Source organism: Lygodium microphyllum, chromosome 15, assembly GCF_053477565.2.
Source record: "Lygodium microphyllum isolate KBCC chromosome 15, Lygodium_microphyllum_v1.1.10, whole genome shotgun sequence".
NCBI classification, from domain to species: domain Eukaryota; kingdom Viridiplantae; phylum Streptophyta; class Polypodiopsida; order Schizaeales; family Lygodiaceae; genus Lygodium; species Lygodium microphyllum.
In genome coordinates this window covers 110,561,653-110,705,831 of record NC_141149.1, presented here as the reverse complement: position 1 = coordinate 110,705,831, position 144,179 = coordinate 110,561,653, and positions in this window count along the sequence as shown.

The window sequence follows — 144,179 nt, the reverse complement described above, 5'->3', positions numbered from 1 at the left end:
AAACAAAACTGTTATGGGAGAAAAGGAAGAAATTCCCTGTCATAACAGGCCTCGTTCCAAGAAAAGGTGGAAACACCCTTGGACGGGAAGCTGATTGTGGAAAAGGTGGTAACCCCCCGCAGTTCAAGATAGCTAACTCACCAGTAGAACCTTTTCAACAAGTAATTTGAAGCCACCTCCCTTGGTGCACTGTCTTTGCAATATTAGTCTGTCTGCCCTTATTAACAGACGACCTTTCTTACAAATCATTGAAGTACGAGACTTGTTGGCTACCTCCCTGGGTACGCCTCATCTTCAAGATCCTGACGACAACAACCGACATGATCTTCATTACCAACCCCCTGAGTGATGCGAGCTTTCATCCTAACAAGATGGGGATGTGAGTATGGGCTGCCTTCTGTATCTATTAGAGAGTGAGACAAAGGGTGGGGTGAGTGACCAATCTTTTCCTTCAAATCAAATGAGAGGTGAGATGTGTGAACAGAGTATTGCACGCACAGGTTGGGCCTCTCAATGTACAATGCACAATCTATTTCTGTGCACTGCACCATAAGGCTCCCTGGCCTTCCTTCTTGCACTGTACACCGGCACAGGGTAGGATGCACAATTGCACCATCAATTGTGCCTAAGGCATACAACCTCTGCACAAGTGATGGTGAGGATTACATCAATGGGTTTTAGGAATGGGCTACCCTCTGTATCTTTCAACAGAGCGTGAGACAGAGGGTGGGTTGAGTGTGACTGGTGTTTCTTCAATCAATTATCGAGAGGTGAGGATTGCAGGACATTATGACCCTTGGAGTCAGGTACGTTTCTGTTTCCCTATGCACCCATAGGATGGGTCTCTATCATTAGCACATGATATGTCACCCTGTTCTGTATATTGCATTGCAAGGCTCCCTGGCCTTCTTACTTGCACCTATGCCAGACGGGGTTGGACGCACTGATGCAACATTAATTGTGCACCCTGGCATACTCTCTTTTCACTATCCCCTTGTCGATTCCAAAACCGGGTGTGAGCTCAGGGTTTCCATCATTATTTCCTCGAGTGATGTTAGTAATGGGGCGAGTGACTGCTCTTTCATTCCATTTGAGTGCTCATGAGTTGAGTGCAATATCCCTCGTCATCGACGAATTTCCTGCGATTCCTTTAACCTTCTACCTCCTTGGGTGCTGCCGCGTGGTCCCTGCCATGAAGGACGTGTGCTGTGAAGACACCTTGTACCTGCTGCAGTCGACAACGATTCGACATTCCTCCTCGGCAATATGGGCCAAGTTTTTCTAACCCTACACCTTCTGTTTCTCAATAACGGTCATGCCTTAAGTGTGGGGACATTCGTAGTTGGTCTACTGTGTGGTCTTAGGTCCTTGATGTTCGGTTTACCCTTCCTGCTAAGGTTTTAAGTGTGGGGACGCGTCCCTGCACGTCTATGTTGCATACCCCCATGCATATATCCTGCTATGATCATACGTCTATGCCATGACTTCATTTTACCCTGATAGGGTCCCTTTCCCACTCCTTCATTCTATTTCACCCTATCCTTGGAGCTGTTCCTTGACCGTTTGCCTTTATTCTTTGTTTTGCGATTTTTCCATGTGAACGCACCCTACGTTCATTGAAACTCACATCCATTATTACACCCCTATTCATCCCTTTGAACTGTCTGTTTTTCTTTTTTACCAACCCCTGTTCTGACAAACAATTCTTGAGTTATTAACTTTTCAAGCAATTCCCGTAAATTGGACAATTTTCCATGTGAACGTGCTTTTATTGCTTCGGAACACTGATCTGATGTGCCAAACCTTCCCTAACCATTCCCCCTGACATTTTTCCTTTTTACTCCCTATCATTCCGATACATGGGTCATCAGCTATTAATTTTTGCGAGTTTTGGGGCCCTTTTTGTGCTTATTTTCTATATTTTTCCATGTGAACATGCTCTATTTTCATCGGAATTCCAGTTTCATTTGACAGTCGTGTCCCGCTAGCCTTTCTCCCACTTTTTCCTTTTTCCTCCCCCCCTCTTTTGACTGCTGGATTTTTAGTTATTAATTTTTCCGAGTGTTTTTCGGGTGTGTTTTTTGTGTTTTTCCCATATGAACCCCTCCTAATTTCCCCCAAACTGAGTTTTGATGCACTAGTCCTGTGAATATCTTTCTTTCGGACATTTTTCCTTTTTACTATCCTCTATTTCGATGCACGGGTCATTCCCTATTAATTTCTGAGTCTATTTTCGGATACATTTTTTGGGTTTTTCCCATGTGAACACGTCCTATCTTGATCAAAACTATGTTTTGACATGATAGCGTTGTTTGTCACATTATTTTGCACATTTTTCCTTCTTTCCGCACTTCGTTTCGACTCGTGGATTTTCCGATATTAATACAAATATGTGTTTTCGGGTCTGTTTCTTGTGTTTTTCCCATGTGAACACCCTGATTTTTCCCCGGAACCCGTGTCGCATTTTTCCATCATCTTTCCCTCATCTCTGGAAATATTTTTCCTTTTAACAGTTTTTCGATCCGACGTGCGGTTTGGGTTTTATTAAATTTTCTTCCTTTTTGTCGTGTGGTCGCATTTCTCGTGTCGCGCGTGAACGCGCCTGTTTTTGGTTTTACGCGCCTTGGGGCATTATCTAAGGCTCGCGTGTTGCCGTTCCCACCCCGTCTAATCTTGCCAATGCAAAATTTTTTTACCCTTGCCCCGCCCCGCACCTATGCACGAGACGGGGGTGCGCTCCTTTTTACCCATCATAACTTTTTTTTTTGGTTATTCAAACAAAATTTTTAAAAAAACAAGCACAACAAACAACCAACAAATATTTATCCAAAAAAAAAAACACACATACACACAAACAAACCCCACATATTTAACAGAAAAAAAAAAACAACCAACATTTTTAAAAAACAAAAAACCCAAAAAACACAAACAAGAACACAAACAAAACAGAAACAAAAACCCACCACATTAACCAAAAAAACAAAAGACAAAAAAAAAAAAAAAAAAACAAAAAACAAAATCCCAAACACACAAAAACAAAGAGAATACAAAAAAAAAAAAAAAAACACACCACACACCACACAAAAAAATAAAATAAAATAAAAAACACAACAAAAACAAAAAGACACACAAGAAATTCAAACATACAATTTTTTTTAGAAAAAACAAAAACAAACAAAAACAAAAAGAAGAAAAAGAAACATGAAAACACCCGGAATTTCTTCAATTAATAAAAGAAAAATACAAAAAAAACACCGTCTTACCTGCTTCTCCTCGCGCGCTCGCGGTCCTTCCTCGTCTTCTTCCCTGCACCTCCCCCATCCTCTTCGCCTCCCACCATCTCCTCCACCCTCCTCATCGCTGCCTCCCCTCCCTCCTCCACAGCACCTACTCCCTCTTCGTCGGCTCTTCTGCCCTCCCCCATCCTCTTCGCCTCCCACCATCTCCTCCACCCTCCTCGTCGCGCTGCCTCCCCTCCCTCCTCCACAGCACCTATTCCCTCTCCCTCGGCTCTTCCGCTCTCGTCCACCCTCTCCCATCCTCGCCTCCCTTGCCCTTGCCCTCGTCCTCTTCTACCCCCCCACGCCTTCCACCTCCTCCCTCTCCCACCACGCAACCTCCTCCCTTGGCACCTCCTCCTACCGCCCTCGTCCTCGTCCCTCCTCGCCGTCCACTCCCTTCTTTGGGCCCTCCCATCCCTGCCCGCCCATTCCCTCCTTTGGCCCCCCCACCCTCCTACCTGCCCATCTCCTTTTTGACCCCCCCCCCCCCCCCCCCCCCCCCCCCAACTATTTTTACCCCCCTTCCCCCCACTATTTTTATCCCCCATCCCTCTTGCCCCCCACTATTTTCTCACCCCCTACCACTTTTACCCCCTCTCCACCACTTTAACCCTTTGCCCCCACTAACCCCAATTACCCCTCCCCTAGCCCCCCCTTTCCACCCACACCCCTCTCCCCCCCGCAGAAACCCTCCCCTCTCCCTCCCCTGTTCCTCCACCGTGTGTGTCTCTGTACTGGTGCTGCTAGCGGGCGTTCACGCGCGAGGATGCGCCTCCGACTTGTCCGTGCGGTGGTGTGTTGCAGTCCGTTGTTCACACGCAGTCATCCTCAGCTGTTCACACGCAGCTTGGATATCGACTTTTAATTTCAAAACCTGGAAAACAGATAAAAAACACATAAAACACCAACAAACTTCAAAAATTCATTAAAATTTATTTAAAATCCAAATAAATTGTTAAAAAAATCCTAAATTTTTTTCAACATTGCTGAAATCATTTCACTATTTTATAAAGTGGAAATTTGAGAAAATAAATTGCAAAAAATTCAAAACTTTAAAATTCTTTCAAAAATACATGTAAAATGAGAAAAATTTATTAAAAATTAGTAAAAATTCACAAATATTTCCAAAAAGATTTCAAAAAATTCCACAAACCCCCTTGCCTCTTTTGCCAATAATTTCTCAATTGAAAATGCTTCCATAAATGACTAAAGTATTATTTGAAGCCAAAACCCTAAATTTAATACTTCACCTCATGAAAATTCATTTTAAATTCCAAAAATCAGCTGAAAAATCATGGATAAATTCAAACACATTGTTGACACTTGTTGGATTGCCGAAATTTCACCATTATACTTCACAACATATTCATGTGTCCTATATTTCGTTTTAATCATTAAAAAAAAAGGAAAATAATTTTAAAAAACAAACAAACAAAACCAAACAATATTCACAATCAAACACACCTAACTTATAAATTTTTTTTAAAAAATGAAAAAAAAAAACAAACACACTAATGTGCTTTATTTTTTCAAGTAAGTGGTTTTTGCTTTTTTGACTGGATTCCTTGCATTTGGGACTAGTTAGTGCGCCTTCAGTCTCTTGCATACACATGTCTACCATGTATTTATTTTTATTTTTATTTTTTAATGCTTTATTCATTTTGATCCTCCCTTAAACATAGTTAATTGTTAAAATGAAATTTATTCATCCACTTTTTCACGCACGCTCACGCTAAACACACATTTTTCTAATAATTAAAACTCAACCAACCGTTCACTTTGCATGCGCTATGTGCGCTTCAGAGGCACTTTAATTTTTTAATAAAAATAAACCAATCGTCACAAAAAAGCACGCGTTGGCAAAAAAATGCTCAACATCACTATTAATTTTTAATTACTGAATATACATTTAGAGACCCCAGTCTAGGAATTGAAGTCCGAGTTTCGTTAAAGCATCGCTTCACCCTAATAAATTGTAAATTTTAAAATTTTAAGAATGAACCACTGTTTTTTATTAAGGTTTATAACCTAATAAAATTTCACCCATTGTTAATAAATTTTTTAAATGAACCCTTCATTAAAACCATTTCTTCTCACTGTACTTTTTTTTCCCTTTTTAATAAATACGCTTCGTGGGACGGGCACGTAAAGTCCTCTTAGTTGACATTGTTGGTCAAAGTTATGGTTAGGTCACTACAAGATATAGGCCTTATACCAATATTAAAAGTGACGAAAATATAGATAACAATTTTTTTTCCTGTCATCGCAAAAAGCATCGTTATTGATGACGCCATAGAACAGTTGGTATCAGCGTCGCTATTTGCATCGACGCAAATAACGACGCTCTGTGACGCTAATAACGACGCGTGCAGTAAATTTGCGATGCTAATAGCGACGGTAATAGGGGAAAAAAATTTGTGGCATGGCAAAATAGTTTCTGCACTGTGTACAATGCTCGTGTAAACAAAAAAAAGGTGTACTTAAATCATAACACTAATACATGAAATAAATACATGATCGCATAATGAAAGCAACAAGTACAATCATGGCAAGATATCACTACTACATAGAAAATGTCTACACAGATCAGGTGACCAAAAAAGAAGGGTGTCTGAGATCCAAGGATCCAAAGGCAAGCTATACATCCTTGCCATTCGAAAGCTCGTCCCGGCACAAAGGAGCATCGAATAGACTTTGCAAAAAAAGAAACAACTACACATCAGTCCACCATACAATAATGCATTCTAATTAAACATGGTAACTATAGACAAGAAAGATGAGTGATTTGTAGGGCCGCCACGTCTATACAATCAGTCGATCAATGCAGTGAGACCGTACCTCTCTGCATATCGAGTCTCAAGGCTAGTCGGATCGTGATTTGTAATGGAGTGCTGCAAAGAAAACAAAATACTAACTGTTAGAAACACGATTGTCAGTACAAAGGATATTGCAAAAAAATAAGCAAGCAAAACAAAAGAAAAACTTACAAAGTCCTCCAGATATGTCATGTGGCCGCCACTCCCAAAATGATGGACCACTAGGACCTCTAGTCGTGCCCTCACTGCCTCGCGTTGTTGACTCCAATGTCCTGGAGAATCTGTAGCCTCCTCCCTCAGTTAGTGCCAGTCGTCCGCATCTAGCCACTCGAGCTTTGCAGCCCCACTCTTGAGTGCGTTGCGTGCGTCCGATCGTCTGTGTGACATATATGCACGCATGCAGTCCATCATCCAGCATGTAGAAAATCTATCTACTGTGGCTGGAACCGGAAACTCCTTATGCAAGGATGCTACTATGTAGTCCTTGCTCCCCTCTGGTATGTTTTTCCAATGATTTAAGGCGTTGTGCCGAAAAACTTGTTGGCACAACTCTCTCATGCGAGCCATCACCCTCCTCCCCTCATCATTCATGATGATGGCTCCTGACCTATCATCGACAAGATAGGCATATCCCTCTGGGATATGCCTAATATGGGTCCTCTCCCACCTACATCCACACTCCTGGGCATATCCAGGAGACCCCTGTACATCCGGTGTACCGACTGGGGTAGTATCTATCAGTGTAGCACCCATAGGGATGCCACCTGTAAACGGCTGACGGAGTAACTAGAGTAGACGTCCCCACAGGTGTGACAAATCTTGGAGGTGACACAACTCCAGCAGAATGATGAGACGGAGACTCCACGTCCGTGCCTCCACAATAACCACCTGAGTCATGCTGCTTGGAACCGCCACGAGAGCAAGGAGTAGCACCTGTATCCTGTGCCCTGCGGGCTCACTGCCTCCATATCTCTACAGCATCCCCCTGACCATGAAACACTCTCTCCCTCTAGCCCAAGTCTCGAGCGTCGACCTCGTCTGCTTGAAGCTGAAGCATCTGATCGTGCCGAAGTAGATCTAATAGAGCGGCCTAATGATATCCGAGACAGCTCCTGGTCTGCCATGTCTCTGAATCTCGCCATCTGATCTGGAGATATGCGCATAAAGATACCCTGCAACTCCTCATCGCTCATCCCTCGACTCATCCTGATGATCTAAGTATTCAAAAAGGTCACTTGCATAGACAAAAAATGATGTTAGCATAATCAATTTAAATCATACAAAGCACAGTAATATAAATCCAAAAAAAATGATCTCACTTAAAATGCACATCTTATGTATCCTTATAAGCGATTAGTCAACGAATTGAGTAAGTGGATGCTCCAAGTATGAAGTATCCTATGGTCCCATGTCAATCTCCTGACACAACTCCGCATACACTGGAAGGTCGATAGACATGTCACCATAAAAGGATGAGTCCACCTCATTCTCAAAGAATTCTTGGACTCTTGTATTTCCATCATTGTTAGCCGATGTTGGCTCCTCTACATGCTCCAAGCTTTCGGTGGCCATCACCCCTTGCAATATCGACCCCTCTATTTGCATATTGTCCTCATCTATGCTCGGAACATCGCTTTGATCATATACTCTCGCGCTTCGGGGAGATGAAGGTATAACATACCATCATCGAGGTTGTCGGGGGTTTAGATAGAAGATTACCTATTCACAAACATGTACAAGAGAGATTAAACTATTATGACATGTACCATGTCGTAATACAATTAACAAACAAATGAGTTCATGCACCTGTTCACAATGGGCCAGCAACACAAAGGTGTAACGCAAATCTGTCCATTTTTTTTCGGAATCTATTTCGAGAAATCCAGATGGACCTCGTCGAACTGTTACTCCAGCTTCTTCAAGTACCACTTTGAACCACTGGACATCGAATAGTATCATGGAGAAGCTACGGTAATCCACCGTAACAATACTTTGCAAGTTTCCAAAATACTCCATCTCATCTATAACCATGTTTGAATCCATTGCTCGTCGTCGGCTCTCTTGCTCGAACCTTGCCATGATACCACAGTCCATTGTGGAGCGCATTTTGTCAATACGCTCCACGTAAAAATGTCGTCCGCACGACCACACTGCACTATATATTTTGTACTGTACATTGAAACACTCAAATTAGTTGTCGTATATAAAATATAGATATGACAAATCCTAAACATGTCATCACCTTTAGACTACATCCCCTCGAGAATTTCCACTCCTCAATTGAGACCTCCACCCCTTCGCCAGATACTGCGGTCAAAGCTTCATGCAACCATCGTGTTGACATGAACCGCGGTATCTCCTCCATGCCCTTAGGATATCGAATCGGTTGATGGCGCGTAGTACGTTGAAATTCAAATCGCGCTTCCTCTCGATCTTGCTTAGTGATTTGGTACCTGGTGAGCCACGACTCCATAGAGGCATGGTGCAACATACAAAAGCGATTCACCTTCTCCTCCATTGCATCATCCATTCTTTTTTCTACCCCATTTCCAACCACCACATCTCCGGTCATTCTATCATCATCCTTCAGCGACCATAACATTTTGTTGTCTGGATCCACCATTGGTAGCCATTGTGAAATATGCACTAGCGCCTCAGACACCAACCAACCTTCAGCCATGCTACCTTCGGGCTGAGCTCGTTGCCGCACAAAGCTATTCAGGGTTTTCATGAAGCACTCCAAAAAGATCATCCATTGTGTATGGACAGGTCCAGTAATCTCCACTTCATCTATACAAGATGCACAAGAAGGTGGATCTGTATCATGAGCATGCTCGTAGGCAGGTATTTCTCAAAGAGACAGACCGTCTCCACTTCTCCCCGCCTCGCGGATTCAATAGAGGACGTCTTAAACTCCTTCTGTGAGATCCATTGCACTAAAGTTGACAACCTGTAAATGGCCTCGCGTATTTCTGGAATAAGGCATCCTGCGATCATGATCGGTAGTACAAACTGCCACAAATGAGAAAGCATTATGAACAATGGCTACACTCCAAATAGCAAAATGCACACGCCAATTACAATCCATTCATAGTACAAACGTAACATATCTTATGCCAGTCATGGGATTTTAGCCCTGATAATTGGTCGTCTTTAGAAAATGCAGACCTGAGAGAACGCATCATACCCCGGAGTGCAGATAGACTTGACTACTTGCTTCACAATGTGCTCTTCTTTAGTGGACAAAACCCAAGGAGCGCGAGGTAGCTGCACGTGCACTCGACTACAGCCAAAGCACCTCCATCTTGCCTACCTCCTTCAAATCCATTTGTCCGCCTATAGTGTCTCTCTATCTTGTGATGTGGTCCCATAGCAAGCTGCCCACATTCTTGAAAATATGCATGGGATCCAACAAGTGGTTGATCTGTAAGTGGGTCCAATATGGCAACTCATAGAAAACTGAGAATCGTTGCATTCTGTTTGGATGTGACTCTGCATGGACCATTTTCAGCTCGTACCAGCTTGCGGAATTCATACGTGTTGGAGGTCATCCAAGAAAACCTTCCCTGAGAGTTCATGACTCTCTAGCAGGAAAGTGGCGTGTCCTTGATATACCATATTCTTCATGGTTCGTGACCTTCAGGAGTCTAATTGTGGCCCGCACAATGGACATGCATGATAACCTGAGGTAACCAGACCTGTTCCAACACCTCTATCCAGTGAATACAAACTTGAACGAGATAAAATATAGATATTACCAATGAGAACGGAAGCCTATTTACCTGAGCACTCTCCAAATCCCAGAAAGTAATGCATCGTCCACATGAGAATAGCTCGAATATTGGCGGCGGACCGTCGACCATCGCGCTTGCTCATATCTTGCACGGTGACCCCCTCCTCCCACAAAATCTTAAGTTCATCGACTAATGGACGAAGATACATGTCCATATTTTTGACTTTGTAGGGCCAGGGACGAGTAAGCTAAGGACGAGATGTTGTCAGAGAGAGAACCAGGGAGAGAGAAAGAGGAGAGAAGACTGTAGAAGAGAGAGAAAGACTGCAGGAAGAGAGAGAATAAGAGTGACGAGGAGAGAGAAAGACTAGATTTAGAGAGAGAAAGACAAGAAAGAAGGGGAAGCCATAGAAGCTGTGAGCAAGAAGGGAGAGAAAGACTGTAATTGTATTAGTGTGTCCAAAAGATGTGAAAAATTACATCTTCTCTCCTTTTATACCAATGTCAGTGTGACATGGCATATTATCAACATTTTTAACTATTCCCAACTTCTTACAATTCATCCCTTCCCAAAAGTTTTTGTCCTAAAAAACAAACCTAGAAACAACTAGAGAGGAGATGGATAGAACAGAGTACTACTCTGTTTTACAGCTTTACAAATGGGAAATGAATGAAGAATGACCATTACAAGAGCTGAATTTGAAGAACAGAAGTAAGGCTCAACTATATATATGATTTGAAGTACTTCAGAAGCAAATGGAGCCATAAAATCTTCAACAAATAGTCCCAGAACAAAGTAGACAGCTTGCTGAATAAACAGTCCCTGCTGGACCAAATCTGCCATAACTTTTGATAGAAGTGTCCAAATGAGATGTACCATATATCAAAATGAAGCTCTTGAAGAGTACTTTAAGCCCATGTAGATAGCTTGATTCTGAAAGTTAGGTACAATAAAAACTGTTCTAAAACAACGTGCTGTCCTGAACCAGTCTGCATCAATACTAGCTCCATAAGCAATAGGCTTCAGCCACCAATGTCTCCCTCAAGTATGGATACTCATCCAATATAGAATCAGGTCTCCAAGAAGCCTCTTCAGAGGGTAAACCTCTCCATTTGATCAAATATTCCACAATAGAACGTGATCAAAGCTTCTTTCGCGCTGACCTATAACAGCCTCTGGGATGTACTGAACAAAACCATCTTCATCAATAGGTGGCAGCTCATCAACTATATCCACTGGATCACCGTAATAGGGCTTGAGCTGACTAACATGGAAGATGTTATGAATCTTTGTAGAAGAGGGAAGCTCTAGTTTATATGCCAAATCTCCAATCCGCTTAAGGATCCTGTAAGGGCCATAAAATCTGTGGGCAAGCTTATTACTGGATCCATCTTTCAACGTAGAGTACTTGGATTTGGGCACCTTCAACAAAACCAGCTCTCCTTCTTGGAACTCTAAAGGCCTCCTCTTCTCATCAGCATACATCTTCATTTGATCTTGAGCCTTCCTAAGATTCACCTTGCATTGCTGAAGAAGGGTCTGCATTCTTTCCAACTCTTCCTTCCCATGAGGATTGATCTTTTCATTAAAGATGACTGTGGGTAAGGGCACCTTGTAACCATACAAAGCCTCAAAGGGTGAAACTCCTATGCTCACATGAGTGGAATTGTTGTAAGCAAACTCAGCCAGGTGTAACCAAGAATCCCATGAGGTTTGGACATCATAGCAAAAATGGCGAAGATAAGTCTCCAACCATTTATTAACTCTCTCTGTCTGTCCATCAGTTTGGGGATGATAAGCCGTAGATGGAGCCAACTTAGTGCCCATAGATGTAAATACTGCTTGCCAGAAGTTACTCATAAACTTTGAGTCCCTATCATGGACAATCACCTGCGGTAATCCATGTAGTCTAAAAATATGCTCCATAAACTGATTGGCCACTTGAGAAGCAGTAAACTGAATTTTTGTTGGGATAAAATGAGCTGCTTTGGTGAGTCTGTCAACCACCACATAAATACTATTCCACCCCTTCTTGGTAGTAGGTAAGCCAGTTATAAAGTCCATAGTAATATGAGTCCATTTACCCGTAGGAATAGGCAATGGCTGTAACAAGCCTCCTGGCTTATGGGTGCTATCCTTATTTTGCTGACAAGGCATACACTTCATAACGAAGTCCTTGACATCTTTCCACAGTCCTTTCCAATAAAAGCTCTTGCTGATCCTGTCATAAGTCTTGAAAACTCCCAAGTGTCCAGCTAAAGGCGAAGAATGTAACTCTATAATTTTCCGCTTGAAAGAAGAAGTAGAGGGAATAACAATCTTGCCCTTCCACCAAATAAGACCATTTTTAAGCTGGTAATGCGAGTTTTCTTCCATAAGACCTTGCTGTAATTTCTGAAAGATTTGGCTGAATTCCTCATCTAAAAGATAGGTCTCCTGTAGTTCTTCAATCCAATCATTATGTAGTTCTGTCATGGCTGACACTTTGCAGGCCCACATACGAGAAAGAGAATCAGCCACTATGTTATCTTTGCCCCTTGTATGAGTGATGTCAAAGTCATAATTCTGTAATGTAGCTACTCATCATCGTTGCTTTGGAGTGAGATTTGACTAAGTAAGGAAATACTTGAGTACCCGATGATCACTATGTACTCTGAATCGGCTGCCATATAAGTAATGGTGCCATTTCTTGATTGCATGCAGGATAGCCAACATTTCTTGGTCATAAACATTCATGGCCATCTCCTTATCTGTAAGCTTACGGCTCTCAAATGCAATTACTCCATGCTCCTGAAGCAAAACAGCCCCAATGCCACGGCCACTAGCATCACACTGTATAGTAAACTCTTTGGAGAAATCCGGGCATACTAGGATAGGAGCAGAAGTAAGTAATTCCTTTAACTGGTTGAAGCTGCTATCTGCAAGAGCATCCCAAAAGAAAGCCTCTTTCTTCAACCTGTCAGTCAAAGGAGCTGCAATTGCCGCATAATGCTTTATAAATCGGCGATAGAATGAAGATAGACTAAGAAATCCTCTAAGAGAGGTAGTAGTAGTAGGCGTTGGCCAATCTCTTATGCATTGCACCTTCTTGGGATCAGCCTGTATTCCTTTTTCACTGACTATATGCCCCAAGTATTCCACTTCAGTCTGCATAAAAGAACACTTCTTCTCCTTAGTAGAAAGCCTATGATGTCTCAACACATCAAAAACCTTCCTCATATGTGACAAATGATCCTGTAGAGTCTTGCTATAGATCAAAATGTCGTCAAAGAACACCAAAACAAACTGAAAGAGGAAAGGTTGCAAGATCTTATTCATCAGGCTTTGAAAGGTAGCTGGAGCGTTTGTAAGCCCAAATGGCATCACCAAGAAATGATAGAGCCCACGATCAGTCCTAAAAGCAGTCTTGACTTCATCACCCTCTCTCATACGAATCTGATGATACCCTGATCTCAAATCAATCTTCGTGAAAAATCAAGCCCCCTTAAGTTCATCAAGAAAATCATCAATCCTGGGTATAGGATACCTGTTCTTCACTGTTATCTTATTAAGATCCCTGTAGTCAATGCACATTCTGAAAGATCCATCTTTCTTTTTGACTAACAGGACTGGAGATGCATAAGGTGAAGAACTTGGTTCAATGAATCCCATTTCAAGAAGCTCTTTGATTTGCTTGGCTACTTCCTCTCGTTCACATTTTGATAATCTGTAAGGTGGCTTATTGATTGTCTTTGAGTTGGGCTCCAAATCAATTGGGTGATCCACCGCTCTCTTAGGAGGCAATGAAGTAGGTACTTCAAACAAATCTCTATACTCCTCAAGAAGAGCTGTCAAGGCTGGATGGTTTGCTGAATTATTGGGCTGATCCTGTGTTTCTTTGTTTAAATGCAAAACAAATATCTGTGAGCGCTTCTTGTACTCTCTCTTGAGTTGTTGAATGGTGATAAGCTGAAAATCAAATCTACTAGGAATTCCCTGTAAATGGATGAGCTGTCCATTGGAGAAAAACTCCATATATAACTGTGAGAAATCCATAGTGATCCTGCCTAATGTCATCAACCAATCACAACCAAGTACAATATCTATGGGCCCCATTTCCAAAGTGATCAGGTTTACTTTGACTTCAAAATTTTCAGCCAACTGTAAAGAAACCTGTGGGCAAATCTGTGTGCTGATTTCCTCTTCACCATTAGCCACTTGTACTCTAATGGGCTGCTGTAAGTCTATGGGAACACAATTCAACTTGTCCATAATGGACTTATTGACAAAACTGTGAGTACTGCCACTATCTATCAGGATGAACATTGGCTTTCCACATATGCTTCCCTTTATACGAAGTGTATTAGGGCTCTTAGATCCCGTCCAAGCATCCATAGAGATAGAACAATTAGTGGCAGCAAGCGACTCAACACAAGATCCACTAGGATCAAACGGAACATCTCCACCTGGATCAAAAGGAAAAGAGTCGGCTGGATCATAAAAGTACTCCTGTCCACCGTCATCCTCAAAATCTTTATTTTTAGCATTGATTGTCACTGCATTAGCTTCATCTATGTCATCTTCAAAGTCCTCAAAAACTAGCATACTCTGAAGCTTTGGCTTGACATTTTTGTATACACACTTTGAAGCATGGTCAGGAGTATACTTTTCTCCACACTTTAAGCATAAGCCCTTGTCCTTCCTTTCCTTGTAAAGATCCATGGGAATAGATTTGGGATTTGTATTAGCTGAAGTGGACTTAGGCTTGTTGTCACCCTGCTTAAATTCAACCTTTGGACTGTTTGCTGTCTTGAAATTACTTTGAAACCTAGAAGCATTGAATGGAGGATAAGTTGGTACCCGTAAGCTCCCACTAGGCATATGATTGCTGCCATAAATGTTACCAACTTGTCCTTGCTTTAAAACAGTCCTTGGTTGTCCATAACTTGGCTGAAATGAAGACTCTTTCCTATACTTTCTTCCATAGCGCTCCGCAAGCTCAATAGCCTTGAAAAGTGAAGTAGGATTTTGCGCCATAACATCAGCTGACAAAGATGGTTCTAAACCATACATAAACTTGTGTAGCTTGGCCTCATCACTGATGCTTTCCACATACATGGTCAAGTTGAGGAATTGGTTTGTATATTCTCTTACACTTAGGCCCCTTTGTTCCAAACCATACCATCTTCGTGCTAGCTTCTCTTTTTCAAGAGTCGAAACAAAGACTTCAGCCATAAGTGCCTTGAAAGCTTCCCAATTCTCAATAAGTACATTCTCTTTCTTGATATACCTCCATCAAGTATGGGCAAATCCTTCCAAGTGCAAGGAAGCAAAGTGAATCTTCATATCATCAGTTTTAGGATATATATCAAAGTAGGACTCCATCTTAGAGGTCCATTCCTCTAATTCTGATGGTGAAGATGACTGGCCATTGAATTTGGCTAAAACAATTTTGTCCTTGAATTCTCTTTCATGAAAGGGTTGTTGTCCCAAAATTGGCTGATCAAGATTTCCAAGTACAGAACCTCCAAATTGAGACTGAAATCTTCCAACAGGTGGCTGAGAATTACCATGTAATCTTCCTGTTGGTAAAGTACCCCTGGAATTCTGAGTATGCAGTCCAAAAGCTTGAGTATTGGCCCCATTCAAACTGCCCAAATAGTCATCATGCCTTTGTGAAGCTTCTCCTACTTCATATTGACTATTTGGAATGCCTCTTCTTCCAATAATCCCATTTCCATGACCATTCTGGTTAGATGGCTGAAGTGGTACTGAAGGGCCACTATTTGAACAAGCCTTCTCATTAACTTCCTTTGATGCCACTTGCAACTGCATAAATTTAGCAATTTGTGCCATGAGTTATTCATTGGATTCTACCAACTTATCAATAGAAGCCTTGGTCTGATCAGTAGATTGAACCATCTGCTCCATTCTTGACAAGATGGCCTCATGTCGTTCCCTATGTCTTTGTTCATGGGCACACTCCCTCCCTCTCCCTCTCTTTCTCTCTTTCCCTATTATGTTTAATGTTTCCCTTTCCCTCTCCCTCTCTCATTTCCTCTCCCTCCTGTTGAGATATCGAGCTCCACTCGTGATACGCCAGGGTGACCGTTGTGTATTTATGTCACCGACTTGTCAGTTGCAGACGCGGTTGGTACACCGCCCATGAATAATAGCTACATGATAGCTATCCTTATCTACTCTAGTTCGTGGCTCAGTTAGTATGCCACCTTAGTTAGTTGAGTTTGGTTTGAGACCCATATATAGGGTTCTTCTATTTCTTTGTACTTGAGTTCTTTTGGCTTACACAACTAAGAAGAGGAAAACTGTTTTCAGCCTCCACCCTTGTGTGTATTCCCCCATTGTGCAAGCAAGAAAGCTACAAGTGAGACTCCTTCCTTCTCTCCCACAATTTTGACATGGTATCAGAGCCTTGTTCGTGGTAAGGAGCTCAAGAAAGCAAGCCAAGCTCACGGTGTTCTGGTAAGAGGAGCAGTGTTGCTTTCATTTTCTGTTTTGGGAGCAGATCTCTGTAGGTAGCACAGTCGGAAATTGCAAGAGTGCATTGTCTCAGGTTGAGACGCTCTTCGCGGTGAAGCAAGAGGGCAGTATATACTGCGGGCAAGGGCTTTAGCCCTTGGCGACCCTGTTTTTTTGATTTGAGGCCATTTCGGGGCCTGTTTTGGAGGCGGAAGTTTTCTGCACGCACTCAGGAAAAGGCCCTGTTTTATGATGTGCGACCACTGTTCTACAGGTCGGTGAAAAGTTATTGTAGAAATTGCATCGTATGCTTGTGCACAGAGACATTGGGAGTTTCAGAATCATCCTTGGTTCCTGTTTATGCAAAATCGTCACTAGAAAGTGACTGTGTGGTCAAATACCACTTTCGCCAGTTTTGCAGATTTGCCCTTGTGAGGGTGAAGCTGAGTTTTTGCAGTGACAGAATTTTTCGCAGTGTTCTGTAATGGCATCTGATTCTCTTTCACAGATTGTAACTGAAAAGCTTGACAAGAACAACTTCCAGGCATGGAAGTTTAGAATGACGAATTTCCTTATGGGAAAAGGATATTGGGAATTTGTTGCAGGAAATGAAGAAGAACCAGTTCTTCCTGATGTTCCCAATCAACAGCAAATGCAGGCATTCAAAGCATGGCATGAGAGAGCCAGGAAAGTTATGTACTGGCTGTCTATCAGCATTTCAGACTCTATGATTGTGCATATTCAGGATGCAAGTACGCCAAAGGAGGCATGGGATACTCTATCAAAGATGTATAGCACAAATACGCAAGCCAGGAAAATGCAGCTCAAGCAAGAGTTGCACAATGTGCAAAGAGAAAATATGAGCATCAATGACTACCACATGAAGGTGAAGAAGATTGCAGATGCACTTGCTTCCATTGGGTCGCCAGTGGAAGATGATGATTTAGTTTCTGTGACCTTGAATGGTCTAGGAAAGGATTATGCACAGTTTCGGACATCCATTTCAGTTCGTGAAAGATTTCCTGATTTTGAGGAGTTGATTGCTCTTCTAATTTCTGAGGAGCAGAGAAATGGTGGTGCATCTTCTTCAGGAGGAACTTCAAAAGAAACTGTCTTCTACTCAAATGCTGGAAGAGGTAGAGGCAGAGGTAGAGGAGGCCGATTTGGAGGTCGTGGTAGAAATCAAAATATGCAGAAAACTCAAGAAAACCAGTCCTATGGAGGAGGACGTGGTAACTCTAGAGGCAGGGGGAGCCAAAGAGGTCGTGGTGGATGGCAAAGAGGCCAAAATGCAAACAGTAATGTTGAATGCTACTATTGTGGTAAAATGGGTCATATGGCTAAAGACTGCTATAAAAAGCAGAATGACATCATGAATGGAAAACTGCAATAAGGGAATTATGCATCTTCTAGTAGACAGGGTGATGACAGAAATGAGCATTTATTTATGGTGCAGCACATGAACAATTCTGTGACAAGTGCAGAAGAAAGCAATGATGTATGGTATGTTGACTCAGGCGCATCAAACCACATGACAGGTCATGCAGAATGGATGGAGGATGCAAGGAAAATGGAAAAACCAGGATTTGTGGAGACTGGTGATGATACTGCACATCCTATTGTGCAGATTGGAAAAATTCCTTTGTCTATGCAGGATGGGAAAAAGAAATACCTGTCCGATGTATTTCATGTCCCGAATATCACCAAGAATCTGGTTTCTGTTGGTCAAATGGTTGAGCAGGGCTTGCAGGTCAGATTTAATCCTCATGGATGCTTTGTTGAGGATATGAAAAATAAAGGTCGCTTGATAGCAAAAGGAAAGAAGAAGGGCAGAATGTTTACATTGGATGCAGACATGTCTGAATTGAGTGCAGCAATGTTTGCACATGGGACCGGTGTAGTTGCAGATATTGATATCTGGCATAAACGCATTGGTCATGTTAATGTACATCGACTTAAATCAATGCAGGCCCAAAATATTGTTGCAGGATTGCCTAGATTCAAGGTTGCAGAAATACATAAGGTATGTGAAGCCTGTCAGTTTGGAAAACACGCAAGGAAACCATTTCCTAGACATGTTCAAGAGAGTAAGAAGCCATTGGAATTAATCCACTCTGATGTGTGGACTACTAAAGCTGCATCTCTTGGAGGCTGTCATTATTTTGTCACTTTTATTGATGACTATAGCAGAAAAGTTTGGGTGTATTTTATGAAAAAGAAAAGTGAAGTTTTTGAGCATTTCAAAACTCTTAAAGCTATGGTTGAAAAAGAAACAGGCCTGCAAATAAAATGCCTAAGGTCAGATGGAGGGGGAGAGTACCTCTCAAATGAGTTTGCAAGGTTCTTGCAGGAGCATGGCATAAAGCAGCAATATTCATGCAGTCATACCCCACAGAAAAATGGAATTGCAGAAAGAAAAAACAGGCATATTGGAGAGGTATCTCGTGCCATGCTCAATGAAAAAGACTTGCCAGATTTTTATTGGGCTGAAGCAGTTGCTACAGCAGTCTATATAATGAACAGGACTCCCACTGCAGCAATACATGGGATGACTCCAGAGGAGAGGTATACTGGTAGGAAACCAGATATTTCTCATTTGAAAATTTTTGGTTGCATTGCCTATGTACATGTGCCAGATGAGTTGAGATCCAAGTTGGATCCAAAAGCTGAGAAGTGCATCTTTATTGGTTACTCTCTGCAGCAAAAAGGGTATAGATGCTATAACCCTTCTACTCGTAAGTTTACAGTGAGCAGAGATGTTGTTTTTGATGAGATGAGTAGCTGGTATAAACCAGTAAATGTGATTGATAATGTAGATGCACAAAATGGTAATGTTGCACAGAATTCTCAGCAGCAGTCACAAGATATTAGTGGACCTGGAGCGTCCTCTCGTAGTGGTTCACATTCTTCGCCATGGACAGGCAGATTGAGATCAGGAGAATCTTCTGAAGGCAGCGCAAATAGTGGTATGTAGGTATCACGAAAAGGAAAAGAGAAGGTAGATCAGCCCATGTTTGATGTGAATGCAAGTCACTCTTATGTGGATGGTGAATCCAGTGGCTCAGAACAGAGCATTGATGATGAGTTGGGTATTCCTTCTATTGTTACACCTGGAGTAAGGAAGACCAGGGATGTTTTGAGAGCACCAGGGAGTGAACCTATTTTGCGCAGGTCTACAAGAGCTAGGTATCCTGTGGATAGGCTGAAATATGATGGATTTACAGCCATTCACTATGCATATATGGTCAAAGTGATACAAGAACCAGAACCCACTTCTTTTGAGCAAGCCATGGGAAAAGAAAAATGGGAGAAAGCCATGGATGAAGAAATGGATGCCTTGGAAGCAAATGCTACATGGGAATTGGTACCTTTGCCTAAAGGTAAGAATGCAATTGGCTGTAAGTGGGTTTATAAGGTGAAGCACAATGCAGATGGTTCTGTGAACAGATACAAGGCAAGATTAGTAGTCAAGGGGTATGCACAAACATATGGCATTGACTATGAAGAAACATTCAGTCCGGTTGCAAGGATGGCAACCGTAAGAGCAGTCATTGCTATGGCTGCATCAAAGGAATGGTCTTTACATCAGATGGATGTAAAGAATGCCTTCTTGCATGGTGACTTGCAAGAAGCGGTCTATATGGAGCAGCCACCAGGTTATGTGCATGATGTTCATCCTGAGTTTGTTTGCAGGTTGAAGAAAGCCTTGTATGGCTTGAAGCAAGCACCTAGAGCATGGTCTGACAAGATAGGACAGTATCTTGTCACTATTGGCTTTCAGATTTCCAAGGCAGATTTCTCACTTTATGTGAGAAAAACAGAGAAAGGTATTATGCTACTTGTCATTTATGTTGATGATTTGATTATGACAGGTGACAGTGATGAAGATATCCTTCATGTGAAAATGCTATTGAAGCAGAAGTTTGAGATGAAGGATTTGGGAGAGCTACGTTATTTCTTGGGCATTGAGGTGATTAGATCACCAAGTGGGATACAGCTCTTGCAGAGGCAGTATGGATTGGACATGCTGTCCAAATATGGGATGACAGGCTGTAGGCCTATTTCAGTTCCTTTGGAGCAGAATGTGAAGCTGAGCGCAGATGCAGGTGAGCTTCTGGAAGACCCTACTATGTACAGACGCATAGTAGGAAGTTTGATTTATATGACTATTACCAGGCCAGATTTGAGCTATGCTGTTGGATTGGTAAGTCAGTTTATGCAGGCTCCAAGGAAACCACATTTGGATGCGGCTAGACGCATACTCAGGTATGTGAAGTCTACATTGCAGTATGGACTATTTTATGAGACTGGGGTTCAGATACAGCTGCATGGATACACTGATGCTGATTGGGCTGGTAGTATTTCTGATAGACGATCTACCAGTGGATATGTGTTCTCGTTTGGGAGTGCTGGAGTCACTTGGAGCAGCAAGAAACAGCCTACAGTTGCCTTGTCGAGCACAGAGGCTGAGTACAGGGGTGCAGCAATGGCTGCATGTGAGGTAGCTTGGTTGCATAAGCTACTTTATGATATGCATCAGTCTACAGATGGACCAGTTGTCATTTATTGTGACAACATGAGCAGTATACACTTGGCAAATAACCCAGTCTATCATGCTAGAACAAAGCACATTGAGGTGCATTATCACTATGTGCGAGAGAGGGTTTTACTAGGTCTTATTGATCTAGTTTATGTTAGCACAGAGGATCAGGTAGCTGACATATTTACGAAGGCATTAGGCGCAGAGAAGCTGCGCAAGTTCAGAGACCTGCTTGGTGTGCAGGAATTGGGATTGAGCTCGAGGGGGAGTGTTGAGATATCGAGCTCCACTCGTGATACGCCAGGGTGACCGTTGTGTATTTATGTCACCGACTTGTCAGTTGCAGACGCGGTTGGTACACCGCCCATGAATAATAGCTACATGATAGTTATCCTTATCTACTCTAGTTCGTGGCTCAGTTAGCATTAGGGGAGTTTTGAGGTCTCGAAAATGCCTTTTAGGATGTGGAGAGAGAGTGCTCTAGACCAATAAGAGCAAAGCCTCCGTAACGGAACTTCTAATTAAAAAAAATTAAAAAATCATTTTACAAAAATATATAAATATGATAATATTACGAATTTGTATTTTTATTATGTATTTTTAGTCTCTTATATTCGTGATTATGACATATTTTGCATTAATGGCATAGAGTCTCGGCTACTTTTATTTAATGATGTTTCTAGATTAATGATAATGACTGATGTAATCGAAATTCAAATTGGTGAAAAGCATGGCGCTCAGTTTTTTCCCTCCTTTCTTTTATTCCTCTATTGTTTTTCCCTCCATTATGATAGCCTAGTCCTCTCTCTCTCTCTCTCTCTCTCTCTCTCTCTCTCTCTCTCTCTCTCTCTCTCTCTCTCTCTCTCTCTCTCTCTCTCTCTCTCTCTCTCTGTGTGTGTGTGAGTGTGTGTGTGTGTGCATGTATCTCTCTCTTCTACCATGGATACAGAAATTCGACCTTCAACAAGGCGTCCAAGCTCCCAAATCACATCCATATCAGTGTTTAACTCATTCCAAACTGATGGAAGATGGATTCCTACTATCATTAGCAAAGGTAGTTGGATCACCATGCAACAAGCAAAACGTGGAAAAAGGCAAAGACATGAGAGCTCGTTTATCTCTGCTTGGAAGGGCAGAATCCGAGATTTTAAGCTTGGAGCAAATAAGAATAGTATCAAAGAGGTACTAGTGCAACATGTGTTCATGCATAGAGAGCTGTGTTTGAAACCTGGATCTTCAAAGCTTCCAATGCATAGACCAAATTGTAAGAATTTGATTCTTAAAGTTTTTCCTTTCTTAAATATGGTTTAGGTTTTTCCATTATAATATTTGTTTGTCTTGTAGATGTCTATCCCTCTAATCTTGAGGAATGGCAACCAGTGGAATCTATTATTGATGTTATTGATGTTATACATGGTTCAATTGGAGAAGAAATGTATAGAGGTAGAAAGAAGACAGAGCTTGCAGAGAATGGAATATTCTTTTATGACCATTCTTATGTTATTCCTATGCGGTGTTGCCAATGGGGATCAATAAAACTCCTTCCTTTGCCAGATTTTTCAAGCTTTGAGTGGCCTTTGCCAAGTCCAGCTACTAGTGAGGGCTATAGATGTAAGATATTTTCTGAGATCCAGAAAGCACTAAAATCTAATATCTCAAGTAGGCTAAGCAAAGTTACTTTATTTATGCCTATTAATATATTTATTGATTTCTTCTCTAATATGGAGATAAGAATAACAAAAACCATGCTTTCAGTGAAGAGACTAACATATGATCATATCATACAATTTGTTGATGAAGGATGGGATACAAGGACAGAAGGAAAAATTATATGTAAGATAGATCAAGACTCTATAGCTTGTAAATATATGATTGCTACTCAAAATTTTATCCTTAGCTTTTACTATAGTCGATGGCATTTTGTTGGTAGTAGTCTAGTTGCTTTAGACCAGAATCTTAATGACTTCAGCAAGGATCCTATTGTGGATCTTGATATTTGGTTCAACGAGGATATTATTGCAATCTTAAAGATCAGAAAATCATGTACGCTACATCAAGTGAGGATGGATTTACAAAATGAAGACATTGAACTACCATGCTCCTTTGTATTCCAACTTGACAAGAAACGAGTAAGTTTTCACATCATATTATATCTACTTAGATGTATATCAAGATCTCACTTTCTAACTAACAAACATTTGTAATTTATTTTTTGCAGATATCGAAAAGGAGAGAAAATAAAATACACTGCAATGACATTCAAGAAAAGATATCTTTACTATCAATATAAAATACATGTACAAAATTTGTAGCAGATGTCTATCTGCCATCTCTATGAGATATACAAGGGCTGAAGGGCAAATTTCTATATATGAAGGCCTACAAGGCGATATGGCAAAGCTATTTCTTTTTTGGAGAACTATCCTTTCTAGGAGTCCTTTTGCCTTGCTTTGATGTCTTGGGTATAGAAGGTGTTGAAGCTATGGATTTGCCTTCCGTGGTTATAGGCACCGCATCTCCTTCATGGTGCAAATCCCCACCAATCTCTGTTGTTGGTTGTATACAATTGACCATCATATACTTCAAGAGCTTTGCTCTGATGTACCAAATATGCTCAGATGTATAGCAATCCTTCGAAAACTGTCACACATTTATAGAAAAAAGAGTTTTAGTTCATTATTGTTCTTACAATAGACTATATTTTTATCATCAATGGACTATTTGCAATTAATATCTATCTTAAAGTTTAGCATCTTTCATATTACCTTTACATGTTTATCATCATTAAGATAAACAAAGTTAACCATTCTTCTAGCATTTGCAATCACCCTCCAGCCACAAGAATGGCTATCATCCTGATGGGGACACTGCAACCACCAACACAAAGTAAAACTATAAAGAGGACAAATGGTAGTTCATAGAATAAACTCATGTTTCAATTATTTTAATGAATAACTTATCGCAACTTGTCTATATTGCATTGTTGCAAGCAAATCAGATGGCATAGGAGGTCTTTTCTCTAGCTCTTCAATTAATCTTTTGGCACCTCTGTATATAAAATATGTTGAAATTTAGAGTACTTACAAAAAAAAGAATTGAAATATCAAGGAGCCCTTGGATAATATAACTTACAATTTAGCATTTCCATGGCTTCCTTTCATAGAGTTGATTAAAAAGCATTGCTTATCCACAAGGTCTATTGCAATCAAGCTCCAATGAGAACTAAAAGCAATCATATCTCAACAAATTAGTAGGATAAAATCTCAAAAACTCTAATAGAATATTGAATCAGTTACTTTTCATTATATTGAATCACTTACTTTTCATTATATGGAATTATAAGCAGCTCCAAAGTATGGAAGTCAATCAAATTGAGCCAGTGCTCAATAAAACTTGCATCAAGCTCATTCCTCATAAAGAATGAGACAGATGGATCAAAAACCTCAATTTTTTGTTGTATATCCAAAGGAAACTCATGCATTATACACCTAGAAAAGGCATAGAAATAGTGAGTATAAACAAGAAAAATCTTATTGCTAAAAAAATATCAAAAAGTATAAGTAATTATGGATGGACATACCTTAGGCCAGCAAGAATAAGAGTGTCATTTACTTCTCTTCTTTTATCCTTAAGAATCTGAACACATCCAGCATCAAAGGAGAGAACCTCAGTTCTTTTGCCTAAGTCACCAGGTAAGAAACAAAACACACTGAATCCTTTTGGATTAGTTGCTTCAAGAAGGGTGGCTAGCTCATTTTCAAAGGACTCTAGTTGCTCTATTTCCCTTTCTTCAACCCTTTGCTTCCTATACTCTCTCCATTTATCTGCTTGTTCCTCTTTAGCCTTCTCCTCTTTTTCATGTTGCCTTGTATCCTTCTCATGGGTGACCCTTGTATCCTTCTCATGGGTGACATCCTCAACCCTGACACCAGAATCATCTTTCTTTCTTCTAGCTGGGGGCACATTAAGGATATTAAATGTCTTCATATCAGTGAGGGGAATTGGCTCAAGGACCTTTGAAAATCTATACCTTAGCCTCCTAAGAATTACCATGTCCTTGTCCATGAGTGTGAGCCTATGAGCATGAGCAGCACAAATGTAGGCATCTTGGAAAAACTCAATTAGAAAATCCTCTGTGGCTTCTTGTATACAATTAAGAGCTGTTCTTGTCCATCTGAAACTATCCAAACTATATCTGTCACAAATTTCCCTGACAAGCCTCTGAAAAGATAACTTTGGAATTGCATTGTCAAGAGCATTTACTGCCTTCCTAATCTCCCTTAGACACCTGACATTTTGAGAAAACCTTCTCCTTGGCTTTGACTTTCTAGAGAGCCTCTGAGGCTTTGAAGACTGATGAATCTTTGATGCTAAATCTCTCGGATCAATCTTCCCTTTTCTTGCTGTTGACTTAGTCCTAGCCATCTGCCAAAAAAACATATGTTACTTCTTCTCCAGCATGTAAAGCAAAACGCGAGTCCCAGACAAGAGTTATCTATGCTGCATGGCGTTTTCTCGTATCAGCTGAATTTTTCTCAAGCTGTCTAGTGAAACGCGAGTGTCAAGCAAGGCGCCTCCTTGCAGCTGCTTCTTTTCGCGTTTCACTGGACTTGTTGTCCATTGTAGCCAGTGAAACGCGAATTTAAGCCAGGGAACCTGCTTGAAGTACCTTATTTTCGCGTTTCACCGGACAGCTCATGAATAGCATAAAAATTGACAATGTGAAACGCGAGTGTCAAGCAAGGCGCCTCCTTGTAGCTGCTTCTTTTCGCGTTTCACCAGACTTGTTGTCCATTGTGTCCAGTGAAACGCGAATTTAAGCCAGGAAACCTGCTTGAAGCACCTTATTTTCGCGTTTCACCGGACAGCTCATGAATAGCATAAAAATTGACAAAACCAAGAAAAAAGAGCTTTGATCCAAGGAAATCTTTTAAGATTACTTAAAATATCCATAGGGAGGAAAGAAACAGGCACCGAGAGCATGGAATGCTCAGATAAGTAATTATTAACAGCAGCATGGATTTCAGATAGCTCATGCAGATCACAGTAAGATTTCCTTAAATATCAACAATATTAAGGAATGCTTTCACTGTGGAAAAAATTCTTTTGTAGTGGTCATGAGCTAATAATAACATAAAGGATTAAGGAAAAATATTAAAACAATGCATTGAATGGAGCTTGTTATTGAAAAGCAAGATGCAGAAACCATACCTTCTTTTCAGCTTGTTCTTCACAATCTCAGCCTAACGATGACAATATGCTTGAAGGTTTGCTTTGTTGGAGAAATAGTGAAATGCTTGGAGATTGGAAGGAAATGCTGCAGACTGGAAGGAACACCAAAAACAAAGATGGAGTAGCGATGAAATGCGATGAAAGTTGAAGGCGGTAAATTTGCATGGACTCAACGTTCTTCGCAAAGTGTTAATAACACACGTGTGACGTACTCTCGCTTATCGAAATTTTTTATTTACTTAGAAAAGGGTTATTTAACACACGTGTAACGTATTTTTGGAAAAAGAGAATGTGCACGTCTTCTGAGGAGTTTATTACGCTGTGTTAAGTCAGACACGTGTACACGTATTTTTCCATTATTACACAAACTTTTTCGTTGGAACTATCACCACATGCTTAACGGTCGATATAAAAGCATTTCAAACCCATTTCTCCGACATTGTCTTCTTCTCTGCCAAAATTTCGTCTCGACTTCCCTTCAAGGTCCTTGCATCCTGTGTGGAGAGCAGTTCAACAATCTTTGATAGGTAACAATTTTTTTTATTACAAGCATTTTAACAAAATAAATTTGATTAATATAGAAAGAATGTTTTATAACACTTAAACAATTAAAGATGTTATGTGCTTTCTATCTTTCAAAAGCAGCGAAGCTTTTCCAAAAATGATTATATCATCAATTTGTGTGTTTCCATAGAATTTATTTATTGTTCATGTTTCCTTTCTTCATTTGCAAATTTTAACAAGTAAAACGCGAGAAAATGTATGTGTTGATAATATTTTGCTTAGTATCGCGTTTCACCGGCCACATTTTAGAATAATTTTTGTCTTCAAGCTAGTGTCCGATGAAACACGATTCCTTCACAGGCATTTTCCTTTCACACTTTAATTTTCGCGTTTCACTGGTCAACTAAAAAAATTCTCCTGTTTTGATTTTTTTGTCTTGGAAAATCAATGTTGGGGCCTCTTTCCATGATATCATCTTGTTTTATTGGATATTGGTCCTTTTCTGCTTTTTTTTCAGGGATAAATTTTTTTCTGGTCAAAATGACAAAGAGGAAGCTATCTCTGGAAGGAATGGATGAGGAGGAGATAATTGAGACATCTGATGATAGGCTCTTTGATCTTTTACACATCACTGGAAATTCTTCCAAGTTTTGCTATATCAGGGAAATTTTCAATGCTCCTTTTGATTTGAAGGAGTTACTGGAGGATCTTGATGATAAACTTAAGGAGTACAGATGTTTTTATGATAGACATGTGCAAGGTTTGGAAGTCAATGGATTTGTTCATTATAGTGATGTCATGGGAGCCACCAATACATCCAGGTCAACTTTGCTCGGCAGGTTCAACCTCATTGATGAGGAATTCAGAAAGAAAGAAACATGTTGCCCTTTCCACAGGTACCAACACCAATGCCTTCTAATCCACAAGGACGTTGGATTTATTGTGTATCTTCAGTACATGGAAAATTCTTCTCCAGATATAGACCAACAGAGAAAGCTAGAGGATATTGCAAGTATGGATAAGGAGGTCGAAGAGAAGGAGGAGATGTTCCAAGAAGATGTTGAGAATCAACTTGTCCAAGGTTTTGATGTAGGTTTATTCAAGAGTGACAATATCACAATGGTGGAAGAAAAGGAGATTGAGCCAAGTGCACAGGTTAATGAAGAAGGTCCTCTTGCCTGTGTTCCAACATTTCCCACTTATCTTATCAACAAGAAGAGATATGTGTTGCTAAATGATATTCAACATCTTTTTGATCTTAGAGAAGATTATTGCTTAGCAATCCTTGCAGGTTGGGGCAAAAATGACATGAATTTTATAGGTTATGAACAAGAACCACTAGCAAGTCTTGATGTTGAGGGAGAGAATTTCCAAGATAGCTCTATAGCCTTACATACATGTATTAATCAGATCATAGAATACGAAAAGGGGGGGCTACCTACAGAAGAAGAGTTCTTGCAGGTCCAGAAGAAACTTCATATTGATGATGTAGGGTATGAAGAGAGATTGAAGTCTCCATCAGATGAGAAGCCCAAGAGTTCAATAAATCTTTATGATGATAGTCTTCTTGAAGAAGATGAACACCCTAAGGTATGAAATATAATTCGAAGTTACCCATTGAGTTTATGTTAGACTTTATTATGCATTATAGATAAATATCTTATATCTTGTACTGTTGTGGTTTGTTCTATAGATTGAGATTGAAGATCTGGACAACTTTCTTGGAAGGGCCAAGGGCTCTAGGCCAATGAAGCTTGGAAAAAATCAAAGCCTTGGCCATTATATTGGAAACTTAAACAATCAAACAATTGTAATATATCATAGTAGATTGTCAAGCTCTCCAAGTCTACCAATGATGGCTTTGAGAGCTATCTCAAAGGTTATTGGATCTCAAGTTTTCAGCAGAGGTTTGGACAAGATCATTTTGGTGGAGAAGGAAGAAGCCATAAGAGTTTTTGGCTTTATGCCTGGATACAGTGGATCTAGAGCTGGATATTTTGGAGTTCTTGGCTCCTATTTGCTCTCTTATGTAGGAGATAGTAAGAATTTGAAGCTTCTTCCAGGCTATCGGAAACAAGAGTTTTTGAAATACAGAGGTCTTATTGAGTGGGATGAAACAAAAGATTCCTCTAGAGGCCCTGTCGAGCTACCTGAAACCAAGGACTCCACTGAAGGCCCTGTCGAGGTGCCTGAAACTAAGGACTCTTCTGCAACACAATCAGACTAGAAGATGCCAAAGATTAAGGGTTTCTTGAAACCCATCTTTTCCCAACTCTTTGTTTGGTTTGTAACCATTCTGTAAATCTTTGCTTTGCGCAAGAATTTAAATATCTATCTTTTCTTCTTTGGGTAACAATTTGTATAGTCCTTGCTAAAGATGATGTATTGCTTGATGTGGTTGTATCTTTAAGCTTGAATTTATGCCAAATTTGTCGATAGAACCATTGAAAGACCTCTAATAAACTGTTGGCTTTGTGTCTTCCACCTCCATGTCTTGTATGTCTGAAATATTTTGTTCTTGCTTGATAATGTGATTTTTCCATACCTTGGGTTGACCAGATAGATAGAGATCCATATTGTTTAATAAAGTATGGAGCATGGTTGTATAGAATATGCTGCATAGTCAACAAATAAGGAAAGTTATTAAAAAACATTATATGAGTTCGACAATGAAGAAACAAACATATACAAACTTCTTACCATATAGTGAGTAAAGTGTTGATCACCCCAAGCTTCTGTCATCGCCTTTTTGAAAAGGTTCAATTGGTTTTTAAAGTCTTTGAGATCATCGTCATTCCATTCAGTCTTATCACAATAAAAAAACACTTTGTCTAGTGTTTCCCAAACTTTAGCTTTTCTATTTCGAGCTTGTCCATTATCAGTGTGATCCTTAACTGCATTATGTAGGGATTTCCACTGATTAAATTTAATAGTTGAGCCACCATTTCTCGAGTTTATCTTGCCAAGTCTCCCATGAAAGCCTAGAAACCTTCTAGCCTTCACTCCACCAATAGATGGTTTTTTTGGGACACAATTACCATCCTTAGACTTCTGAAGATCTGGTTCAAGAACAACATTGCCACCATGCAAACCAATTGCAGAGAGAACTTTTTCAACCTTTGTTATAGCATCTGTTCTAGTTGATAATGGCTTCAACTTCCATGCAAATCCTATATAGAGATGAACAAGCTTTTCGATTATCCTGCAAAGTGCATGAAGTGTACAAATATGGGCATTCGCTAAAGGAATGTCCAAGACTGGTTTAAACTGTGGATCCTTATTGTGCCTAGAGGGAGCTCTATTCCAATTGCTTGAGTTTAACTCTACAGCTGGTGACATGCAGTATAAGCAAGGAGATCTCGAGTTAGCTCCTTTTGATACATTATACATACATTTGAGTGTCTTTAGGTCACCAGCTATGTGCCACTCAATCCTGTAGTTCCCTAATCCTTCAACAAATAGCTCTTCTCCTGCTTGTTGCCTTTGAATAACATTAGGTATTGATGTTTGATGAAAAACCCAATATAGTATATCAAAATTCTCAGTATCTACCTCAAATGCTCCTAGCCACCAGATGTTATATTCAGATTGAACACTAAATGATGTTGAGTGATTGCAATGACTTGACGAAAGTGCTCTATTCATCAAGGTGATAGAGATTCTCTCCAATTTTTTACATTTCAGAATCTCACTTTCATCAAGTTTAATCACAAATCTAGCCACTCCCTGTGCCTCAGCTACTGACAAGTCATAAAATTTGATCATTAAGCATTGTAGGGTGGGCAAGTCAAGGAAAATATTGTTAAACTCATTGAATGTAACCTCCTTTTTCTTGCCCTTGAAGCTAGCCTTGATATGAAAAGGCTCACCTAGAATCTCCATCACTTTGTTATTAACTCTCTGTCTGATAGTCCTAACCACAAATGGTTTCGGAAGTATGCAATTGTGTACCTGTCCTTGCTTCATATTTGATTGTAAAAGTTGGAAAAGTTGCATATAAGCATCTCGACTGATACCAATACTATCCAGTGTCTTCTGTACTAACTCAGAATCCAAAGAATGATCCTTCACAAATGACTCCAAGCATTGTTTCTTTGCCTTTTTAAATTTCTTCTTCTCCAAAATATCCTTTGAAACCACTGAAGGAAGAAGATGATAATAAAACTGAGCTGCTTTTAAAGAATCTCTTTCACTTGCATTTGGTTGTAGAAGAGATCTAAGCAAAATTAACATCACAAATCAATGCAAGTAGTTTAAATAAAGCCATATTTAAGATTTTTCAAGTGAAAAAAAATATACCTTGCTGCTTGGATCCTTTTACCACAGCCTCCTCCTCCTCGTTTGAGATTCTCAATATTTTTAAGAGCTCTTTGTCGATTTCGAAGGCCTAATAAAGTTTGCTTTTGTTGATAAGCTTTGATACGCTTTTCCAATGAATGAATTTTTTGTTGACAATCCTCTAGCTTCTGCAACAACTCTATATTGTGTTTCATCAAAAGATGATTCTCTAGTCCAAGGATATCCTTTTCTGCAACAAGATTAAGTGTATAACCTAAAAATCCATTGTAGCCATCACCAATAAACCTCATTAATGACGAGCTATTATAGAAAGGAGGAGTGCTATTTCTGCTAGGATCTTTGGGATATAGCTTTCCATCTAACCAAAGATCAATATTCTTCTTTCCTTCAAACCTCAGTATATGTTTCATAGACTCTGTAACCGTGATAGATTTTGTTCTCTTTCTTATCGGTTCATACTCACTGTCCAACTCAATATGAAGATGATAGAGAGGTCTTTTATGAGAGCTACAGAGATCATTAGATGATTGATCCATAGCTGAGTTACAGAGATCATTGGGTGATTGATCTACAGCTAAGGATATGATTAGAAGCAAGAACGAAAACAAAGAAGAGACTAATAAGGAGAAGAAAAAAAGAAGAGAGAAACGATGGAGAAACGATGGAGGGAGGCAATCGAGTATCCACCAAAATTCAAATTGAATATTACTTTTCACTTTAATGAGGAGAGGTAAGATCTTCATTATGACAACCCTACCAACTTTATGGCGACCTAGATTTCTAGGTTTGATGTGACCACGAGAATATCACGACAATGATTTATTAACGAATTTTGATATTTTAACTTACCAAAATATAAACCTTTTAAAAATTCTATAAAATGATTTTATTTCGTAAATTGTTTTCTCTCTCTAGGATCTCTTACAGGGCATTTTCGAGACCTCAAAACTCCCCTAATGTATGCCACCTTAGTTAGTTGAGTTTGGTTTGAGACCCATATATAGGGTTCTTCTATTTCTTTGTACTTGAGTTCTTTTGGCTTACACAACTAAGAAGAGGAAAATTGTTTTCAGCCTCCACCCTTGTGTGTATTCCCCCATTGTGCAAGCAAGAAAGCTACAAGTGAGACTCCTTCCTTCTCTCCCACAATCTTGACACCTCCCCCTCTCTTTCTTTCTCCCTCCCTCTCCCTCTCCCTCTCCCTCTCTTTCTCTCCCTCCCTCTCCCACTCCCTCCCCCTCTCTCATTTCCCCTCCCTCCCTCTTCCATTTCCTCCCTCTCCCTCTCTTTCTCTCTCATTTCCTCTCCCTCTCTCAATACACACGAATTATACCAAAAACAAGTAAAAGAGAGAGAGAAAACTCCCTCTCCCTCTCATTTTCTCTCCCTCTCCCTCTCCCTCTCTTTCTCTCTTATTTCCTCTCCCTCTGTCAACACACACGAATTATACCTCATTTCCTCTCCTTTCCTCTGCCTCTGCCTCTCTTTCTCTCTCATTTTCTCTCCCTCTCTCAATACACACAAATTATACAAAAAACAAGTAAAAGAGAGAGATGAAACTCCCTCTCCCTCTCTCATTTTCTCTCCCTCCCCCTCTCCCTCTCCCTCTCTCCCTCTCCCTCTCTTTCTCTCTCCCTTCCTCTCCCTCTCCCTCTCCCTCCCCCTCTCCCTCTCCTTCTCCCTCTCCCATTTCCTCCCTCTCCCTCTCCCTCTCTCATTTCCTCTCCCTCTCCCTCCCTCTCCCTCTCTTTTACTCTCATTTCCTCTCTCTCTCTCAATACACACATGAATTGTACCAAAAACAAGTAAAAGAGAGAGAGAAAACACAAAAGCAAAGCAAGAATGAACAATGCACTCATCGTAAAGGCTCGAAGAAGGGTTTGGCGGCTCCTCTTCGCGACGGCGGCTCCTCTTTGCCCTCCGTACACCTCCTCCTCTTCTTCGCGAATGGTGGCGGCAGTGGCGGTGAGAAGCCTTCTTTCTCCCTCTTTCTCTCTTTCTCTCCCTCTCAAATGCAAGATGTTCGCTCTTCCTCTCGCTCTTCCTTTTGCTCTCTCTTTCGTGAATGCGTGCAAAATGATGCGCTTGGGTTTCGGCCCGCGTTTTTTTCTTCTGGGTACCGTTGCTATTTGCGTCGCTAATAGTGACGCCGCTATTTCTCGTCGCAAATGGTCATTGCTATACCCTCATATCCTTGTAGTGGGTCTTGATTAGGTTTTTATGGTATAATGGTTTGCTTGTGTGATATGATTACGGGTGCGGTTTGTAGTTTTTCTTCTTCTTTTTTGCCCGATACGAGGTCTTGAGTGCCTGCTTGTTGCATCGCATGAAATTTTTGGTCGCATATGTGTAGACGTCATGCCGAATTTTTTCTAGGATGTGGGTTGTTTGGGGTGGTAAATTGGTTAGTTACGTCTGTGTGTGTACTTCTTTTGATCTATTTCTTTTTTATAGTTATTTTGTTGTTTTGCAGGCATTCTTTGTGATTGTATGTGTTTGTGGTGTGTGTGTTTTCCATCTGAATGGCACCTCACGCTCCTCCTCCTATCCAGTATATCCCATTGATCAGTGGGGATTATTCTTCCCTACCGGCTTTTGAGCCTATAGTGAAAGCAGGACTTGCAACTTTCATGGCTGCTTCACTCCCATTGATTCCAGAGACAATCCATCCCTGTGTGATGAGTTTCTTGCATCATACAGTAAGAAATCGAGCTTGGTTCATGGTGCTTCCATGGTATTGACACCTCAAGGGTTAGGGAAGGCTTTGTCTCTTCCCTACAAAGGAGAACCCTTTATTACAGCGAGACAATTATTCTCAAATGATGAGATTCTCAAGCTGTTACATAAGCAAACCAAAGAGGTTCTGGATGTTAAGAAAGTGATTAACACTTCATGAGTGTCTTTTTCCATGATCACTGATCCTCTTTGGAAGCTAGTTTGCCAATTCCTCCAAGATAGGTTTATGCCTGCCAAAATACCATCTCATTATTTGTCCAAGGAACTCTTCACAGCTTCCAGGATGGTGTTAAAAGGGGTTGCTATTGATTGGAGTACTTACCTATTTACGAAGATGGACCAACATTTTGTCAAAGCGACTAGAGGGAATGCCACAAATGTTACCTATGGTTCCTATTTATATGCTTTCTTGACATATTCCAGCCTTAAGAAGGGTGTACTTCCACCTCCTCCATTTGATCTAGTACTTCCCCCTCCACCTCTAGAGGAGTCAGAGCCTATTGACATAGAGGATCTTGATTCCCCTCCTCCATTGGTCATTCAACGGAAGTGCTTGAAGCGTGTGGCAGATAAAACTCCCCCAGTCATTCCTTCAGTAACAGTTCCTGCTACCTTTGGCAGTGACCTCCCTGCCTACCTCACATGCAACAATTTATTCAGGGCACATAGAGAGGGTTCTTTGGAAATATCAATTTCTTCACTGAACAGTTTAGTGTCAGGAGATGCTATTCCATTCCTTTGTAATGACATCCAAAGTTTGATTGAACTCTTAGTGATAGCTTGTGTTCAACAGTTATATGCTTATTTCTATGAAGAATTGATGAAGTCAGTTGCATAAGTCAACCACAGAGTTAGCCTTTGCTAAAGACACTCTTGCTCATCTGTTTAAGCAGATGGAACAGCAGACCCAAATGATTGAGACCCAGAGAGAAGAAATATCTTCTTTGAAGATTCAGTTATAGCAGAAGCTCAGTTAGAGGTCACTAAAGTTTCGGAGGAGAAAGAGAGAATGTCCAAAGACGCTCAAGAGTTTCAGACTCTTTTAGATGCGAAACTGTCAGCTTTGTAGATTGCTCATAATACCTTAGAATCACAAGCTTCCCAGATTAAGCAGTTGCAAGACCAACTGATGCAGTCCGGTCCATTCCTCCAAGCCCCAATGTTCCTATGATTCCTTCTATCTCTCAGCACGACTTGGCAGTTTTCCAGAGACAGGCCATATTATGTCCGTTGTTTCAAGAAAAAGTGGAAAGATTGTAGTCCAGGATGGATTTATTATGGTCTACATTTGAGCACTTTCAGGAGTATGTTCCTCTGAAACCTTCCTTCTTTGTCCACTATCAGTTGTTGCAGAAGTTGGCCTTCTATATGAAACTTTCAATGATGGATCTCCCTCTTCCAGAGGATGGTTGGAGTGGGGCTTGGTCTTCTAATTTGCTGACAGAAGTTGTCTGTATGGTTTTTGAAGATTTTGTGACGACGGATACCATGTTGTTATCTTACATGTATCTACGAGGTGATCTGTTGATTTCACATGATATAGATCTAGCTTGGTATGTGGGAGATGTGGTTTTGCAAGCTGTCTTATATGTCAACTATTTGGAGTTGAGGATAGATGACATATTTCAGTGTTATTCTTCTAAATTGGCTACTTGCCCTGTCACTTCATGGCATTCAATGATTGATTCTGTGGTCCTAAACCAACGTTAGAATACAGCTTCTACTTATGTGCAGAGCACTAACCAATTGAGGGTGGATCTCCTAGCTTATATTTCCAAGAACCATCCATTTGATTCATCCTTCTTTGATGCCTACCATAGACGATCTGTTTTATGTCCCTCTGTTCCTAGCCTATTGTACTATCAGCAAATGGCTCATCACTATGATACTTATCTTTCCCTTTATCAATCCAACTCAACATCTATCTTACCTCTCCTTTTCCAACCTCAGGATTTTCCTCAAATTCCCATATTTACCTATTATTCTTTCATCGAAGATCGAGTTTTTTCCCCTTCTCCGCCATGCCCTTCTCCATCTATCCATATACCTTCTACTTTTCCTGCTTATCAATTGACACCTTTTCTACTGATTCGCTTAAATTTTCAGCCACTCCTTCTTTAGCTTATTCATCCTTTTATGATTTTTCCTGCCCATCTCTTCATCCTCTTTTACTTATTCTACTTTTATCTTCTGCCACTTCTATTTCTCAACCCCTTCAGTTGGTTAGTGCGTGTGAAGGATTTGATCAGCAGATTCCGAGAAGAAGAGGATGGAGCTCAACAGATTCTCTCACGGGACCATAGATTAACTGGCCATTAATTCTAGGGGACTGGACAATTGCTAGCATACTAGAATTACCTCCATTTTTCTTACCAATATTCACAATCTTTAGATCCTTCAATGAGATTGACAGCTCATTTTGCTTGCTATCTAGCATATATGCATAGGCATTCCCATAACGATCAAAAGGCCATTTCAAAGCTTTGTATGAATGTCAATGCGAACATTGATTCCCAACATTTGGATGTCCTATATTTTCATGCCCTATGTCTACCTGGCAGATACCTTATTTTTCTAGAAAGGATGTGCTGCCTTCAGTTTTTTCAAAATCCTCCCAAGACATTTATGGATGAGTTCTTCTCCATGGATCGTTTTCGAAACCACCAAGCCTTCAAAAGGGATCACCTTCATTGATGTCTTTGTAATGTATTTTGGATGATTCTTAATGATAGATATCTCTTTTTTGAGGTGTCATTCAGATGGTTGTGTGTGTGTCGTAATAATTTGTATGTGATGAGTTCGTGCTGGTTGAATAATTTCTTCGAGAGCTCTCTTTTCAACTATTGATGGTGATGGTGGATGGAAAGCCGATGGTGGAAAGCTGAAGAAGAACCTCTTATATCCTTTACAAATTTGTTATGACTTTTTAATTGATTATCAGATGAGTTAATGAATAACAAAGTTTTCCTTTAGAAGTATTCTTTTCTAGATATACAGGTGATAAGTTGGGGTCGTGGTTTGGTGAGATTATTGAAGCTACTACAGAAGATAAAATTGAGCTCTTTAATGAACTTATATTCTTCTTTTCCTTAGGTCGCGAGGACGCTTCCTTTCTAAGTGTGGGGATATGTTAAGAGTGGAAAAAGATTGAATTTTTGAGTGAATTTTGTTGTTTTTGAGGTCTGAATGATTGATTTTTGATGGATTTAGAGTGATATATGGTTGTTAATGGAAGTGTTTGAGAGTGTTTTTGATGATATTGATTATATTTTGGAAACTCATGATGATTTTTAGTGGAGATATGAAGCTCTGTGATGTTCTTATAGGTTCTGTTGAGATTCTGATTGGTTCTGTATACCTTCTGTATAGCTTCTGTTTTGTGCTGATTTTCTTTTGTATGAAGCATGGATTGATGATTGATGAAGGTTGAAATCTTTTGGAAGGTTTATTGAATAGTTTTTGATAGTTTGGAATGGTTTTAGTATGAATTATGAGGATTTGATGTTCTCTAATGACCTTCTGTAACCCTCTGTAAACCTTTTGTAGAGCTTCTGTCTTTGCTCTGTATCTGTTATGTCTTTGCTTTGGTCATGTTCTGTACTGTTCTATAGATCTTCTGTAAGTGTTCTGTAGAATATATGTGTGACTTTGGAAAAGTTTTCTAACTTTTGAAAAGGATGAATCTAAGTTCAAAAGAGCTAAAACAAATGGAAGAAGCAGCTGTTGAAGACTGAAGAGAAGACTGAGTGATAGTGACAGTAGTGAGCTGTGAAGAGACACTGTAGTGGCTCTGGTGCCTCTTCACATCAGACATACCTCTTGGGAGGTGTATCCATGACCTAAGAAGGATTATTGAGAGTCATTATTAGAATATTGTAGTGAGGAGATGATGCACTATTGATAGAGAGAGAGCTAGAGATAGACAAATTCTATCAAAACAGTGTAACTATATATGAGAGATTGAGAGAGAGAACTATGAAGACATTGAAGATGAATACTATGTGATTGATTTCCATTCAAAAATGGTGTATTCTTTTATGTTCTTTGTTCTACTGAAGGATTCTATGAAGAAGTTGAAGATTATGGTTGATTCTATCGAATCCGTGGGAGATATCTACTATGATGCTGCGTGAAGATTTGCTATTTTCTTTGTTTTGGTCATCAAAAGAGTGAAATAAAAGCTTGTTGATGTTACAAGATAGATTTTCTTGCAGTAGAATCCCCTTTTCCTTGGTTTTCCTCTTGGGGCTCTAGATTTCTTGGTCTCCTAACCTACTCTAAACACAACAAAAATCAAAAGCAAAATACTAGAATGATTCCTCCTACTTGCCTAATGACCAAAAAACAAAAATACATACTTGTTGCCAAGATTAAAAACCCAAAACCTCATACCTATCTCAAGCTCCAGTTCAAGGATGAAACCCTTACTTCGTTGCTCAATTTGAGGTGCACAAGTGCTCAAGCTTGAATCTGTTGGTCCCGGCAATGGAACCAAAATGTAGAGACAAGACCCACAAACCACTTATTGTTCAAGCATTTCAAGTAAACATCTATAGCTATCTCTCACCTAGCCAACACACCTTCAATTAGGGTGTAGTGAGCTTACCTTAATACCCAAACAAGTTGCCTTCTCTGTCAATCACACTGGTAGCTCCACAATTCAAGATGCGAGCTCAAGCATCCTCAAGCCTCCACCTTGAAGCTACATCTTCCATAGCTACGCGCGAGACAAGAGAAGGAAAGAGAAGAGAAGAAGAGAGGAAGATGATGGAGAGCTTCTTCTCCTTGATCCTTCACCCTCACACTCTCACACTCCCTCTCTCAAGCACATAGAAGCAAGCAAAAAGAGAATAAATAAAGAGAAGAAGATGAGTCCACTTTGCCACACACCAAAGAATGAGCTCCTCATTTAATTTTTTGAATTCATATATAAAACCCTAAATCCATTTTGGGTGGTCATCCCCTTATCCCCTTTTTTACATGGTCGGTCCTCTTTCCCATTGTCCTCCTATCTTCCTAGCTTCCTACCTACTGCCCATCTACTTTTACAATTTGCATAGGAGGGAGCTTGGCACTCTTTCACAAAAAGTTTTGGAGGCACCTCACATTTAAAAATGTGCCTTTGCCTTTTCCTTAGCTTTTGAGGTCGCTCTTGTGCTTTCGGCCTTTTCCCTTTCTGCTTCTTCCATTGTGTCCAATTTCCTTCTAGGCCACCTCTTTAGGCTCCCAACATGCGCCTTTTCAAATTTTCTACTTTTTCTTGTGCTAAGATTAACAAAAGACATTATGATATGTTTGCCTAGATGTCCCCTTAAGTGGTGGCATATATGATTTCATTAAATCCCATCTATCAAATCAAGTATATGAAGTGAGCATTGATACTCAAACATAATGTAAAAATTAAAGTATGCATTACCTATAAGAAAGTAATTGCCACAACCAAAAGAGATTGTTATCCACTACCATGGCACTAACCATATGATTGAAAGCATGGCATGCAAGAATCTTAAATCTTTCTTGATAGACTTTTGGGTTATAATCAAGTGCAAGTCTACCCATACGATAGGCACAAAATGGCCTTTTCCATAGAATGGGGAGTGTTCACCTGCATAGTCAGGTCATTGAGTTCCCATTGAGATTGTCCAATGCTCTGGTGACTTTCCCATACTTAATATGCATAATCTTCAAAGACATGTTAAGAAAATGGCTTGAGGTATTTGTGAATGATATTTGTGTTTAATTTATTTAAGGAGAATAACACCTCAAGAAACTTTGATTAATCTTTGAAAGATGTCGATAGTACCAACTATCCTTGAATTTGCTAAATTGTCAATTTTGGGTAAAACACAACTTTATATTAGGTCATGTGGTATCTAAGGATGCATAGCAATTGACACTACAAAAATTAGAGTAATAATGGATCTCGCACCATCTAAAAACTGGAAAATTCTTCAATTCTTCTTAGGGCATACTAGATACTACAAGAACATTGTGTTGAATTATTCTATGAAGGCCATTCTACAAGCTTTTAGTCATCTACATTCTTGTAAAGCTCTCAAAAAGGCTCTTGTAACTGCACCCATCCTAGGACCGTAAAATTGAATAGTAACATTGCTTGTGTACATTAGTACATCTAAAATTGCAATTAGAGCAATGTTGTTCCTGCTTGAAACACTTAGCTACCAATCTATCCTTATAAGTGGGCTTGGGGCATCCAGGATACTTTTCAACTTGTATAACCATTTGCATGGCAAGGCCTTCTTGCCACCAAGCAAAGGAATTAGATCCCACATATGGTGATGGGACCTAAAATGGGCTGGTACTAGCTATGGCACTAGCGAGACCTCATGCACACAACAAACAACCCCACCCACACGGCCTCGCAAGCCAAAAGTGTCTATAATATATTGATGTACACTAGATAGACTTAATTATGCGTTTGTAGCTAATATATAGTCCAAAGGCCCTTTCCCCAAACTCCAAAAAATGGAGTATCCCATACATATCAGTAATAAATACCACGAAGAATGTACATAGGAGGCTCCCCATCCACTGATTGTCGTGGCCCCACAGCGACTCTTCTACACCTCAGGGATAGGCCCCAAGATGCGTCACTCTAACATAAAGTACACAAGATATGATGGGACCTAAAACGGGCCGGCACTGGCTCATGCACTAACCGGACCTCTATCATGCGCTCAACAACCCCATGGCCTCGCGGCCAGGAGCGTCGATGACACATACATCATCTTCCTAAACATTTTGCGTTTGTATCACGTCTCATAGTCCAACTCTAACCCAATTAACACTCCTCAGAGGGAGTCCCTAGCGCATTGCCAAATAGCATGAAGTATAAACATAGGAGGTCCTCCCACGACTGACTGCCGCTACCTCACTGCGACTCTCCTACACCTTGGGGATTGGCCCCTCGATGCGTCGCTAACCGTATATATGACACAATATCGCACATATTTCCACTCAAGGTACCATTGATCGTATCCAGGAATGTACCATACCTCACTTTCTTTCCCCTAGGACCCAACGCCTAGCCTACAGCTTGGACAACCTTACTCACTCAACGTTGGTCACAATTTAGAGAATACAGGTGCTATGCATCCAGGAGGTATTGTCTGATATCTTTTATCATTTTATGCTTCATGCAAATTGTGAATGCCCACGTGCTCAAACAAAGAAAAAATCAGTATTTGTGTTTAGTGTGAAAGCATTCTTTCAATGATTTTGGCTATCGCTTGTATACGGCGTTGAGTGAACCTAGCACCGAGAAATCCCCGTGCTACTAGATCCTTATTTTAAATTAACAATCGATCTATATGGTATGCATAAAAACCAGCAAGCTTTTCATCATTTCATTCAACATTTAAACACCTTTTTATACACTCTACCCCCTCACTCGTTTAGGTTGTGCACGGTGCATAGGTTTAGGGTAATATTTTTCATGTTTTTATTGTATAAAAAGCAATAAAAACTCACTAAAACATAGAGGTAGGGCTGAACTGAGGCTAAACCTCATACTTCAGACCCCCCATACATCCACAAACATGAATCTTACTTTTCCTTAACTTTCGGCACTCAAAATCTATTTTTTCCCATTTTTCCTATTTTTCTTGTATTTTTTACAATATTAAATAGCTAAAAATAAAAAATGAGTTGTGGCTGTGGCCCTTAGGTTTATTTGCAGCAAAAACACAAATTTAGTTGGTATGTCTTATTATATTTTCCATTTATATATCAAAAACACCCAATTTTCCCATATTTCGCGTGTTTTACGGGTTTTACACCATGAATTTCAATCACAACACTTATGATTTTCTGATTTTCAGAGCATAAACTGATCAAACTCATAGCAAACAACATCATAATGCATAATCATCCCATGGGAACAAATATTCATGAAGCAAATTGCATAAAATATCAATTTCCTTTGTAAAAATGAAATTACCGTTCTTTGCAGGTTGCGGGTTTTTATTTGCCATATCTCGGGACTGATTTCCAGCAACCATTAATGTCCATAACAGTCCACAATCAGCAATCTTCATTCCTCTTGAACCACGGAGCAATCCGGTCTTCATTGGACAAGCATCCGTCATCCATTCTTCTTCTTCTTCTTCACCACATGAATCTGCCCTTAGGGGAGAGAGAGGGAGGAGAGAGAAATACTGAAATCAGAGATCTTCATAGAAACCACCATTTGACGGGCGAGAGACGGCGATAGAGTCAGCAAGGAGAAGGTAGACAAGGGCAATGATCATTGGCATGGGTTGTTTGCAGGTTGGAGGTTGAAGATCCACCCATAGAGCACAATTTTCGGACGCCTCCTGTCGCCTTCTCTCCACGTTTTCTTCATCCCAAAAAATGCCACGCTTTGATGTGGCATAAAATGCCCCCAAGCTCCCCAAGGGTCACTTACCATTTGGCCCAAAGTTTGGCCACCTCTTCGTATCTTGCCCGGTTTCTTGGCCATTTCCCTGTCCGGACTCCTAATTGAGCTCTGAAAAATCATGGGCGTCCGGATCGACATCCCGCATTGGTAGGTAACTCTTGAAAACCCGCACGGCAGACTGAAAAAGTATAAAAAATCAACAAGTGTCGCTCGGGCGCCTTTAAAGCACTTTGCCGCTTAAAATCGTCCTAGATCGAGCCGCCGCCTTCGATGTTGAATATTTTTCCCTTGATATTCGTAATTTTTAGCTATTTTTAAGCACTTCTCAGCATCAAAACTCTGCTCTCATTGGCGACCATGGGATAGGGTGACTCAGCCCGTTGAATCCCACACCAAATCTGCACAAAACAACCAAAGGAAGCATCAAGCTAATACAAAGTAGATATATACTAAACACAGCACAATGCTCATCCTACCCCCTGACAGAACCAAGGCATGACATCCACAAGGAGTAGGCCTAGCATAATCTGATAAAAGGTCCGAAGCTAGTCACTAACCAATTGCTCCAACATGGCCAAACTAAAAAGAACTATCAAAGAGGTTGCCCTAAGTGGTGATCTGAACTACCTACCTAACTAAGGACAACACAACCAGGAGCTCCTACTAGGCGAGGACTACTATAGCCTGATCAAGAAGTATTTTCTTTTAGCACATGTCTTCTTTTAGGGTTTTATTTTTTTTCCATACTCGGGCATGTAAAAAGAAGGGAGTTGAGCGTAGTGACCCAAGGAGAGTAGGGCATCGGCCTCAAGACCTGTCTCGGTACCCAAGAACCTACCAAGCCCTCGCAAGGCGACACTTAATCCTTTTCTCACAAGGGTTTGCCTCAACCGGTTTTGTATTATCTTTGTCAACCTCTTTAGCCTTTTGGCCTCTTGTCACGGCTCTTAAGTTAGAGGTTTCAGCATCATTGACTTGTACAGCCTCAATGAGGCTGACTCCGTTGCCTTGTGGCAACTCTTCTATAGTTGTTTTTTCCCTCTGTAATATTTGTCTTGGTGCATCATTCTGCTGCAAGTTATTTCCTTGCGCTCTATGATTCACTGGGCCCGGTTGTTTACTCCCTTGTTGGAGAGAGGTAATCTTACTCCAACAGGTAGCAGCTAAATGACCAGACTTCCCACAAATGTCACATTTCACATTTGGAAAATTCCTAGGGAAGTGCTGTCCACCACACCATTTACAACTGAATCTAGAGGGTCCACCCTCTTCAGGGCGTCGACTCCTTATCAAATTTTGTTGCTTCTTTAAGAAATTAACGTCGACGGCTATTTGTCGATATTGTTTGGAGATCGTATCGGTATAATGCTTCATCATGTCCTTAACTTCGCCAAGGACATTAGATGCGCTCGACTCGTAGCCTCGATCGTCAACTCGTCGTTCCATTGGCCTAACAATCTGATTTGGCATTGGTTGTTGACCCGCAGGAACAACATTCAAATTTGAAACTTGACCTCCAACATTTGATGGAGCCAACTGACTTGCCATGGGCATAGTCACACTGGGAGGAGCCGGTAATAAAGGTACATTTGAAACCATACTTCCTCTCCCATTAGGGTTAGTTATAGGCATCCCTTGACTTCCATTCGTCAATGATGGATTGCCACTAGGTACTAAACCCCCATTAACATTCATTCGAGAGGAGTAGGCCATTTGTAATCGTGCTTCTACTCCCTCTACCCGCGTAATAGCGGTGTCTATATCTGCTAAGGCCACACTGCTCAATTGTACTTGGATATTAAAATCCAACCCATGCAAAAAGTATTGCAATTGGGTAGCTGGTGGAATGGGAATGTAAGTTTGCAACTTACGGAATACTTCCTTCAACTTTTTAGCATATGCTTTCACATTCTCGTGAGGATCTTGACGTGTTACATTCAAGACCCACAACCAATATTGGCCACCTCTTTCAGGGGCATATTCCTCTCGGAAAGCTGCATAGAATTGATCAATGGTGTTTATGGTTCCAGACTCTATGCTGTGATACCATACCGTAGCCCTTCCTTTTAACGTCATATTGAAGAACATCATGAGATGTCCCTCGTCCTGGATGCGATAATTGAACATCAATCTCTGAAATTCACAAATATGAAATTCTGCATCCTCTTTCGCTAACCCATTAAAAATGGGCAAGGGAACTCCTAAGGCTGGTAAATCCGGTGTCCCTGCAAGAATCGCAATAGGCTGTGCCATGGTGACAATCGGATTAGCAATAGGAGCTTACAATGATTGATTCACACCCCCACTTGAAGTGGGTAAACTTGGTGGAGAAGAGGAAGGACTTACGCTTCCTTCTACCCCTAATGGAATAGGTGGAGCAGTTAAATGACTGAGACCACTGCTTCGTATACGTACTGGACTACTCCTTTGAGGAGAATAACGGCTTACAATCTCTAACCGCCGTCTAGCCCTCTCAGCACGTTCTGCTTTCTGGATTTCGGCTTGACGGTCCTTGTCAGAGGACATAAACAAACTTCCTTTTGGTCCCTAGAAACCCTAAATCCGAAAACCACCACTTATAAGTGGCTCCCGGCAGACGCACCACTGATGGGACCTAAAACGGGCCAGCACTAGCTCATGCACTAACCGGACCTCTATCATGCGCTCAACAACCCCACGGCCTCGCGGCCAGGAGCGTCAATGACACATACATCATCTTCCTAAACATTTTGTGTTTGTATCACATCTCGTAGTCCAACTCTAACCCAATTAACACTCCTCAGAGGGAGTCCCTAGCACATTGCCAAATAGCATGAAGTACAAACATATGAGGTCCTCCCACGGCTGACTGCCACTACCTCACTGCGACTCTCCTACACCTTGGGGATTGGCCCCTCGAGGCATCGCTAACTATATATATAACACAATATCGCACATATTTCCACTCAAGGTACCAATTGATCGTATCCAGGAATGTACCATACCTCACTTTCTTTCCCCTAGGACCCAATGCCTAGCCTACAGCTTGGACAACCTTACTCACTCAACGTTGGTCACAATTTAGAGAATACAGGTGCTATGCATCCAGGAGGTATTGTCTGATACCTTTTATCATTTTATGCTTCATGCAAATTGTGAATGCCCACGTGCTCAAACAAAGAAAAAATCAGTATTTGTGTTTAGTGTGAAAGCATTCTTTCAATGATTTTGACTATTGCTCGTATACGGCGTTGAGTGAACCTAGCACCGAGAAATCCCCATGCTACTAGATCCTTATTTTAAATTAACGATCAAGCTATATGGTATGCATAAAAACCAGCAAGCTTTTCATCATTTCATTCAGCATTTAAACACCTTTTTATACACTCTACCCCCTCACCCGTTTAGGTTGTGCACGGTGCATAGGTTTAGGGTAATATTTTCCATGTTTTTATTGTATAAAAAGCAATAAAAACTCACTAAAACATAGAGGTAGGGCTGAACTGAGGCTAAACCTCATACTTCAGACCCCCCATACATCCACACACATGAATCTTATTTTTCCTTAATTTTCGACACTCAAAATCCATTTTTCACTTAATTTTTTCCATTTTCTCTATTTTTCTTGTATTTTTTGCAATATTAAATAACTAAAAATACAAAATGAGTTGTGGGCTGTGGCCCTTAGGTTTGTTTACAGCAAAAACACAAATTTAGTTGGTATGTCTTATTATATTTTCCATTTATATATCAAAAACCCAATTTTCCCATATTTCGCGTGTTTTACGGGTTTTACACCATGAATTTCAATCACAACACTTATGATTTTCTAATTTTCAAAGCATAAACTGATCAAACTCATAGCAAACAACATCATAATGCATAATCATCCCATGGGAACAAATATTCATGAAGCAAATTGCATAAAATATCAATTTCCTTTGTAAAAATGAAATTACCGTTTTTTGCAGGTTGCAGGTTTTTATTTGCCATGTCTCGGGACTGATTTCCAGCAACCATTAATGTCCATGACAGTCCACAATCAGCAATCTTCATTCCTCTTAAACCACGGAGCAATCCGGTCTTCATTGGACAAGCATCCGTCATCCATTCTTCTTCTTCTTCAACACATGAATCTGCCCTTAGGGGAGAGAGAGGGAGGAGAGAGAAAGAATGAAATCAGAGATCTTCATAGAGACCACCATTTGACGGGCAAGAGGCAGCGATAGAGTCAGCAAGGAGAAGGTAGACAAGGGTAATGATCATTGGCATGGGTTGTTTGCAGGCTGGAGGTTGAAGATCCACCCATAGAGCGCAATTTTTGGACACCTCCTGTCGCCTTCTCTCCACGTTTTCTTCATCCCAAAAAATGCCACGCTTTGATGTGGCATAAAATGCCCCCAAGCCCCCCAAGGGTCACTTACCATTTGGCCCAAAGTTTGGCCACCTCTTCATATCTTGCCCGGTTTCTTGGCCATTTTCCTGTCCGGACTCTGAATTGAGTTCTGAAAAATCCTGGGCGTCCGGCTCGACATCCTGCATTGGCCGGTAACTCTTGAGAACCCGCACGGCAGTCTGAAAAATGATCAAAAAATCAATAAGTGTCGCTCGGGCGCCTTTAAAGCACTTTGCCGCTTAAAATTATCCTAGATCGAGCCGCCGCCTTCGACGTTGAATATTTTTCCCTTGATATTCGTAATTTTTAGCTATTTTTAAGCACTTCTCGGTATCAAAACTCCGCTCTCAAGATACAAGCTCCACTCTTTCATTTTGAATGTATTCTAGGAGATACCATGTGTCCTCACCAAATAATTCCCCAAGAAAACAATTGACTAACCTACAGCTTAGGTAATCTCTCACACACTCAAGTGTAGGTCATCATAACGGAAAACATGTGCTATGCATCCAGTTCTTTGTATTATGATACCATGATTGATATGCACATGCCAAAGTGGATGATCCTAAAGTGCTCAAACATAATCTTCAATCAAAAACATGTCATGCACAATCAAGCTTTCCAATGCTCATTTACTAACTCGTTGCGGCAATGTAAGGATAGCACCGAGACAATGCTCATGCTACTATCCTCTTAATTAAAATACAATGAATCCTATATCATGATATGCATAAGCAAAATCAGCAATTAAACAACACCCAAATCGCATCATTCAAACACCCCACCCCCTACTTCTAGGTAATGCTTTCGTTGCATAGGTGTAGGGGTTCATTTTGCCAGGTTTTGATGTATGAAAAGCGATAAATCACAAACATTGACAAAGAGATAAGAAAAAATGAGGCTAAAATCTCATGCTTCGCCACTACCATACATTCATAGACACTCATTATATATTTTCTTATTTTTATGAAGCGTATTTCTATTTTCTCCTTATTTTTTCTTATTTTTAAGTATTTATTTATCAATAATCACTATTATTTTTTGATTTTTTTTGTACCAATGATTTCATCATATTGAAATTCAATTTTATTTTCCATTTTCCTCCATAGGAACACATTTCACCCACCCGAAACGACAAAACTATCATTTTACCCTTTAAAACTGCATTTTAGGTTTTACGAGATTTAAATAGCGCATGTAAATCATTAGAAATCAGAATTTTCTGATAAATAGCAATTAAACATGATGCAACCAGCACTCAAACAAATTTTCATTGCATAAGAACATCATTTCCATCATAAAAAACAGTCATATTGGATTTCTATGAAACCCGAGATGCATTGAATGACTGTATGACCAGCGGATGGAGCCTCCATCGTTCTCAATTCGATGCTACATATCAATCTTTAGCATCTCCATTTATCTCCATCATCATTTTCTTCAATCTCTTTCTGATTCCTCCTTCAAGGTAGTGCGCATGAACAACCCATAAAGATGAGAGAGAGAGAAGAGAGAGAAAGACTAGTTTTCTTATCTTCCCATCCGGACAGCCATTCGGCCAGAGGTGGCAATGTAGAGCAAAGAAAGAGTGTAGATCTCTTATGGAATCAGTTTATGGGGTTATATGGAAGTGATCACTACCCCCTCTCCCTCCAAATCATGTCGTGGTGCAACAAGTGCCTTCATCTTCTTTTTTGATGAAAAAAAATGGCCCCTTTCCCATTACATGAAAATTGGGGGTGGGAGAGCCCAAGGGTCACCCCCCTTACCCCTTAAGTCTTTTTAGACTTGGCCTTTTGGTATTGGCCCTCCTTTCCAGCCTATCTTCCATGTCCAACGTCCAATTCAATGTTTGCAAATTTCTAGCAGTACGTCTTGAAGTCCCCTACTGCCAGACATCTTCTGAAGTCCCACCAAACATGCTGAGAAATTATGAAAATTTCCCAACTGTCACATTGTGGGACTTTAAAGCACTTTTGGAACCCGTCGGCTACTTGTTGCTTAAAATCGACCTAATTACCTATGTCGCCTTCAACAGAGTTTATTTTTCCATTGAAATTCAGATTTTTTGGCTAATTTTAAGCACCTTTCGAAGTAAAAAATCACCACTCATTGGGGATCATGGGATAGAGCGACTCAGCCTGTCGAATCCCACGAACAAATCTGCACATAAACAGAACCACAAAGAGCATCAAGCTGATACAAAATAGATACGTAACAAAACACATCAGAGCTCTCACCCTACCCCTTGACAAAACCCAGGCATGAAATCCATGAGGAGTAGGCCTAGCATAATCTGAGAGAAAGCCTAAAGCTAGCCACTAACCAACTGTTCCAACACAACCAAGCTAAAAAGAACTATCAAAAAGATCATCCTAAGTGGTGGTCTGAACTACCTACCTAACTGAGGACAACTCAACCACGAGCTCCTCCTAGGTGAGGGCTCCTATAGCACCTGATCAACAAATAATATCTTTTAGCACATTCTTTTCTTTTAGGCCTTTAGTTTTCCATACTCGGGCGTGTAAAAAGGAGGAAGCTGAGCATACTGACCTAAGGAGAATAGGGCATCGGCCTCAAGTCCTATCTCGATACCCAAGAACCTACCAAGCCCTTGCGAGGCGGCACTTAATCCTTGTCTAACGCTCACTTTTATTTTTGCTCCAACCTTCTCTTATTCTTATTGTTTCAGCTAGATGCCACCCCTAGGAAGACAAGGTTTTGGCCCCGGGTCTTGTCTTGTCCCCAGGAACCTACCAAGCCTTTGCAAGGCGATGCACAACTACACAGGATTTTTGTTTATTTTTTTTCCTGTTTTTAGAGGGGTTAGAACCCCTTTTTACACACCGTCGTATATTTATTTTTGGGTAGATTCAAATCTTGCTCTTCTCTTGATATTTAAGTGTAGGCTTCTCTAATTGCCTCACAACTAACAGGAACTCCTAGAACGGTCGCCTAGCAAGTCAGCAGAACAGGGTCACTAGAACTCCCATCTAATATAAGTCTTTCAGTGCCTGACAATGCCTTTGCAGGAGGCAATGACTACTCAGACCTCCCACAGGCATACACAATGTAAACCTGGGACTTCATGCCTTGATTACCGGTCCCCAATAGTTGAAAAGAGAGTAATCCCTTACACACACATATATCATTATCTGCTTAAGGAAAAAAGACTTGGGAAGGGGATGAAACCACTTGAAACTGAGTGGCCCTCTTCGTCTAATGAAATAGATCATGTTACTGCAAAATTGACTAGCCCTCTTGGTCTAATGAAATCAAACATTAAAACATTAAAGCAATTGGCCCTCTTGGCCTAAAGAAATCAAGCAAACCAACTCATATATAGCCCTCCTTGGAAAATTTTATAAATAAGCAACCAGATTTTCCAGGCCAAGGAGGAAATAGGACTCTTGCCCTAAACTAAATGCATCAAGTTGTGACCCATACCTCCTGCATATATAGCAAGACGTGTATGCATAAAATGTCGTCTGATCAACCTATGGGTCCAAGATAATAGCGGTAGATAGGTCTCGGCCACTCTGCGCATTACCCATATCAACCATCGCCTACCATATAATGTGTGGTCTGATAAAATTCCCCACAAATGACTAGGTCCTGTCTCATTATCAATAGCAACATCTGGGCTAGGACCACAATTGAAGAAGAGATCCTCTTCATAAGAAAAATTGGCTAATGAATCCACAAACTAATTCCAAGAACATGGGATCAGCTGAAGAGAGACGCTCTCAAATTCATCAAGTAGGGTCATAGCAGTTTGATAATACATGTGAAGAATAGGATTTCAAACTATGTATGTTCCATTTAGTTGATTTAAGATCACCTGGGAATCCCCTTTTACTAACAACCGCCGAATACCACCTTTGTTGGCAATGTGCAGTCCCATAATCAAGGCTTTATACTCTGCCATGTTGTTAGTGAATCCTACCCCAAGATAAACAAATAATTTCATTTTAACTCTATGTCGAGGATTTCGGATAACTACTCCAATACTCCCTTTTTTATTAGGGCCCCTGTACGCTCCATCAAAGTATAATGTATACGTCCACAATGGGTTTACACAGCCAGCCATCAAGGACTCCCCTATTTGTAATTATGATAGTCAAAATTCAACATACTTAGAGGATAAATTGACGGCTCCATCCTACCTTCTTCATTAAACTCAATAGGGATGCTTGTTAGAATTTGTACACAGTGATGGCAGAAAACTTTGATTTCCCACACAAAGGTACCGTGTTCTTGCTCAATCACTTTGTATCCTTTGGTCCACCAGATAAGCTTCCCTTGATGATATCTTTGCTCTAGATATGGGTGCTCCAAATAAGAGATTAATTGCCCCATCAACCAGTTTACACTCTCCTGAACGTCTCAAATCAACTCAGCATAGACCTACAATGTATTTAGTGCGTTAGCATACTCAAAAATAATAAGGTTTAATCCTATTAAGATTAACCTTAGTTTTAAATTCCACGCCCTACAAATCAGCCAGTAAAGCCGTGGACTTATTTTTACATATCCTAACTACCTTGTAAGGACCATCCCATCTAGGTTCTAGCTTCCCTGGAAATAGCTCCCTACGTGCATTGTAATATAGAGCTAACTACCCCTTCTTAAAGCTATTTTCCTTCGCTTTTAGATCATGCAGTCGCTTCATCCGACACTTAGTTACTTCTTGGCGCAACAATAGACTCTGCAATTTGAGCTCGTCTAGGTAGGCTAGAGTCGTAAACCGCTCGATTATGGCATCTTCATGACCCAAAGAATGATTGATTACGAATCTTATGGTCGGCAACTCATCTTCTAAGGGGGCAAGACACACTCCTCCCCATAAACCAATTTGAATGGGGTGTGGCTAGTGGCTCGTTTAAACATTGTATTGTATGCCCATACTGCTACATATAATTTTGTATCCCAGTCCCATTTCTTTTCGAAGACTATCTTGGACAGGATACCCACAAGCTGCTTATTGGTACTTTCAACTTGTCCATTTTTCTGCGCATTATAAGGAGTCATCTTGTTGTGCTTAATTTTCCATGCTTCAATCAAGCTTTTAATCACCTTGTTTAGAAAATGGGTTCCACAGTCTGATGCTATTTCCTTTGGCAAACCAAAACGGCAAATGATTTGCTCAAGTAGGAAATTGGCAGTATCTTTTGCATTGTCCTGCCTCATCGCATGTGCTTCTGACCACTTTGTAAATTAATCAGTTGCTACTATAATGTATCTCTTCTGAGTAGTAGACGATGGGGTAATAGGACCCACAAAGTCGATGCCCCACTTCTCAAATGGAAGGGTAGCCATAATCGCAGTAAGTGGGTGCTTCCTATTCTCCCTACTCTCATGTCTTTGACATGTATCATATCTTTTAACATACTCAAATGAATCTTGGAAGATGGACGGCCACCAATATCTAGCTCTTAAAGTCTTCTGTGCTGTTAACTACCCAACAAAGTGCCTCTCGCAAGCAGAGTCATGGCACTCCTCCAGGATAAATGCAACCTCGTCAGGCATCACATATCGGTGGAAGGAGAGAGGGAGAGAGAAGGTGAGAGAGAGAGTGAGAAGGAATATTCCAAGGGGCCTTCTTCTCTTCCCCTCCTTAGAGGGTGACCATACGCATGGTTCTTCTCCCCTTTTCCTGCGAGTTAAATCCCCAATCTCAATAGAGGAGAGTCACCCTGGCATGCTATCTCTCTGACAAGAGAGAGAGAGAGAGAGAGAGAGAGAGAGAGAGAGAGAGAGAGAGAGAGAGATTTATAAGCCAAAGGTATGGCCCCCAAACGGAGGGAGACACGCACCAACGGTAATCCCACATCCAACAATGGAACCACTAGCCAAGGCATTACTACTAATACAAAAACAATTTGGGTATCGATAATTCATATTTGAATATCCAGGTACTAATTGCAATCCCCACCATTCATTGAGACATAAGTTATATCTCTTTGGCATGTGCATGAGTTCATTTTAACAAGTAACTTGAATTTATTTTTCGATAGTTAATGAACTCATAGGGAATTATAGGATAATTCTTTCCGTAACCATAGATGAATTTGCATAGATTTATGCATATGGCGCATTGAGGTTCACACAAACCCTTGTACCCAAATACAATCATTACATCCCAGTGCTATGTGACAAAGTCATACGTAGCATGAAGAGCATATAAGGTTACCTTGAGGGTTATGTACATAGACGGTACATGCATGGGAAATATTATACAAAATATACATCGATGGTACACGAATTGATCTTGCGTTAAAGTATTGCATCCATTCCTATGAAGGTTTCACAATTAAATAACGGTTAAAAAGTTTACCTGTGCTGCCAAACCATGAATTGAGTACAACTTGCAAAATAAATTCAAGAATTATTTTACATTGAAAGATGGTCTTGCATCATATAGGAGTTACAAATTTGTCTTGCATTCCTTGCCTTGGGAAAAAGGAAGATAAGCCCAAGTTAAAAGTTCCACATAGTATTGCGCTAGGGAAAGGCTAAAAGATAAATGTTACTAGAGAAGAGGCATAAATGATCTTGCCAAGTTGATTATCTCGCATTGAAATGATAGAACTTATGTCTTGTACAGTGTTTGAAACCTTAACATCTGCCTTAGCCGAAAGAAGAGACTGTTAAGTAAATTTTACATAGAACTGCTCTTGGTCTCAAGGGGGAGAGTAAATATGTAATGGAAATGTTATCACGTCTATTCTTACATTGTTTGGAAAAGAATACCATTGTTTTTGTTAGTTGATCGAACAACATCTTAAATGCTTTTGCATTCAACTAATTGTTGGATTGTGTTTGGATGATTATTCCAAGTGCTTGTGATTGATGGTAAATTCATGGCAAGGGTCTGTGATGACAAGTTGCCATGGGGATAAAGAAATGTTTTCTTAGAAGATGATATTAGGTTGATTTCCCTGATCGTTCTTGATTCTTAACTGGATTAATTAAGGAAAGGATATTTTTCATGGGTGGATCATCTCCAAGGTCACACCATGCTTCAACTTGAGAGGGCACTACTCGATTCATGGGCCCAAGGTCGAGTCCAACCACATAAATTGTGTCTCACTCCTAGGCCGCTTGTGGGTAAGGATACCCCTTGCCTAGTCCAGAACGGAGTTGAAGACTGCCGTGAGCCCAATGACTCTGGCGTTGGAAGATCCTATTCTAGATAAAGGATGGAATTTGTGGTGCCATGTGATTTGGACCAGTTACTTCTACAGGGCAGAAGGGATATATGATTTCTCGTGTATGGGCAGGAGACAAAGATTAATGTGAAGATAAGTTAAGGAGTTTGTTTGAACTTGTTTGTCAAAGGATTGCTTTCTCTGTATTTGTTTTTGTGCCGTAAATTACGTGACCGAACCTTGTTCCTTAAAAGTCTTAATTAAGGAAGTCGATTTTAAATGTCACACATAAATGTGATAGGACATAATTAGATAACTAAAGAACACCTACTAAGGGAAGTGGGTGGGCGGAACCCCCAACGGGTCGGGTGGTCCTAGAGAATTGGCAAGCTTCTCATAAGGTTTTATTATCACTTTTCAACCCTTATAAATTGTTAGGTTAGAACCTTGATTCGTGCTATTTTAGGGGACCAGATTGGGACTATGCCCTATAGGTAGAGAGGTTGAGCGGTGTATCTCTCTCATTTCCCATTTTCTCTGAACCAAGTGTGATATGGATCTACTTCGGATTGGGTATCTTTGCATAAAGTAGGATGTCTAGGACTTGGATATCCAAGACTCGATGCTGGAATGCTATCAAGAGACCTTGACCCCTAGGAACCCAAATTTTAGGTTGATCCTAGTGGGTTTGGCCATAAACATTCCATTGCGAGGCGAGACTCGAGAAGCCCTAGGTAACAAACCCCGTAACATTCCATAGGAGTTCGAGGTAGTGTCGCTTAGATTTGTCTCTCAATGGACCGCTAAAAACATGATCATTATAGTTGGTATCAGAGCAAAACTTCATAATGATACGTGATTGATTAATGTATGGTTCGTAGACATATCCTAAATAGAATAACCTAATTGGTATGGCTTGATTGTCAGGCACTTTCTGCACCCACGAATGCTGACATGCAAGAGAAGAAATTCCTTCTCAAGAAATTTAAGGCACCTGAGAAGGGATAGATGTCACGGCGAAGGCGAAAACATGGATTGAGTCGATGGATGATTATTTCTTTGCTTCAGGAACTGCCTCCACAAATCAAGCAATGATAGCAGTTGGCTAGGATCGGATATGATGGAAGCAATGGTGCAAAGATCAAGGTATTTCTGAAGCCATTGTCACTTGGGCTCAGCTGAAAGATGCAACACACGAACGATACCTTCCGCCAATCTACCAGACTTTGAGGATGAATGAATTCTTCAAGCTAAAGCAGTTAGAATTAGCCTTGGAAGCTTACTATTGAAAGTTTGTAACCCTACTAAAATATGCACCACCTATGGATATTGCATAGCAAGTATCCAAGATTTGCCATGGCATGGAACACTCCTCTAAACCACCGTCTTGAAGCAATGCGTCCAACAAACTTGCAGGATGCATTACTTCGAGCAAAGCCAATCATCAAAGAACTTAAACCGGGAAATTCTGACAAAGAGGATTTTTGAGATCATGACAAGGAAACGAAGCTACATGAGTGCAGTCTTTAGATATATAGAGGAATCAGATGAAGACGAAGACTTAGAACCTACTACACCTCTTCAAGATGATTAGAAATCCTAGAAAGTTTTAGCAACATATATTGGAATAAACCTTACTCTTGTAACTACATTTAACCCGAGTAATATGAGCTACATCTATTTTGAGTCTAGAACTTGCAAATGATTAGAGATACTCTAGCAAGGAATGACAGTTATAACTTGCAATGAATTTTCCTTAAGTGTTCTTCTCGAATAATATAGATTGGCTCTTGCCAGAATGTCAAAGTTTGGGAGTATTCTTTAATATTACAAGCAAATCCGATTGACCATGGACCTCAATACAGATCTAAAAAGAGGGCAATTCGGAAACAAATTTTCCACGATAAAGGACCACTTTGGTTTGATGAAAGGATCCTAGGAAAATTTGGTTTAAAGAAGAAAATCCTGCCAAGGACAACCAGGAGTCTTGTGACTCCAAGTGATAAAGCTTCACATTGTTTCTATTGCAAGGAGCTAGGTCATTGCAAAAGGGAATGTCCAAAGCACCCTAAACACCGATGCTTCGAGTGCCACAACATTGGACATATCCACGTCAATTGTCCCAGCATGACTCAAAAGGGAACTTGAGCTTACTAGAAATGAAGTTGTATAAGCTTTAGTGATCTAGAACCTACCGAAAAATTATCTAATACTTAGGAACAACCTAGAAGATATCCATGAGATGTAGCTACAATAAACTCTTCTCTTTAATCCGGACTCAGATAGATCAAATAAAATAAGTTGTTATTCTAAAAGACCGCATGCTTATGAGTGGTCAGAGTGTCGCAACCAATATGTGATGGGTCCTAACCCACAAATTCCAAAATGAAATCCCCAATCCTTTCAAGATGAGGACATCTCGAGTTCTCTAAGGGGGAGAGGATGTAATATTCTACCACGCATAGGACTCCCCCTTAATTTTATTAAAGATAATTGAATTTTTTTTCCTTCCCTTCCCCTCTCGTCACCGAATAGGTGGTAGGGCAGAAAGGACGCAGCGGATGACAACGTGGACGAGGAGGCTGTTCGATGTGGGGGAGGAAGCCGACGCGGATAGCGAAGATGATATTGATGGAGGGTGAGGCCATGTGGCCAAGCACCCCTCCTTAGGCATAACGGCCCATTCATGGCAGCTGGGAGGCCCCAAAACTCCTCGCCACCATGCAATATCACACCCCCAATAATACCCACCTTCCCCATCATAAACCCCCCCATTGGAATCAGAGGAGGGCCAGGATGCTAAAATGGCACAACAGAGAGAGAGAGAGAGAGAGAGAGAGAGAGAGAGAGAGAGAGAGAGAGAGGTGACAGAAAGAGAGAGGGAGAGAGAGGGTGAGAGAGAGAGAGAGCGAGAGAGAGAGAGAGAGAGAGAGAGAGAAAGAGGGAGAGAGAGAGAGAAAGAGGTGACAGAAAGAGAGAGGGAGAGAGAGGGTGAGAGAGAGAGAGAGAAGGAATATTCTAAGGGGCCTTCTTTTTTGTTGGTTGATCGAACAACACCCTAAATGCTTTTGCATTCAATTGATTGTTGGATTGTAGTTTGGATGATTATTTCAAGTGCTTGCGATTGATGGTAATTTCATGGCAAGGGTCTGTGATGACAAGTTGCCATGGGGATAAAGGAATGTTTTCTTGGAAGATGATATTAGGCTAATTGCCTTGATTGTGCTTGATTCTTAACTGGATTAATCAAGGAAAGGATATTTTGCATGGGTGGATCATCTCCAAGGTCACAACATGCTTCAACCCAAGAGGGCACTGCTCGATTCATGGGCCCAATGTTGAGTGCTGAAAAGGCCAACCATGAAAATTGTGTCTCACTCTTAGGCCGCTTGTGGATCAGAACACCCCTTTCCTAGTCCGGAACGGAGTTGAAGACTGCCGTGAGCCCAACATCTCTGGTGTTGGAAGATCCTATTCTAGATAAAGAATGGAATTTGTGGTGCCATGTGATTTGGACCAGCTACTTCTACAAGGCAGAAGGGATATATAATTTCTCCTATATGGGTATGAGACAAAGATTAACACAAAGATAAGTTAAGGAGTTTGTTTGAACTTGTTTGTCAAATGATTGCTTGCTCTGTATTCGTGTTTGTGCCGTAAATTACACAAATGAACCCTATTCCTTAAAAGGCTTAATTAAGGAAGCTGATTTTAAATGTCATGCATAAATGTGATATGACCTAATTATATAATTAAAGAACACCTACTGAGGGAAGCAGGTGGGTGGAACCCCCGATGGATCCCTATCCTACGGCAAGGTGGTCCCAAAGAACTAGGAGGCTTCTCATAAGGTTTTACCGTCGCTTGACCCTTAGAAATTGTTAGGTTAAAACCCCGATTCATGCCATTTTAGGGGATCAGAATGGGACTATGCCCTACGGGTAAAGAGGTTGAGCGGCATATCCCTCTTGTTTCCCATTCTCTTTGAACCAAGTGCAGCATTGATCTACTTCAGATTGGATATCTTTGCGTAAAGTAGGATGTCTAGGACCCAATGCTAGAATGTTGTCAGGAGACCTTGAACCCTAGGAACCAAGATTTCAGGTCGATCTTAGTGGGTGACCATGAATGTTCCATTGTGAGGCGGACTCAAGAAACCCTAGGCGAAAAACCCCATAACATTCCATGGGAGTGTCGGGTAGTGTCGCTTAGATTCGTCTCTCGATGGACTGCTAAAAACATGCTTGGACGGGCTCGTTACAATACAAAACCCATAAGTTTATAAATACCATAGACAATACCTTGAGGTAGACATAAGTACGAGGTCCAAGCCAAGAGATCAAATCATCCCACAATAGGGTAATTGCATCCAATACATATCAAGAGAGTGTATACATGTCACAATGCGTGCCATTGTCTCACTATAATAAGCTCAAGCTCAAGTGCATAAGCCAAATGCTTTGTGGTACTTCCAAGTGCCAAATGTGGCTCAATACATAAAGTTGAATAGCTCCCACTAAAGCAAAAGTCAAATGCCAAATGAGAAAATAAATCTAAAAACATCTTGTGAATGACATTCATATATCCAAGATCCAAGTGAGACACATCTAGAAGCCCAAGTAGTCTACAAGACTCTTACTATAGTATTAAAGTAGCATTCAAAGACAAGGATGACAGCCAATGTCAAAGTATCCAAGTTCCAATCTCAACATAAGAGCATGTCATAAATATATAAATAGGCATACATGACAACCAAAGTATCGATACATCCAATATGGGGTACTCGAGTAGCTTCAAAAAGCATAATGAGCATAATCTTTGTCAAACAACTACTTGCTATCCACTATGAATAGTAGTGATATGATAATAAAGATAAGCTAATGAGGGCTCAATAAAATCCAAAAATCATTCCAAGACATGCATCAAGCATCCCCAAGTGTCAAACTAACATTCGGGCATCAATACCAAGCCTCAGAAGCATCAAATGACAAGAGGCATATGCTTTTTCCAAACTAATGACATTCAGCCCTATTATTATAGTAATGAACTCTATGAGGAAAGTGAGTCAAATATGTGCTCAAATCAGCTCAATAGCATCTCATAACAATGTCATATCATCCCCCATGTATCCAGCATCAATACATGTGCATACAAGCATAATGGGAAGCATTTACAAGCTCCAATGATTGAGAAAACTCTGTTTTTAGACTTGTATAATATCAATTCTATTGTATATTTCAACAAGTAATAGAGGTTGGGAGCTCCAAAATGCACAAGTGGCCAATGTCAAAGAGCATAAAAAATGATTGCCCAAGTGCCAAAAGACTATACGGGAGCTAGAATGAGGTGGAATGTGGCTAGCAGAGAGGGTAGGACAGTTAGCGCAAATCATGCTAGCTACTAGTCCTATTGATCTTAGTAATCTTAATGATGGCTTAAATAGGGCTTAGGAAACCCAAGGAAGGTCTTAGAGAAGGCACAAACAAGTCATGAAGCATTGGAGGTCAATGCTCACCTTGAATGGAAGAAGCCATGGATACCGTTGACTGTGAACTGTTGTAGGTATTCAAATAGAAGCTAAAGCAATGTAGCGTCAAGCTTGATCTCTCAGGGAAGATGTCTCTAACACCAGTTGAAGGGAGTGATCTTGGAGTGGAAGCATGTGAGCAAAAGCAAGAGCTATGGTGGAAGGAGCAAGAGCAAGAGAGAAAGAGATGCATAAGATGTGGGAGCTCCAATAGTCACAACATGTGACCAACCTTTCATTTATTCAAATGTCACTAAAAGAATAAATAATGAAGTGACAGTGATGGATGCTTGCCACCTGCAGTGTATAGGTGTGTATCAGACTAATGTAGCTCCATGGTAAAAGACATTTTACATGCCCACATTCTTAAAAGATAATGCACAATCACATTACCTTTGCCTCTTACATGAGATATATCAAAACCATAATATTCTAGCATAGCCACCCATCTTCTTTGCTTTGAAGTAAGTTTTTCTTAGGAGAGAAAATGTTGAAAAATGACACTTTTCACTCTAAAGAAACTACCATTAAGATAATGATGCCACTTTTTCATAGTGTGAAGAAGGGTCAACATTTCTTGATCATAAAATTCATTTGTCTCTCTTTATCACTCAACTTGCACCTCTTGAAGGCTATAACAACATGGTCTTGTAGTGGGATTGCTCTAGTACCTCTTTCACTTACATGACACTGGATAGTGAACTCCTTGGAGAATTTGAGATAAACCAATATAGGGGTTGAAGTGACAAATTCCTTGATCTCATTGAAGCTCTTGTGTTAATAATAATATCCCAAAAAATGCTTCTTTCTTTAACAGATCCATAAGTAGTGCTACAATTGTAGCATACTATTGAATAAACTGGCTATAGAAGGAAGATATCCTACGAAAACATCTAAGAGAAGTTGTGTTTGTTACTATAGTCCATTTCTTAGTATCTTCTTTGGATAAGCCTTGATTACTACTTACTTGCAATTACTTACAATAAACCCCAAGTATTTTGATTTTGTTTTCTTAAAAGAGCATTTAGTCTCCTTTGCAAAGAGTTGGTTCTTATAAAGTATATCAAATATCTTCCTTATATAGAAGATATGGCCTTCCATAGATTTATTGTAAATAAGGATATCATCAAAGAAATCCAACACAAACTCAAAAAGGAAAGCTCATAATATCTTGTTCATGAAGATTTGGAATGTGGCACGTAATCAGTAAACTTTTACATTGCTAAGAAATTATAAAGGTCACGATCACTCCTAAAGGCTATTTTAACTTCTCCATCCTCTTTTGTCCTTATTGATTTGGTGGTAGTGCAACCTCAAATCAATATTTGTAAAGTACTTTGCTTCCTTAAGCTCTTCAAGTCATCAATTCTTGGTAATGGGATAGTGATTTTTAATGGTAATCTTATAGAGATAATGGGAATCTATGTCATCTTTCTTCTTCACTAATAAGATTGGTGAAGCATAAGGTGAAGAGCTAGGCTCAATGATTTCCATATCCAATTATTCTCTAATTTTCTTTGCAAATTTTTCCTTTCAAACTTGGAAAGATGATGGGAAGGCTTGTTGATTGGTTTAGAGTGAGTCTTTAACTTTATAGGGTGATCAACCACTTTCTTGGGAGGTAGGATTGTAGGTATGTGGAAAATATCCTTGTACTATTCAAGTAGAGCTTTGAGGGTTGAATCCTTTGCTAAATTAGTAGATCCTTTTGAAATGTTATACAACTAGTTGAGACCTTTTTTGGAATTCTTTCTTCGATTGCTCTCTAAAATTAATAAGTGAAAATCTTCCCACTTTTGTACGCCATCAAGATGTAGAAAAGTTACATTCTAAGAAAAATTCATGTATAAATAAGAAAAATCCATGGTAATATTACATAATCACCTTAACTAATCACATCCCAATACTATGTCAATGGGATCCATGAAGTAGTGTAATCTTCCTTTAATTAAAGACACACATTTGTGCAAAATTGGGTGTTGATTTCTTCATTTCAATTTGCTACTAGAATATTGGATGAAATAAATGGATAGGGAAACATTTGAGTCAATCCATGGCTTTCTTTTTTATTAAACTATGAATATTTTCCACTATCCAGCAAAATGTAAAACATCTTTCCATTTATGGTGCCTTGAATCCTCAAAGTGGTTGGACTTGTAGGGCCTATCCATGTATCCATAGGAATATGATAGACTAAAATAAAGCTACCAATAGTGCATCATAAGTATCTCTACCTAGATCAAAAGGAACAACCATTGGGATCTAAAGGGAAACTATCAAACGGGCCATAAAACTATTCTATACCATACAAAAATTCATCATCATCCACATGGCTATAAGAAAATGAAACGTCTTTCTCATCACTCAATTCCTCAATCATAAACATAGATTTAACATTTTCCTTATTGTGAATGCACTTGGCATGATTTGATGTATTTTTCTCTACATTGTTTAGAAATTCTTCATCATCCACATGGTTATAGAAAGGTGAAACATCTTTTTCATCACCCAATTCCTCATTGATGATATACATACTATTAACCTTTATTTTCTTGTGAATGTACTTGGCATGATTCAGTGTATACTTTTCTCTACACTTGAAACATAGTCCTTTCTCGTTTTCTTTGAAGAGGTGCAAAGGGTTAAACTTGGTATTGCTTTGATTGGAAGGGGCTTTTGGCTTGAATTTAACATACTGATTCTTTATTTTAGAAGCATTTGTGAGTTTCACTACTTGTCTTGTGGCATTGTAGGGAGTATATATGGGAATCCTTTGACCATTATCTTTAGAAGTGTATCCTAAAAAATTTGGCATTGTTTTGCTAGAATTCTCTATTGTCCAAAATCTAGCTAAATGGTAGGTTCCCTCTTGTACTTTCTTGCATATTGCTCAGCTAGCTCAATGGATTTAAAGAGAGTGGTTGGGGATTAGGTCGTTGCATTAGCTAAAGAGACTTGGTTCTAAGCCATACATATACCTATGAAGCTTTGCTTCATCACTTATGGTTTTCATATACATGGTTAGGTTGAGAAATTGATTTGTGAACTCTGACACAATGAGTCCCCTTTGCTTTAACCCATACCATTTGTGTGCAAGCTTTTCTTTTTCCATTTGTGAGACAAATATGTATACCACAAGTGCCTCAAATTCTTCACAAATCTCTAGGAGCTAATTTTCTCTTTTGATATATCTCCACCAAGCATGGGCAAACCCTTCTAACTGTAAAGAAGAAAAATGTATTTTTGATCATGACTTCTTAAAAATACATTAAAATACAACTCTAATTTAAAAGGGATAAGATTGACCATTGTACTTGGAAACAACTATTTTCTCTCTCAACTCTCCCTCATTAAAAATCAATTATCCATTATTGGGCTAATCATATGTGCTACCACTTTGACCTTCATTATCTGAATAAACTTTCTTGAACGGCTGAAAACTTGAGATAGATAGTGAGCCCCTTTGTCCTTGAGAACTCAATTGATGAATATCTTCGACATTGTCATCATGACATTGGGATGGTTTACCGTCATCATAGTGACTACTTGGGATTCACCTTGATCCAATGATACCTTGAGAGTTGGAGTTCACAAGCTAAGATAGAGCTCTTTGATGCTTGCTTGAGGCTTGTCTCTATTTTCATTCTCCCCTATTTGATGTGTCATCTATTAAGTTATTTAGAAATTTATTTGAGAATTGGGATTCAAAAATTTATCAATTTCAGCTTTATTTTAGGTCCCAATTAGTACCAACTAGTCCATCTTATTGACCAACTTTTTATGCCTAAAGGTATGCCTTGTCTCATGTTCACACACAATCATTAAAGGCATTACTCTCCTCTTGGATACGAGTGACTTCATGTGGTCTTTGTGAGAGTTTTCCATCAACGAATCTTTGATTTGATTGTATAACTCCTCATGGGCCTTATTTTTTCCTTTAATCCCTATCATGATAGTGTAGTCCTATTTGACCACTTGTCACTAAAATGGCAATATCTAGAGCTAAAGACAACTCCAATCTCAAAAGTCTTTGTTTTTTCAAAAGAAAACAATGCCATCTATGAGGGAGTTACTTAGTCTCTATGATCAAATTAAAAAACAAAAGTTATTGTTGTTATCCTAAGACTGATAGAGTTTGCTTCATTATAATATTAAGACTATCAACTACTCTATTTGACCTCTACGCTTCCAAAATCAACCAAGATGGAACTCCACAATAATATACCTATGTGAAGACAAAAAGGTATGCAATTGCACCTACATGGGCTCCAAATAATTGAGAGATGGGCAAAGTTCCACCTTGGTCACTTTTACCCTAGTCACTTTGTTGCATCTCTTCATGATCCTAAAGAGTGAGGTAGGGCCATCTCTCTTTTGTCTTATTCTCTCCCTCATCATCCACATTTTTTCTTAGTGGAGAACATATTCAATAGAATTAAATAATTAATAGAATTAAAAAATCCTTTCAATTGGAAGGAAATAGAATCAAGAATTGGAAATGGATAGGATAGAATGTACCTCAACAAACTTTATTGATTTACTAACTTAGCCACTTAATTATATATAGAGAAAAATCAATGATTAGATTTTAGATAAATCCCCATAAGTATCATTCATCCATTTGGAAAAGGAAAATTGCAAGTTAAAAATGGAGATTGGAACTTCTTGACACAATGGAGTTAGTGAAGTTATGGCATTACGAAAGGGGAAGTATTGATTTGGTAACTGGGTAATTCCACCTAGATCGGCACATTGTTGTTGAGAAAATCATAGTTTTCTATCCATTGGAGTATAGATAATGGAGAAATTCATAGCATCCACCATTTCATGGGACTCAAAGAGGAATACAAAGTAGTGATTTGGAAGATATTGGGTATATAGCACCCTAATATTTAGAGGGTGCCAATTTTATTTTACCTAGAGTTTAATGATTATAATGGAGGTTTGTTAACTACAAATGACAAAGTTGAATAATGGTGAAGGAGAATGCTAATCGAGAAGAGGTGCAAGGTTCTAGAATTACATTAAAAAGGATCATATTTTGTGGATTGCATTACATTATTCTAGACATTGGCATTTGCAATGTGCAATGTTAATGTACTACTATTGCACTCTTATTTTTGTAATATTAATCTAAGAGCCAGTCTCACTTCTATGTGCAAATTATAAAATTTATCAAAGTAGATATCAAGGAGCATAGTTTCAAAAGGTTATGGTGCTAGTCATTTCCCCAGGAATTGTCCAAATGCCAAATGCGATATTTGCGGAAAGTCTGACCACTTAGCTACTACCTATTGGAGTAAGATCAGTTCTCTCCAACAAGGAAGTAAACATCTAGGTCCTATTAACCATCGCACGCAAGGAAATAATCTCTAGCAAGATGATGGACCAAGACAAATACTGCAAAGAGGAAAGGCTATTGTAGAGGAGTTGCCTCCATGGCAGTGGAGCTAGTCTTATTGAGGCCATACATGTCAATGACGTTGAAATTTCTAATCTACGAGCCGTAACAAGAGGTCAAAAGACTAGAGAGGGCGACAAAGGAAATGTAAAACTTGTCGAGGGAAATCCTAAGCAAGATGCTAGGGGAAAGCAAGTCCTGAATCCTGATATGGAAGGTGGACCTCTAAGGCCTATTGATAGTAAAGTTGATCTTGAGAAGGATAAAGAGTTGCCAAGAAATAAGGCAAAAGTTAAAAAAGAGGCACCGACCAAGACAAATACTGCAAAGAGGAAAGGCTATTGTAGAGGAGTTGTCTCCATGGCAGTGGAGCTAGTCTTATTGAGGCCATACGTATCAATGACGTTGAAATTTCTAATCTACGAGCCGTAACAAGAGGTCAAAAGACTAGAGAGGGTGACAAAGGAAATGTAAAACTTGTCGAGGGAAACCCTAAGCAAGATGCTAGGGGAAAGCAAGTCCAATCCTGATATGGAAGGTGGACCTCTAAGGCCTATTGATAGTAAAGTTGATCCCGAGAAGGATAAAGAGTTGCCAAGAAAGAAGGAAAAAGTTAAAAAAGAGGCACCGACCAAGACAAATACTGCAAAGAGGAAAGGCTATTGTAGAGGAGTTGCCTCCATGACAGTGGAGCTATTCTTATTGAGGCCATACGTGTCAATGACATTGAAATTTCTAATCTACGAGCCATAACAAGAGGTCAAAAGACTAGAGAGGGTGACAAAGGAAATGTAAAACTTGTCGAGGGAAACCCTAAGCAAGATGCTAGGGGAAAGCAAGTCCTGAATCCTAATATGGAAGGTGGACCTCTAAGGCCTATTGATAGTAAAGTTGATCCCGAGAAGGATAAAGTGTTGCCAAGAAAGAAGGCAAAAGTTAAAAAAGAGGCACCAAAGCTGGTCCAAAGACCAAAGGAGAGACTGGTTTGGTGAGAGAAGAGAACTTTGGATAACTACTACGACTTTGATTTAGCAATTTCTCTTTACGAAGTTAAACCATACATGAATCTCCTAAAATTAATTAAACTATCTCTAGGATTACGCAAGGAATTCAATAAAATCCTACATATTGGGTATATTTTAGAACCTTTGGGTATAGCATGAGTGGGAGAAGATTGGCTTGATCATGCTAAAAAGCATTGTCGCAGGGTTCCAGCATACGTGAAGGGAATATTAGTGGAGCATGCTATCGTGGACACTGGATCCTTCGTCAATATCATGAGTTCAGACTTGATGGAGAGGCTAGGTCTAGAAATCCAAAAAGATAGTTCCACACTTCTTAGGATGGTTGATGATAGTCTAAGGCAACTAGAAGGTTGCATCACTAAAGTCCACATTACCGTTGTAAGCGTGGAATGCTATCTAGACTTTAGGGTGATAAGGTTTGCAGGACGTCCTAGCTATCGAGTTTTGCTAGGTAAGCCATGGATTTTACGAATAGACTGTCAACTAGATATACCCGTTGGTCGAGTGGTTCTAGGTAGAGATGCCAATCGTGTAATAGTGGATACTTACTCTGAGTCTCCTCAGAGTGAGAGAGCTCATTTATCCTCTATTGAACTAGAAACAGTAGATGATACATTTGGTAGTGAGACATCATCGAGCGATGGATCTAAAGAAGGGTCCACTACAGAAGACATCTATTAGATAACATTGAATGAGCCGATAGAGCCTCAAAATAGGATAAGAGATGCAGACGTTATTGAGCTCGACCTTGGTACACCAAACGATTCACGGCCAATCAAATTAGGTTACATGCTCAAAGAGAGGACTATGTGTCCTTAATTCAAGAGTTCCGTGACATATTTGCTTAGAGCTATGATGAACTCAAAGGCATTCCTCCTAGCCTGGCTGTGCATACCATTCTTCTAAAGGAAGGAAGTTGGCCTGTACACTAGAAAGTAAGGCGTATGACTTTTGAACTATGGGATGGGATGTTTGAGGAGCTATAGAAGTAGCAGAAAGCGGGTTTGATCTTCCCTTTTCAACATACTGAATGGTGTTCACCAGTTGTGATCATAAAGAAGAAGAATAAGACTGTTAAAGACTACTACCCATTTCCATTTATTGTCCAAATTTTGGATCAATTAGTAGGTAGGGAAATATATTCGTTCATGGATTGCTTTGTAGGGTATAACCAAATGGTGATTGTTGAGCAAGACAAGTTGAAAATGACGTTTATTACTGTATTCGGTACCTATGCATACCATGTGATGGCATTTGGCCTCTTTCTCTCTCTCTCTCTTTCTCCCTCTTTCCCTGTTTATGTGTGTGTGTGTGTGTGTGTGTGTGTGTGTGTGTGTGTGTGTGTGTGTGTGTGTGTGTGTGTGTGTGTGTGTGTGTCGTGCCGTTTTAGCATCTTGGCCCTCCTTTGATTCCATGGGGGGGTATAATGGGGCAGGCGGGTATTATTGGGGGGTGTGATATTGCATGGTGGCGGGGAGTTTTGGGGCCTTGGAGCTGCCATGAACGGACTATTATGCCAAGGGGGGGGGGGGGGGGGGGGGGTGCTTGGCCACGTAGCCTCCCCCTCCATCAACATCATCTTTGTCATCTTCCTTGCCATTCACATCGGCTTCCTCCCCCACGTCATCATCAATGACCTCCTCATCCACATCGCCATCCGCTTCATCCTTTCCCCCTTGCCACCTGTTTGGCGACAACAGGGGGGAACGAAAAAAATTTTCAATTATCTTTAATAAAATTAAGGGGGGGTCCTATGCGAGGAGGAATATTAAATGTATTGAGCTTTGCTCAGTGGGTGTTATGCATATGGAAGTTCTCTTCATTTACACTTGAGACCTACCCTATGCATGACATCTATGCCTATTGCATGCATGGTTATTGGCACAATACAGTTGTGATAGTCTTCAATACCACTTGCTCCTAGCTTCTTCCTTCTTAGTTGCTCAACTAGTTGTTGGCATATTGCTGCAGATCTAAAATAATATCCACAATTCTTAAAGAATTATATTAAAATTAAAGGTATTCTTATTTTTATTTAAATTTTATTTTCTATTAGCTTTAATCATAGAATCTCTTTTTGATATAATAAATAATTCTTATTTTTATTATTTTAATTAAAAATAAGATAAAATTAAGTATAAACCCTTTAAAATACCAAAAAATGAAAAATAAAAAACAAAGTATAATTAAATTTAAATTAATAAAATATGATTTAAAATGTAAATTTAGAGAAATTTTAATTAAGAAATAAGTATATAATTTTTATAAATACTTAGAACTTATATAAATTTGCCAAAAAAAATCTTCTTTAGCATCTAAGATAGTCTTTGTATTAAATCATTAAATCATAAATTTAACTACTTCTTGTAAATTAAAAATAAGCTCCATAAAAGTATATTTTTCTTTAAAAATATTTTTAATATGATTTAATTACTTTCATAAAATAGATTAAATGCTCAAATTATTATAAATTAATTTTATTTTTATAAAGAAAAATTAATATAATTCTTTTTTATTAGAGTATGTTCACATGCAATGAAGTACTTGGTTTATTTTTGCAAGCAAAAAAAATAGGAAACAAGGTGCCTTCACACGTACGAAAGGTAAGATACGTGCAAACATATGAAATGAACTTTATTTGATTGAGAAATTATTAAAAAATCTATTTAATGATTTTTGATTGACTAGAAATTTTTTTAAAAGAAATAATTGGTAAAAGATTTAGAAATTGATTTTGGTTGCTTGAAGACATAAAAAGAATTATACTAATTACATATTGGCTTGAGTAGTCACACAAGAATGAGGCATGATGCCATCCCCAAGGTCGTCTCGATTACTCTTCACCCAGAGTATATGTACACTACCTAATACGATTGACCACTACTCAAGTACGTTTGATCTTTGGTATAGGAAAGTTTACTCTTATAGCAGGCGAGAACCAACAAAGCTCTAGTATGAGTTGTAATATCGATCCAGGACCTAAAATATGATTGAAAACTATATTAGTCAAACATGGTTTAGCATTGGAAGACTCATTATTAGGATGAACATAGCAAGGGTGGTAACCTAGTTTTGGGTTGGTTTGCTTTTGAAGTGATTGTATATATTAGATTTAAAATTAAAAATATTAATTTTCAATTGGATTGCTTAATGTCTATAACTTTAGAGTATGCTAATGAATCTTGTGCAAACACTAACTATAGCATGTCTATTAAAAACACTAAAATACACCTCAAGACAATGGGAAGCAGAGATGGATACTTTTCCAATGCAATTGTCCTACAATTGGATGGAATAGTTAGTTAGGTGCCTTTTTCTAAATTTAGAATAAAGACCGATAAGCATGATCTTCCTAAGGATCAATCCTAGAATTGGTAAGCACTATTTTAGGGGATCGGTGTGAGACTATGCCTTACGGGTAGAGGGATTGACACTTGCCTCCCCCTCATTTCTCACTCTCATTGAACCAAGTGTGGTTCTCACCTATCTTAATCTTAGATGAATTGTGAAATGCATTCATTTTAATCTCAATGTTAGGTTGTTTTGCTAGAGAACATAGTTGAGCCTTTAGGAACCTGTAAGTCAATCCTCATGGGATGAGGCTAGATGCTTCACATGCGAGGTAGACCTAGGGAATACCTAGTCATCTAAGTCCACACACTCAAAGTTAGAATGGATGGTAATAATTAGGATTAATCCTTAGACAACTACCAAACTACCCTTCCTAAGTTAAACTAGTGGGTATGTTTCACGTGGTATTAGAGCATTAAATTATACCTATGCTCCATCTCTATGATGATAGTATAATTGTTAAATAAGGATTTTTAAGTTTATTTAGCTTTGTGATTAGTAGACTAAAACTAAAACTTATTGTTTTAGGGACTTCGTAACTAACTTATGGGCCACGAGATATTTTGATGAGCATTACATGCTATGGCTTCTAGATCCACCAATTTTCCATTTAGACATGATGTTACCTTGATTAGTCTCAAGACCATCCCTGGATCGAATTGGCAAGCAATCCAAAAGGACACTTGGGAATTGCATAATGGGAATTACCTAGTGGATGCTGAGAAATTCAATCGCATGGAAAATGATATTCTAAGAGCTCAAATTCTCTAAGAACTTAACTTGGTCAAAGCTTTTTGGTTCTTCAAAACTAAAAACTAGAAAACCCTTATCCTTGTAAATAAGCAATTGGCTAATCAAAATCAATATGTGTATTCTTGACTCACTAGAGTTATAAGTCGTAATTGCATTGGATTGGGACCTCATAATTCCTTCATCCTCCCTAATCTAAAAATATAAAGTCACTTTGATTATTCCCTCTTGGCTATGGATGTAAATAAAATGCCTCTTGAAAGATATGTAGTCGAGCCTAGGAAAACCACTATCAATTTTCCAACAGATTATAAATTTAGGCCAACTAATACCTTGTAAACAAAAAGTAAAAAATTCAATGAAGTGAATAACATATGAAATTTGAAGAATTTTTATGCCTCATACTTTAATATGGAATAGTCTTAATTAATTCATGAACATTGTAAGTCACTAAAATTTTTTAAGAAAAAAATGTTAGGGTATCCTCTTACACTTGATATACTATGCATGAGAACTTCTATTTTATGTTCCCCTTGGTATACCAGGCTTGCTCCCATTGTAGCCTACCCTTGTAAGAGCATGTTTGCACAGTAAATCATTGTTGTACACTCTAGGGATGAAGCTTATTTAGTAACTTTATGCTTTGCCTATTGGTCACGGGTGCTTCCCGAGTATTTCATATGACTATTGGGATGCAAATGAAGGTTGGCAAATGCTTTGGATGGCTCCGAAATGTATTTTGAGCCTTTTTTGAGCTCTGTATTGGTTGGCATTTACTTGATATTAGTCTACACTGACATGCTTTGTGATAGAGGTTATACCTATGGTCTATGTATGACTCGTTGTTACATGCTTGATGCTTACACATGCTAGTTACATTGTTTGGACTTGAATCTGTCAGAGAGAGAACTAGGGAGAGAAGAAGAGGAGAGAGAAAGACTGCAGAGGAGAGAGAAATAGAGTGACGAGGAGAGAGAAAGACTAGAATTGGAGAGAGAAAGACAGGAAAGGTGAAGAAGCCATGGAAGCTTGGAGCAAGAAGGGAGAGAAAGATTGTAATTGTATTGATATGTCAAAAGATGTGAAAAATTACAACTTCTCTCCTTATATACCAGTGTCAATGTGACATGGCATATTATTAGTATTCTAAGTATTCCCAGCTTCTTACAATCCATCCCTTCCCAAAAGTTTTTGTCCCCAAAAACAAAACTAGAAAGAGCTAAAGAAAAGATGGATAGAACAGAGTACTACTCTGTTTTACAGCTTTACAAATAGGGAATGAGTGAAGAATTTATCATTACAAGGGCTGAATTTGAAGTACAGAAAGTGGCTACATACATGGTTTGAAGAACTTTAGAAGCCATTGGAGCCATGAAATCTTCAACAAATAGTTCCAGAAGAAAGTAGACAGCTTGCTGAAATAACAGTCCCTGCTGGACCAAATCAGCCATAACTTTTGATAGAAGTGTCCAAATGAAGTGTACCACATATCAAAACGAAGCTCTTGAAGAGTACTTTAAGCTCATGTAGATAGCTCAATTCTGAAAATGAAGTACGACAAAAACTGTTCTAAAACAGCGTGCTGTCCTGAACCAGTCTGCACCAATACTAGCTCCAAAAGCAGTAGGCTTCAGCCACCAATGTATCCTTCAAGTATGGATACTCATCCAATATTGAATCAGGTCTCCAAGAAGCCTCTTCAGATGGTAAACCTCTCCATTTAATCAAATATTCCACAATAGAACGTGATCGAAGCTTCTTTTCACGCTGACCTATAACAGCCTCTGGGATGTACTGAACAATACCATCTTCATCAATAGGTGGCAGCTCATCAACTAAATCCACTGGATCACCATAATAGGGCTTGAGCTGACTAACATGGAAGACGTTATGAATCTTTGTAGAAGAGGGAAGCTCTAGTCTGTATGCCAAATCACCAATCCGCTTAAGGATCCTGTAAGGGCCATAGAATCTGTGGGCAAGCTTATTACTGGATCCATCTTTCAATGTAGAATACTTGGATTTGGGCACCTTCAACAAAACCAGCTCTCCTTCCTGGAACTCTAAAGGCCTCCTCTTCTCATCAGCATACATTTTCATCTGATCTTGAGCCTTCCTTAGATTCACCTTGCATTGTTGAAGAAGGGTCTGCATTCTATCCAACTCTTCCTTCCCATGAGGGTTGATCTTTTCATTAAAAATGACTGTGGGTAGGGGCACCTTGTAACCATACAAAGCCTCAAAGGGTGAAACTCCTATGCTCGCATGAGTGGAATTATTATAAGCAAACTCAGCCAGGCGTAACCAAGAATCCCATGTGGTTTGGACATCATAACAAAAATGGCGAAGATAAGTCTCCAACCATTTATTAACTCTCTCTGTCTGTCCATCAGTTTGGGGATGATAAGCCGTAGATGGAGCCAACTTGGTACCCATAGATGTAAATACCGCTTGCCAAAAGTTACTCATAAACTTTGAGTCCCTATCATGGACAATCACCTGCGGTAATCCATGCAATCTGAAAATATGCTCCATAAACTGGTTGGCCACCTGAGAAGCAGTAAACTGAATTTTTGTTGGGATAAAATGAGCTGCTTTGGTGAGTCTGTCAACCACCACATAAATACTATTCCACCCCTTCTTGGTAGTAGGTAAGCCAGTGATAAAGTCCATAGTAATATGAGTCCATTTACCCGTAGGAATAGGCAATGGCTGCAATAAACCCCCTGGCTTATGGGTGCTATCCTTATTTTGCTGACAAGGCATACACTTCATAACGAAGTCCTTGACATCTTTCCACAGTCCTTTCCAATAAAAGCTCTTGCAATCAGCCACTATGTTATCTTTGCCCCTTGTATGAGTGATGTCAAAGTCATAATTTTGTAATGTTGCTACCCATCGTCGTTGCTTTGGAGTAAGATTTGACTGAGTAAGGAAATACTTGAGTACGCGATGATCACTATGCACTCTGAATCGGCTGCCATATAAGTAATGGTGCCATTTCTTGATTGCATGTAGAATAGCCAACGTTTCCTGATCATAAACATTCATGGCCATCTCCTTATCAGTAAGCTTACGGCTTTCAAATGCAATTACTCCATGCTCCTGAAGCAAAACAGCCCCAATGCCACGGCCACTTGCATCACATTGTATAGTAAACTCTTTAGAGAAATCCGGGCATACAAGAATAGGAGCGGAGGTAAGTAATTCCTTTAACTGGTTGAAGCTGCTATCTGCAAGAGAATCCCAAAAGAAAGCTTCTTTCTTTAACCTGTCAGTTAAAGGGGCTGCAATTGCCGCATAATGCTTTATAAATCTGCGATAGAATGAAGATAGACCAAGAAATCCTCTAAGAGAGGTAGTAGTAGTAGGCGTTGGCCAATCTTTTATGCATTGCACCTTCTTGGGATCAGCCTGTATTCCTTTTTCACTGACTATATGTCCCAAGTATTCCACTTCACTCTGCATGAAAGAACACTTCTTCTCCTTAGCAAAAAGCCTATGATGTCTCAACACATCGAAAACCTTCCTCATATGCGACAAATGATCCTGAAAAGTTTTGCTGTAGATCAAAATATCGTCGAAGAACACCAAAACAAACTGAAAGAGGAAAGGTTGTAGAATCTTATTCATCAGGCTTTGAAAGGTAGCTGGAGCGTTTGTAAGGCCGAATGGCATCACCAAGAAATGGTAGAGCCCACGATCAGTCCTAAAAGCAGTCTTAACCTCATCACCCTCTCTCATGCGAATCTGATGATACCCTGATCTCAAATCAATCTTCGTGAAGAATCGAGCCCCCTTAAGCTCATCAAGCAAATCGTCTATCCTGGGTATAGGATACCTGTTCTTCACTGTTATCTTGTTAAGATCCCTGTAGTCAATGCACATTCTGAAATATCCATCTTTCTTTTTGACTAACAGGACTGGGGATGCATACGGTGAAGAACTTGGTTCAATGAATCCCATTTTAAGAAGCTCTTTGATTTGCTTGGCTACTTCCTCTCGTTCACATTTTGATAGTCTGTAAGGTGGCTTATTGATCGTCTTTGAGTTGGGTTCCAAATCAATGGGGTGATCCACCGCTCTCTTAGGAGGCAATGAAGTAGGTACTTCAAATAAATCTCTATACTCCTCAAGAAGAGCTATCAAGGCTGGATGGTTTGCTGAATTATTGGGCTGATCCTGTGTTTCTTTGTTCAAATGCAATACAAATATCTGTGAGCGCTTCTTGTACTCTTTCTTGAGTTGTTGAATGGTGATAAGCTGAAAATCAGATTTACTAGGGATCCCTTGTAAACGGATGAGCTGTCCATTGGAGAAAAACTCCATATATAACTGTGAGAAATCCATAGTAATCCTGCCTAAGGTCATCAACCAGTCATAACCAAGTACAATATCTATGGGCCCCATTTCCAAAGTTATCAGGTTTACTTTGACTTCAAAATTTTCAGCCATCTGCAAAGAAACCTGTGGACAAATCTGTGTGCTGATTTCCTCTTCACCATTAGCCACTTGTACTCTAATGGGCTGCTGTAAATCGGTGGGAACACAATTCAACTTGTACAAAATGGATTTATTGACAAAACTATGAGTACTGCCACTATCTATCAGGATGAACACTGGCTTTCCACATATGCTTCCCTTCATACGAAGTGTATTAGGGTTCTTAGATCCCGTCCAAGCATCCATAGAGATAGAACAATTAGTGGCAGAAGGCAACTCATTACAAAATCCACCAGGATCAAATGGGATATCACCGCCTGGATCAAAAGGAAAAGAGTCAGATGGATCATAGAAGTACTCCTGTCCACCATCATCCTCGAAATCTTCATTTTCAGCATTGATTGGGACTCCATTAACTTCATCTATGTCATTTTCAAGGTCCTCAAGAACTAGCATACTCTGAATTTTTGGCTTGGCATTTTTGTATACACACTTTGAAGCATGATCAGGAGTATACTTTTCTCCACACTTGAAGCATAAGCCTTTGTCCTTTCTTTCCTTGTAAAGATCCATGGGAATATTTCTGGAATTTGTATTGGCTGAAGTAGACTTAGGCTTATTGTCACCTTGCTTAAATTCAACCTTTGGACTGTTTGCTGTCCTGAAATTGCCTTGAAGCCTAGAAGCATTTAATGGGGGATAAGTTGGTATCCGTAAGCTCCCACTAGGCATATGGTTGCTGCCATAATTGTTACCAACTTGCCCTTGCTTTAAAACAGTCCTTGGCTGTCCATAACTTGGCTGAAATGAAGACTCTTTCCTATACTTCCTTCCAAAGCGCTCTGCAAGCTCAATAGCTCTGAAAAGTGAAGTAGGATTCTGTGCCATAACATCAACTGACAAGGATGGTTCTAAACCGTACATGAACTTGTGTAACTTGGCCTTATCACTGATGTTTTCCACATACATGGTCAAGTTGAGGAATTGGTTTGTATATTCCCTTACGCTTAGGCTCCTTTGTTCCAAGTTATACCATCTTCGTTCTAACTTCTCTTTCTCAAGAGGTGAAACAAAGACTTCAGCCATAAGTGCCTTGAAAGCTTCCCAATTCTCAATAAGTACATTCTCTTTCTTGATATACCTCCACCAAGTGTGAGCAAATCCTTCTAAGTGGAGGGAGGCAAAATGTATCTTCATGTCATCAGTTTTAGGAAATATGTCGAAATAAGACTCCATCTTAGAAGTCCATTCCTCTAATTCTGATGGTGAAGATGACTGGCCATTGAATTTGGATAAAGCAATTTTATCCTTGAATTCTCTATCATGGAAAGGTTGCTGTCCCAAAACTGGCTGATCGGAATTTCTAAGTACAGAACCCCCAAAATGAGATTGAAATCTTCCAACAGGTGGCTGAGAATTACCCTGTAATCTTCCTGTTGGTAAAGCACCCCTAGAATGCTGAGTATGCAGTCCAAAAGCTTGAGTATTGGCGCCGTTCAAACTACCCAAATAGTCATCATGCCTTTGTGAAGCTTCTCCTACTTCATACTGACTATTGGGAATACCTCTTCTTCCAATGATTCCATCTCCATAACCATTTTGGTTGGATGGCTGAAGTGGGACTGAAGGGTCATTGTTTGAACAAGCCTTCTCATTAGCTTCTTTTGATCCTGTTTGCGATGGCATCAATTGAGAAAATTTTGCCATAAGCTGAGCATTGGATTCTACTAATTTATCAATGGAAGCCTTGGTTTGGGTAGTTGATTCCATCAACTTATCAAGCGTAGACTTCGTTTGTCCATGAGATAAAACCATTTGTTCCATTGTAGACTTTGTTTGACCAAATGATAAAATCATATGCTCCATTACTGACAAAATAGCTTCATGACGTTCCTTATGTCTTAGTTCATGGGCACACAAAGCGTCATTGAGAATACTAATTTCTCCTTGTTGAGGCTCTTCAGGGTTCTCTTGAAGTGTGCTTTCCATCATAGAATCCCTGATTTGCTGTGCATAGTCCTCCTGGACCTTATTTTTGCCTTTATGCCCTGCCATACTAGTGCAGTCCTGCAGTACCCCCTGTCAGTAAAATGGCTATAACTTTGGCTAGAAAACTCTGATTGCAAAACTTTTTTGTGCGAATCGAAGCTTACAATGCCCTCTTCGAGATGAGCTATAGCACGCTATAACAGGTTTAGGACAGAAAATTCTGTAACTGACTTTCAGAGTCTGAACTGTCCAGTCCTGCACCCTGTTTAGACCTGTAAGTGCCCTGTTTTGACCCTGTAATGCAAGAAAGTAACCTCCAAAGGCTACCAAACCCTGCAAAGGGGTATATAGGACCTGTGGGTACCCTGTAGTACCTGCACCTGTACTTCAGTATCAAAGGGTGTACCTGTATCCTCCTGTAAATACCCTGTGGGTAACCTGAAAATGCCCTGTTTTACCCTGTTTTACTCCAATAGGTACTTGAGTCGTTGGAAAGTCTTCAATCTTCAATTCTCCACTCGTTGTACCTGTGTGAGGGATAAAACGGCAGGACGGGCTCCCTACATGGGCTCCGAATCACCGGGAGGTGGGCAAAGTTCCCCCCGGGTCGGTTGGTTGCACCCCTTCAGGATCTTCGATAGTGAGGGAGGGTCACCTCTCTTTTGTCCCACTATCTCCCCCGGCATCCACCTTTTTCCTCGGTGGGAATATCAACATGGCAGAGGCTAGTGTACTAAGCAATCAGCATGATATGCATTTGAAAAATATTCATTCAGCCTTTCATGAGATGCAATTGATTGAGATAAGAAAACTTGAGATGGGAGAAGGGTTTACCTATGCAATTCAGTGACTCACTGATTGCTAGTACTTACCCTTTTACAATATTTCAGCTTGGATAAGAGAGAATTTCAACAAAACAAATCAAGGTTATGCATCAAGCTGATCAAATGTTACCTAAGATGAGTAATGGTTTTGAATCAAAAGGAATTCAAGGAAATAGGCTGAAATTGAAGAAAATTAATACTATTCTCTGATCTATTGATCAATCCAGTGAATTAATTGATCAATAACCTCTCATCAACAAGTGGAAAAGCCATTAGCAATAGGATTATTGAGAGATTTCAGAGATTAGCAAAAGAAAATACCTCCATTAAGCTTGAAAATGATGATGGATATCAGCTTTAACCCGATTGATGCAAGAGTTCTTCATAATCCACCATGAATCCAACATAAAGCTTGAAATCTCCATGAAATCAGTCCATACATGCTTCAATATGATGAAATCCTTGAAAGATCAATACTCCAGCCTTGCTTGAACACTTAAACTTCAAAGATTCAAGCTCCCTGATGAAAAGCCCCAAAATATTCCTTCCATTTGAGCTTCATTGACATGCACGGGCTGAAATCTCTTCAATGTCTTCAATCTTGAAGTCTATCCAGCTTGTATTCAGCTTTAGAGAAGCCTTGAAGGTCGGGAAAGTCCAAAATCTTGAGAAATTTGAGCTTCCATGTCTGTGGCTATGGCTGCCCTGCTGTGTATTAGGGTTTTGAACAGAGAAATGGCTGATGAGAGTTCCCCTGGGGCTGAGAGTTGATGTACCCCATTGTTTGATGAAGCCTTAAGAGTCTTTGATCAGTGAGCTGAGCATTTGGAGCAGCAGAGCAGTGAGAAGAGGGCAGGAGGATCAGCGCAATTTGCGGCGCATTTTTCGGGCAGTCCTGGGCTGGTCTTCAGCAGTAGGCATCAACAATGGTGCTCCTCCTGTAGCTTAGGCAACAAAGATTCTTTACCCCATGGTTTGGCAGTGAGATATTCAGCACAGAGAGAGAGATTTGTGAAGATTCTTGACATCCACCATGGAAGCTTCAGCCAAAAGCTTGAAGGAGAGAGAAGAGAAGCTCTCTTTTGAAAAGTAACTGTAGTTTAGTCTGTAACTAAGCCCGGTTACCATTCTTTACCCTAGTTACCTCCATTTTTGCATGAAATTTGATGACGTCCAGCCATTTAAGCCTTTACCCGCCATATCTGACCTTGAATAACTCCAGATGTAGTCATTGCTAACTGTAGTTGTCCTGCAGCACTCCACTAGTCACTGTCTTGTACCATTTTTGTCTGAAATTGGTTTTGAAATAGGAAAATAGGAGTGAAAATGGAAGAAAATAATGGATCAAAGACTGAAGCTCTGATACCACTTGTCAGAGAGAGAACTAGGGAGAGAAGAAGAGGAGAGAGAAAGACTGCAGAGGAGAGAGAAATAGAGTGACGAGGAGAGAGAAAGACTAGAATTGGAGAGAGAAAGACACGAAAGGTGAAGAAGCCATGGAAGCTTGGAGCAAGAAGGGAGAGAAAGATTGTAATTGTATTGATATGTCAAAAGATGTGAAAAATTACAACTTCTCTCCTTATATACCAGTGTCAATGTGACATGGCATATTATTAGTATTCTAAGTATTCCCAGCTTCTTACAGAATCCTATTGGAGCTTCATTTGGGCTTGACTTTGGATATTCTGGAGCTTCTTTTGGTCTTGCTTTGGCACGTCAAATATTGATTGGAATTGTTTTCATGACATTGGATGCTATCATTGGATACTTGACCGCTCATCTACTCTAGATGTCTTATTGATGTATGATCTTGGATACTCTATTACTAGTGCTCTTACATGCTTTGTTTGAGCTTATTTTCTTGACACTTATGGCTTTTGTGCCAGTGGGAGCGTCTTTGTATGCTTATCAGACATTGAGCAGTGCGGGTTATGGATATTGAGCTTTTGGATCTTTGAGACCCAGATCTCCTCATGGATGATGTATGGTTGATATACCTCGATCCGTGTAGATGTACTTGGTTTGATTCCTCTTTGTATTCACTAAGCAAACACCGACTTGTGTCAAGTCTTGGCAGTGGTATGTACATTTTTCCATGTTGATTGGGGGATGTACTGACTTTACTAATGGACTTTGTTTGACATGCTTGGGTGTTGGCTCATGTCAGTTTGACTATTACATGCTTGTTGATGCCCACTTGATGTTGGTTTTGTATTGACAGTTAGTGATTGACTTTGAATATTGGGTTTTGCCTACTGTCAACTCTCATTGTACACACTGCTCTATCATAAATTATAGCAAGCATATATCTCTAGACTATCATGTATTTTTCATGCTCAATCATCCTGATTTGATGTACTTTTAATGGTACTTGGTGGATAGCATCATTATATACTCCTTTCTCGCCATTTTGCCTTGGTTTTGGTGGTTTTTTAATCATTTTTTGCAATTTACAACAAGCAGTTTTGAACTGTCTACATTGTTTTAGCTTGCAGTGTGGCATCTTCTTCCATTGACAGTGCTATCTTCAACATCACTAAGCTTGATGGTACAAATTATGCCTATTGGAAGAGCCAAGTTTGGCAGGTATTGGTGCAGAAGTCGCAGATTAAGCCACTAAGGTTATGTGGACATCAGCCTGAAACTATGACTAATGACGAATGGATGGAGCTTGATGAGTTATGCAAGTCCACCCTCATCTTGTCTCTCACTGAACAAGTGCATTACAATGTGGTTGAGGAAGCACAAAGTACTTGGCAAATTTGGGATAAGATCAAGAAACCTCTATGACAAGCAAAGTCCTGCAAATCAAATGTATTGGCTGAAACAGCTAATGGATCTCCACATGAAAGAGAATGTGACCATGTTAGCTCATCTGAGCCACTTTCATGCTATTCTTAAGAACTTGGTTTTGCAAGGCATTGATTTCAAAGAGGATGTCATTCCATTATTCTTGCTTGGAACTCTGAATGAGTCTTTGGATATATTCCACACTGCCTTGGTTACTACTTTAAAGCTATCTAATGTTGAGAGCTCTCTTCTACAGCAAGAGATAAACCGTAAGAATTTGGATGCCTCTCGTGTGTCTCATGCTTTGACAGCTAGAGGCCAACATGATGGAAATGCAAAGAATGACCGTGGTAATGACCATGGACGGGATTCACAGAAATCTTGGTCCAAGTCACCCAGTAAGTCTCATGGGAGAAATGTAAATCTAACTTGTCATCATTGTGGAAAGAAAGGCCACAGTGTCATGAATTGTGCAATGAAAGGCGCAAAGGCAAGGGGAAAGAGAAAGTGCAATAAAAGTCTTCTGATCGCAACATAGTATTTGCTAAGTCAAGTGTTAAAATTGAAGAGATCAATGTTATGCAGCCTGAGGATAGTGATGGGGATTATATCCTTGCAGCAGCTTCATCTAGTGATTCATAGATGATCGAGATACACTCTATGTATGCATAGGGTTGGCTCTTGGATTCAAGTATGTCCTTTCATGTGACACCTTACCGAGAGTGGTTCCATTCACCATTCTGTTTCGGGTTATGTGCGCTTGGGTGATGACAAGTCTCTTGAGATTGTAGGCATTGGTGATGTTAGGCATTGCAATTTCCTTCTGGCAACAATTTTGTTATGCACAATGTACATCATGTACCTGCATTGATACGCAGTCTCATGTCCACTGGACAACTTGATGACGCAAGATATCGTGTATCTTTTGGAGACTCTGCATGGAATATTACTCATGGCAGGCTTGTGCTTGCGAAAGGTGCCAAGGCTTGCAACCTCTACCCCTTAGTTGTTTCTGGATCTAGAGTTGATAATGTTTTGTCTGTGGATCTTTACCTCATGTATCTCTTTGGCATGCTCGTTTGGGGCATATCTCTATTAAAGGAATGAAAATGCTTTTTGGTTTTGTAGTACTTACCGCCCCTTGACTATTCTCATTTTGATTCTTGTGATCATTGTCTTTTTGGCAGGTAGACTAGGTCTACGTATAAGAAGTCTGGTGTGTCACGCATGACTGAGTCCTTGGCTTTAATTCATCCTGATGTCTGTGGACCCATGCCCTATTAGTCTTTGGGTGGTGCGAAGTATTTTGTTACCTTCATAGATAATTTTTCATGTAAGGTATGGGCTTATCCCATAAAGCAAAAGTCCGTTGTCTTTTGCAGTTTTTCAGAGATGGCTTACTTTGGCAGAAAACCAGTCTGGACATAGGCTGAAATGCCTTAGGACAGATAATGAGGGTAAATATGTATAATGTGATTTTGAGAAGTTATGTGATGAGAGGGGTATTAAGTGCCAGTTGACTGCCCCTTACACCTATAATGTACCCGCCTTGATTACGTGACGGGTAACATTTTAGTAGTTGCCTAGAGTTTACCTTCCAGCCATCACCATCCATATTCTAACTAGAATGATCAAATTTTGTCCAGCTAGTTAACCCTAGCTCTACCTCATAGAGGAAGCGTCATGCCGTTACCCATGGGAGGACCGACCTGAAGGTTCCTAATTAATCTAACATTCACCTATCAACAACTAGCTCACATTTGGAGGTGTCATTTGAGAGGCTTCTTGTCCAGAAGGAGAGACTGCCATTGCCCTTGGTTCATAGAGTACAATGTTTTTTTTCAATAGCAGACTAAGGATTTATGAAATCCCTCACAGTACTGTAGCGCAGTCGCCGTACCTTTCCACCTCCTAAGATAATTTACAGTTCGGGTTCTAAGACCAAACCCTAGGTAAGTTAGTGAATCAGCCCTTCCTAGAGTTTCTTCCTAGCGTTTGTTTTTGGGAAAGCCTCTTAGCTAACTAAGACCACCCTCCCATAGGACTGGATTCTTCAGGAATCCATCCACCCACTTCCCTCTATGGAAGTTCTTGGTTATCTAATTACCTACCACATTACGTGGAACATATAAATAAAATCTCTTTATGCACAGTTGTTTGTTTACGTAATTTACTCACAAACATACATTCAGAATTTTAAAAAATCACTAATTATGTTCCATAATGTGTGTTCTCCCACTCATACAAGAGAAAAATTACAATTTCACATTCTGTCTCATTTGGTGCATGTGCATGTCACCAAGATCAAATCCACCTATAGCTAGCATTTATAGGTGTCCCAAGTAGAACTCGGGCCGAACTTGGGCCATAAAAGGGACCAAGTAGTTCCTAGGTATGTAAAGGATTTACTAGCCAAAGCCCCCCTGGCACCTTTCCACCTCCTACTTAATACGATCCTTGCTAGGAGACCTCTCACCATCGGAGCCGGTCCATGCTTCTATGGCAGTAAAAACATCCCCTCTTGGTATGGGGATTCAACACCTATCCTTGGGAGAGGTATAGGGCTCCTCAATAGGATCTAATCTAGAAAATCACAAACAAGATTGATGTCTTCAAGCAGTTATGAATTCAATCAATCATTCAACTTTCAAGTGATGATTAATCTAGTAGCAATCAATACTTGAATTTCACATAATGAACTCTTCCCCTTGGAATTTAACTAAGGGTATCTAGATTTTGGGGTCTCTAACTTCCCAGTTCTTGTAACCAAGTTTCTTGACCTTAAGTCCGTTTCTTCAACTTACAGATATTTCCAGTCTTTAAAATCTTCTATCAGAGCTTCTAGGTTAAAAATATAACATTTGCTAGTTTCTTAAGGGTTTCATTCCTAGTAAATTTGTTTTGAAACTCCTCATGATTTCTCTTGAGTTCTAGGTTTTCATAGTTTCCTAACAATTTCTAGCCTATAAGATGTTCTTATCTTATTCCTATTGAATTTGAATAGAAAAACCTGTGGTATCAAAATTGGTAAAGGGCTGTTATTTGCGCCCGTGACTCCATTACTGACTCCAGGCTGTTATTTGCGCCCGTGACTCCATTACTGACTCCAGTGCTCGCAACTCCAATGGTTGCTTCCATGTTAGTAGGGTCATTCACAATTTTCACTTTTGAATTCTTTTTCTTTAGGGCCATGACAAAAATATGATTCATAGAAGAAGAACACGGCAGTAATACTGGCTAGCAAAGGTGTAAGACTCACGATGATGATGATGATTATTGCAGGATTCAATGATGTACGCCTCGTAGATGGTTCTTCTTGCTTTGTGGAGAGCAATACTTCTCTCTCTCTCACCTTGGCAAGCAAGGGTAAGAACAAGAGTAGCTCTTTCTCTAGTATAAAGCAAGATCAAGAGAATAGATATAATCTCTTTCTTCTAGTAGATGGAATAGGAACGAGAGTAGAGGTATGATAGAATAGGATAGATTTTTTCAATGTCTTCTCTTCTCAGATTAAAGTAGAAGAGGATGAGATACCTTCAACATATCCCCTTCCTTGGATTGAATGGAATGATGTCTCTTCATCTCGTGGAATAGAGTCTCCTCCTTCTCGATCAGCATCTTGTCATCATCAAGATTGCTCTTGTCCCTCTCTTTTAGTATGGAGCCACATGTCGTACGGAATTCGTGCGAGGGGTCGTGAAGTCACTCACTGCAGGGACTGGAATTTGTTGTCAATCTTCAAAAATAGGCGAGAAGCTTTAAGCTCAAATCAAGCCAATCTCCATAGCAACTCCCAATGTTGAAACTTCAATGTAGGTGAGGGGCTTAAAGCACATCCTCAAGCCTTCTCTCCAAAATTCGATGGCAAGATCGAAGAAGGCGAGGGATAAAATCTCAACCTCAAGCCTTACACACACACGTGATTTTTTATAGCCCTTCTCTCCTCCTTGTCCTCCCTTTTGTAGTTTTTTCCACTCCCTCTCGTGTGTGTTTTTTCTTTGCTTTTTCATAAAATCTTAAGGTGTTTAGCTTTAAAGCTTATGCTTTTTTCACTATTTTTATTTTTTTTCCATGTACATGTCTGCAACTTGTTTGAATCGTAACTTTGTCATATGAACTCTGAATATAGTTGTTCGGGTACTCAAAACAATTGGAACACATCTGGTCGACAAGCTGAAATGGACAGAATTGTGAAATTTTATCAAAAATAGACCAAATTGACAATTTTTATAAATCACATCATTTTTCTCCATCTTTTATCTTGAACAACTTATTCCCTTAAAAATAAGTCACATTGTATATTTGGATCCATCTAAACTGGGAATTAAGTCATCTAAACATGATACTAGAGATTTCAGACTATTCTAGTAAACCAATCCTGCTTACTATAAATCCTTAGAGATTCTGTATTTTTTTTCATGTGTGGACATGCAACACTATGTATATGCACATTAAAATAAAATAAGTAATGGGGACATTATAACACCCCTCCCTAGAATGGTATGGCTAAGCGGATGAATGGGAGTATCCAAGAAAGGGTTCGCAATATGCTTAGCCATGCATGCCTACCCTAGCACTTTTGGGCTGAGGCAATTACGACTGCTATATATACCATTAATAAATCACCCTATAGTGCCATTGATTCCCAGGTTGCAGAGGAGGTATGGAAAGGAAAGCCTCCCCCTTATGTGCATTTATGTGTCTTTGGATGTGAGGCATTTTACCATGTGCCCAAGGACAAGTGTAACAAGCTAGATCCTAAGAGTGTTAAATGCATATTCCTTGGCTATGGAGATGCAGGAAAGATGGGTTACCGTCTATGGGATCCGCATGCGCAAAAAGTCATCCGCAGCTATGATGTAGTCTTCCATGAAGACAAGATGCATAGGGAGTCTGAGAAGATAGTGGAGATACGTAGGGTTATATTTCAGGAGGAGCCACGAGCTCCCGTAGAGCTAGTTGGACAACCTGCAGTAGCAACAAATGCTCATGGCCAGTGTGTTGGACAAAATGTTGAACAGGTAGAAAAGCCTACATTGCGGCATTCTACTAGAGATAGACGCCCACCTGACAAATTTGAGCCACCCTCCATGCACTATGTCTAGGGTATAGATATAGAAGAGCCTCTCATCTATGATGAGGCTATGCACAAGGATGACAATCACTCTTGGGAGAGAACTATGCACTCTGAGATAGACTCTGACAATCACTCTTGGGAGAGAACTATGCACTCTGAGATAGACTCCTTGCATAAGAAAATGACTTGGGATTTATTTTCCTTGCCTGCTAGCAAGAAGGCTCTGCCATCATGCAAGTGGGTGTACAAGCTGAAAAGTATCCCGGGACACCCCAAGTCGGCATGCAAGGCTAGATTGGTAGCAAAGGGTTTTAAGCAGGAGCATGGTGTTGACTTTGATGAGGTCTTCTCTCATGTGGTCAAGATGACCACCCTGTGCTTAGTCTTAGCTTTGGTTGCACAACTTGAATTGGACTTGTATCAGATGGATGTCAAGACAAAATTTTTACATGGGAATTTGCATGATGAGATTTACATGGAGCAACCTAAGGGCTTTGCAGAGCCTAATAGGGAGCACCTAGTGTGTTGAAGAAAATTCTTTACGTCTTAAAGCAGGCACCTAGAGAATGGTACCATAAGTTCAATACTTTTATGCAGTCACAGGGCTATAGCTGTAGTGCTATGGATTTGTGCTTGTACACGAAGAAAGCCCGTGATGGATCTTTGCTTATTTTGGTACTCTATGTGGATGACATGCTATTGGCAAGGAAAGCTCATGATGAGCTAGATGCTCTTAAGGCTCAGCTCAAGAAGAGCTTTGAGATGAAGGATTTGGGATAGGCCTCTCACATACTTGGCATATGCATTAGATGTGAAAGGTATCAAGGACTCCTCTACATGTCACAGAGGGAGTACATTCATAAAGTCTTTGAGCACTTTCGCATGCAGGACGTGAAATCTATTGGCTGTCCATTGCCTTCTTATGTGAAGATATCACGAGCCAATTTTCCATAGACAGATGAGCAGAGCTCCAAGATGGCCAAGATGTCCTATGCATCCACAGTGGATAGTCTTATGTATGCCATGATAGCCATTCATCTAGATATTGCCATTGCAGTTGGTGTTGTGGCACGTTATATGGCTACACACCTGGCAAGAAGCATTGGGATGTCGTAAAGGGTATCATGAGGTACCTGAAGGGCACTGCAGATATGTATATATGCTATGGCAGCCAAGATACAGGAGTCGTGGCGTACACTGACTTTGATTATGCAAGAGATACAGATAGTAGGAAGTCCACTTCTGGCTATGTGTTCGCCTATGCTAGAGGTGTTGTCTCTTGGATGTCCAGGGTGCAGAAGTATACTGCCCTTTCCACCACTGAGGCTGAGTATGTTGCAGCCACACTGAGGCTTGCAAGGAGGCCATATGGTTAGGCTATTTGGTTCATGACCTTGGTATTGATGTTATCCGTATACTGCATTTGGATTCTATGAGTGCTATTTAGTTAGCTAAGAATCCAAGAATCCGGTCTTCCATGCAAAGACGAAACAGATTGAGGTGAGGTATCACTTTATATGTGGGATTATTGAGGAAAAGTATATTAACCTTGTCAATGACCAAAATCCTACAGATTTGCTCACCAAAAGCCTCTCTACTGAGCACTTTATCTTCCTCAAGAGATTGATGGGTGTGGAACGAGATGATGTTTTCCTCATCTTGCTGTACATGTGTACATGTTGTACTGTCTTTTCTTTTGCTTTTTCACTCCTCGCTGGGGCAAATTCTCCTTTAAGTGGGAGGTTGTTAGGGATAAAGGCGCATCCGCCTAGCTGCCCATGTATTACTACACTGATTGTACCTACGCCTGTACACTGCACGTGGTGGGCACCCGTCACCGTCACTTTATTCTTTATTCTTTTAGTGACAGATGAATAAAGGGAAGGTCAATCACACATTGTGACTGTTGGAGTTCCCACATTGTGAGTCTCTCTCTCTCTCTCTCTCTCTCTCTCTCTCTCTCTCTCTCTCTCTCTCTCTCTCTCTCTCTCTCTCTCTCTCTCTCTCTCTCTCTCTCTCTCTCTCTCTCTCTCTCTCTCTCTCTCGCGCCATACCTCTCCCGTGCAAGCTTCAATCCTTCTCACCTTTTCAAATTGTAGCAGAATTAAAGGCATGGAAAGAATAGAATGAAAAAGACAAAAAGATAATGGATTGGTTGTCTACAATCATTGATAACACTCAGGGAAGTTACTATATATATATCATCCTTTACATCATATGCATTCAAGGCCTATTTATAAATATCCTTATCTATGAATTTTTTATGAATAAAACATGACCATTTTCTATTCAATCTATAAATAACTCATTTATATTACACCCTTTTGTATGTAAAAAATATATAAATATGGCAATTTAAAAATACCTTATTTTGAATCCACGTGATGCACATATATATTCATGAGTAACTTACCCAAGTGATAACATTATGTTAGGGCCATGTCAAAATGTCATAAACTTCATATATATCTTGGACAACCTTCAAGAATATGTTTTCAATAAATACAAAGGTATGGAAGATTCAACTCAAGCAAGAGTTGAATACCTTGAAGAAAGGGAATATATTTGCAAATGAGTATGTTTTGAAGATAAGAAGCATTGCAAATGCCTTAGTAGCTATCAACACAATCCCTACCAATGATGATTTGGTCTCATCTACTTTGGGTGGCCTTAATAATGAGAAGGCCTACAAATGTTTTATTACTTTTATGTATATCTAGAATCTATTTTCAAATTTTGACAAGTTGTCTCTCTCATCACTTAAGATATCAAAAAGTAGGATGAACCATCTAAAAGAAGTGGTATACAAGTGCAAGCATTTTATTCAAATTTAGAAAGGGGATGTGATAGAGCTTCTCCTTGAGGTCAAGGTATGAGTTGTGCTGGTGGTAAATAGCAAAACAAGTTAAATCAATAGTTTGTTAACATGTAGATTTCAAGAGACCATGGTAATTCTAGAGGTAGGGGGATCTCTAGAGAAATGGTGGATGGTAAATTAGAGATTCTAGCAATTCTAGTATTGTCTATCATTATTATCAAAGAACTGGTCATATTGTAGCCCATTACTTTGATAAGAATGATGACATTTGTAGTGGCAAGTTGTCAAAAGAAAATTAACCATTATCAGTAAGATAGAATGATGTGGTAAATTTAAATATGTGACCAACTATATTGAATCATATAGAGAGATAAAAGTCCAAGCTATGTAGATATGGGTGATGATTCATACCATGCAACTTCACATATTGAAAAATTTTATTTGTCCTTGCATAATGGTTATACAAAGTGTTTGACAATTTTTTTACATATACTATTCATCACAAAGAATTTGGTATCTCTTGGTCAAATGGTAGAGCAAGGGTTGTGGATAGATTTAATGCAACTTATTGAATATCTCAACAATAAGTGTGTAAGTTGGTTGCAAAAGGAAGTAGAGTTGGTCGTATATTGGTCATATTTTTACTTTAGATACTAGAACTCTTGCTATAAAAGCTGTTATGTATGCTAAAGTCTAAGGTGTGGTAACTTTATTAAGTACATAGACTAAGTATAGAGGTTTTGCTATGGAATAATGTGAGGTGGTATGGCTACAAAAGTGTATATAGTTAATGTAGTTAAGGATGTTAAACCCACTTGTTTTGAGGAGGTTGTTGGTCACACTCATTAGGATGCAGTGATGGATGAGGAGATGGATGTATTAGATGCCAAAATGACTACAATCTAGTACCATTTCCCAAGGTAAGAAAGCTAATGGTTGTAAGTGGGTCTATAAAAGAAAGCATAATGCATATCGTTCTATTAGTAGGTATAAGGCCATGCTAATTGTAAAGGGATATGCATAGACATATGGCATACATTATTAAGAGGCATTTAGTCCAGTTGCTAGGATGGCAACTATCGATAGTAGCCCAAAGGGTGGAGCTTATAATAAATGGATGTAAACAATGTCTTCTTGTGTGGTGATTTAAAAGAACAAGTATATATGGACCACTTGACAAGTTATAGGATTAAGACCATCCCACATATGGGTGCAAGTTAAAGAAGAAGGCATTCTCTAGGTTGAAACAATCACCTAAAGCAAGGTCTTATAAAATCACGGAGTATCTTGTCAACATTGAGTTTTATGTCTCAAATGCATATCACTCACTTTATGTGAGAAGGGGTGATGCAAGTTTGATTATCATAGTCATCTATGTGTGTGACTTAATTATTATATGTGATAGTGACAATGGGATTGCTAATGTAAAGGGCCTTTCAAAGTAAAAGTTTGAGATGAAGGATCTTGGTGAGTTGAAATACTTCCTTAGTATTGAGATGATTATATGTACTAATGGTATATGGATGTCCCAAAGATAGTATGGCTTGGATATGTTATCCAAGTATGGTATGATGGCACGGAAGCCTCTTTTAGTGCCATTGAAGCAAAATTTAAAGTTAAGTACTAATGTTGGAGATGAGATAGAAGACCCTACTATGTTCTGAAGGTAGTAGTAAGTTTGATCTATACAATTATCACACGAGGCCAAAGACTTGAGCTATGCCATTGGACTTGTGAGTCAATTAATGCAAGTACCTTAAAAGCTGCATTTTGATGTAGTAAGATGTATGTTGAGGTATGTAAAGTCCACCTTGCATTATGGACTTTCTATAAGATAGGTAAGAATGTATAGGTGTTTGGGTACATAGATGCAAATTGGGCTAGAAGCAAGTCTGATAGAAAATCTACCAGCAGATTCATGTTCTCCCTTGATATAGAATAGCAATTACTTAGAACATCGCAAAGTAATTAATGGTTGCTTTATCAAGTACATAGGCAGAGTATAGAGGTGTTGTTATGGCACCATGTGAGGTGATATGGTTGCAAATGTTATTGGGTGGTTTGGGTGTATAAGGATATGATCTAATTTTCATTCATTGTGACAATATAAGAAATATACCATTGGGTATGAACTAAATGTTCCATACTAAGACAAAACATATTGAGGTACATTACTATTTTGTGAGAGAGAAGGTATTTGTAGGAGATATCAACTTCAACACACAAGATCAAATAGATGTTATTTTCACAAAGGCATTGGGTGCAGAGAATCTTGGAGGATTTTGAAGCTTAGCTAGATTTATAAAGATGCCGTTGAGATGGATGAGTATTGAGATGGCAAGCTCAACATGTGCAGACATTGATGATAGACTTCTTGGCTAGATAGGTTTGCATATTTACATTTAGTACATCATTAGTCATTATGATCCTCACATGGTCGCTCACTTAGCACTTATTATATTTGGTTAGTTACACCTCTCTATACATGGCATAGTTATAAAGCTAGTTGATTAGTATACTCAATTATGCATTGTTTGGTGTAGTAGACCACTTTTCTTTTATGTTGTATCTTGGGGATTTTATTTTTCCAAGCTTTCATTTTCATTCCTTTGTAATCAATCCTTTTTTTGTGCTTTTTTATGCAATATATCAATTCTACATATAAATATCTCTATGTAAGATACCCCACATGGGCATCTCCTAGGTCATGCATGATTTGCATGCATACATTCATAGCACGATTACTAATTCGTAATCATGCAAACTATAGATATAAAGTGACACAAAAAGAAAATAGCAATCCTTCACTATTATTAAAAGAGTATAAGGCTTTGCATTTACATGAATACACATCAAGAAAACAAAATCCACATGGCATATTCTCAATGAAACCAACCAAAAACTAGTAAAACATACGTACCATATAGTCACAAGGTACATCAACATAGTAAATGTAATATTCCCCTCCCGCGAGGCATAGGAACCCCCCCTAATTTTTATAAGAAAATAATTGAAATTTTTACCACCCCCCTATCGTTGTTGTCAACAGGAAGAGGGAGTGGTGTCGATGGGGAGACAGTGTGACGACGTGGAAGGGAAAGGAAAAGGATGATGTAGCGAGGAGGATGACAGCAATGCCAAGGAGGGAGGGGGAGCTGCAATAATAGTCGACAAAGGTGAAGTGAAGATGACGACAAGAGGGAGAAGAAGATGATGAAGTCTAGGGGGAGGCCACGGGCCTACCACCCCCCCAAGCCACCTCAACTAGAGTCTGCAGCCTACCGCCATGCTAATGGACAGGTGGTGGATGGGGTGAACACCACCACTATCACCACTCCACCATTCCCCCCCCCCCCCCCCCCAATAATACTCCTCCCCCCCCATAAAAACCCCCCTTAAGCGAAGGGGATAACCACTTATTCTTTCACCCCTACTGCCATACTAAGGAAGAGAGAGAGAGAGAGAGGGGGGGAGGGAGGGAGAGAAAGAGAGAGGGAGAGAAAGAGAGAGGGAGAGAGAGAAGAAGAAGAAGAAGAAAGAGAGGTGAGAAGAGAGAGAAGAACAAGAAGAAGAAGAAAGAGAGGTGAGAAGAGAAAGAATAAGAAGAAGAAGAAGAAGAAGAGGGAGAAGGAGAGAGAGAGAGAGAGAGAGAGAGAGAGAGAGAGAGAGGGAGGGAGAGGGAGGGAGGGAGAGAGCCTTTTTGAAGGATCTCCTTCTTTTCCCCTCTTAAGAGGGTGGCCACACATACTTACTCTTTTCCCGTTTCCCATGAGATTGTCATCCACCCCGTAGCTTAATTCCCTCCCCAATTGGCCTCACTAATAGAGTACAAGGCGTGGAAGTCTTGTGCAATTCACGTCTATAGGAGACAAAGATCGAGAATGGACCCCAAGCAAAAAATGTCACACGTGGATGGCAATCCCTCAATGAGCAACGGAGCCTCGTCGATCAAGGGCATCACTGCCCATCCAACTGTAGCACCAGTCGTAAGTAACGTATTTCCAAATTGATGCATGCTTACTTTGATTCCTACATGAGATGCATTATACACGTATTTTTCCGCACGAGAATAGGACATTGAAAAGGATAAACTGCATCACAAGTATTCAAAGGATTTGAATTCCCCAAATGAGTGTATTAGGAGAAGTTAATTATATTTGGATGCTATGCAATGAATTCATAAACAATATATAAGGCTTCAAGCATTATCAACTTCCCGTCCTCGCAAAAGTAGGTGTGTTTTCTTGCTAATAGCTCAAATTTGATAGATTGGGAATCTTGATATTGTAACTAGCTAGTATAGACAATGATCATAAGGATTAGAGTCAAAGATGCCTTGGGATCTGTCCGATAACCACTACATTTATCAATCCAAATTCAGGGATTGGGCTAAATAAAAACAACAACTCCATGCCTCAAAGGCAAGTAGAGAACTCAAAGGTTTAGGAAAACCCGAGTCAAAGACCAATGCTTTTGTACTTGTTGGGAAGAAGGCTTGGGTTATCGATCAATGTAAGTGATTAATAGAACTTATGTCTTGTACATTGTTTGAAATCGTAACATATGCCTTAGTTGAAAGAAGGGTGTGTTAAGTAAATTTTACATAGAACCGCTCCTCATCCCAATGGGGAGAGCAAATACGCGATGGAAAGGTTATCACGACTATTCCTGCAATGTTTGGAAAAGGATACCACTATTTTTGTTGATTGATCAAATAATGTCCTAAATGCTTTTGCATTAAAGTTATTGTTGGGATGTAATTTGGATGATTATTCCAAGTTCTTGTGTTTGATTGTAAATGCATGGCAAGGATCAGTGATGACAAGTTGCCATGGGGAATAAAGGAATGTTTTCTTGGAAGATGATATTAGGCTGATTACCTTGATTATGCTTGATTCTTAATTGGATTAATTAAGGATTGATATTTTATGTGGGTGGATTGTCTCCAAGGTGTCAAGAATTGCGTGGTGGGGAGACTTGCTTGAGCTGTGGCGCCGAACACACACTGTATACACAAGAGGAACTCACTCAAAAACACAAGAAGAGAGATAGAGGCCAAAACGTTTTCTTGCTGATTTTTTCTTCTTCTTCCACACACTATACAATGTACACAAAGTATAGATAAGATACAACATAGACTAAGTCAAACAGTGCATAACCGACTATACTAATCGACTAGCGCTGTGTCTTTGCCAGCTATAGGTAGGTGTAACAAACTAAATATATTAAGTGATAAGTTAGTGGCCATGTGAGTATCATAATGACCTCCAACATGCTAAATGTAGACGTGCGGACCCATCTAGCCAAGCGGTTCATCATCAATGTCTGCACATGTTGAGCTTGCCATCTCAACACAAGGTCACACCGCGCTTCAACTCGAGAGGGCACTACTCGATTCATGGGCCGAAGGTCGAGTGGTGAAAAGGCCAACCATAGAAGTTGTGTATCACTCCTAGGTCGCTTGGGGTTAGGTAGAGCTCTGGACACCCCTTGCTTACTCCAGAATGGAGTTGAAGACTGCCATGAGCCCAACGTCTATGGCACTGGAAGATCCTATTCTAGATAATGGATGGAAATCATGGTGCCATGTGATTTGGATTGGGGACTTCTATTGGACATAAGGGATACATAATTTCTCCTGTATGGGCAGGAGACAAAGATTAACTTGAAGATAAGTTAAGGAACTTGTTTGTCAAAATGACTTCTTACTCTATTTTTGTGTCTGTGATGTAAATTACGCAAACAAACCATGTTCACTAAAGGCTTAATTAAGAAATCTGGTTTTAATTGTCACACGTAATTGTGGTAGGACCTAATTAGAAAACTAAAGCTATTAAGGGAAGCAGGTGGATGGAACCCCCGACGGGTCTGTCCTACAACATGGTGGTCCCAGAGAACTGGGAGGCTTCTCACAAGGTTTTATGACATTTAACCTTTAGATATTATTAGGTTAGAACCCCGATTCATGCCGTTTTAGGGGACCAGAATGGGCCGGAATGGGCCAGAATGGGACTATGCCCTACGGGCAGAGAGATTGAGCGGTGCATCCCTCTCGTTTCCTATTCTCTTTGAACCAAGTGCAACATGGATCTGCTTTAGCTTGGGTATCTCTAAGTAAAGTAGGATGTCCACCAAAACCCGATGCTAGAATGCTGTCAGCAAACCTTGACCACTAGGAACTTGAATTTCAGGTCAATCCTAGTGGGTTTGGCCGCAAACGTTTCATTGCGGGGTGGACTCGAGAAACCCTAGGTGACAAACCGCGGAACATTCCATGAGAGTGCCATGTTGCGTCGCTTAGATTCATCTCTCGATGGACCACTAAAACATGCTTGGATAGCCGACAAGCACATTACAGTTGGTATCAGAGCAAAACTTCGTAATGATACATGATTGATTTATGTATGGTTCGTAGACATATCCTAAACAAAATAAGCTAAGTGGTATGACTTGATTGTCAGGCACCTTATGCACCCACAAATGCTGATGTACAAGAGAATAATTTTCTTCTCAAGTAGATTAAGGCACCTGAGTTTGGTGGAGAAGGGATAGACATCGCAACAGAGGCGGAGATATTGATTGAGTCGATGGATGACTATTTCTCTACCATTGGAATTGCCTCTACCAATCAAATAATGATAGCCAAACTTAAGGTAGTTGGCCAGGCTTGAATATGGTGGAAGCAATGGTGCAAAAATCAAGGTATTTTTGAAGCCATTGTCACTTGGACTTGGCTGAAAGATGTTATACGCGGATGATACCTTCAACCAACCTACCAAATTTTGAGGATGAATGAATTCTCCAAGCTAAAGTAGCTAGAATTAACCTTGGAAGACTACTACTCAAAGTTTGTAACCCTACTAAAATACGCGCCACCTATGGATATTACACAACAAGTACCCAAGTTTTGCTATGGCTTGAGCACTTTTCTAAACTACTGTCTTGAAGCAATGCATCCAATGGACTTGCAAGATGTATTACTTCGAGCAAAGCCAATCATCCAAGAACTCAATTCGGGCATTGTGACAAAAGATGATTCTCAAGATCAGGGCAAGAGATGCCACACGTGTGGAGAGATAGGGCACATCCATAGGAGATGTCCCTACCATCAATGCTACCATTGCCATGAGCTAAGGCATGTCCAAGCAGACTACCCTGCCACCAGAAGACATTGAGCCTCCAAGGAAATGAAGCTACATAGGCGCAGTCTATGGATATATAGAGGAATCAAATTAAGACAAAGACTTAGAACCTACTATACCTCTTCAGGATGATTAGAAATCCTAAAAATTTTATTAACATGTAATACAACTTATGTTGGGAATAAATCCTACTCTTGTACCTACGGTTAATTGCAATAATATGAGTTGTATCTATTTGGGGCCTAGAACTTGCAAATGATTAGAGATACTCTAGCAAGGAATGATAGTTATAACTTGTAGATTGGGTCTTGCCAAAATGTTGAAGTTTGGGAGTATTATTTAATATTACAAGCAAAGTCGATTGACCACGGACCTCAGTCTAGATCTAAAAAGAGGACAATTTGAAAACAAAGTTTTCACGATAAAGGACCACTTTAGTCTACAGAAAGGATCCTAGGACAATTTGGTTTAAAGAAGAAAATCCTGCCAAGGATGACTAGGAATCTTGTGACTCCAAGTGATAAAGCTTCATGCTATTTCTATTGCAAGGAGTTAGGTCATTTCAAAAGGAAATGTCCAAAGCACCCTAAACACCGACGCTCCAAGTGCCACAACATTAGACATAACCATGTCAATTGTCCCAACAGGACTCAAAGAGAACTTGAACTTACAAGGAATGAAATTGTACAAGCTCCAATGATCCAAAATATACCAGATACTAAGGAAAAACCTAGAAGATATCCATGATATGGAACTACAATAAACTCTTCTCTTGTAATCCAGATTCGGATAGATCTAATACAATAAGTTGTTGTTTCAAAAGACCACATGCTTATGACTAATCAGAGTAGTGCAGCGGACGCATGGTGGGTCCTAATCCACATGCCTTAAGCCCCATTAATGCTTATCTTCCTTGGTTCTTCCAAGATGAGGACATCTCAAGTTCTCTAAGGGTGAGAGAATGTAATATTTCCCTGCTCGCGAGGCATAGGAACCCCCCCTCTTATTTTTATAAGAAAATAATTGAAATTTTTACCACCCCCTATCATCACTGGACAGGATGAGGGAGTGGGGTCGACAGGGAGACAGTGTGATGATGTGGAAGGGAAAGGAAAAGGATGATGACGATGTCGAGGAGGGAGGGGGAGCTACAATAACAGGCAATGAAGGTGAAGTTAAGATGATGACAAGAGGGAGAAGAAGACGATGAAGTCAAGGGGGAGGCCATGAGCCTGCCACCCCCCCATGCCACCTCGACTAGATTCTGCAGCATGCCGCCATGCTAACGGACAGGTGGTGGGTGGGGTGGACACCACCCCTCCACCATGTCCCCCCTATAAAACCCCCCCATTAAGCAAAGGGGATAGCCACTTCTTCTTTCCCCCTTGTCATCAAACTAAGGAGAGAGAGAGAGAGAGAGAGAGGGAGAGAGAAAGAGAGAGAGAGAGAAAGAGAGAGAGAAGAAGAAGAAGAAGAAGAAGAAGAAGAAGAAAGAGAGGTGAGAAGAGAGAGAAGAAGAAGAAGAAAAAGAAGAGGGAGAGAGAGAGAGAGAGAGAAAGAGAGAGAGAGAGGCAGGGAGAGAACCTTTTTGAAGGATCTCCTTCTTTTCCCCTCCTAAGAGGGTGGCAACATGTACTTACTCTTCTCCCCTTTCCCATGAGATTGTCATCCACCCCACAGCTTGGCCCTGCTAATGGAGTACAAGGTGCAGAAGTCTTGTACAATTCACGTCTACGGGAGACGAAGACGGAGAATAGCCCCCAACGAAAAATGTCACGTGCGGATGGCGATCCCTCAACCAGCAATGGAGCCTCAGCCGAGGGCATCACTACCTATCCAACTACGGTACCGGTCCTAAGTAATGTATTTCCAAATTGATGAATGCTTGCTTTGATTCTTGCATGAGATGCATTAGACCCGTATTTTGCCGCATGAGAATAGGACATTGAAAAGGATAAACTACATCACAAGTATTCAAAGGATTGAATTCCCCAAATACATGTATCAAGAGAAGCTAATTGTATTTGGATGATATGCAATGAATTCATAAACAATATATAAGGCTTCAAGCATTGTCAACTTCTTGTCCTTGCAATAGTAGGTGGGTTTTCGTCACTTTGAAGATATATGTTGCAACTTGCATGCAACTTAGCCTAAAAGAGAATCATTTTTGAAGCTCTAGCAAGCTCTCGCTAATAGCTCATGTTTGATAGATTGGGAACCTTGATGTTGTACCTAGCTACTACAAACAATGATCATAAGGATTAAAGACTAAGATGCCTTGGGATCCATCTGATAACCACTACGTTTATCAATCTAAATGTAACATCCCCCGTGCCTCCCCCAGGAGAACCCCCCTCCTTTTAAAAATTTTTAAATTTAGTACAAATTTTTTTTACTCTCCCTCTCTCTCCCCACCAACAGCATGTTGAGAGGAGAGAGAGAGAGACGGAGTAAAGAGAGAGAAAGGGGGGCATGCAGCCCCCCAGGTGGAGGGATGGCAGTCGTTAACGACCGTCTCCCCCCCATAAACCCCCTCCCTCGCGGCTTAGGCAGCAACCCCCCCTCGTCATCTTCAACAACCCCCCTGCCTCGTCGCCTGACACATCACCCCCCCTCTTCGTCATCATTCCAAGGGAGACACCCTAGCCTGTTGATCTGACGGCAAGAAGAGAGAGGGAGAAAGAGAGAGAGAGAGAGAGGGAAGTTTCTTGAAGTTTCTTCTTTCCCCCCTCTTAAAGGGAGGTCACACACCCCTCTAATATTTTCAAAAATACACCCCTCCCCTTCATTATCTTTTCTCCACTCAAGGAGAGGCTGCAAGAATTTACTTACAGTTGCATAGGAGAGTGCGATAATTCTATCTCTCGTACATGTGTCTTCGAGTATGGCCTCAAAGCGTAGATCCAAAAGGATGGTTGGAAACCCCGCAAGTGTGGATGGCGGTTAGAATCAAGATGGCACTGCAACCGCCAATGGTTTATCAAGCATAAATACCACTGGAATCAAGACATCACTCCAAACCCAAGTTGCTCTATTATAAAATCATAGATTATAATTATCATGGTGAAAATCATATTCACATGCATCACATTACTTGCGCGATTGATAATTTCCTAGGTATGAACTTAGTTGTGATGTATATAACAAACAAGATAATTTCCGTTGTAAGATGACATCATAATAGGTGAAATTGATTAGATAATTGCATCGTAAATTACCAAAAACGTCTTGCATGAATTCCTGCATAAAGTGCATTGCTCCTTGCACAAGTTCTTGCTTAAAATGCATTTCAGAGGACATTGAAAGAAACAAAGTGCATCTCCGTATCGCAAGATGGATTCTAAGGTACATGTAATAAACTGCAGAAAAGATTAAAGTGCAGCTAGACTCGTACAATAATCACATAAAATTATAAAGATGAGATCATTCAAGAAGGTTATAGATCGTGTAAATAATTACATAGAGGATAATGTTAAGATTGCATACATAGAAAATACCTTCACATCTGTGGCATAAAATATCGTATGGATTATATCAAATTTGTAAGCATTGAAATGAAGGCATGGCATTAGATTGCGTGCATTAAAATTGTTGGGAAAATTCAACGTTGTTTGTAATTTACCAAATGGGACTGAGATCCATGAGTCCCATGTCAAAGTCTTTGGTGACTTCAAGAGGGATAGGTAAAAGCTTAGTGCATGTGAGCATTATTAACAAGGTTTAAGAATATTATACTTAAGACGGAGTAGGAACTATTCTAAACAGAACCATCTTGACCAACCATGGTCAAGGGGATAGACAATCTTGATCAATTAAGATCAAAGATAAAGGTACATAGGTACTTCAAGGGATCTAGGAGATAACCAGCAAGTTTACCAACTGAGGATGACGGGGTTGTCCATGATCTAGTTTACAAGAAAACCTAAGGTAAGGATAATTAGGGTCGGTAGGTTACAAACCCTAACCCAAAGAAAAAGGGGAAACAAGAAACCTAGCTTGCCAAGCCCTAGGAATCTCGCCAAGTCATGAACGATCCATGATCAAATGTTGGGAGTATTTCGGAAGAAGGAATCACACCTTAGCAGTTCATACGAACAACCACAGAAATGAACGTGACTATACACTTAGGTACATTGTTTGAACTTCTTTGCTCAGGAAACTGATTCAAGGAAAAACACTTAATGCTTCAAGTTAAAATCCTGGAGGGAGAGGCAGATTCAGTTACCTCCGAGACTGCCTGCCTAGCCCTATCCAAGGGGGTTGTTAGCCGCACCGAGTAAATGGACCGAACCCGCCGCGAGAGGTCTATCCATGGGTGCTCCTTGGAGTGGGAGGACGTTTGGGTGCCAGGGGAGGCTCTGGCTATAAATTCCTTGCCTTCGAATCCCACACAAGAGGCCGACATGACTCGAGATGGGATCTGGGGGCCCGTGTACTAGTCTACGGGCGAAACTTGGAGCACCAATCCTGTTGATTGTTGCTGGGATAGCCTTTGGGCATGATACTTGATGTATTCCAAGATTATGATAAATAAAGATCAGATATTTGAAAAATGAACTTGCTTGACATTGTTTTTGTGTCACTGCCTAAGTTACGTGAAGGAACCTGTGTTTAAATTGATTAATTAAGAAAGCTGCCTTTGCATGTCAAACATAATGTGGTAGGTAATTAGATAACTAAGCAACCTGAAGAAAGTATGGTGGACGTGACTTGGGTCCGTCCTATGGAAGGGTGGTCCCGATTAGCTGGGAACTTTTCTCAAAAGACATGATAAGGAAACTGTGAAGACCTAGAGTCAGTTGAGTTAGAATCCCGAATTATGCCATTTTAGGGGAGAGGAATGGGACTATGCCTTATGGGCAGAGAGGTTGAGCTTCGCATCCCTCTCGTTTCCCATTCTCCATGAACCAAGTGCAACATAAATCCACTTCGACACTGTTGTTCCTACGTAAAGTGGTTCATCTGGAGCTCGATGCTAGCTACTTCCTAGAGACTTTGTTGATAGGAAAGAAACTCTGACTTCAGATCGGTTCTAAGTGGGAATGGCCGGTTACTTCCACTCGGAGCAGACTCGGGAAGACCTAGATCGCAAACCCTATGACATTCCTTGTGAGTGCCAGGTGGCGCTTTCTAGAGTCTCTTCCCGATGGGCTACTAAGACGTGTCCCACAAGTGGACGAGCGGACACGTTACACCAAATTTGGAGATCAAGCTAGATACAAACAACGGTGGTTCCTTGGCCATGAGTGGCTTTGTTTTAACCTTGGAATTGCCCTTGGAAATGCCCTCTGCCAAGCTTGGGACACTCCCTCTTGAAGTGTCCGAGCTCGTTGCAATAAGGTATTCAAAAGGGTCTACCTGTCTATCTGATTAAACTAAATAAGCTAGAACAGAATCAAGAATCTGGAGAAGAACCTTCATGGCTAAAGGAATAGGCAGACGTATTCCCTGAAGATCTGATGGAACTTCCTCCCCAAAGGGAAGTCGACCACGAAATCAAACTTGTGCTAGGAGCTGCACCGATCGCAAAGAGACCATATAAAATGTCCATCCTAGAAGCTATCGAACTGAAAGAGCAACTCAAGCAACTGTTAGATCAAGGCTACATCCGATCTAGTAGTTCTCCATGGGGAGCTCCAGTGTTGTTCCAAAAAAAGAAAGATGGAACGCTTCGCCTATGCATTGACTACAAAGGGTTGAATCAAGCAACCATCAATAATAAATACCCCATTCCAAGAATAGATGAATTACTTGACCGTCTTCAAGGGGCGAAGATCTTCTCAAAGATAGATCTCAGGTCTGGATATTATCAGATAAGGATCAAGGAAGAAGATATTCCGAAGACTGCATTCAATACAAGGTATGGACACTTCGAATTCCTAGTGATGTCATTCAGGCTGACGAATGCTCATGCTACCTTTAACAGGTTAATGCAAGATATCTTTAGGCCCTATCTTGATGACTTCGTACTCGTCTTTTTTTACGATACCCTAGTCTACTCAAAATAGGGAAAAGATCATGAACCCCAACTTTGCATTGTTCTTGAAACAATGAGAGTACACAAGCTTTATGCCAAGAAGAAGAAGTGCGAATTTTTCAAGCGATAGATTGAATATCTGGGATTCATTGTATTAGCAAAAGGAATTTAAGTAGATCCAGGTAAGGTTAGAGATGTTGTGGAATGGCCAACACCAACTTCTATCAAAGAAATACGTAAATTTATTGGGTTGACAAGGTGGTACAGGATTTTCATCAAAGATTATGCTTTGATTGCAGCACCTCTGAATGACTGATCTACTAAAGAAGCAAGTAACAATTGTATGGTCACCTGTTGAATAGATCAGCTTTGACAAACTAAAGCAAAGCTTAGTATCAGCATCCATCCTGAAACTTCCTGATCTTAGTAAGGAGTTTGAAGTGGTAACTGATGCTAGCTCACTTGCTTTAGGATGTGTACTTATGCAAGAAGGTCATCCCGTAGCATATTCTCCAAGAAAATTGAAGAGCCATGAAAGGAATTATGCTACTCACGACCTGGAGCTGTTGGTTGTTATTCATGCTCTCAAACTTTGGAGACATTACTTGTTAGGTAACAAATTTTCCTTAGTAACGGACCACAAGAGTCTTAAATGGATTTTCATCGAGAATGAGCTCAATATGAGGCAACATCGATGGATCGAGGTGCTGGAAGAATACGATTTTGAAATCAAATATAGGCCTGGAAAAGAGAATATAGTTGCCGATGCACTCAGTCTCGCAAGGCATTTCTAAATTCTCTCATTTTGCAAGATCCATCAAGAGCAAGGTCTCTAGCCACAAAGGTATCAATGCCAAACAACCCGATTCTTGAGCTAGCAAAAGAAGGGGCATATCATGACCTAGTCTATCAGAAAATGCTAAGGGAGATCCCCATCAAGGATAAATACCCGAAGCTAAAGACGAAGTATTAGGAATTCTCCATCAGTAATGGACTTGTCTACTTTAGGACAAGATTATGTATGCCTGCAAGCCAAACTCTCAAGCAGAAGATACTTTGGGAAGCCCATGACTCCCCTTTCTCAGGACATCCTGGTTATGCCAAGACCCTTAATACGGTCAAAAATAGCTATTTTTGGGAAAGACTCAAGGGAGACGTACTCAAATATGTCACGAAATGTTTGTCTTGTCAACGCATTAAGGCAGAGCATGTTAAAATGCCTAGGAAATTGCAACCACTCGACATTCCACAAATGAAATGGGAGTTCATTTGTATGGACTTCATTGTTGGCTTACCCCAAGTTCAGGGAGGATATAACTCTATTATGGTTGTAGTAGATATGCTCACCAAAGTTGCACATCTTATCCCCGTCAAGACGAACTATAAAGCTTCAGATATTGCAAGATTATTCATCAAGGAAATATTCAAACTTCATGGGTTACCCAAAAGAATCATTAGTGATTGTGACTCTCTTTTTACATCACACTTCTGGAGGGCTATCTTTGAGGCTATTGGAACTCAACTCTATTTCAACACAGCTTACCATGCCCAAACTGATGGTCAAACAGAACGAGTCAATCAAGTCATTGAAGATATGCTTAGGGCATATTGCTATCGCGAACCTAAAAAGTGGATTCAATATTTACCACTGGTTGAGTTTTCTTACAATGCTTCTTACCAACAGAGTATTCAGATGACCCCTTTTCAAGCATTGTATGGGCATGATTGTTGTATCACTTTGAACTTCTTAGATCCAACTTTGAGGGTAGAAGCTTCAAGACAGATGCTGGAAGACATGGATGATCAAATCAAATCAATAAGACAAGACATTCAAGCTGCCAAGGATAGACAGAAAGCCTACGCTGACTTGAAACGGCAAGACAGATCCTTCGTCGAAGGTGATATGGTCTTCATCCGTGTACGCCCTAAAAAGAGTTCACTGTCCTTGGGAGAGCACAAGAAGCTAAGTCTGAGGTATTGTGGACCTCATAAGATCACCAAGTGCCTAGGGCCTAATGCTTACAGACTACAGCTACCCACAACTCTAAAGATTCATAATGTATTCCACATTAGCCTACTGAAAAAGTATCTACCTAATCTGAATCATGTACTTGACGACCATTAAATTGTAATGCCTATCCAAGGAGTCCTTGAGCTACGGCTTGATAGAATCCTAGATGTTAGGGAGAGGCATTTGAGATCAAGGATCTTGAGAGAATACCTCATCCAATGGAAAGATTATCCGGAAGAGGATGCCACCTAGGTGGATGAGAATACTCTCAACTGACAATACCCCCAGATCTTCTCGAGATAAGGACATCTCGATTTCTCTAAGAGGGAGAGGATGCAACATCCCCCGTGCCTCCCTCATGAGAACCCCCCCTCCTTTTAAAAAGTTTTAAATTTAGTACAATTTTTTTTACTCTCCCCGCCGACAACATGTCGAGGAGAGAGAGAGAGAGAGGGGGAATAAAGAGAGAGAAAGGGGGCATGCATCCCCCTAGGTGGAGGGGTGGCGGTCGTTAACGGCCGTCTCCCCCCCATAAAGCACCTCCTCCCCCTCTATAGAAGGCAACGCCCCCCCTCCCCTCCCTCGTGGCTCAGGCAACAACCCCCCCTCGTCGTCTTCAGCAGCCCCCCCTACCTCGTTGCCTGACACATCACCCCCCCTCTTTGTCATCATTGCAAGGGATACGCCCTGGCCTATTGCTCTGATGGCAAGAAGAGAGAGAGAGAGAGAGAGAGAGAGAGGGAAGTTTCTGGAAGTTTCTTCTTTCCCCTCCCTCTTAAAGGGAGGTCACACACCCCTCTAATATTTCCGAAAATACACCCCTCCCCTTCATTATCTTTTCTCTACTCAAGGAGAGGCTGCAAGAATTTACTTATAGTTGCATAGGAGAGCGCGAGAATTCTATCTCTCATGCACGTGTCTTCGAGTATGTCCTCAAAGCGTAGATCTACAAGGATGGTCGCGGAAACCCCGCAAGTGTGGATGGCGGTTCGAATCAAGATGGCACCGCAACTGCGAACAATTCATCAAGCATAAATACCATTGGAACCAACACATCACTCCAAACCCAAGTTGCTCTATTATTAAATCATAGGTTATAATTATCATGGTGAAAATCATATTCACATGCATCACATTAATTGCGTGATTGATAATTTCCTAGGTATGAACTTAGTTGTGATGTATGTAACAAACAAGATAATTTTCATTGTAAGATGACATCATAATAGGTGAAATTGATTAGATAATTGCATCGTAAATTACCAAAAACGTCTTGCATGAATTCCTGCATAAAGTGCATTGCTCCTTGCACAAGTTCTTGCTTAAAATGCATTTCAGAGGACATTGAAAGAAACAAAGTGCATCTCCGTATCGCAAGATGGATTCTAAGGTACATGTAATAAACTGCAGAAAAGATTAAAGTGCAGCTAGACTCGTACAATAATCACATAAAATTATAAAGATGAGATCATTCAAGAAGGTTATAGATTGTGTAAATAATTACATAGAGGATAATGTTAAGATTGCATTCATAGAAAATACCTTCGCATGTGTGGCATAAAATATAGTATGGATTATATCAAATTTGTAAGCATTGAAATGAAGGCATAGCATTAGATTGCGTGCATTAAAATTGTTGGGAAAATTCAATGTTGTTTGTAATTTACCAAATGGGACTGAGATCCATGAGTCCCATGTCAAAGTCTTTGGTGACTTCAAGAGGGATAGGTAAAAGCTTAGTGCATGTGAGCATTATTAACAAGGTTTAAGAATATTATACTTAAGATGGAGTAGGAACTATTCTAAACAGAACCATCTTGACCAACCATGGTCAAGGGGATAGACAATCTTGATCAATCAAGATCAAAGATAAAGGTACATAGGTACTTCAAGGGATCTAGGAGATAACCAGCAAGTTGACCAACTGAGGACGACGGGGTTGTCCATGATCTAGTTTACAAGGAGACCTAAGGTAAGGATAATTAGGGTCGGTAGGGTACAAACCCTAACCCAAAGAAAAAGGGGAAATAAGCAACCTAGCTTGCCAAGCCCCTAGAATCTCGCCAAGTTGCAAACGATCCAGGATCGAATGCTGGGAGTATTCGGGAAGAAGAAATCACACCTTAGCAGTTGGTCGTATGAACGACCACAAAAATGAACGTGATTGTACACTTAGGTACATTGTTTGAACTTCTTTGCTCAAGGAACTAATTCAAGGAAAAACACTTAATGCTTTAGGTTAAAAGCCTGGAGGGAGAGGCAAGTTCAATTACCTCCGACTGCCTGCCTGGCCCTATCCAAGGGGGTTGTTAGCCGCACCGGGTAAATGGACCGAACCTGTCGCAAGAGGTCTCCCCGTGGGTGCTGCTTGGAGTGGGAGGACGTTTGGGTGCCAGGGGAGGCTTTGGCTGTAAATTCCTTGCCTCTAGATCCCGCGGGCACAAGAGGCCGACGTGACTCGAGATGGGATCTTGAGGCCTGTGTACTAGTCTACGGGCGAAACTTGGAGCAGAAATCCTGTTGATTGTTGGGATAGCCTTCGAGCATGATTCTTGATGTATTCTAGGACTATGATAAATAAAGATCATATATTTGAAAAAGAAACTTGCTTGACATTGTTTTTGTGTCACTGCCTAAGTTACGTGAAGGAACCTGTGTTTAAATTGATTAATTAAGGAAGCTGCCTTTGCATGTCAAACATAATGTGGTAGGTAATTAGATAACTAAGCAACCCAAGGAAAGTGCGGTGGACGTGACTTGGGTCCGTCCTACGAAAGGGTGGTCCCGGTTAGCTGGGAAATTTTCCCAAAAGACGTGATAAGGAAACTGTGAAGACCTAGAGTCAGTTGAGTTAGAATCCTAAATTATGCCGTTTTAGGGGAGCGGAATGGGACTATGCCTTATGGGCAGAGAGGTTGAGCTTCGCATCCCTCTCGTTTCCCATTCTCCATGAACCAAGTGCAGCATAAATCCGCTTCAACACTGTTGTTCCTACGCAAAGTGGTTCATCTAGAGCTTGATGCTAGCTACTTCCTAGAGACTTCAACACTGTTGTTCCTATGCAAACTGGTTCATCTGGAGCTCAACGCTAGCTACTTCCTAGAGACTTTGCTAATAGGAAAGAAACCCTGACTTCAGGTCGGTCCTAAGTGGGAACAGCCAGATACATCCGCTTGCGGCAGACTCGGGAAGACCTAGATCGTGCCAAGGGGCGCTTTCTAAACTCTCTTCCCGATGAGTGCTAAGACGTGTCCCACAAGTGGACGAGCGGACACGTTACACCAAATTTGGGGATTAGGCTAGATACAAACAACAACCCCGAGCCTCAAAGGCAAGTAGAAGGCTCAAGGAGTTAGGAAAACCCAAGTCAAGGGAAAGACCAATGCTTATGTACTTGTTGGGAAGAAGGTTTGGGTTATCGATCAATGTAAGTGATTAATAGAACTTATGTCTTTTACAGTGTTTGAAACCGTAACATATGCCTTAACCAAAAGTGTGTTAAGTAAGTTTTACATAGAACCACTCCTGCTCCCAAGGGGAGAGCAAATATGCAATGGAAAGGTTATCATGACTATTCCTACAATGTTTGGAAAAGGATACCATTGTTTTTGTTGATTGATCAAATAACGTCCTAACTTCTTTTGCATTAAATTGATTGTTGGAATGTGATTTGGATGATTATTCCAAGTGCTTGTGTTTGATGGTAAATGCATGGTAGGGATCAGTGATGACAAGTTGCCATGGGGAATAAATGAACATTTTCTTAGAATATGATATTAGGTTGATTGCCTTGATTGTGCTTAATTTTCTAATTAGATTAATTAAGGAATGATATTTTGCATGGGTGAATCATCTCCAAGGTCACACAGCACTTCAACCCAAGAGGGCATTGCTCAATTCACGGGCCGAAGGTCGAGTGGTGAAAAGGCCAACCACGGAAGTTGTATCTCACTTCTAGGTCACTTGGGGTCAGGTGGAGCTTTGGACATCCCTTTCTTAATGTAGAACAGAGTTGAAGACTACCATGAGCCCAACATCAGTGGCATTGGAAGATCCTGTTCTAGATAATGGATGGAAATTATGGTGCCATGTGATTTTAATCGAGGACTTCTGTTGGATAGAAGGGATACATAATTTCTCATATATGGGCAAGAGACAAATATTAACTTGAAGACAAGTTAAGGAACTTGTTTGTCAAAAGGACTGCTTTGCTCTGTTTTCATATTTGTGCTGTAAATTATGCGAATGAACCCTGTTCCCTAAAGGCTTAATTAAGAAATCCAATTTTAATTGTCACACGTAATTGTGGTAGGACCTAATTAGAAAACTAAAGATATCAAGGGAAGTGGGTGGGCAGAACCCCCGACGGGTCTGTCCTACGGCAGGGTGGTCCCAGAGATACTGGGAGGCTTCTCACAAGGTCTTATCGACATTTGACCTTTAGGTATTGTTAGGTTAAAACCCGGATTCATGCCATTTTAGGGGACTAGAATGGAACTATGCCATGTAGGCAGAGAGGTTGAGCGGCGCATCCATCTCATTTCCCATTCTCTTTGAGCCAAGTGCAACATGGATATGCTTCAGCTTGGGTATCTCTACGTAAAGTAGGATGTCCACGAGACCCACAAATACTAGAATGCTGTCAGGAAACCTTGACCACTAGGAACACAGATTTGAGGTGGATCCTAGTGGGTTTGGCTGCAAATGTTCTGTTGCAAGGCGGACTTGAGAAACCCTAGACGACAAACCCCATAACATTCCATGAGAGTGTCAACCAACATTGCTTAGATTCCTCTCTAGATGGATTGCTAAAACGTGAAAGGGAAGTGGAACCCAGGAGGAAGAAGCTTGGCAGTGAGAGCTATAGCGGATGGAGAGCAAGAGCCAAGAGAGAGAGAGAGATTCAAAAGTGGGAACTCCAACAACCACAATGTGTGGCCGGGCCTTCCTTTATTCAAACTGTCACTAAAATAATAAAGAATAAGTGACTGCGGTAGGCGCCCGCCACCTGCAGTGTGCAGTGGCGGGTACTGTCAGTGTAGTAATACACGGGCAGCTAGGTAGAGGCGCCTTTACCCCCAACAACCAAGGCAAATCTGCCCTAGTGAGAGAAAAAAGAAAAGACAGTATAACATGTACACATGTACAACAGGATGAGGAAAAAGATATTATCTCATCCAATGCCCATCAATCTCCTAAGGAAGGCAAAGTTCTCAGTAGTGAGGCTCTTCATGAGCAAGTCTGTAGGATTCTGCTCAATCGAAATCTTGAGAAGGTCAACAGACCTGTCCTCAAAGACCTTGCGAATGAAGTGATACCTCACCTCAATATGTTTTGTCTTCGTATATGGAAGACCAGATTCTTGGCCAACTGAATGGCACTCATAGAATCCAAATGCAATGTAGGCATAGCATCTATCATACCAAGGTCTGCAATCAAACGTCCTAACCAGATAGCCTCCAGCCTCTGTGGCTGCAATATACTCGGCCTATGTAGTAGAAAGAGCCATACACTTATGCGCCTTGGACATCTAAGAGATAGCCTCTCCAGCATAAGTGAACACATAGCCAGAAGTGGACTTCCTACTATCTACATGTCCTACATAATCAGAGTTAGTGTAGCTCATGACTCCTGTATCCTAACTGCCATAGCAAAGACACATATCTACTATGCCCTTCAGGTACCTCATGATACCCTTCATGGAATCCCAATGTTTCTTGCCAGGTGTAGCCATATAACGTGCCACAACCCCAACTACAAAAGCAATATCTGGATGGGTGGCTATCATGGCATACATAAGACTTAAGAGCATCTAGCTTCTTATGGAGTACCAAAATCAGTAAAGAACTGTCACGGGCTTTCTTCGTGTACAGGCACGGATCCATAGCACTACGGCTGTAGCCTTGTGACTGCATGAATGCATCAAACTTATGGTACCATTCCCTGGATGCCTGCTTCAAGCCATATAGGCTCTTCTTTAGCTTGCACACTAGGTGCTCCCTGCCAGGGTCTGCAAAGCCCTTATGCTGCTCCATGATGTAAATCTCATCATGCAAGTCGCCATGTAAAAAAGACGTCTTGATATCCATCTGGTACAAGTCTAGGTCAAGCTGTGCAACCAAGGCCAAGACTAAGAGTAGGGTGGTCATCTTGACCACAGGAGAAAAGACTTCATCAAAGTCAACACCATGCCCCTGCTTAAAACCCTTAGCAACCAATCGAGCCTTGTATGCCGTCTTGGGGTATCCATGGGGTACTTTTCAGCTTGTATACCCACTTGCATGGCAAAGTCTTCTTACCCTGATGCAAGGAAACCAAATCCCAAGTCTAATTCTTATGCAATGAGTCAAGCTCAGACTGCATAGCCCTCTCCCAAGAGTGACAATCAGCCATGTGCATAGCCTCATCATAAGTGAGAGGCTCTCCTGCATCTGTAACCAGTATATAATCCATAGAGGGTGCAAAACGGTCAAGAGGTCGTTTATCTCTAGTAGAATGCCTCAACCCAGGCTCTATTGCCTGATCGACATCCTATCTAACATCAGTATGCTCCATTTGGGCCATGAGCATCAGGTAATACTACACGCTATCTAGCTAGTCGTGGAGCGAGCTGAACGGGAGCAGGTGGCTCCTCCTGAAAGATAACTCTGCGTACCTCAACCACTTTCTCAAGTTCCATATGCATTTTTTCCTCATGAAAGATGACATCATGGCTACGAATCACTTTTCGCGCCTGCGGGTCCCATAGATGATAACCCATCTCTCCTGCATCTCCATAGCCAATGAAAATGCATTTGACACTTTTAGGCTCCAGCTTATTGCGTTTGTCATTGGGCGCATGGCAGAAGGCCTCACATCCAAAGACACGCAAATGATCATAAGAGGGGGGCTTGCCTACCCATACCTCCTCTACAACCTGAAAGTCAATGCCACTGCTAGGTGACCTGTTAATGAGATGCGCTGCAGTAGTAATTGCCTCAGCCCAAAAGTGCTGCAATAAGCCAGCCTAGCTAAGCATGCTATGGACCCTTTCCTGAATGGTCCTATTCATGCGTTTAGCCATACCATTCTGGGGAGGGGTGTAAGGGGCGGTCAACTGATGCTTAATACTCCGCTCATCACAAAACTGCTTAAAAGCATGTGATACATACTCACCCCCATTATCTGACCTTAGGCATTTTAGCCATTTTCCAGACTGGTTCTCTGCCAATGTAAGCCAACGCTGAAATGTGTCTAAGACATCGAATTTTCTCTTTATGGGATAAGCCCAAACCTTACGTGAGTAATCATCTATGAAAGTAATAAAGTACTTTGCCCCACCGAGTGACTGACTGGGCCCACATACATTTGAGTGCACAAGGGCCAAGGGCTCACCCATGCATTTCTTACCAGACTTTTTATGTGTATTTCTAGTCTGCCTGCCATACAAACAATGATCACAAGAATCAAAATACGAAGAGTCAAAAGGAGGAAGATACTGCAAAGCACGGAGCATTTTCATTCCTTTAAGAGACATATCCCTAAACGAGCATACCAAAGGGATACTTGGGGGATAGAACCCACACACAAAACATGATCCAATGTAGCTCTAGATACAAGTAAGGGATAGAGGCTGCCAGACTTGGCACCTCTTGCAAGCACAAGCTTGCCACGAGTAATCTTCCATGGAAAGTCTCCAAAAGACACAAAATACCCTGCATCATCAAGTTGTCCAGCTGACATAAGGCTGCGAGTCAACGCAGGTACATGGCATACATCATGCAAAACAAAAGAGCTGCCAGACATGGTACGATAGGTATGAAACCAATCTCTACAGGGTGTCACATGAAATGATGCACCCAAATCCAAGAGCCAGCACTGCGCATACATAGAATGTATCTCAAAAGCCTGTAAGGCATCGTATGAAGAAGTTTCAAGTATGTAATCATCATCTAAATCAGTGGCATGCATGACATTAACCTCTTCTATCTTCACACTAGACTTTGCAGGTACAATACTGCGCTCAAAAGACTTCTCCTGCACTTTCTCTTTTCCCTTTTCCTTGCGCTTGTCATCGCGCATCTTATGGCACTATGGCCTAATATGTCCTGATTTCCCACAATAATGACAGGTAAGATCAAACTTCCGTCCGTGAGACTTACTGCGACCACGTGACTTGGACCTAGACTTCTGAGAGTCCCTGCTTTTATGATCATTATCATGCTTGCCATGTCTGCCACCTCTAGCAGTCAATGCACGTGAAGAGCGGGAAGCATCATTGTTTCTCTTGTTGATTTCCTCAATCAATAAATCATTCTCAACATCTTTGATTTTCAGCCCATCAAGCTTGTTTATGCATATGGCAGTACGGAAGACATCCCATGATTCAGGCAAGGTGCCAAGCAGAAACAACGGGTGCAAGTTGTCAATACCCTGTGACAACAGACTCTTCATGATAGCATGAAACTGACTGAAAATGAGATGATAGGGAGGTCCCCTCCTTCATGCAAAGTCCATTAATTGCTTCAATCAATACATCTGTGACGCAGGACTCTGCTGCACATAGAGCTCATGAATCTTCTCCCATAAATCCCATGCACTTTGATTCTCATCTTCAATAACATTATGATGGACCTCTTCTGAGAGTGACAAAATAATGGTAGACTTGCATAGCTCATCAACTTCCATCCAAACATCATCATCCATATCCTCAGATTTAACACCCTTGAAACACAAGGGTTTATTCTGCAACTTCTGCACCAAAACATGCCATATTTGGGACTTCCAATATGCATAGTTTGTACCATCCAACTTGGCAATGTTAAAGACCAGCCATACTGTTCCAAATCAAAGCAAAAAAGTAAAATTACATGTTACTGTAATTAGCAAAAAATGTACTAAAACCACTGCTAAAACTAGCTAAAAGAGTGGATATCACCAAGAGAAGCACCTATCCACCAAATATGACCAAGATAACATCAAATAGTAAGCATTACCCTCATGGAAGTGCTCAAAATCTGCAGATTTCAGCTTGCTGTAATAAATGAGAGTAGTATGTAAAACTGTCCCAAAATGAAGCAATCACTGATATATATGTCACTACAACTGCCAGGTAGCAAGATACATCCAACAGTGAGTGTCAAGGGGCAAGAAAGTACCAAGAACTGTCAACCAATAGCCTGTCAGGCAAGAGACGTCTCATAGGTCTAGAAGTCGTGCATGTAATGGGTCTCGGGGTAAAAGAAGAGACCAATAACAAGCACAACTGATAGAGCAAGAAGCTCAATACATAACCATTTAAGATGCATATAAAACTGAAAAACCTGTGACAAAGATAGGTGCCTGCCCCAATAGGCATATCAAATCAGCCCACTACAGACTAACTGCAGACATAAGGCTCTCAAGAGAGCAAATGCATGTAACTGTCCCACAAGCTCAAGCTCAAGTGTAAGTAAAACTGTGTGTACATCTGAATATGCCAAGAGGCTCCCACTAGAAGCAAAGTCAGATGCAAAGAGAGCAAGCAATGCCCAAATCCCAGTAGGGTACATTGAGAGTAGAAATCCCAAGCTATCTCAGACCCGTAAAGCATAAGCCTGAAAGCATTCAAAGAGCATGTAAATGACAACCAAATGTGATGCCCAGTAGATCTAAAATGCTTAAATACATCTAAAGACAAAGCTCCAAGTAACTGTCAAGGACAAAGCTCCAAGTAACTGTCAAGCATGGGCAAACCAAGTGGCATCCATATCTAACCAAAGCATAAATGCAAGATGTCTAAATGTCAAGCAGTGACAATAGACATAGACCGGTCCAAAGCATGCCAACTGAAGCCAAATGCTAGTGAAGGAAGACCAAATCAAGTCCTAATCCAAGCTCAAAAGCATTCCAAAACCAAAAGGGAGAATTTGACAATCTCCAAATACATCGGTATGATTGTTCAAACCTCCAGTAAGCACCCCGTATCCAAGAACCAATGCATACACCAAGTAAATTAGCTTCAGCCCACTGTATTATAGCAGCATATTTACTGTTAAATGAAGCTCAAATGGTGTCCAAATCTGCTCCAAATCAGTCCCAAAGCATAGACATAGCATCCCATAACATCTGGGCATCACCGAGCATCAATAGGCATCAAGCAGTGACAATAGACATAGACCGGTCCAAAGCATGCCAACTGAAGCCAAATGCTAGTGAAGGAAGACCAAATCAAGTCCTAATCCAAGCTCAAAAGCATTCCAAAACCAAAAGGGAGAATTTGACAATCTCCAAATACATCGGTATGATTGTTCAAACCTCCAGTAAGCACCCCGTATCCAAGAACCAATGCATACACCAAGTAAATTAGCTTCAGCCCACTGTATTATAGCAGCATATTTACTGTTAAATGAAGCTCAAATGGTGTCCAAATCTGCTCCAAATCAGTCCCAAAGCATAGACATAGCATCCCATAACATCTGGGCATCACCGAGCATCAATAGGCATCAAACGGGCAATGCCAAGAAGCATCAAACAGTAAATGTCAAGTGATGCCCTATTTTGACAGTATACAACAAGGGCTGAAGGGGGGAGCACTCAAATCGACTGGGAGCCAAGAAATAGTGCCGAGGAGTCCAACAATGATCGGGAAGATTGCCAAGAGTGCCGGGAAGCCGAGGAAGAGAAGGGAAATGCCAGGAATAGGTCAGCCCAGCCCCCTAAAAATGTGTCACAATTTGCGCTGGCTATTCTTGGGGGCTAGGGGGTCTTCAAGGGGGCACTTGGCAATGTCGAGGGGGCTCCAATGCAGCCTTAGAAAAAGCCAATGAAGGTACAAAAGCTCGGGGAGGAGGTGGGAGATCAAAACATACCTGCAAATGAAGGTGCCATGGATGCCATTGAAGCTCGGGTTGAAGCTCTTCAAATCCGGGTTGAAGAGAATGCCGAGCAAGCTCCAATTCCTTTGCTCTGATACCAGTTGAAAGGGAAGTGGAACCCAGGAGAAAGCAGCTTGGCGGTGAGAGCTATGGCAGATGGGGAGCAAGAGCCAAGAGAGAGAGAGAGACTCAAAAGTGGGAACTCCAACAACCACAATGTGTGCCCGGGCCTTCCTTTATTCAAAATGTCACTAAAAGAATAAAGAATAAGTGACTGTGACAAGCGCTCGCCACGTGCAGTGTGAAGTGGCGAGTACTGTCAGTGTAGTAATACACGGGTGGCTTAGGCAAAGGTGCCTTTACCCCCAATAAAACGTGTAGGCGGGAAGGTTACAATCAATGTCTCCAAAGCTAAGTAGTTTTTCTCAAGAGACTTCATTCTATTCATTTAAGAAAACCCCCTCTCACAATCCACTGTACTTGCAACAATCACTAGACAAGGATGCCAAATTTTCTTGATTTCTCCATACAGTTGCTCCCAATGATTGTCAATTCCACATTTTTCCCATGCCTCATGCATACTCATGCATGGAGAAGTCCTTTTCAATCTGATCATGAAATCCTCATATTGCAAGTTACGTGCATTCACATCAGTTAAGTCCCCAATTTTTTCTAAAAGAATGGGCATCCAAATCCTTCCCATTGCAAACATTAGCTTGTGCTCAATAGGATAGTCTTTTGGACTAAGTACTTTTGCTGCTTCAAAAAGTTTTGTCTTTGAATGGTAGACACAAGGATGATATAAATTTTCCAACAAATTGTCTACCACATCATGTTGCCTAGTTGAGAAGTAATTGGATATGATGATGATCCCACCATGTCCCTTTGTGCATTTCTCTTTCAAGGGAATGCACTAGCAATACTCAATTGCAAAGTATCTCTTTTTGGGCTTACTAGGACCATAATTTGGAGAGAGACATATAACTTGTATGCTATTTTTAATCAGTATATAAAATTACATAATGGTATAAGGCTTAGAACACACACTCACATACACATACACACACTCTCTCAAAAGTTAAAAACTAAAATGCATAAACATAGAAAAATAACTCAAAGAGAAATGTGATATGGGTACCTATCTCGATCAATGGAGTTGCAACTTGAAGTGTGGTTGCCAAAGCTTGCAAAAGATGTTTGACACTTAGCAAGTTTGTAGGGCTCCATCTTCAATCCCACTCTTAAATGTTTTCCTTTCTTGAGCTTAAGAAATCTATGCATACAGAGAAAAATCCTTATAATAGTAATCAAGCTTCCTCTCAAACTTTTATTGAGAATGCATGTAGCACTAAGAATTCAATAATCATGAACCCATTTGACTTAAGAGTCTTATCGGAATATAAAATAGAACAAGGCATACCAAATGAGAGTGCCTCAATCAATCTAAAACTAGAAGCTTGATATGGCAAATTCAAGTTGTGTGTGTAGTCATTGCTCACTGCAATTCAGAAAACACATTGTCAACCATGGCAAAGATATCATTGCAACACTAAATAGAGATGATGTACCCATCTCTTGATTTCTAAATAACAACCAAGACTTGGGCAATGGGGACTGTGTACCAATCCTACTCATCGCACTTAGTGCCAATTTAGCTAAATTAATCACTGCAATGTCGATTATAGAAGTGAGAGCAGCCCATGGTCCCAATGCCCATAGGTAGCATAATAGTTAAATCACCAATTCACAAATGTACAATGCATGAACTTCCTTATAAAGGTTAAGATTATAAGCTTAATTAATGGGGTTACATGATCATTGGTTAATAAATGAATGAAGCAAAATGCTATTTGAGATAATAGTGGAAATTGTGACAGGCACCTCCTCTGGCTATGGCGTGACAATCAACAGTCACCTGCTACATCCAAGCTTCCAGCTTTCAATGCTTGCCCTAATGCCCTGCATCATCTATGATGCCTAGTGCCCTAGCTCTTGCACTTCAGTCCAACAATGCTTGGCACACCAGATTGCTCCTTGCACATGGCCAATGGTTGCCATTTTCATGTCTTGCAAGCTGCAAAGTTGCGAACTTGTGGTAGATGTAGTGTGATATTCCCTCGCTCTTACTCTACAATGCAGTATTCCTTCCATGAATGGATATTGCGAGCAATGGTCCATGTGGAACATTCAAACCTCTTGATTGTAGTTGCTCATGAATTGTAGCTCATGGCACTGCCTCTATTGTCCTCCATGGATCAACTAGCTTTGCTTGACACTATGTTATATCTAGCCATAAAGGCGTGTAGCAAGACTAAGGCCCTTACTCCCACTAAATATGCTTATTCTCATTTTATCTTACATAAATTGGATCTCACAAGGATCATAAGAGAGCACTTGGTGCTAGCCCTAGCTCAATGTGGTGCTCTTGAGGATGCACATCATGTGTTTCTATCCCTACTTGGTCAAACAATCTTTTCATGGACAACCATGAATTCTTGCTTGAGTGACTATGATCAAGATCAAGAAGCACTACAAATTGGTGATCCTCAAAGCTTGTTAGTATCTTCAAAGCATGTTCAACTTTATTGGAATTGCAAGAAGCCCAACCTCTATTTGTTGATGTAGAGATGAAGGACCTTTTTGGTAATGTTTTTAATGGAAGCAACTTATTGATTGTTTATGCCAAATGTGGAAGCCTTGTGGAAGCTGAGGTAGTGTTTGACTATTTTGTGGAGCGAAATGTGGTATCACGGAATGCAATGATATCAACATATGTTGAACATGATGAAGAAGTGAAGGCTTTGTTGTTATTTAGACAAGGTAATGGATTTGGATCAGTAGACCTTTTTTATGATGATTGAAGCATGTGGTACTCTTGCAAAGAAGGCTCAAAGTTCCATTCATGAGAACCAATTGAACTTTGTCATGTGCATTGAAATTGGAAAGGCTTTACATTGTGATGCCCAAAAGAGGGGATTTAATACATACTATACTTTTAAACATGTACAACAAGTGTAGAAACATTCTAGAAGTAGAGAATATGTTTAATAGATTGTCAAAAATGCAGTACTATGTCATGGAATATAATGCTCTCTACATATCCATAGCAAGGCCAACAAGGAAAGGCTTTGCAATTTTATAAAAAAATGCAAGAGCAATGGGTGATCATAACTCAAGAGACATTTGCATTTACTTTCAATGCAATATATGTTTTAATAGAGAAGGTAAATTTTCTTATGCAACAACAAATAAAAATATGGAGTTTCTAAATATTGGTAAAGCTCTACATGATGATCTTGAGAGGCTTGGCTTTCTGAGGGGTATTCTAGTTGGAAGCACAATCCTATGCATGTATGGGAAGAGTGGAAGCCTTAATGAAGTAGAGAGTGTCTTTGGGGGCCTGTTGGTGGACAATGTGATCATGTGGAATGCAATGATGGTTGTTTATTTGGAGCAAGTGCAAGGAGATTAGGGTCTACAGTTGTATAGACAAATGCAAGAGGAAGGGGTGAGTTCAAATCAGCAAGCACTTTTCTCATCACTTCACACATGCGATGTTGTTTTTGAGAATGAGGAAGCTATGTATATATGAAGGGGCAACTAATCAAATTGTCAATTTTACATATAGGGAGAGAATTACAAGGTGATTGCATAAGGGAGGGCATCGTCAAAGACATGTTTGTGAAAAACACTCTTATAAGTCTATATGGGAAGTGTGGAAGTAGAGCATATATTTGATTGGTTTTTCGATCATGATTTGGTTTCATGGAATGCAATGCTATTGGCTTATGTTGATCAAGGTCAAGGAGATAAGGCATTGCAAATGTATATACATATCCAAAGTGAAGTAGTGAGTCTGAGACAACAGATTTGTGCAATTCTTCTTTGAGTCTATGGTTCCCTTGCAGAGAACAAAGAAGTAGTTTCATTTGAACAGAGGATAGTGATAAGAGTAATGTCTTTGAAAATTTTTAAAGCAATACACACAAATTTGGAGTAGAAGAAGCTCATGACACAAACTTTTTTGTGTATATCCTTTCAACCGTGTATTGGAAGTGTGGAATTATTTTGGAAATGTGGACCTAAGGCTCTAGAGTTGTATCATCAAATGCAAGAATAGGGATGCATTCCAAATCACTGGACACTTGCAATTGCTCTTCCAGCTTGTGGTTTTCTTTTATGCAAAGGTCATGCTGTTAATAACAAAAAATCAACCACAAGCATGCCTTTGGATATTGTAAGGGGCTTACATGTTTATGCTTAGCAAAAGGGTTTGTCATCCCAATCTATTTGTTGATAGCAACCTTGTTTCCATTTTTGTTGTATTTGATGGGTTGTTGGATCAAACCTATGTGTGTTGGTGTATAATGCTCTCAGCATATATTGACGAAGGTCATGGGGGAAAGGCCTTAGAATTATACATGCAAATGCAGTGTAAGGGGGTTAGTTTAGATGTTATTATTGTGAGGGGGTTAGTTTAGATGTTATTACTGTAGTCTATGTGATACAAGCATGTATTGAGCCTGTATTATTACTGGAGTGATGGAAATCTGCATGGAAGTGTATTTTAGTTTTTTTTTTGCATGGCTTGATCTTGCTCTTCTTGTGGCAAACACATTGATTCATGCATTTGATAGTTGTGCAATGATGAAACATGTGCAGGTAGTCTTTGATAGACTGTCTAAACCTAACGTGATATGATGGAATGCTTACATTGTTGGGTATGCACCAAATGGTGTAGCTTGTTAAGCCTTCAAGTGTTAAGGGGAAATGCAAGGGTATGGTATTAAACAAGATTCCTTTCACTCCTGTGTGCTTGTAGTCATGCTAGCCTTGTGAAGGAAGCTGTTGAGAGTGCTTTGAAATTATGAGCAAGGATATCAAGATATATGACCAACTTGAAGCATTATCTTGTCATGATTGACCTTCTTGGACATGCAGGGGATTTCAAGGCAGTAAAAAACATATTCTCAATGAGGACATAGGAGGCTGACATCTTAATTTGTCTACGTTTGTTGAGTGCATGCCAAGGACATGGCAATCTGGAGCTGGCAAGACAAGCATTTGACACTGCAATGCATTGAAATCCCGAGGATGGTCTGCTAACATGGAGAAGAGGGAAAGGGGAGGGTAGAGAATGACATGAGAAATAACCAATTTTGGGGGGAAAAAAGGGGGGGTAGAGCTCCCCCATTGTTTGCGCAGACGCAGACATTGGGGAGCTCTCTCCCCCCCCCCCTTTTTACATTGCAAAAAAAATCAAGTGGAGCAAAAAGAAAGATATGGAAAATCACCATTTTTGTGGCAAAAAAGGGGGGGCAAAGCCCCCCCATTGTCTACGTCCACGTGGACAATGGGGGCCTCTGCCTCCCCATTTTTTTATGGAAATATCGAGATAGAGGGTAGCCGAGGCGTACCTTGAGGTAGAGTGAGGGGTAGTGGAGCATCGCTAGAATCGCTTCCTTCCCACATATTGTTTTGTGAGAGCCAATCTAAACCCTGATGTTTCCAATTGCCTTGAACTGACACAAAAGTGCATCAGTCTAGATGATATAACGGGAGACACATCATCTTAGCCTTGCATTTGCGACAGTGGAATTACGCTACTGTACCCTTTTTAAGGTTGGGCCCAGGTTGAAGTCTAGGTAGTTTTCCTGAATTCTGTTTACCTTTGTAGTTTTCCCAGAGGCTGGGACCGAATCTAGTCCCATAAGAGAGAAAGTGAAAATTTTATCACTGTGATTGACTTTTGGAGGGAGCTTTCTCATATGTATATATTCCCAAGTAGGATGAACGGTCCCTGCCATTGTAGCTATGGGGCTCTAGCTCTGGTAAAGATACTTTGTCTTGATTTCAAGGCCAGATTGGTTGGCAACTTCCTTTGCAACAGCAAACAAGATGTGATGTTGCATTGAAGAGCTGTGCACTTCCTATCCGTTAGAGCTTTGCTCAGGTTTTGACACTCTATCTGTCTGTCATTAGCTGCTTGTGATCTTGGCATGCGCTCTCTCTTGCATGGAAGTTGGGTCCCCTCTTGACATACGGCATGTTGCCTAGCTTAATTTGTGAATGCAATCTATCCAATATGTTCCCCTCCCCCTTAGACTACACTATAAGAGCTTCTTGCACTAATTGATACAATCAATAGTCTCAAACTTTCTGATTGTCCCCCTTGATCAGAAGATGTTCAAAATGATGGTATCCCCCACTTGAATCATCATGCACAAACTGAAGATTAAGTGACTCTCCCACTATCCTCATGAGCTCTTGGACATCTAGCAAAATGGGAGATCCTGTCAAAGTCCTTCAAGAAGAGCGGATTCACATCCTAGACCCCAGCCTAGGTGCTTCAAAAACTTATGCATTTAGTATACTTGATTCTCATTGTGCTACTTTTATGCACGTGCATGTGATAGGATAACTTCTTTGGGGCAAGGTTTCGTGCTCATTTAGATTAGATATAGTATTACAGAAAAACATGTAACAACATGTATATGTACTCTAGTGATGGGATTTAAGAGCCTTAAGTGTATTTTTACCCAAGCCAAGAAGGTTTGCTATGGTGATGTGCCACAAGAATCAAGATGCTAAGAGAACCCCAACCCTTTAATATTATGTAGATGAAGTGGGAGTCAATAAGCAAGGACTTTACAAAGCGATTGCCCAATTGTTGCTAATGGATATGACACTATCATGATAGTAATAGATAGATGAATCAAAGTTGCTCACTCACTACAAGGATACAGGAGTATAGCAACGGCCATTTCCGACGCAAATTAGCGGTGTCGCTATTTGCATCACAAATGCGATGCAAATAGCAATAGTACTCAAGCAAAAAAAGCGGGCCGAAACCCAAGCGTGACATTTTGCGTGAACGAACGAAAGAGGGAGCAAAAGGGAGAGCGAACTGCATCTTTCATTTGAGAGGGAGAGAAAGAGAAAGAGAGAAAGAGGGAGGAGAGCTTTTTACCGCCGCCGCCGCCGTTTGCGAACAAGAGGAGGAAGTGTACAGAGGGCGAAGAGGAGCCGCCGTCATGAAGAGGAGCCGCTGAATCCATCCTCGGGCCTTTGCGGTTTTTTTTTTCTCCTTTTCTTTTGCTTTTTTTTGTTAAAAATGATGTGTACTGAGAGACAAAGAGAGGAAATGAGAGAGGGAGAGGAAGAGAGAAAAAGAAAGAAGAAATGAGAGAGAGAGGAAAAAAACATTAAACATAATAGAGAAAGAGAGAAAGAGAGAAAGAGAGAGAGAGGGAGGAATAGAGGAGAATGAATGGATAAAAAACAAAGAGAGGGTAAGATCATGTTCTTTAATTTCTTCTTTTCTTGTTTGTAGTAGTAGTAATAGTAGTAGTAGTTCTTTAATTTTTTCTTTTCTTGTTTGTAGTGGTAGTAGTAATTCTTTAATTTCTTATTTTCTTGTTTGTAGTAGTAGTAGTGGTAGTAGTAGTTCTTTAATTTATTCTTCTCGTGTTTGTAGTAGTAGTAGTAGTTCTTTAATTTCTTTTTTTCTTATTTGTGTAGTAGTAGTAGTTTTCTTGTTTTTTGTTGTTGTTGTTGTTGTTATACTTTTTTCTTCTTTTCTTTTTTGTTGTTGTAGTAGTTGTTTTTTTTTCTTCTTTTCTTGTTGTTGTGTTGTTGTTGTTGTTGTTGTTATAGTAGTAGTAGTAGTAGTAGTAGTAGTAGTAGTAGTAGTAGTAGTAGTAGTAGTAGTAGTAGTAGTAGTAGTAGTAGTAGTAGTAGTAGTAGTAGTAGTAGTAGTAGTAGTAGTAGTAGTAGTAGTAGTAGTAGTAGTAGTAGTAGTAGTAGTAGTAGTAGTAGTAGTAGTAGTAGTAGTAGTAGTAGTAGTAGTAGTAGTAGTAGTAGTAGTAGTAGTAGTAGTAGTAGTAGTAGTAGTAGTAGTAGTAGTAGTAGTAGTAGTAGAGAGAGATATATATATATATGTATATATTTATTTTTTTTGTTAAAGGAAATGAGAGAGGGAGAGGAAGAGAGAAAAAGAAAGAAGGAACAAGAGAGAGAGAGAGGGAATAAACATACAACATAATAAAGAAAGAGAGAAAGAGAGAGAGAGGGAGGGAGAGAAGAGAATGAATGGATAAAAAACAAAGAGAGGGTAAGATCTTGTTCTCTGACTTCTTCTTTTCTTGTTTGTAGTAGTAGTAATAGTATTAATAGTAGTAGTAGTAGTGGTGGTGATGAGGTTCGGTGAGGTCCGGTGCAATACCACGAGATGGGAAACACTCCGACATACGTTAATTTGTCCGTGGGTGGAGACTTTACATACGTTAATTTTGTTGAGTTACAAGAGAAGAAATCCCTTCTCAAACAATTTAAGTAAGAAAAAAAGAGTGATAACAAAAACAATTTGTTTATCGTAACGTAGACCAAATGGAAATGATGAAGGTCGTGATGTTCAAGATCGCAAGGCGTATCTTAATCAGCATGTCCCATGTCCTTTCTCTTAATGTAAGCTGACAATTGGACAAAAATATCGATTTTCTATAGAGCATGTATGACGCTTCAGCGAGTTTCAATCAAAGATCATTGATCAAGCGATCTCAAATTTTGAGCAAATGATAAGAAAAGTGTATATCAATCATGCATTGTATTCGCAAACTAATTGAATATCATATACAAAAACATTGGGTGTGGCCGAAAAATTTGTTACAGGGAGGTGACGTCTCATCCCAAGGAGGAGTGCACCCTTTGCGGCCAGTTAGAAGAGTTCATGGGCGTGTGATGGATGGAGTGACTGAGCCAATCCACCACTTGGAAGGTACTACCCAATCTATACCATCAATACCAGAGGAGACCAGCAGCCTTCTAGACTCTCCTACAATCTTGGAGCCTGAGATGGAGGTAATGATCGATGCATTGATGCCCATGAATGTCGAGACATCTGATCCACTTAGGGAGGAAGGAAGCATCCATACCATTATATGATGGGTGCCAAGTATCTTGCCTGAAGACACTGCTTGCACTCCTAAGTGTGCAAGCAAAATACAAGTGGAGCGATGGAAGTGTGACCGAGTTGTTCAGGTACCTTATACGTACGCTTCATTGATTTCTTTTCGGCACTATCATTAAAAAAAATTGTGCTTTTTCAAGGTGTTTTATGATTTTTTTTCAGGTTACTAAAGTATCATATATTACCACTTACAAATACCATGCATGAGTCTTGTGATGATGTGCGACATGTTTTACGAAAGCTTGGCATGGAATACAACAACATCCATGCATGTATTAACAATTGTATACTGTTTCGAGGAGAATACGAGACTATGGAGACATGTCCAAAATGTGGTGCTCATAGGTATCAACAGGACTTGCAAGGGCAAACCATCCCTCAAAAAGTTCTTAGACACTTTTCACTTATCCCCTGCATAAACCACATGTTTCATATGTCCGGCATGGCGAGCTTGACAACGTGGCATGCGCAGAATAGATCCACAGATGGAGTTCAATGAATATCAGCAAATTCACACGCATGAAGCCACATTGACTCTACCTTTTCAGGCTTTGTTCGAGAGCCAAGGAATCTTTGACTCGATCTTGCTATGGATGGCATGAACCCATTTGGTCTGCACTTAACTTCTTACAGTGTGTGGCCTATAGTCCTTGTCAACTACAACATCCCTCCATGGCTTTCTACGAAGAAAGGACATCTCATCCTTAGCTTGCTTGTTCCTGGCTGCTACAAAGTCAAAAATATGGACGTGTATCTTCGTCCATTGGTCGATGAGCTTAATATTTTGTGGGAGGAGGGGGTCACCGTGGAAGATATGAGCAAACACGATGGTTGACGGTCCACCAATATTCGAGCCATTCTCATATGGACCATGCATGACTTTTCGAGATTTAGGGAGTGCTCAGGTAAGTAGGCTTCCATTCTCATTGGTAATATCTATCATAGCTCGTTCAAGTTTGTATTCACTGGATAGAGGTGTTGGGACAGGTCTGGTTACCTCAAGTTACAATGCATGTCCATTGTGTGGGCCACAGTTAGACTCCCGAAGGTCACGAACCATGAAGAAGATGGTATATCAAGGACACACCACTTTCTTGCCAGAGGGTCAAGAACTTAGGGAAGGTTTTCTTGGATGACCTCCAATACGTATGAACGCCCAAAGCTGGTACGAGCTGAAAATGGTCCACATGAAGTCACATCCAAACGGAATGCAACGGTTCTCAGTTATGAGTTTCTATATTGGACCCACTTACAGATCAACCACTTGTTGGATGCCATGCATATTTTCAAGAATGTGGGCAGCTTACTATAAGACCACATCAGAGGAAAGAAAGACACTGCAGAGGCAAGAATGGATTTGAAGGAGGTAGGCAATATGGAGGCGCTTTGGACGTAGTCAAGTGCTGATGGTCACTTGCAGCTACCTCACGCTCCTTGGGTTTTGTCCACTAAAGAAGAGCGCATTGTGAAGCAAATTATCAAGTCTATCCGCACTCCGACAGGTATGATGCGTTCTCTCAGGTCCGCATTTTCTAAAGACAACCAATTATCAGGGCTAAAATCCCATGATTGGCATAAGATATGTTAGGTTTGTACTACGAATGGATTGTAAGTGGCCTGCATATTTTGCTATTTGGAGTGTAGTTGTTGTTCATAATGCTTCCTCATTTATGGCAGTTTGTACTACCGATCGTGATCGCAGGATGCCTTACTCCAGAAATACACGGGGCGGTTTACATGTTGTCAAATTTAGTGCAATGGATCTCGCAGAAGGAGATCAAGACATCCTCTATTGAATCCGCAAGGCGGGGAGCCGTGAAGACGATCTGTCTCTTTGAGAAATACCTACCCACCAGCATAGATGAAGTGGAGATTGTTGGACCTGTCCATACGTAATGGATATTCTTCTTGGAGCACTTCATGAAAACCCTAAAAGGCTTTGTACGACAATGAGTTCGGCCAGACGGTAGCATGGCTGAAGGTTGGTTGGTGTCTGAGGCATTAGTGTATATTTCATAGTGGCTACCAACGGTGGATTCAAACAACAGTATGCTATGGTCGCTAAAGGATGATGATAGACTGACCGGAGATGTGGTGGTTGAAAATGGGATAGAAAAAAGAATGGATGCTACAATGGAGGAGAAAGTGAATCGCTTTTGTATGTTGCACCATGTCTCCATGGAGATGTGGCTTGCTAGGTACGAGCAAGCCAGGAAAGATCGGGAAGAAGCATGATCTGCATTTTAACATAGTACGCACCATCGATTGATTCGATATCTTGAGGGCATGGAGGAGATGCCGCGGTTTATGTCAACGTGATGGTTGCATTGAGCTTTGTTGACCGAAAGCGTCTCGCGAAGGGGCAGAGGTCTCAACCGAGGAGTGGAAATTCTTGAGGGGATGTAGTCCAAAGGTGACAGTGTGTTTAGGGTTTGTCGTATCTACATTTTATATGCGACAACCAATTGAGCGTTTCAATGTATAGTACAAAATATATAGTGCAACGTGGTCACACGGATGGTGGAGCATATCAATAAAATGAGCTCCACAACAGATTGTGGTATCATGGCAAAGTTCAAGCAAGAGAGCCGACGACGAGCAAAGGATCCAAACACGGTTATAGATGAGATGGAGTATTTTGGGAACTTGCAAAGTACTATCACGGTGGATTACTGTAGCTTCTCCAAAATCCTATTCGATGTGTAGTGGTTCAAAGTGGTACTTGAAGGCGCTAGAGCAACAGTTTGACAAGGTCCATCTAGATTTCTCAAAATAGATTCCGAAAAAAGATGGACGGATTTGCACTACACGTTTGTGTTGTCGTCCCATTGTGAACAGGTGCATGAACTCATGTTTTTTTTAAATTTTATTACGACATGGTACATGTCACAAAAGTTAAATCTCTCTTGTACGTGATTTTGAACAGGTAATTTTCTATCCAAACCCCCGACAACCTCGATGGTGGTATGTTATACCTTCAGCTCCCTGAAGTGCGAGAGTATATGATCAAAGCGATGTTCCTAGCATAGATGAGGACAGTATGCGAATAGAGGGGTCAATATTGCAAGGGGTGAAGGCCACCGAAAGCTTGAAGCATGTAGAGGAGCCAAAATCAGGTAACAATGATGGAAATACAGGAGTCCAAGAATTCTTTGAGAACAAGGTGGACTCATTCTTTTGTGGTGACTTGTCTATCGACCTTCCAGTATATGCGGAGTTATGTCAAGAGATTGACATGGGACCATAGGGTACTTCATACTTGGAGTATCCACCTACTCAATTCGTTGACGAATCGCTTATAAGGGTACATAAGATATGCATTTTAAGTAAGATTATTTTTTTAAGATTTATATTACCGTGCTTTGCTTGATTTATATTGATTATGCTAACATCAATTTTTGTATGTGCAAGTGGCCTTTGTGGATATTTACATCAGCATGATGAGTCGAGGGATGAGCAACGAGGAGCTACAGGAGATCTTCACGCATATATCTCTAGATCAGATAGCTAGATTCAGAGGCATGGCAGACCAAGAGCTGTCTTGGACACCATCAGGCCGTTCTGTTAGATCTACTTCGGTGCGCTCTGATGCTTTAGTTTCTAGTAGACGAGGTCGACACTCCAAACTTGGGCCCCGGACGGAGGGAGTAGTTCTAGGGGATGCTACAGAGACGTGGATGCAGTGAGCCCACGGTCGCCTTGAGATATAGGTGCTACTCCTCACTCTCGTGCAGGTTCGAGAGAGGGTGGCTCAGGTAGTTGTTGTGGAGGTACCGACACAGTGTCTCCGTCTCGTCGTTCTGCTAGAGTTGTGTCACCTATGGGATTCCTCACACCTGTGGAGACATCTACTCCAATCACTCCAGCTTTTTCTCAGTCGTCCACAGGTAGCACCCCTATGGGTGCTACTTTGAGAGATACTACCCCCATAGATACACCAGATGTACAAGGGTCTCCTAAATATGCCCAGAAGTGTGGTCGCAGGTGGGAGAGGACACATCTTAGGCATACCCCAGAGGGGTATGGATACCTTGTAGATGATAGGATAGGAGCCATCATCATGAATGATGAGGGGACGAGGGTGATGGCTCATATGAGAGAGTTGTGCCAACAAGTTTTTTGGCATAACGTCTTGGATCATTGGAAGAACATACTGAAGGGGAGCAAGGACTACATAGTAGCATCCTTGCATGAGGAGTTTCTAGTACCCGCCGTAGCAGATAGGTTTTCCATAGGCTAGATGATGGAGTGCATGCGTGCATACATGTCACACAGACAATCGGATGCACGTAAGGTACTTAAGAGTGGGGCCTCAAAGCCCGAGTGGATAGACACGGATGACTGGTGCCAACTCAAGAAGGAAGCTACAGATTCTCCACGACGTTGGACACAACAACGTGAGGTGGCGAGGGCACGACTGGAGTCAGGAGTGGTCCATCATCTTGGGAGTAACGGCCACAGGACTTATTTGGAGGACTTTGTAAGTTTTTCTTTTGTTCTGCTTGCTTATTTTTTTGCAATATCCATTGTACTGACAATCTGTTTCTAACAATTGTATTTCATTTTCTTTGCAGCACTCCATTGCAAACCACAATCCCACCAGCCTAGAGACTCGATATGTAGAGAGACACGGTCTCACTGCATTGATCGACCGATTGTATAGACGCGGCGGCCCTGTAAGTCACTCATCTTTCTTATCCATAGTTACTAATTTTAATTAAAATGCATTATTGTATGGTGGACTGATGTGTAGTTGTTTCTTTTTTTGCAGAGTCTATTCGATGCTCCTTTGCGGTGGAACGAGCTTTTGGATAGCGAGGATCTAAGCTCGCCCTTGGATCCGTTGAGCGCACATGCTCTTCTTTTTTGGTCATGTGATTTATGCAGGCATTTTCTATGCACTATGTTATTATCATCCTTTGTATCTTGCCATGATTGTACCGTCGCTTTCATTATGCGATCTCGTATTTATTTTATGTATCAGTCTTATGATTCAAGTACACTTTGCCTTCATTTAGACGAGCATTGTACACATTACTGAAACTCTTTTGTATGGCCCAAATAAAGCACATAGTGCTATTTGTGGTAGGCCCTACCACCAAAAAAAAAATCCATGTTACCGTCGCTATTAGCATCGCAAATTTACTACACGCATCGCTATTAGCATCGCAATGTGTATCGCAAAGTGTCGATATCAGTGTCGCAAATAATGACTGTTCTATAGTGTCATGAATACCGACGTTTTTTGCGACAACAAGGGTAAATTTCTTTATGAACATTTTCGTCACTTTGAATGTCGGTATACGGCCTGTATCTTGTAATGACTTGATTCTAGTTAAGAGATAACCTACAAATACTCTAATGTTGCATGAATATTTAGTAAGGAGGCATTCAAACTACATGGGCTACCAAGGATTCTAGTCAGTAATAGAGATTATGAGTTCATCTCAAAGTTTTGGACTTGTCTATTCTAAGCCATTGATCTAAGTTATGCTTTAGTATCAATTATTATTTGTAAATTGGTGGAAATTTTGAGAGAGTGAATAAATCATTAAAGATATCTTAAGATACTATTGTGTTATAGAACCTCGGGGGGGGGTCACTATGTATAAAAATGTGTGTAACGTGAGTTCAAAAAAAGGGAATATAAAAATATATAGGCTTACAAATGTACATTTATAGAAGGAAATATTTTAAAAGAAATAAATCTATTCACAAAAGGGGTCTTTATATTGAACATATAAAGTTTTTACAAAAGGGTATTATTAAATCATAAAACTGGCCTAGATCTTTAACAAAAGGATACAATGAACCTCAACAAGTAAACATAGTATCCCTAATCTTTAGGGTAGTATGCCCTCTCTCTCTCTCTCTCTCTCTCTCTCTCTCTCTCTCTCTCTCTCTCTCTCTCTCTCTCTCTCTCTCTCTCTCTCTCTCAATACAGAGATGGAGGATGAGTGAAAAGACCTAAGATTGAAGAGACATTCTCTATAGTGGTCAAGCACTTGGACTTAGATTTTGTAAAGCCAACCCAAAAGAAGAGAACGAATGATTGTTATATTATTTTGTGGAGTTGCATGAGAGTTGCATTCTCTCTCTCTCTCTCTCTCTCTCTCTCTCTCTCTCTCTCTCTCTCTCTCTCTCTCTCTCTCTCTCTCTCTCTCTCTCTCTCTCTCTCTCTCTCTAAAATATGTGAAAAAGATGGAATGAATCTTCATTCTTCTATTAGAAGTTAATCAAAAGCAATAGACACATTCGGGACTAAAGTATTCTCTGAAGGAAACTATCAAGATTGTTTATACTTCTTTTATTATTAATAGATAGATCATGCATGTAGTGTGACAGTTTGATTTGTCTTCTTTTTCTATTCCTTTATATCTTGTGTGTGTGTGTGTGTGTGTGTGTGTGTGTGTGTGTGTGTGTGTGTGTGTGTGTGTGTGTGTGTGTGTGTGTGTGTGTGTGTGTGTGTGTGTGTGTGTGTGTGTGTGTGTGTGTGTGTGTGTGTGAAACTACACTCAAAGGAGTATGACCATGAACAGTTGATGGCATTCTTTTCTCTTCTTAGGAGGTATAAAAGATTAATTTTGAGAACACTCCAATTCAAGATGCAAGGGACACATAATTAGCAAGTAGCTATATAAGTCAGTGTAACAACACAATTTTGTAGCACATGCCTTCAAAAGTGATATTACCCTATTATCATAAGGCACAGGTTAAGCTTCCTAATAATAACTATTGTAAAAATTTTATGTTTTGTCTTTATCTTTAACATAATATGTACTTTCTTCATACATGTACATACATATACATATACATGTACATATACATAAATGCACTTTCTTTATATATGTACATATATAAAGATCTACACACATATGTACATCAACTCATACATGCATGCTTGTGTGTGTGCGAACACACACACACACACACACACCCCCCTCCAAAGCAGACATCTGCATGTGCAGGCGCACAAATAGACACAAGTGCTAGCATGCACTATCATGGTGATGGTGATTGTGATGGTGCTTGTGCCAATGCAGGCATGGTAGCTAAGGGAAAGCTCGATAGATCCCCCTGCTGCTCACGAGGGCTCTCATTACATTAGTTGTTACCCAACATTGCGGCCTAGCACCCCCGCTGTCCCCAGCTGGAAGATATCTGAGAATCCCTTCTTTGATGCCATGGCTGCTGTATCGACTCGCACAAATGTTGCCTATGTAGGGCAATCCCAGGCCCATTGCATCACTGTCTCTACATGGAAGCTTGCGACAGTGACTCTTTGGGAGCTACAGGGAACCCCTGCTTATTGAGTGAGAATGATTAAAGGACCCCATGACTTGAAACATGATCATCTATCTCACGTTCCAGGAAATACTCAATCCCAAGAGGGGTAGTATTCGCCTGCACTTTGCTACATCTTCTCTTTCTAGTCTTATTGACCAGAGGTCTCTTCGTCGCTCTTCTGTTCAGTACAAGGTGTGCTATTAGATTGGTGCTTTGGCAGTGTTTTGAAATTGTCATCCATATAATGTTATTGATTTCCTTTTCTCTGTTCTATTCTCAGGGTGGAGATAACTCTAAGAAGTAGCATCCCGCTTACTTGCATGTGCTTAGGTTGCTAGAGAAGCACTCTAGCACAAAGCCATCTATTAAGATATGTTTCACCTAATATAACTTGAACATTCCAGTTCCAACTTAAAATTCCTTTAGATTACTGTATAGAGTAGTAGTCAAGGGTCTCTACATATGGTCCATCTAGTGCGAGAATGCACTCTCACTAGTAGGTTAGCATGGGAGTGCAAGATTCTATGTATTCTGCATCCGCTGATGAACTATTGTGGTGAAGCTCAATAGTTAGAGAGCCATGGATCCTTGTGTAGGTGATGTTGCCTGAAGTCTTCTGAAATGTATTTTTAATGCTCAGGTTTAGCATAACCGTGCAGGAAAGGCAGCTGTATCATTAATAATTACTCAGCACAAGCTCACTCTGCAATAATTGTTCCTCACAGGTGCACAAACAAGATGAATTTAGGCCCAATGATGAGTAGAAACACTCAAATCATCATCATTGACCCAAATTTGGCACTGTCGGATTGATGTATGATCGATGTCTCTGACTGATACATAGCCACCAGCCACAAGCTGCTGACTGGCACTGTCGGATCGATGTTTGATTGGTACACACGCTAGCCACAAGCTCATAGCCTTGTTCATGCCATTGTTGGTGCCAACGAATGCAAGTGACTAGTGACATCAATGTGCCGACAACACTTGAGATAACTCTAGATTTCCCGCCTCAAAAATTGTTGATGCTGGCTTCCATGGCAACGGGCATGTAGATCGTTGTTTCTTGGACACATGGCAATGGGTACACATCCTATCCCTCTCCCTTGACTCCCCAAGAAAATCAAATATGCTACGCTGAAGCAGGGTGGGAAGGCATCAACAACATTTTGAAGTTCCATGCTAGAGCATTCTATGGGGGGGTCGCAACAGCACCCATCAGCCACCTGGAGACTAACGAGGGGGACTTGCAGGAGCACCCGTCAGTCACTTACTTCATTAGCAGCATCCATCAACATCATTATGAAGTTTGTGATCAGCCCCAGCAATGCCATCAAGAGCATCATCAATGGTTAAGTACCTATGATCAAAGCCAATAGGCAATTACAATAGTATCAAGTTCAGGACCACCCGCAATAATGCCATCAATGCTATAATTAATGGTCGAGTGCACGTGTCCAAAGCCAGCAATCAACAAAAGTAGAGTCAACATAGGTTAGTAGCTCATTTTGAAGGAATACATAAGGCATTCATTGGCAACAAAAAATATGTGTTTCAACGTAGTAGTAGCCAACAAATAATGTGTTTTGTATGAGTGCAATGATTCCAAGTAGAGGGTGTTTTTTTTTCCATAATATATGGCTTGAAATCACATTGTCCCAAATAAGAGTTGTGTTGAATGATAATGGAACCCCCTATGTGTACAAACTCTATAATAAAAGGAAGTAGGGTTATTACAAACTCTATAAACTAGGGAACGGTGCCATGCCCTAGTTTATAGAGAGAGAGAGAGAGAGAGAGAGAGAGAGAGAGAGAGAGAGAGTAACCTTCTCATTGGCAAATATGAATCACTCAAAACATGTTGCTTGGTGTTTGGAAGGACTCCATAATGTTCAAAGATCAATTATCAATGTTTCTCTAGGTAAAAGATTATTGCGTTGTCCTCTATTAGAGCAAATGAGGGTTTGATCCCATACTAATATTATAATAAAATGCTTGAATCTTTCAAGGGCTTTTTTCTTCTGTGATTCAATCCACCATTACATGACGTGACATTTATATTGATGGTAGAGTTTAAACTAATGAATGCATATATGGTTGCTTTGTCTCAACCTTTTCCTTGACGTGCAAACATCAAGCCACAAAGAGTTACATGTTATATGATTGGCCCCTCTACCCTACAAAGTGAAACGGTTGAGTGAAAGTAAAGGGGAAAAAACTAAAAGCCTTGCACTACTGGATAGTAGTGAAATTTTATAGGGGTATAAAATCTTGTACAAGAGTTTGCTTAGGTAATGTTAAATAAATTGTTTGATCAGTATACCTTTTAGGGTTAATACATTCAATGTAGGATTTATTGCATGTGTAAATCTACTATTTTCATATGATCAATACATGTTTATATGATTGCACTTGGCACAAGTTAAGACGCCATAATTCTCACCTAGTGTACTTGGTTTGTGCATGCCATTGTTAACGTCCTTTCGATGCACAAGTGATCACATACACACCTTCGAAACATTTAATATGGGTCATCATAGTGTTTAGGAGTACTTTTCTATCCCCCATACAAAGCTCACATTTTTCCTATATCTAAACATTAGTTATTGTCTAGTATACTTGGTTTGTATGTGTACTTGTAGATTCATTCACAACGAGGAGAGTGTTTCAGGCATTAAAGGAACTCTCTCTCTCTCTCTTTCCCTCTCTCTCTCATCAAACTCATTGGGAGCTCATTAGTGAGATTCTTTCTCTTCAATTATCTTTTGAAGGTGTTTAACTTTTGAAAATATTGTATATAAGACCATTGAACATTAATTAAACCAATACATAACCCATCATGATAGCCCAAATCATACATGATCCTTGATTGGAGTACCAAGTTCTAAATATAACGTGACCTTGTATATAGTTCAAAACCTTTTTGGAACTTTCAAATGGCATTCATTCAAGAGAGAATATATCCTTTACACTATGGCTACGGAGTACTTTACACTGGATTTTGCCAAATGGATTACACTAAACATGGTAACCATGTCCCAAGTCCATTTGGCTTGGCACTACAATATACTATATTTAGTGTCATTATTTTCACATCTAAAGAGAAAGTTTACATAATCTTACTATGCAACGTGTTACCCAATGTAGTAACTATACATAAACTACTCATAATCTAATAGGAGTCTAATGCAAGATCTAACGAAGAATATTACTAAAGAGATAAATATTGTTGATAAAGCATGAGGTTGATCAATTTATGGGGTTGATAAAGATTATTGGCTCTTGGTGATGTCTAGGTTACTTTGAATCATGTTACCATTGTCTATTATTCTTTTTCTGTTGATAAGCATGTGCTTTAAGGAAGGAGATATCAAATGAGATGATTGTCAAAATTGGAATGTAGCACAAATGATATGTAGTAGCCAAGTCCAATGGTGTTTGGGAGAGTTAGCAAACAATGGAAAACATAGAAAAGAGCGGGGCATGATAGGAACAAAGGCTTATCTTGAAATTGTTGAAGACTACATTGATATTTTCTTGTCCCTGCACTTGAGCTTGGTGGAGAGAGTCCATTTAGCAACAAAAGTGGCATTCTTCTTCCAAATCTAGAGATCTTGGATTATAAAAAAATGCCTCGTATACACTATCAAGGAATTTTATTAGTAAGGAGGCATTCTTAGATGTGCAGCTCTCGAGTCACTTCATTGTATTGCTCATAAAATATTTTAGAGACTTTCATCCAAATAATATGCTTCCAATACATCTCATAGGATTTCAACAAGGTTGGGCAAGAGCATACTTATGACTTGATGGACATGTTGCACAGTATAGGGATCTTAAATAGGCTTTCACATTTTGAATGCAAGGAGGATGGTGTGAAATTTGGATGGGCCCATAAGAAGCAAGAACATGTATGGAGAGAGTTAAATATCAAAAGAGACCATGAACAAAGCAAATTTAGGTGATTACAAATGTGTTTTGACTAACGAGAAGATCATCACTGCCTTGAAAATGGGACTACAAAGTGCTCAACAGATTTTTGAAGATTTTCAAATGAAGTCAAAAGGTAAAGAGGATAAGAAATGGTGGCTAGAACCTTGGTCTGAAGGCTTATTTGAGGCTTACGCCAATTCAAATCTACAAGATTCTGATACAGACGAGGAATTTTTAGCTCTTGTCGATGAGGGAGTGGATTTAGAGGAGGAGGTATCTACAACTGAGATAAGACATGTGGTAGAATCTATGTTGGATGAAACAAATGAAGTGAGCCCAATAGTGGAGCTTGAGAATAGTAGGTTTTTTTTTAAGTCTACATTGGTAAACAACTCTATGATGAATTAGATGCAAAAGATGTAATGATAGCCCATTGCTATCACAAAAGGATAGCACCAAGATAAATATTGCAATTAAGAGAGCCCTAAGATAGTACTAGGATGGTCAAGATGTGTATTCTGACATTTCTATTTCAATATTTGTGAAAAAGACCACAAGACTCACTCTACATAGAGTTGGGCAACTAGCCTACTAGTATGTGTGCATTGTACATCTAGTGTCTCTATTTGGAGTTTTTTTCAAAACCCTATCTTTATTCATAAAATTCTAAATTTTACCCTTGGATGTTATATATCATGAAAATATTTTGCAAAGCTTCATCATCACTAAAGAGCTAACTCTTTTATAAACCCTTAAGAGCTAGTTGTGATCAATTCTACAATAAAAATAGTGTTTTGTATTTATTACATAAGGATTTGCTAAATTATTTTCTTTAAAAAAATAAATTTAGAGTAAGGGATTTTTAAACTATGATAAGAAGTTATAGAAGGGTATTAAAAAAAACTCAAAAAAGATTACATAGGGATATATAAAACATGCCATGAACGCACGTCATATATAGGATTTATACATAGTGACCCCCCCGAGTATAGAACCAAGGAGATAGATTGAATATCTACTACTCATGAAATTTTCTTATAATGAAACCTACTATAGCAGATGATTGAAATTTTCCCATTCCAAGCTCTATATGGACAAGAATACTGGATCCCATTGAACTTTTTGGATTCCCATTCTCAAGGTGGAAGCATTATAGCTATATGCTTGAAGACATGGACCAATAAGTTCAAGCCATTGATCACATGATATAAAGGATGTCCAATATTGTTATTCTATTTAGATCCCTAGAGAATTGTCCATACCTATAAGAAAGGAGACAAGGTTTCCTAAGGGTGAAACATGAGAAGAGCTCACTATCCCCAAGGAAGTACTCTATGAAGTGGGAAAAGTGATGAGAAAGTAAGCATACAAACTCAAACTACCACCTCATCTCAAGGTACATCATGCATTTCATGTGAACTTTCTTAAATCATATGTTTTTAGCTCAAAACATGTACTCTATTATGAGCAAATAGTGTGCCATCCCAAGGGATTCTCAAAATGTATCTTAAAAGTGGAATCTTATTGAATACCTAGTATAATGGAAAGATCATCTAGAAGAAGATGCCACTTGGATAGATGAGGCTATCCTTTGAAAACAATGCCCTAGTTTCTCTCTCGGGGGTTCACTATATATATATTCTCTATATAACGTGTGTTCATGGCCTATTTATAAATATCCTAATCTGTAAATTTTTCTTAAATAAAACACAACCCAACCACCTCATCTCAAGGTACATCATGCATTTCATGTGAACTTTCTTAAATCATATGTATTTAGCTCAAAATATGTACTCTATTATGAGCAAATAGTGTGCCATCCCAAGGGATTCTCAAAATGTATCTCAAAAGTGGAATCCTATTGAATACCTAGTATAATGGAAAGATCATCTAGAAGAAGATGCCACTTGGATAGATGAGGCTATCCTTTGAAAACAATGCCCTAGTTTCTCTCTCCGGGGTTCACTATATATATATTCTCTATATAACGTGTGTTCATGGCCTATTTATAAATATCCTAATCTGTAAATTTTTCTTAAATAAAACACAACCCTTTTCTATTAAATCTGTAAGTAACCCCTTTATATGACACCCTTCTGTATGTAAAAAATGTATAAAAATGGTATTTGAAAAACCCTTTATTTTGAACTCGCGTTATATGTACATATATTCATAAGTGACCCCCCCCCCCCACCCCCCGAGGTTTCTCTCGAGATTAGGATATCTTGATTTTTCCAAGAAGAAGAGGATATGATATTCCCATTATACAACTATTACTAGTAAAAGAACATGGAATTTTAAAATATTTGATTTAAAGTACAAATATTGTCAAACAAATGTTTCCATTGAAGAAATGTGAATTATTAGCATATTTGCACATTTACATGTTGTTAAATGTAGATATAATCAATAAACTTTTAATTTGTATATTTGAACATATGAAAAAATAAAAAATAAAATAAAATATTTAATATTAAGACTAGGTGATGTCCCCTTGGTTTTACTAACAAATGTACTAATGGGGATAGCTACTAACTCTGTTCTTGGATTTGACTATGTAGACTAACAAAAGTCCTAGGGAACGTGCTCAAATTTCAAGCATAAACTTGTTGGAAAGTGTCCATGGTAGCTGGTTCATAGGTGAAGGTGGAAAATGAAATATTTGACTTTATGATGCATGTGTTATTGACATTTTGAATGCATATATTCAATGTACAAAGAGATTGGGCTATACTGCACGCAAGTTTATTAGATATGGGCCTTGTATGGACAGTTTGTTGGCTAGTGTCGACAAAAGGGAATCCCAAAATCCTACCTCTATTTCATATGCATTGCAAGGTGTTGTAGTTGGCAGTCCTTTGTATGAAGGGAAGTGGAGCGGCTGCAAGTTCCCACAAACTGGGATACGTGATGGAGTCAAGGCAATGCAAATGCAGGGGCAAGTCATAGAGTATACAATTTGATGATGGTAAGATGGAAGAGACATATATCAAGGATGATGAAGAGGATGAAGAGATACAAGTCAAGCCCTTTTCAAGCAGAGTAAGTGTGCCAGATGTGGGAACATCGACCTATGTAGAAGAGGTAGAAGGTGCACAAGAGGAGTGGGCTTCACGAAGGATGCCACATAACTATGTGAGAATGTGTTTTGGTATGGTGACTAGAAAGATTTGTAGCAACAAATTACAAAGTCGACAAGTGGGGTTAGTTGCGTCATACTTTTGGTATGAGAGAGCCTATAAGGACATGACCATTGCACAATGAATATGGTTTTGTAATCATGATGTCAGGGATACAAATGCTATGTAAAAACAAGTGATAGTATCACCAATTATTCCATCTTTGTCACCAATTCATACAAGAACAAATATATCCAAGGAAAAGGATGGTAGCTTAAAACAAGTTGGTTTCAAGTTTGCCTACTTTGCAACACCATCAAGGAATGAGAAGAGCAAACCTCCTAGTTCTATAGAAGGTGGTTCAAATAGGAGGAGATGCAAGTGGAGGCATAGAATTTCCAAAGATGCACAAAAGAGAATAGAGGCAGTTGCTTGCATGGTTGTGACCTTGGAGGAGATAGTGGAGCTTGAGAGGCAACATTCGATATTTCGAGTCTTGATAGAGAGCTATTATGATATATACATCAAAGAAAAGTCTAGGTGCACTTGCTTCGATTTTTAGAAAAGTGAATCTACTCAAAAAGCATTTCTTGCCTGCAAACATTTGTATTATGTGTACATGCACATACTTGGCCTTCAACCCAAGGACCACATGGTCATACATCAGCCTGGCACTAACTCCCACATTGACCTTGCATTTGTGTTAGGGAAAACACATAAGATATGCACCGTCATGCAAGAAGCCCAGAGCTAAGCACGTCTCATTCATTGTTTAGAGCCATCATCATCATGATCACATCAATAGGTTGTGGCATGTTATTTTATTGCAAGAAGATTGAGGTATAGCAATCTTGGAACTGTTCTAGATATTGTACTCTTTTTGGGTGATGCAAAAGTTTGGAATATTTTCTTCTATTTAGCAATAATTTAGTGCTGTTGCTTTCTCTATTTTGGATGTACTTTTCGTTGGAAGTTCCTACACAGTGATACATACATGATATTTCATATATCTTCATGTTAAAAAAGAGCATTAGTGTATGGGATTGTGAGACTATTGTATTTGAATCATCACTGAGCTATCATTATACCTTTATGTAGTGAACAATAATGTCCATGTCATTTGTTGGAAAACCCTAGGTTTCTTCAAAAAGCTCAAAAAATCAATTTCAATTGCAAAAGCATGAAATGAAAAGCTTGCAAAAATAATGCACTCTTGTATCTTATCTTTACTTTGTGTACATTGCATTATGCGAGGAAGAAGGAAGAAAAACTAGCAAGAGAACATTTTGGCCACCATCTCTCTTCTTGTGTTCTTGAGTGAGCTTCCTCTTATATATCGTGTGTGTGTGTGTGTGTGTGTGTGTGTGTGTGTGTGTGTGTGTGTGTGTGTGTGTGTGTGTGTGTGTGTGTGTGTGTGTGTGTGTGTGTGTGTGTGTGTGTGTGTGTGTGTGTGTGTGTGTGTGTGTGTGTGTTCTATGCAATAGCTCAAGCAAGTCACCCCACCACGTGATTCATAACACGAGAATTGACTCAAAACCCATCCTCAAAAGGGGCAAGAGGTAAATGGACATGGAAAATGCACACTTGTAATTGACTAAAGAAATACTACCTAATGATTCTATTGAACATGGTACAAGCCCATATGTAAGCTAAATGGGATAAGCAACATGATTGCCAATCCCTCAAGCCATACTTAGACCATAAGTATGCTACTGCTGCGAGATATGTATTTTAATCCAATCTTCAAAGGAAGGTGACGTATGAAGCAAAAGGTTATCTACTATTGGTACACATAGGTGGGCTAGTCTTATGTAATAAAGTCCATCCTAGGAGGCTGCCCATTTGTCCCTCTTGCAACATGCTAGAGACATGGTCTTCTCTCAATCACATCTTGCTCCATTGTGACATCTCAATGACCTTTAGATCAAACTTCTTGGTAACCTCATCCATGATACTCACGCGATTCTAGGCTCCAATGGGAAGAATGATAAGGAAGTTGTAATATGCCTGCTTGGAAGGGACTCCTCACGAAGAGAGGCTATCCAACCAGGTGGCTCCAAATCCACACTCTGGGATATAGTAGCTAGACATGTTATTGTCATTACATTCTTTAGTGAAGCTATACCATGATATTTGTGGGATCTACATAGCTCATAATTTCCAAACCCCTTTGAATATGACAATTATATCTCATGGCATGACAACCATGCGTTAGAAAGCTCAATTTCTTATGATATCACCACACAATTAGCTTCACCAAAATGGTATCACCACACATTTAGCTTCACCAAATTGAGCTATCACTAGTCTAGGCATCTAGCAATAGCCCGTATTATGGGGACATGACTCTCAATCTCCCATCCAAAATCCATCTATTCTTATTTGCATGAGACTTAAGCTATTCATTTTATCAAGTAGTGGGAGCACAAACTCAAGTGGACCCACTACTTCAATTTCCTGATCACCCAATCTTCTACATGTCATCCGTTATAAAAAATAGACCTATTTTGTTGAAATGCATTCTAATGATTACCTATTTGTATTATTTGCCAATTGCTTACATCAGTTTGAGTCAGCACGCTGGTAGTGTTATAAAGTAGTTAATGTGACGTCGATGATTCAATTTGAATACTACCTTTTAGGCAAAGGCTTTCACATGCTTCCTTTTAGCCAAAGTTTTTTAATACTCATCCTACCTTCTCATAGATTTTTTTTTGCATGCTACATTTGAGCCAAAGGTTTTCAATTATGTCTAAGAGAGTCTCTTTGCTTTTTGGAACTTAATCGACCTACATAAGGTATATGTATAAAGTTATTTTCTTTTGCCTACTTGTTTAGATGTTAGTAACACATATATGTATATCCTTTCATGGAGAAGAGAATGTATTTAACAAGTTTAATCTTGACAATGCGCAACTACATCTTTGTGCATTACAAGAGCATGCATTAAGGAAAATAGAAAAAAAAAAGAATATTATTCTTTGCTTTAAAAAAAGAGATGGACAATGCCCATGATGTGTTTGGAGAAGAGCTTTTGGTCTGAAATCGGCAAGCTACATAAAAACTCAAGGGCAATAACATTATTGCCAACATCCTTCAACGTGAAGCACCATTGCCATTGCCGCGATCAGCTACCCATGTGTCATCAGTTGGAGCAACATACATTATTGTACATTATGGCATGCTCTAAGTTATAGAGCAACTATTCAAGCAAAGAAAAAGGTTTGCCAATTTTTCTCTCACTTTCCTAATGCTTAGAAATTTTGTAAGGTGCCAAATAGCCTTGATTCTTGATCGTGAGGGTTGCCTACTTAAAATACCTAATGTCTTAATGAAGCGTGAAATCCACCTTCTCTCAACATTTCTGGCAACCAAGTCTTATGATTCATCCAATGTACATCACATTTCTAAGTCTATTTTTATTTTTTATTTTTTGTCCCTTTTGTGTTGTATGAAATGCAATGTTGGTGTATATTGTGCTTCCTAGACTATTATTCTTGCATTTCATAAGACATTGTACAAATCATTTAATATTGTTGGATTTAGAGATTGTGTCTCTTCTTGATTTGAGGTTCGCTAAGCATTTTTCTAGCTTGTAGAGTTGATCATCTAGTAAGTCTCAAAGCCAAGCAAAGTAAAGAGGAAGTTTTTACAAGGTGTGAGATGACTGCAAGAGATTTGAAAGGCAATGAAGGCTCTTAACAAGGCAATTCCAAAGCTCCCCTTTCAAAGACATTTCAAGGAGATATGTGATAATCATTATCTCAATAGTTTTAGATGGACAAGAACAACTCTTGACTACATCCAAGAGGCCACATAAGACTTTTTGATTGAGTTGTTTGAATATGTTTACATCTATCCTACTCATGCACATAGATTGACTCTCATGGACATGGATATAATCATTCTCAGAAGGCTTAGATATAGATTTTCTAATGCTGTTGATTCAGTCCCTCTTACAAATGAAAAACCATATAATATTTTGAATGTACCGACATGTAGGGAAAGAAAAAGGCAAATGAAGACTCTAAAATCAAAGATATCACACATAAAAGATATATGATTTTTTAAAAATGAGGTGAAGGCTACAAAAGAACGAGCAAAAAAGATAGAGGGAGCACATGATAAAGAAAGGAGAAGAAAAAGAAGAAGAGCAACTAAGGATCATTAAAAACAAAGCTCTCTAAGCTACCTGAAACTAATGATCATAGGGATGTCACGTGCATTGCTTTCTACCTAATGACATAGACAAGAGGAAGGATACTATTGCTTTTGACTTGGAGTATGTTTGTATCCTTAAACATAAAAGAAGAGAAGTAACTGACTTTATTCTTCTTATTGAATTGAGGTATAACATACTCAATTTTTTATTTTGATGAATGAATTTTTTATGGTATTGATTGTTTATTTATGTACTCGCTACCTTACTTACTTTTTTAGGTGCATAATATATGAGTTCTCTTTATAACTATAGCAAAAAATTGAAGTGCTTGATCTTTCAGTCTCCCATTTTATGACGAGAAATGAGCTTGATGTAGGTGGACTTAAATATTGGTTCAATCCAATCGATTCAAAAGTATGGAGTTTTTATTGATTCCATGCCATGAAAAGCAAGTAGTTTGCTACGCTATCTCATTTTCTAATAGTAATTTTATACTAAATTATCGATATATTTATTATTTTTTATATAGAGGTACAAGAAGAATGATTGAATTGCTAGAAAATATGCCTATAATGCCTTCTAATAAAGATAAGTTTTGGTGAGTCTTGATCAAAAGGTATTCATATTGTTAATTTTATAAATTACCATAAATATGTTGCATAATTTCACTCTATGTTGACAATTATAGAGTTCTCATTAATAAGATAGGCATTCATTTGGTTGGAAAGAAACTACAAATGCTTGAATGATTTGTTTTATTTATTTTTATTGATGTTGTGAACTTATAAAGGTAACATGAAAAACAATTAATTTTTAGATAAAGTTTTACTTAAAAGATAGTACATTGCAAAATAATGAAGTAACACACTTTTTATTCCAATGTATAAAGTTTTCCAAATATTGTTGCGATAGTATGTCTTATATGCAAAAGCAAAGATTTTTAAGTATATAACACCAATTTCATGCAAGAAGACCAAGGAGGCAAGGGGGACATGGAGAGTATAAAGTGAACAAGAAAGGAGATGTGCTAACAAGTGTAGAAAGAAGACATAACCTCATCACCTAAGGCAATCAAACAACCAAAGAAATGCCAAAGGACTCTTAGAAATGATGTCTCTCTTAAAAAAAGTCCTCACAAAAAGGAATATCTTTGTTTCCATATCAATGCTTGTATTCATATTGATAGTAAAAATATCTTCTCTTAATATCTTTACACCATATGTTTTTATCTCTCCTCTTTGATGTGTGCAAAAAATTTCAACACAAATGTTTGTCAATTAAGAAGTGGATTCAAATGTATACTTATGTATAATTTGATATAGCGACTTACCCTTTTTTCGCTAAGTTGGAATATAAAATGAGCTTCGTAATTCAATATCTTCATTCTATAAGTCCACCTTCAGTTGATGTAATATACATGATGATCTAACATTTAAGGCTGTAATAATATCATCATTGAACCGAACATTGAGTTCCAATATAGAATCTTCACTAAAATTAGTAAGGTTTTGGTTTGAAGTAACCAGAATACCACCAACATAATGCCAACTACTATACTAAATGCTAAGGATGAAATTTTGAGTAGCCATCATATATGCGCAAGAAACATAGTCATGATCTATCTTACAAGTTATCTTTCCTTCTATTCTAGTATCCCATCCTTTATCAATAAATTCCAAGATATTATCATATCCTAGTCTTTTCATTGGGAGCATGGCCTTTGATCTTCTTATCTCATCATTGAAAAAGAAGTAGATAAATATGTTAATGGGCATAAACAAGGTGATCTTACTTAGCCTACTTGAGATATTAGGTTTCAATGCTCTCTATGTCTTAGAAAACACTTTATACCTATAGATTTCACTAATGGTTGGGCTTGGCAAAGAGCATTCAAAACTTGAAACATTGGGCAAAGGAAGGAGGAATATTGGTCCTCATTGGCAACGCTATGTTGGGACAACACAAGAATGGTCATAAAATAATACCCCATTCTCTATAAGTTATGTTTTTTTCCTACATGTATACATTTCTTTTCCAATAGAATAATGCATAACATCAATAATATCAATAATAGACTTAATTGGTTACCATTCCTCAAGATTAGATATGTAAACATTTATAAAACAAATGAATTTTTCATAATATAATCCAATACCAAGTTTGGAAAAAGAAAGACATAAATGATCAAATCCTTACACGTAGGTCTATATATGGGAAGGTTTGAGATTCTAGGTTCCAAGTTCCAAACATAACAAACTATGCATAAATAGATATTGTAGTAGTACCTCTTTTATGTTGTTCTTATTTTCTCCAAGTTTAAAATCTTTGATTCTACCCTTCTAATAAGCAAAGGTGAAAGAGCACTCACACCTTTGTATTTTCCTATGTTATCTTACTTGCTACATGGTGATCTAGCTACCTTTGCTAATAATAATAATCATTTTGAAATCAATTAAACACTAATATGGATGTGATTTGATAGCTTGGGCACCTTGTTGAAAGTTGAATTTCGATTATGAAGGACTTGTCTCCCACATTGATCTAGAGTACTCCCTCTCTTCATCCTAAAAAGCAATGTCAAGACATTATAACTCCCCTAATGACTCATGATGGCAATCTTTGGAGCCTCTAACTTGTGAATCCAAAGAGTAACTACTACTCAATCTTTGGAGTCTCTGACTTGTGAATCCAAAGATGCCTCAAAAAAAGTAACAATTTTTTGTAAAACTCTACATTTTATGGAATACAACTTGTAACTTGTAATATGGATTACCACCATATTATGAGTGTCATACTCCATCTCCTTGCCATCATGTAGAATGTAGATGCCCTCATATTCAAGTGATGTATAATATTTGTTTGTGTTTTGTAAAACTACTTATCAATGTTTGGAGTCTCTCACTTGCAAATCCAAATATGCCTTGAAAGTGTCATACTCCATCCATGTGCCATCATATACAATGTAGATGTTCCCATATTCAAGTGATATAACTTTTTTCCGTGCAAGTATTACTTGTTGTTTAAGTTATTATAAAATGAATGGAACTTTTTATTTCACTTTAATCATTGTAAGTTGTTGGATCGACTATATTAGGGTATACTTTTTGTGGTATATTTACATTATAGACTTGCAATGCTCATCATAGTATATTTAATAAAGATAAGACTTGGAAGTATTGGATTTTCTCATCTAATTAGGATATATTTTTATAATCATCT